Source organism: Pteropus medius, unplaced genomic scaffold (genome assembly GCF_902729225.1).
Source record: "Pteropus medius unplaced genomic scaffold, Ma_sr-lr_union100, whole genome shotgun sequence".
NCBI lineage: Eukaryota > Metazoa > Chordata > Mammalia > Chiroptera > Pteropodidae > Pteropus > Pteropus medius.
In genome coordinates this window covers 6,721,979-6,844,394 of record NW_024354502.1, presented here as the reverse complement: position 1 = coordinate 6,844,394, position 122,416 = coordinate 6,721,979, and the positions used below count along the sequence as shown (strand labels likewise).

General features: G+C 39.4%; 1 protein-coding gene and 1 long non-coding RNA gene across 8 annotated transcripts; one reads left to right on the top strand and one right to left on the bottom strand.

Annotated features, from left to right (window-relative positions):
- Positions 1-11,880: 11,880 nt before the first annotated feature.
- ENPP2 (ectonucleotide pyrophosphatase/phosphodiesterase 2) lies at positions 11,881-108,346 on the bottom strand. 6 transcript variants are annotated; one of them, XM_039853568.1, is made up of 26 exons: positions 108,185-108,346; positions 83,103-83,205; positions 73,733-73,888; positions 69,998-70,123; positions 67,805-67,865; positions 65,890-65,987; positions 65,592-65,671; positions 64,684-64,803; positions 57,843-57,898; positions 52,830-52,895; positions 52,091-52,163; positions 45,181-45,289; positions 42,302-42,427; positions 38,906-38,937; positions 38,105-38,232; positions 36,023-36,110; positions 35,771-35,858; positions 34,482-34,666; positions 31,759-31,810; positions 25,610-25,684; positions 24,148-24,284; positions 23,017-23,152; positions 22,267-22,344; positions 18,857-18,989; positions 17,334-17,490; positions 11,881-12,478 (listed from the first exon to the last, which is right to left on the bottom strand). In XM_039853568.1, exons 1-26 carry the CDS (start codon positions 108,203-108,205, stop codon positions 12,308-12,310), a joined length of 2,655 nt encoding a protein of 884 aa, XP_039709502.1. In that variant the 5' UTR covers positions 108,206-108,346; the 3' UTR covers positions 11,881-12,307. The 6 variants fall into 6 exon arrangements, with proteins under 6 accessions (XP_039709502.1, XP_039709506.1, XP_039709503.1 ...); XM_039853572.1 differs by lacking the exons at positions 25,610-25,684; positions 108,185-108,346 and adding exons at positions 47,285-47,440; positions 83,429-83,666; XM_039853569.1 differs by lacking the exon at positions 108,185-108,346 and adding an exon at positions 83,429-83,661 and having other exon boundaries at positions 34,494-34,666.
- Positions 108,347-108,435: 89 nt separating this feature from the next.
- LOC120595454 (uncharacterized) lies at positions 108,436-110,070 on the top strand. Of its 2 annotated transcripts, XR_005650831.1 has the most exons (4): positions 108,436-108,573; positions 109,202-109,233; positions 109,517-109,612; positions 109,768-110,070. It is a non-coding gene; the product is annotated as an uncharacterized LOC120595454 (long non-coding RNA). The 2 variants fall into 2 exon arrangements; XR_005650830.1 differs by having other exon boundaries at positions 109,517-110,070.
- Positions 110,071-122,416: the final 12,346 nt, after the last annotated feature.

The window sequence follows — 122,416 nt, the reverse complement described above, 5'->3', positions numbered from 1 at the left end:
TTTTTTTTTTTCTTTTGCAAAGAGCAATGGAGTGTTAAAGACTTTTAAGTAGGTAGTAGACAAGGGAAGAGGAGAGAGAAGATTGGTTCCCATAATTAGATTTACATTTGGTAAGATCACTCTTGTGAAAAACAAGAGTGGATTAGAAGAGAGCCAGAACACGTTCAGGAAGACCAGACAGGAGGCTCCTATAGTAGCTCTTGTGAGCAGCGAGGGTGGTTTATACAAGGATGAAGGCAGACAAGGTGTGAGAAAGAAAAAGAAGTAAGGTTGACAGATATAGTGATGGTGTGATAAATCCAAGATCATGGCAAACATGATTTCTAAATTTCTGATTGGATGGTGATGCCATTCACCAAAATAGAGAATACGAGGGGGAAAGGTAGGTTAGGGAAAGTTTACACATCGTTTGTATATAATAGGGTGGCCTTGAAACATACAGGTGCTGATATTGAATAGAAATTTAGATATTCAAACGTGAGGCTCTGAGGTAAGATCTAAACTAGAGAGTGAACTGGAGGTCAATCTTGATGAGGTAGTAACGCAGCCACGCCCATCAATGAGATTCCTGAGATAAAATATAGAGAAGAAAAAAGAAGAAAAAGAGACCTAAGACCAAACCTTGAGAAACTTAATATTTAAGAGTAGGGGAAAAAAGATGCTGCAAAGAGTAAGAAGCCTCACCCGAAGACAGAGGAGGCAGTCCAAGAGAGCGTGGCATCCTGGAGTGTTCGTGAGGGAGGCAGGCATCGGTGGTGTCAAGCACTACTGAGTGGTCAGGAGAATGTGAACCGAAAGGTCACCACTGGATTAGGTGGCATGAGGTCATCAGTGGTCTTAGCAAGCTTCACTGGAGGAGAGGGACAAGCCAGACGGTGGTAAAAAAAAAACCAACAACGGAGGCCCCAAGAGTAGATAGCTTTTTTTGAGAAGTTTGGCTCTGTAAGTTGGAAAGGGTTAGAAGACTATTGGAAGCAGAATGGTTAGAAGAAGCTATGAGAGGAGAGAGCTATAATATCAAGGGAGGATTTTTTTTTGCACATTAAAGAAGGTTAACTGCGTTTAACTCTTTAATGGAAAGATCCAATTGAGAGGACTCACTGATAGTGGAAAGTCCCTGTAAAGACAGAAAAATGTAGAATCTAAAGCATGAAAAAGAGGGGTTGACCTTAGAAAGAGGAACTCCCCAATAATGTAACAGCAGGTAAAGTTGGGTTTTGCTATAAGGATAGGTATAGACTTCCAAGTTTGAGAAAGTTCTGGTCTGATGGATTCAATTTCCTCCGCAAGTAAGAGGTGACATCAGAAGCTCAGAGCAGAAGGGCATAAAACTTGGTCAGATGGGGACAGAGTGGTGGTGGTCATTGTGGAGAGTGGATGAGAGAACTGATGGGCCATTTGGAGAGCCCATATGAGGGTGTAATTATAAATTTTTTGTGGTACCACTATGTCCCATTGTGTGGCTTTTTCCAGCAATAGATCGGGAAAAGTGGAAAATAAGGTTAGAATTTTTGCCCTATCACTATAAGAAAAAGGTGAACAAGAATGCAGCAAGGAGAAAAGAGTGAGTCTGCAGACTGCCACTAACGCTCTCTTTACACGTGGGTGTTGCTGGCTACCCCGTGTTTCTTTTCCTGGCATCCCAGAATTACAACCAAGGCCAAAAGCCAAGGACCAAGTGGCCATGTACAAGCCACATTCCTAAGAAGGCATCCAATGCTGCCAACTATTGAGGTCCCTGCTACCCACCTCTTTTCACTACTTCGACCACCAGAACTTACTAAGAAGAGGGGCGACAGGCCCCATGACCGCAGGACTTCACTCCGAAACCCCCATCTCCCACCAAATACGCACAAGCATCAATATACACCTCATCATCATTTTTAAAAAGAAATGACAAAAGACCGAACGGGAGAGAAACAAACTGCGGGTGCAGAAATGGTCAGAAAGTTATGGTCTTTGCTCAAGACTGAAATAAAGGGAAGAGAAAGGGGAAAGAGTCATAATATGTATTTCGATCTCAGTGACTTATCTCCACCTCAACACATCAATTTTATTAGCCACATATATGAGCTGTAACATGTAGGTAACATGAGTTTACGTAAGGCAAGGGTTCGAGAAGGAACTGCGGATTTTGCTGAATAGCCCTGTCCGTTGTTGTTTGTCCCTCTCTTGTGCTCGCGTCCCCCTCTTATGCTTCTGAATCAACAATTGTGCTTTCTCACATCCCAAACTCAGCAAGTAGAGCAGAGATAAGGACCTAGGGTAGAAAATCCTGGCAAGACTCTCTCCTGTAGCTGCTGTTCGTATGCGGCTCACACTTGCCCAGACTAACCAAGCAACACACCTCACCTTTGCCAACACTGTGGGACAGAAGGCGAGTGTTGTCTCTTCTCTGTCCTAAGAAAATTGAGGCTTCACTTCACAGTCACAGCTCCTCGGTCCTTGGAGACACAGGAAGTGTTACCTTTGGAAGGCTCAGGCTAAATGTTTTCTGACTGTAAGTGCGTCACCCTGCTCCTGGGATCTGGGGAACATGGCACATCTCCCAGCCTCAGAAAAAAGCAAGGGATTACTGCCAACATTTTAGTCCCACTGGTGCGATGAGATCTTACCTTCGTGCAAATCCATCACTGAGCTCCAAAGCAGTGACTTCCTCTCCCTTTTCCAAAACCAACACTCGACTATTTGATGAGTCATTGGTTCCCTGACATTTGTAAAATACACTTGAAACACTCCCAGAGGAGGAAAATTATACTGTAATCAAACCACACACTCTCTCTCATTTGCCTTCCCCTTCTTCTCCAGCCTCTACAAGTAAGGAACCTACAAGCTTCACAGTGGGGGCCTCCGGAGCTATGCCCCTTTCTCATCTAATTCAGCTGAATGAGCTAGTTCATGGGTTTTCAAAAAAGAAATGAACAACATCTCCCCCCAGGCTCACATAGGATCTGAATATTTGAGTTTATCCTTGTAACTGAGAAGGCTCAGAGGAATTAGATAGGACCACTTGCTAGGTTGGTATTGGTCATGTATTTGTTCATTATGGTACTTTAGGGGTGCTCAAGGACCAATAGGTATTACCAAGGGAGCCAGGCAGCAAGAAGGAGCAGGTGAGGAGGGCACAGAGAACAGAGGGGCAGGTAGATTTGTGGTCAGAGAAGATGAATTAGCGGAAGTGGTTGTATGGCAAAAAGTTAGAAGCTGGAGCAAGAGCTTAGAAACAAGTGTCGGGGTTGCCTTCACCCTTGCAAATCGGTCCTTTATTTAGCGCTCATCATCCCGCTTGAGTGTACCTTCTGGTTCTTACCAGTTCAGACCAATAACAGAAATGAGTAAGCTTCACCTCCTCCCAAGGGAGAACTCCCAAAAAGAAGACTTCAAGAAGACTAGAAGAAGAAGAAGAAAAAAAAATGCTGACTTATATCTTGTAGATAGAAATCTTTCCATTTCAAGGTCAGAAATTATTCATTTTAACATGTGAACATAGCTATTATTAGAGCTAAGGTATTACAGAATGAAAACTGCCCAAGTCCTCTTCACAGCTTCTTGACTGCCCAGCTCTTACTCACCCAAACCCGTCAGCTTCTAGTCACCCTTAGTAGAAATCCAACTTGAATGAGAGGGTAAGATATGTTACTGTCCCACAACTTGTGGAAGCCAAGACCTTTAATAAACTAAACTAACCCAAGTCCAGAAGCTCAGTTTGTGGAAAGGAGAGGTAGTTAGAACAGAAAACAAGTGTTTTTCTGTCAGCACATACTCAAACATCATTAGTTGTTAATAATATTTCAAATATATTGATGTGATCATGGAGCAATGTGAAAGCAAGACTTGGAGACACAGGAAATGTGATGGAAGGGAACATTTTTAATGCGAGAGTTCACTCGACACCGAAGCATGTGCCACAGTCCCCCAGCTGGCCACACCCCCAGGCTCTAGTCCCTGGATAGCTTTGCTTTTTGGAGCCTGAAAGGAAATGCCATAAAGACATCTGCTGTTTCCTGATCCTCAGGGGACTGCAAGTCTTTGGAGCTCTCCCTCGAGTCACTCTCCTTTGTCTTATCTCAGGTACTACACAGGAAAGAAAGGCACATTTTCAGTAAGTAATCCCAAGCATTACTCATCCACTGCACATCCCTATTCCTGGCCATATGAAAGCTACCTTTCCATTATTATTATTAATAATAAAAATTGTTCAGGAACCAAAGATTGTTGAATTCAGTACAGCTCATTTTGCCCTCAAATACTTGGACTTTTGTCAGTATGAGGGTGGTCGAAGACAAATTGGCACTTTTATATTCAGATCTCATAAAACGATGTAGATCTTTTTGGATAAAACTGACCAATAAATACAAAGTCATGTTTTACCCAGATTCAGAGCAATAGGACTATTTCTTGTGTCAACAGATATACAGTGAGTCCTCACTTAACATCATCTATAAGTTCTGTTACTTTAAGCCAAACGTACAATGAAACCAATTTTATCATAGGCTAATTGATATAAACAAGAGTTAAGTTCCTTCAGAATCTCATTAATGTTATAAGGAAACAAAGTTGAACTAAATAACCTTATCTGAGGGCCTGCCCTGCGTGATGTGACTTTGTAAACAGCCACAGAGAGCTGTTTACTAAGTATGGTCTTGACTGGACTGAGCTTTACTTGTGCTTTTACTGAGCAAAAAAAAGAAAAGAGATCAGACTCCACCTCCACTCTCATTTACAAACCCCAGTTTGGAAAAAAGCAGAGTTAAAATGCTTTTTCACTACGGAAAAAAATCTTTTCTTTCTGATGTTAAGGGACAGAATGTAAATCATCCTCCCTTCACATTCCCCTCCAAAAAACCCCAAGCTGGTGTGAAAATCACCAACCAACTTCTTACTAGGAGATGACAGCTCATCTCTTCCACACTCAGTATAGCTGGAGGAGAAGGAGCCTTAGGTCAAGATTGAGAACTGGATCTGACCTTGAATAGATGTTTCTTGGGACCCTAGCTCTGCCACAGACCCGTGATCTCAGGCAAGACTTAACTTGCTAAACTTTAGCTTCCTCATCTATAACATGGGTCCACTAACCTACATAAGTTATGGGCTTTTGGGTGACCCAATTTGTCCCAATGAGCCTGAGAACTGTCCCAGGGTTACAACTGAAAGTCCTCTGTCCTAGGAACCCCCTCATTCCCAGGACAGTGCGCCACGCTGTATTTTGTGAGTATTTAATGTGAAAATACCTATGAAGTGCTGCATACAGTGTGTGGAACTTAAGTTCTCGAAATATCAATATGATTAGTCTGTACTTCCATTGCCAGAGCCGTGGGTGTTCTTTTCCATGGAGATAGCAAATATTCATTGAGCCAGTCATAATACTAGGTGCTGTATGTTCATTACCCCTCATTTTCACAAATATCCAAAGAGGTAGATATGACCGTGCTTATTTTACAAATGAGCTGGCCACAACGTGAGAAACATGTCCAAGAACTCTCCCATGGTGGAGCCCAGACCGGAACCCACATCTGATTTCAAAGCCCCAGAGTTTTCCTCATGTTGCAAAATCAAGTTTAAGTGAAAGAGGACAGCAGAGAAAAAGAACTTATTTGACCAAGTGAGAGACTAAGTCTTAGCAAACCGAGGGAACAGGACAAAAATAAATAAATAAATAAATAACTTCAGGGGTGTTTTCATGGCATGGAATGGATGCCATGATACAATTTTCATTCCATGAAGCCAGAAATCGTAAGATGGGGGCTTCTGGATTGCCATTTTATCTTCACCTTAGCCTAGAGTTTCTTACCCATAATAACATTAAATGTCTCAGAGGGTGAAGAGAGAATACAGTTCATCAGCCACTCACCTATCACATCATGATAACCAAATCTGTGCAAGGCACTATGCGAAGTTCTCCGAAAACAATGAACAAAACAAGGCCCTCCGTTTTCGAGGTGGGGGAGATAAATACATTAAAGTACAACACTGGCTGGAGTTATTACTCAGCTGGCATACATAGCCCTAAGACAGGAAAGAGATGAAAGATTATTAAAGATTATTAAATTCGTTATTTAAAATGGCAGTGCTCTTTTGATGGCAAAGCACTAACAGAAGTGTAAAATAATGTAAACATAAGGTTATTGCAACCGGCTGATCATGGTTTGCCCAAGACTTTCCTGGTTTTATCACCACAAGTCTTTCAATTCAGGGCATCTGATCATCCTACAAGTGGGCAAGTCAAATGCTCACAGGCCAGCGAAGCAGATTAATGTAGTAGGGTAAGTGTGAGAAAAACAAAAGCACAAACACAGTAAAAAATGGCAACTTGTACATCACCTAGAGTGAGAAGGACAATGGGACAGGTAGCGATTTAGGACAGCAGTCACAGACTATAGCCTAAGGGTCAAACCTAGCTAGCCAAATGTTTCGGTCTACCCAACAGCTAAGAAGAGTTAAATTTTTTAGTGGTTGGGGGAAAATAATCTATAGAACAACAATATTTCTAGAAGCATAAAAATGATATGAAATTCAATTGTCAGTGTACACAAATACAGTTAATTGGAACAAAGCAAAGCCCATTCACTTACAGTAGTGATATGGTAGCTTCTGCACTATGAGGGCAGAACTGAGCACTTACAGGCTGTATGACAAAACCTTCTACAGAAAACATTTGCCCTGTTCTAGAGAAGGCAGCCAAACAGGCTTCTGCTGATTGCTGATGGGAACAATAGCCTACAAACAATGACAAAGTAAAAAATTATTTTAAGGTTTGTAAGAGAGGCCAAAAATCTGGATTTTTATGTGAAACTTGTTGATTTTTAAGTTTTGGCATCTAATTTATTTTTTTAAATATCATGTGGGCAGAAACAAAGCCATCTGTGGTCTATATCCAAGCCTGCAGGCCACCATTTTGCAAAGTGTGATGTACATCATATGTTTTCCACTAAAGCTTATCCCAAGAGGTAATTATATTAATTAGATCCTTAATTTGAAGGCAAATCTATAACAGCTGACCCTTCATTCATCGATTGTTTTCAATTTAAAATTTGTTTACAGTTCAATTGCTTTACCCATTAGTGCCTTCCCGGGATCATAAATTCTTCTCAACATAAAATCTATAATAGATTTTACATCCTAAAAAGAACAAAATCCTCCCTCCATCACCCGCCTCCTCCAGATATGGCCTATTTCTCCTATTTCCTGTTCCTTCAAAGGGCAGTCTCTCCTTATTGCCTCCAGTGTGGTCTCCCATTCTCTCCTCAGTCTACTGCAGCTTGGCTGCTGTTCAAACCACTTCATAAAATGTCCTTCCAGGAAGGTCCTAGATCACCACCTTATTGCAAAAGTCAATGGAGCCTTTCAAATTCCCGGCTAACTTCCCCCTGGCATTTGGCAGCACTGACCACTTCCTCCATTTTGAAAGTGTCTTCATCCTTGAGTTTCACAATACTCTCTTTCCAGGTTCTCTCTTTATCTCTCAGGCTGCTCCTTCCATCATTTCTTTTTCTTGCCTCGATGTCATTTAACTAGTATTTATTGAACACCTGACATGTACCAAGCATGGTGCTGAGCATTTTCCAAATGTAGCTAGTATATATCTCACTCCAGAAATGAAACTTCATTTCCCTAAAACAAATTTCATTTCTAATCTATGCTTCCAGCTCATATGGCTCACATGATGCTTTAATTTGGACTTTGCTGAGGCTCCCATCTTTCCCCTAGGGTCACACCAGAATCTGGTCAGTAGAAAAGGATGGGAGAAGTACGGCAGACATGTGTGTCTTCACTATGAATGGCTCCACGCCCCTTGAGGTTTGCCGACCTCCTGTTTCCAAGCCACGGCCAGGACCCCCGGGGGCCCTACACTGGTCATACAGCATATTCCAGGGTGTAACCACCTGCTCAGATCTCCAGGCTTCTCTCCACCTCTGAATCCCTGGAAAGTCCTTTTCTCTCTTGTCACTACAAAGGCTATTTCTCTTCTCCTTTTCTGTGGGTTCAGGTTTTCACAAAAGATAGGAAATTCATTAACTTCAGACCTTCTCTCAACCCCTACTCTGCAAAAACCCCAAAGCCAAGAAAACACTTAAACAGGGTACCTTCCTTGGTGGAAAGTGGAAATAAAAATGGAGGGAAAATTTTCCCAGCTTACGTTTCAGTGAGATTTCCTGCCATAATCCTTATGCCAACTCTGAGAAGCGGGTATTATCATCACTGCTTTACAGATGAGGAAATTTAGACTTAAAGTTGCTCGAGGCCGTGTAACTGCCAATCTCCAGCTTTGAACCATTGCCTAATATGGCCTGTGTCCATGCCTCCGCCATGAAATGCTCGTGGTCTTCCTTCCCAGCATGTGGTGGCTGCGGGGTCTCAGGTGTTCAGCTGAACGCTAATCAGCACCTGAGGCTCTGCATGAGGAAACTACCTAAAGGCAAGGAAAGAACCACCTGAAGAACTGTGCCCAGAGCTCACACAGGGATTGACGTTCCACCTGTTCCCAATAGCCAGAGTGCAAAACTTCCTAAGGCAGGGGCGTCATATCCACTGACATTCCAATCGAAACTAGACATCGCTGCCAAAAGGGATCAAGGTCACACGCCGATAAAATTATGGCAGAGACTTTCAACTAGGCATAAGCATTCAGGAGGGTCTGTGGGAGGAGCTAGGGTTTATGGGAGGTGTTCTCACAATGTCATCTGGAAAATCCTACAGGAAGAACACTGTGTTTCTGACAGCGCTCTCTGTCATAGTAACAGCCTCTCCCCTTAACTTCCTCGTCCCCTCCATAAAGTATCTCCTCCATCTTTGAGTGAAAGGGGATAGCAGAGAGACTGAACTCATTTGACTAAGTGGGCAACTGAGTTTTAGCACACCGAGGGAACAGGACGAAACAACTTCAGGTCTCTGGCTGGGGTGTTTTCATGGCCCACAGTGGGCCTACAGTTTTTTACCCATAATGATATTAACTGTCTCGGAGGGTGAAGAGAGAGTACGGTTCATCAGCCACTCGCCTATCACATCATGATAATCAAATCTGCGCAAAGCACCATGCAAAGTTCCCTGAAAATAATGAAGAAAAAAACAAGATCCTCCGTCACCGTGTGCACTTGTGGTTCGCAATCCTTTTTCCAAAATAAATCCTTTGGTGATGGATTACTTAGTCAATTATGTTTTTATGGTCGACAAGGCTTCCTAGAAATGCACCCCCACCACCACCAAAAATAAATAAATAAATGCCGCCCAAGCGGGAGCTAGTACTTTTTGTTGGGCCACCAGCAGTGCTCAATTTGCCCCAGCAAATAAAAGTCAAATGTCTTATTCCTCACTGTCCTACACAGCCTCTCTGCTCAAAGCCATGGGATTCCCACTGCTTTACCACTTCCCATCCACAAGGCAGCCCGGTCCTGACTCAGCAGAGAGACAGTGAGAGACAGATGAAGTATGAGGAACACAAACAGGAGGAATCATCCAGACTTAGTTCACAGCCACCCTCTTCCCAACCACCACTAGGAATAATGAGAACTGGAAATTGGAGGCTCCCGAGGAGTTATGCAAACCCCATGGGCATCAAACATTACTTTTCTTCAGAGATTAAAAAAAAAAAAAAAAAAAAGTCAGTTTTAAAACCATTCAGAATGTGATGCTATTTTGGTTTACACTGTTGACAATGAGCTCATTTTTAGAGAGGCAGTTTCTGAATCCATCCACCAGAACAAGACCACCATGCTAGCAAGCAGTTGGCAACAACAATACATATATATTAAAAAAAAAAAAAGACACACAGAAGACAAATACCCCCAAAGTCTTCCAGACTTCATTTTAACAGAGTCCCTGTCCATTCAGAGACTTTCATAAATAACCCCACAATTAATGACATGTGTTTATCTGCAAAGCCACTCACCTGAAATATACAGTGGCTGATGTTCTCTCTGGGTATGAAGTTTATTTATGAGAAAATTAAGGGAAGACTTGACCTAAGGATAAAAATAGAGTAGCAGCACTCAACTAAATTTGCCACTGCTCTCCCCAAAAGCCTTGGGCGTAACCTATTTTGAAAAGAGTTCAATCTGAGGTGATATAGCTAAGCAAGGAGCTTGCAACTCTTAAGAAAAATAGAACTATCCCTTTCCCCTTGTAATTCTATTGTCAGGAGACAGAACTATAGCACCTCATAGGTGGACCCTCTCTTACCAGGTGTATTCTACATAGAATTATATCTAGAGCATACTATGTAATTATTGCATATCAAAGTTGGTACAAACTTTGATTCTGAAATCGTAGATTCTGTCACACCGCTGCTTGAGAATTCTCGATTATTTTCCATTGCACTTAGCATGGAATTCAAATACGTCTGTGGCCCCTACAAGGATCTAGTGACCTGTCCTCTACCTACCCGGCCGCTGCATTCAGACATACCTGTTTTCTTTCAGACCATCACACATTCCAAGATCTTTCCAACCCCAGTCCTTGGCCATGCTCTCCCTTCTTGTCCCTATTCTTCTTGAGGCCAGCTCTTCTTATCCTCCAAGTCTTGGTGGTAATGTCATCTACAAGGCTCTTCTCTTTCCACCTTCTTGTCACTCTGTGACTGTTTAATTATCTCAAAGCACATATAGCCAACTAAACTATAGAGATATTTGACGCGGTCTCTTTCTCCCATTAAAGTGCAAGCTCTATGACATCAAGAACCATGTTCTATCCCAATGGCAAGTATAGGTACTGGCATATAGCAGACGCTCAATGAAACATTACTATTAAATAAAGAACGGTCATATTCTGATTCAGCTCTACCATACTTTCACCCTACCCCAAACTACAAAGCCTAATTCAAGCATTCTTCTCCATTCCCGTCATTCTTCCCCTTTCCATAAAATCTTCCTTGAGCTTCTCACTTCTGTTTAGAGATAAGGCATATGAAGTGCCAGAGGCATGCCTAGAACAGTGACTGCTTGATAAATATAGTTACCATTAATATTACCAAATTCGCTTCTCCCAACACATTCCTGTAGCTGTTCCCCAAACATCGGTTTTTCCCTTACTACCTTCATGATTTCATGGATAATACTATCCAACCTATGTTTGTTGTTTTTTATTTGACACAATATATTCCTTCTTACACAAATTTATTTTTAAAAGAAAATTAATGGAAACTTAAAGCCCATTTCACTGACCGTAAAAGGGACAACCATAAAAATTAACATAATGAAAACAAAATAATATTAGCAACTGCTATAGATATGAAAACAGTAAGGTTAGTCTTTCCCAATGACACAATTGAGAAGACTGAAATTGTTTGAATGACTTCCTTACTCCATGATTCATTATTATTTAAAGCCATAACTGTGTCCATATGAAATCATCCTACCTACCAGTTGGACCCTTCTGTCATTTTGCATTACGACTAGCACTTTTTACTTGGCATTTCTTATCTACCTTGATTGGTTAATTATACTTTTTATGTCTACATCTCATCCCATTTAGTTCTCTTTTATCCTTCATGGTTCTTAAGTTGGTACCTTATACAAAATATGTATCTTTAAAGCTATCTTAGTTGAGTCTAATACTTAGAGCTTTGAACCAACTTGATCAAAAGAAAGTATTCTTCCAAACTTCAAAATATTTTTCAAAAGATAGGTCAGAGAGGGTATTCAAGAGTTCTGGTTTCCATTTCCCTCTGGCCTTCTGATTTCCCAAAGATATGGACCTAAACTATCCCAACCAGGCCACAGTAGTTAAATACGATGGACGCCCCTTTGGCTGTGTGAACTACATTCAACTAGGAAGAGGGCCCCACACAGAATGTATGCCTTTCATGCATGAATACACAAAAAGCAACTTGCCAAGAACTCTAATTCATAAGTGAAATAAAGGCAGAAAAAAAAAAAAAAACAGAAAAAAACTGAATGTGTGATTTATTATGTTTAAGATTGGTCTATAAGGCTTAAATATGTCTGTCATAATTAACAGTAAATGAATGCAACTTTACAAAATCAGTATTTCAATACAGTACAGGACTAAATGTGGTGACTGTGCATTGAAAAATTAATATTTCCTCAATGCAAATATCAAATTTGCAGCACCATTTAGAAGCTCCCACTACAAATGCAAGCTGCAGTATTTATCACAAGCTCTACGCAGAACACAAGACTACCTAAATCAAGCATTAGAGAAAAACAGTGGAGTCATTCAGGCGTAATATGTCAGATTTGGTACAGGATTAAAATACTAACTTTTTTTAATGTCCTGGTTTCAAATTAATAAATACAAAACAATATAAAAATATACACCAGTTGACAAGACTGTACTGCAGATGATCAGAAAGTTAAATCTCGCTCTCATATGTATGCAGGTATGTCTTTAGGGCCAGAATTTCTGGATAGCTGCGGCTGGTCTTTCGAAAGAAATCCAGACTGGTGAGATGTTCGATGTCCCGCACCCGAGCTGTGTGCATCTTAATGAGTTCTTCTACCCATTTTGACTCATCCTCTGAGCTCTGCAATGGAAACAGAAAACAATAAGAGGCAGGATTTTCCAGAGCAGTTCTCCGAATGGTCAATTTTCTCCATCAATGACCTCTGCACCCTCCAGCACCCAGAGCCAATGAGGGCTATTTCTCCCTGGCCCTCCTACCACTCAGCCACAACCCTGTCGTAATGTGCCACATTGACCTGCCCTTGGCTGTAAACATTTTCAACAGCAATTCACTATACCAAACAAACAAGACATGTGGTGTGAAAGGGCATTTGACTCAAGAGGTTCTCGGAACATAAATCAAAATTAGGAAAACCAAAGGTCCTAGAAAATTCAGTACTTCGTTTCTTTTCTCCACTGTAACATTGCAATCTTGAGCACAGAGCACAAGCAATTAGGAACGCTCTTCTGCCTCCCTGGGAAAGTGAAGAGCGTGTGCGCAATGCACAAAATTATGCGTGTGCATTCCTAGTCTTTCGGATGAACCCGTTACACCAACATCATCATCTATCAGATTGCAATGAATTGATATTTGGATAATGAGTTTGACTTGAAACAGCTCAGTGATACTCCTGGCATTTTGGAGGCCCAGGAGGCCTGGATTAGGATTGTGGCTCTACCACTTTTGGGCTATGAGACTTCGGTCAAGCTCCTTGACCCTCTAGGTTTCAGTTTCTCCTTCGGTTCACAAAGATAATCATCCTTATTGCTGCAGCTCCTTAGGAGGTAGAAAGAAGAAGAGGAAGGAAGAAGGGGGATACAAGGTAAAATAAGGAAACACCAACACAGGAAAAAAGAAAGAAACTCTCCTTCTTCTGTCTTAGCTACTTGCCAAGAACTGCTTCAATGGCACACATCCCAGATGAAGGACATTCGGATGTCCCACACCAAACAATCTATTTCATATCTCAGTTGAAACTAAAAAGCAACTTAGGTGAATCAGTCCTTTCCATTTTAAAAATATCTTCTTTCACTTTTGAAGTCGAAAGAAAGAATGAGACCTGTGGGCCCTGAGAATTATGGGGAATTGCCTACCTTCGTTAGTAGACATGAAGCAGGCAGGTCTTTGAAAATAATTTTATTCCCGAATGCCCCCTAAATTATAATGGCTCCCAAAAATCTTTCTACAAGCTGAAGGGTGGCTGCATGTCCCAGGGCTGAGAACATGCAGACAAGCCTCCATCCAGCTCTTTTCCCGCTAGTGGTCTCAATGAACTACCCACCAAAGCCCAAGAACCTGCAATGGATTTTCTCGGAAAGCTCCAACCCACACAGTCCTGGACAGGGAGCTACAGCAGCTTGTGCCAGTGCTAAATATGTACCATGAGGGTGTTGGTTCAGGAAACTGATGCCTGGTCATCCTAGGCAAAATGAAGAAATGGGAAGAAATTGCTTTGGAGGCTGGAGAAGTAAGGATTTTAACCCTCCATGCCCCACCCTTCTAACCCAAGCTAACCGAGATCTCTGCGATTCACAGGAAAGGAACGACCTAAATATAACTCTACCCACAACGGTACTGACCAATCCTCAGTGTGACCATATAATTAACGAAGTAGGAGGTCTCCAAACCTCTCAGGACCCCCTCAGAGTAAGCAGAGTAAGCATGAAGCTATATTTTAGGAGAATTTTCATATTCAACTCACTTATTTGATTTTCAATGGCAAGTCTAATTTTTCCTTTGTAAACGCAACATTTGAATGTGTGGACAAGAGGTGAAAAAGGTTTTTCATAATTTAAATAACGGTCAGCTGGGATTATAAGAATTCAGGGGGAAATCTGTCTTTTTCTATTTCTTTATTTGGGAAATGATTTGCCAAACTCATTTGAGGGACAGTCTCTCCTGGTTTTCACATGCTAAAATCTAGTGACCAATTAGTCACCAGGAAATACTGGCCGTGCTACATGTGAAAAAAAAAATATGTCTTCTGCCTGATGTTGACTGGCAATCTATGGAAGTATTTGCTGAGGGAGACTCTAGTGTCAAATGCAAAACGAATAAAATTCAAATAAAAGTCCATGTGCACCAAGGGAGGTAGGAAAGGAAAAGCTTTCAGAATAAACAACTTAGAACATTAATACAAACAAAAGCACAATCCATGAACTTCTTTCTTGCTATGGGAATTTACTCTTCACCTGCTTTTTCTCCCTGACTTTTTCCCAATTGAGTTTGTGAATTCAAGTCCCTTCAGTTTTAAAGGGAACTTCAAAGCAAGGACAGGTTTCTACGTAGATAGTGGGGTTCTTCAGTAAGAAGCATGCTGCCCATGATCTCTATACAAAATACCTCTAAGCTCTCTGTAGACTCAGGAACCAGAAAGGAGAGGAAGATACATTAGTGAATTTCATTTGTCAGGTGAAAACTCTATGGTGACTACAGAACTGCTTTGACCTGAATTTGGAACATTTTCAAACTGTCCCATCACCAAGTCCCCTAACAACAGAGAAACCGTGAACGTGTATTGAACGTGTACTCCCTAGGAATCTCAGTATACCTTAAATGGACTATTAGGAATCAAACGCTCTTTGTAGTCTCTGCTTTACCTTAAGAATGCATGGCAATTTTGAATTTCACTCCATAACATATGTGTTTATTTTTCTGCAAAAATTTTATTTCCTCACAAGTTTTTAGGAAAACTGAAGTTCAAATAAAGTATATTACGTACCAACACAGAGGCATCACATCCCCCAGTACAGCATTTGTTACTCTTGTGGTTACGAATAGTCAAGATTGAAATAAATCAGACAAAAAACGTTGTGAGCCATATGATTTCACTCATATGCGGGATATAAAACTGAAAGCAACAAACGAACAAGACGAAAACTTATAGACAGACAACAGTTTAGTGGTTACCAGAGGGAAAGGGGAGGAGGGGAGGAGGTAGAAAAGGATAAAGGGGGTCAAGTATAAGGAGAGGGAAGGAAATTTAACTTTGGGTGGTGAACACACAATGCAATATATACTGGTGATGAATTATTGAATTGTACACTTGAACCTATATAATTTTATTAACCAATGTCAGTCCAATAAATTTAACTTTTAAAAATGTAAAAAAAAAATTGAGGTTAAGCCCATAAATTGTCTTACTTATGTCTTCTCCACTTCCCATTCAATTCTTTATAAGATCTTATTGATCTTTTTGGTATAGTATTGCTGCCTTCTACCCTTCTCTTTATGCTTCTAAGATTGCAAACCCAGTCTTAGTTGTTACCTCAATTCTGTGAATCTTGCCAAAGCCCTTTAAGTATCATGTTTGATCTCCTCCAATGCACATTTATCTCCCCAAAGAGAAGCCTAAAATGTTGGTCTTATGCTTAAACATTTTCCATGGCTTTCTAATGCCTGAGTGATAAGAAAAAACTGCTGAGGCCCCACTATGGAAACCTGATCAGTTTAAAGAGGATAGGCTTTTGGAGTCAGAAGTTTTGAATCTAAAGTTCTGCTCTCGTACTAACTAACCAGGCAACCATGTAACACTTTCTCTTTATTCACTATAGGTTTCTCAATAGGTTTAAAAAAAAAGGCACGGGTATAGGAAGAATATATATACCTGCTTCATAGAGTAATTACATGATTAGAAATAATATATGTAGAGGACCTGTACAGTACTTGGGGGGTGGGGGTCACACATACTCAATAAATGGTCACAACCACTACAACTACTGCTACTGTGAATATTATTACTAGTTCTTTTATTTTAAATTTGATTTCAAGCAGCTTCTAAAATCTTATCTCCCTCTATTGCCCTCATTTCCAATATTCTGGCCAAACATAATTAGCTTTCTTGGCCATATTTCAATTTTCTTTTTTTTCCCCCCACAATCCCTATTTTGCCTTGGATATTCACAGCCTCCATCTTCACCTATAACTGAAGCCATAGCCCCAGAGCTACCTTGCCCAGGAAGCCGATGACTTTCATTGAAGCTATTCTCACAGCGCTTCACCTTTTAGCAATTTCCGTACCTGTTTCATTCACTCCCTGCCACTGAAAGCTGCCTAAATAGTGACTAATTCGCACACTATTGCTTCTCCCAGAGTACCTTACACAATCTGGGAATTTGAGTAGTGCTTGTTGACTAAGAATCCTCTTTGTAGATTTTATCCCTGCTCCTTCTGTTAAATGAAGCAAAAGCATAAAGACTATTACTTCTAACATTGCCTTGGAGCTCAGACTTTCCACCACATTAAAGAGACCTGGAGTAATTGTGTGATCTGTACCTGAGTGCAGAATTAGTTCAGGGTCGGGAGCCCATAGCAAGGCTCCTGTCTACCTGCCTGGGGCATCTCATCCTGCCATCCTGCCTCCACGTAGGAAAAAGTGAATCAGGAGTCATCTGTGCTATTTGAGAATGGGGCTACCTGTTATATATGCCCTCATAATTAGTAGCAAATGAAAATCTGATTTGTAAAGCACATATTTCTTTGTGTCTTCTTAAATGTTATTCTTACAGAAATTTTCAAACATCCACAAAAGTAGAGAGAATAATAGAATGAGCTCTCATGAATTCTTACCTAGTTTCAACGATTATCAAAATGTTGCTACTTTCCTCTTTCTTTTTATAAAATCTATATGTCTTTTGCAAAACTGAAAACATTTGGGCACTTTTATCATTTACCAAAATTGAACACATGAATAGAACTATGTTAAATGCTCACACACACACACACACACACACACTCTTACACTGGACAATAAAAAGCCATTAAAACACACATTTCCCAAGTATTAAGTAAGGTTTTGTTTGGGTCTTTTGTTCTTTCCACTTGTCTTATTCAAATGTCTTATAATAAGTGTGCTCTGCTTTAACAGTAGGAATATAAGTTGAGAAATAAAGATGAGTTATGGAAGCAAATCCTAAAGGACTCTTTTTGAACTCACATTGCAGCTCTCTTCGTTGTCAGGTCTGTGAGGAAGAATGAATGAGGAGACAGAGAGGGGGCCGTCACACTTGTCCGCAGGCTGAGTGAAATCCAGGCAGCTGGTGATGATGCTGTAGTAGTGAGTTGGAACAGGAATAGAACTGCCTTCCACGTACCTGAAACAGGAAGGTTGAATAAAATTATAACTGATGCGGTAGGTTTCTTTTTTAAGTGATGACCAATGAATATTGCCTAGGTCATTAAAATTCGTTCCCACTCAGTCATTTTTCTCTTCTAAGCACTAGTTCAATTCTGAATCTTTGAACATGTTTTTGCTGCCTGAAATCGTCCTCTCTCAATCTGGTAGAGTGAAAAAGATATTTCAAGGAAAGAAAACAGCCCAAAATAAGACTTGGATGCCGATTATGATTACTAGGTCAATGTAGTAGAAACGTAAGGCTGGAAGAGTCAACAAAAGCCAAATTATGGAGGGTTCGGAGTGCCGAGTTGTGGAGTTTGGGCATGACTGTTTAGACAGCAACACTCCCCTGAAGGTTTGCATGCTAGGGAATGTCAGTATGAGATTCCTGTTTTAGGGAGACAACTTCATCATAGAGTTGTGTAAAACAGACCAGAGACAGGAGACACTGAAGCTAGAGCGAGTACAGCCCTTTCAAGCCCCAGTGAGAGCCTGAACTGGGTACGGAGATTTCACATACTGGAGAAAATACTAAAGACTGAGTGCTAGCGATAAGCTGGAGGTATAAAAAAGTATTTCCCAGTAGAAAAAAGTACAAAAATCACAATTCCTCACCTGGTTTTCTATTCTCTTAATTTTAATCATTTTCAAAATATTGAAATTGTGATTGAGCTAACATAATTTTGGCTAAAAACTACAATGGCCTGCAATAAAATAAATGTACAATTAAGATGAAATTTCTCTTATGAATGACTGAAAAGGAAATAAGATAACTTCTGTTGTATTAGTTATCTGTATAGAAAAAATTAAACCTTCATATTTTATGCTGCTCTGATCATTTCATGCATGTATAAAATTAAATGATGACATTAAGAATTTGTTGTATTTTTATCCTCTCGCCTTTTCCATCAGAGTGTAAGGTCCTTGTGAACACAGTGTTTTTACTCCAACAGCCAAAGTCTATATGCAATTTCCTATTGAGATGTACCAACTCAAAAAATCTAAGGGATTCTAAAAGGCCCCCAAATAATGAAGATTAGGTGAAAATTACCATCTTCCCACAGAAGTGTTGTTAAACAATAAATGACAATCTTTTTAAAAAATCATTTGATACATTATCTTTCCTGGAATAGAAGAGTGCATTTATTTGCCACAAAATCTAATTCCATTTCAACCACCAATGTCACACTTCATCAAAAGTCTAAAAGAATCACAAGGAGATTCAAAGAGCAAAAGATTAAAGTGGTATCAGCTCTTCTTCAGCACATGAATGTTTGAGAAAATAGTCTTGAGTGAGATCTTGGAATTTAAAAACGCACATTGATTGGAAATGAAAAGCTTACTGTTTGATTTTGTCTTGTGTGTCATGTAAGCCATCGTAGTCATAGTCAAAAATTGGTCCACTTATCACATTAACTCCATTCCTTTCTGAAGCATATTTCTTCACCAACACCCTTTGGAAATAATTCCAGACTCCTGTGCAAAGACAAAATTAGTTCCTCATGAACAAAACTCCTTGCTTGGGCCAAATTCTCTCTCGGATGCATTCTACAAGCCAAATGTCACAAGCCAAGAAACAATAGCACTGTAGTGATTCTTGAGCAGGATCCATCCTAAAGCAGCAGCTGTGTGTGTGTGTGTCATATGTGAGCCAGAAAAGAGAAAGAGATGGAGACATTAGTTGGGGAGTTTACCCTAGCCCAGTAAGTCAGGGAAGGATTTACAGATGAAGTAACTGAGCTGAGAACTGAAGGATATGTGGGTATTTCCTAAGTGAAGAGGTAGAGATAGGGCATTCCACGCAGGGGGAACAGAATGTACGAAAGAGGAAGTATGGCATTTGTGAGAAATTAAAAAAGGCTTTAATCTTTTTTCCCCTTCATTATCTCATAGATATGCTGATTCCCCAGATTACGTTTCTAGACCTGACAGAGCTCTAGACATGCTTATCCAACCACCCATCTCATGTTCCACTTGAATACCTAGGAATCATGGAGAGCAAAAATTATCCATACAGAATTCTTGATTTTCCTTCTTAACCTTGCTCCAACTTTTGGCTTCTCCATCATAGTTAATGGCACTCGCACTCACCTAGATATTCAGGTCAAAATCCTCTGAGTCATCCCTGACTTCTCTTCTTACTTCATACACATGTGAACCGCGCCACCTCCAAAATACATTTCAGTCATGCAATCTAACCACTTCTCACCATTTTTACTGTGTTCACTCTGTTCTAAGTTACTATCCTCTCTGAAATGAACTGCTACAAAAGACTACTTCCTGGGCTCCCTGTAAGAAACTCTTACTTCCTGTAGCCCATGCCCTGTACAGTAGCCAAATAGATTCTTTACATCATAAATTTCTGTAATATACTCCCCCAACACCCATTTCTAACACTCCAGATGATTTCTCATTGTAAGTAATTAGAATATAATCCCAACTTTTCACTGTGCCCCCCCATCCCCCACCTCCCTGGCTTTACTTCCTACCCTTTTTCCCTCAGATAGATGGCTTTCTTCCTGTCCCCACCGTAGCCAAACTTGTTTCCAACTAAGCTTTTGCATTTGATCTTCCTTTTGCCTGGAAAACTCACATCCTGATCTGTGTATGTCAGGTTTCTCCTCTGTTACTCACTTCTCAGTTCTCAAGGTCACCCGCTGGAGAAGACTTAATTGTCTACTCCAGCTCCAATTTATATTATGGCCAATCAGAGGAGCAGGATGGAAAAAAGGAGAAAGGCAAAAGAAGGGAATAAAAGAAGAGGACAGAAAAGGCAAACAATGAGTTGATTTTGATATGTTAGATTCAACTTCCTGTGCTCTATCCTACATGGGTGTTATGAGGTTCAAGTGTTATCGCCTCTTACCTCCCCTTAGTAAAAAGTACTTGGCCATTTTTCTTGTAGTATTTGAACTGCTCTTTATATCCTCTGATACTCTACCCTGAATGAGAAAGGACAGACCACCAAAGCCAAAATGCTATACATAATTATTTGCAATAAAGAAAGGACAGTGAGAGAGAAGTTCAAATGTTAACTTAAGCATAAAAACTGGAGAGGAAAGGAGGGAAAGAAACACCAATGAGAACAGTCAAAAGGCCCAACCCACAGAGAGGCAGCATGTGAAAAGCCATCTCCTAGTGAAGAAGAGTGAGCCCTCTGTGTAAGGCCTTCTGCCACGCCAGCCTCAGGGCGGCACTGACTGTTTCCTGTATTACTGCTTGGTCATAAGGCATCCGTGAAGAATAAAAAATCCAGGAAATCCTGATTTGTGGAAATTAAATGAAGCTGCATTTCATGCAATATTATGGCAAATGTATCTATGTGGCTTTCTGAAACATTTTGCAATTGGGCCTGAGAAGAAACCAGGAAACCTCCTTCTAGGAGCATACTTTAATTTTTCACTCATAGGTAATGAATCCTACCTTTGAATAAACCTCTATTTACTACCCTAGGACATCAAATAAATTTTTTTTTTCTCTAAACCATGCTGGCCATTTCACCAATGTTAAATTGGGAAGGACTGCCACTCCAGATGACACTCCACAATCATTTGCTCCTATGAATCCTATTTTGAGACTTTATTTCAGCCCTGAGAGGCCTGTAACACAGCCCAAGTCTCCTTTACCAAGTAGGTAGAGGTACCTCTTTTCCTATCTTCCCTATAAGCATATAGGTTTGCTCACTCTAAATGAACTAAAGGGAAGCAAAAGCCACTACTCCTTAATGCTTTCTCTATGTTTGACTACATGGATGGATGGATGGATGGATGGATGGATGGATGGATGGATGGATGAGTGAATGAATGGATATGATGAATTAGATAGATGAATGAAGTGAAGATAGATGGATAAAAGATAGATAGATGAGTGAATGAATGAATGGATAAGATAGATGAATGGATAGATGGATATGGATGGATGGATGGATGGATGGGTGGATGAATGGATTCTTTGTTATCAGAAATAGAAAACAAATTGTTTTGGCCATTGGAAAATTAAATCATAAACCTATATATAAACCACAGATATCATGCAATCAACTCTTAATTTTACAAATGAGAGTTTAAATGGCATTTCTATAATCATGTAGCTAGAGGTCACACTCCTGGGACTAGAATTCAGCTTTTGGCCCGGGGCTCATTGTGCCTATACCATTCATAGCATCACTATCAACCACAAATATTTATGTCATGTACAAAGAAATTATGAGTGTTCAAAGAAGCCAAGATAATTTGCACAGCTCTAAAACTAATTTAATACTCAGATGATTCAGAATGCCATCGAGCTCTTACGGGAGTTTCAGGGTCAACATTCAAAATTCATCATCACCATCATCACCCGAAAGGGGGGAAATGCTAGTAGCTTTTATTATACCATCCAATAAGTAAATATGGATGCTGTTGAATGTCAAGTCGGCCTACGAAATATAGAAAAGACTCTTTTTAACCAGTCATACAATGAACATTGAAATAAAGGGAACACCTGATTGTATAGAAAACACAAACTTGGTTTAGTTCATGATCTGGGTCATTTCTTGTGATTAATTTCATAATTATAAACAATGGATGAAGAATCTGACAACTGTCCTCACAGATTCATAATTTGAACTAACAGTAGATGATTTACATGAAAGGTCTTCAAAAATTAAAAAGGTTAAATACAAAAAGTTGTACCAAGGAAGAAAAGGTAAGTAGCAAACTTAGAAATGTTTTTTTTTTTCATCAACAGTTTACTACGTAAATATTGGACTTACGTTTGAAAGCAGGATACATTGGGACCATATTGGTTACAAGGAATGTATCATATTTAGCTTCTGGTGAAGAGCTCAGATCTAAACATTAAGAAAACAGTGTCGTTACTTACCCAAACCTCTAACAATTAAAAAAAAATCAGTCTTCTAAAATGATCCAAATGTCAAGAAGTGACTGGATCTACTTTTTTATTCCTACTCAAGCCTTCCTTTAAATAGAATTTCCTACTTCCCCTCCCACTCAATTTCTTTCTTTCACTCAATAGTTCTCTCTCAAAAAATTTTTACGATGCTTTTTCTTCCTACCTAGTCTTGGGTCTAATAAATATTATGGAAATAAGTATTTGATTTCACTAGTGTAATTTTGGACTTTAAAAAATGTCATCAAAGTAATGAGAGATAATTAAAGGGTTTCATGTATTCTTAAGAGATCACCTGTATGGTATTATTTAAACGATTCATGTCTTAATAATTTACCATTTCACTTTCAGATTCTCAATTAATGATGTGAAGGGTGCAAAGAATATTCCCTTGCACTTTAGAAATCCCCTGGAGAAGAGAATTTATAAAAGCTGGTCTCTTTTCTGGCCAGTTTTGGAAGGATCCCATAGACGTTTATCTCTTCGATCTCTGGAGCACTCATTTTGAAGAAAACCTGCAAACCACTTGGTCCTAAATACCAAGTTGCACACTCTAGACGCTACGAAATTACATCCCTCTAAGATGATCAGATCCTGATACTCTATAACTTACAAGGAGGGAAGAGGAATCCATAGGACATCTGTTTATCATTTTTGTAGGCTAAACAGCTCTGACTGAAACTCGGAGAGACACGGACATCAGGCCGGACGCAATTGGTCAAGTGCTCGGGGATGCCAGAGACCTCAGCCTGCATAGTGAGTCAGAGGTATTCAGCAGCGTCATTGCAAAGACAATGTCAAACCAACAGGGAAATACTGAAACCAGAATCAAAACCCCTCTAGCTTTTACTATAGCTCATATTCTCACATTCTGACTCCTTAAAAAAATTTTTCAAAAAGGCCTCAGTTTTAAATACGGTAAGCCAGTAATTTTCAAACTCTTATTTTTCTTTAGCAGCAGAACTCTCTTGATAAAGTCTTAAATAAAGCAATATAGAAAGCAGAATATAAAGCAGAAATCCCATTGTTGAAATAATGAATAGAATTCTAGAGAAGACAAAAAAATAACACTCTGAGAAATTATATAGACATTTATATGTATATAAAAAGAAAGACTGCATGCATATTGCATGTGCCAGTGCATACACACATGCATACAGCACACATTAACAAGAAGCTGTGTTTGGGGTAAGGGAAGTACTCATTTGCATTCAGAAATTAAAAACACATTCCCAACTGCCAAACGATTTTTTCTAACTCTTGATAGAAACTTACCTATCTCATTTTCATCAAAACTGAAACTCCAACATGAAGCTTTTATTAAAAAACAGATAGGATGCTGATAGTGGGGGCAGGGAGGTTATGTTGTGTGTCGGGGGTGGGGGTATATGGGGACTCTGTGTCCTTTTCACTTTATTTTGCTATGAACCTAAAACTGCTCTGAAAATTAAAGTCTATTAAAACTAACAAACGAATCTTGGTGGGCTCTATAACTATTGGCCAATACCAAGCAGAGTAAAAGAAACTAGAAAAATTAGTAGGAGCCTTTCAATATTTCACATATTACCATGAAGTTATTACACCATGGAATAAAATTTAGTTTAAAATATCATGCAATAGATCCAACACTGAATATTTTTAATCAGGAAAAATTAAAATCTTTTCTAAGACAAAATTCTGTTAAGCAAGCAATTATTATATTAACACATCAAGAATTTTTATAAAACTCAGTTTTCTCAACGACCTGTTTGGAAACAGTGTATGATGTCCACAGTGGCATCAGGAATATTTCACTATAACCGCTTTCAAAGTCAGTATGATATAAAATATCATATCTAGTCCGATAGAGCACTGCAGGCCGTCCATAGAGGAGGTGTCTCTCTAGGAAAGAAAAAATAAACTGTGTTAAAACACGAATTAACCTTTATATCAAACGTTAAATATTGGAAGAGAGTCCAGTTGTCCAAAATTTGCTTGTTTACTTATTAATAATGTAGAGCTCCTTCTCCTTAATTTAATCAAGTTAGTTTTCCTAATACTTTTGTGGTTTATCTGATCGCTTAAGCATGGGTCAAAGCTTACAGTTACCAAAACTATAATGTAAATGTCATACTTATTTTAATGCCTTTTTTCAGTTATAAAGAATTTTAATCTGCATAGGGGGGAGAAAATATGATTAGTAAATTTTGAAAGGGTTCAGCTGAATGAGAAGTCAATAGGATTGATTTTTGTAGAATTCACTTGACTCCTGAAAAGGTTCATCAAATTAACCGATGATTTAATTAAGAGGAAGGCACCCTTTGATCATTAGTTGCAAACAGCAACTCAAATATGCATTACTTCAGCATAAACAGTGAGTAGTAATGAGCATTTAAAGTAAGCAGCTTTGTCACACAGAGGAAAACTCTTTAAGTACGAACTTAAAGGAACATGTATAGATAAAATATATTGGAATTCAAGAGTGTCATTTGAATACAGAAGAGGGGAGGTCTCCAGTTACCAAAGAACTCAGTTAAGACCCCAGAATGTAGATCCAGACCTCCAAGAGAAAGCTCTCCTTTTAGGAAAAATAAAAGATCTGAAACCTTACTCTTTTAAGAAGAGATGGGAGTTTAGTGTGTAAACTTTCATTCCACACCCACAATAAATGGCTGGAGCTTGACCTGCCCGTTTTGGATAGGCTAAAGTCAGAACTTCCATAGATTCTTGGAAATTGGGGTCCTACAGACCAAAATATTTAAAGATTGAGGTATTGATAATGCACAATTAGGCAATGCACAATTCCCTAAGTGATAATCAAAAAAATTTTTTATGATTATTTTTATTAGAGAAAATCAGTTCTGGCAATCACTTATTAAATTATTTATACATGTTGCTTTAATTAAAGTATTACTATTCTATGCAAGTAACAGAGGAAACTCTTCGTAGAATAATTTGCAAGACCCTCCCCAAGTAGAACTGCAGATTTGAGGCAAGGCGGCCCACACTGGTACAGCACAAGCCTGTCTGGGTAGTTTGGCTTCAGCACTGCAGTAAATGCCTTGGTTAAGCTGCCAAATTTGGGGACCCATCCCTAAGAATCAGAACATAATATGATAACATTATATAAAAGAAATATAATGAACAAATAAAAAGCCAGCAAATCATAACAGTAGTACTTGGGGCAGTAAACCAAGTGAGACTTTCCTTTGAAACTCAAACCAAACCTTTTCTAGGTTCAAAATTTCCATTAACGTTTTCCTGGTTTTCATTTTTGTTGCCTCTGAACTTCCTGGTTTCAGCTGGAAGCAGAAGTATCAAAATTCTTTGAGAAGCTATTCTCTTTTTATCGTTCAAGTTTTAATGCTTACCAAACACATTCTTCCGAATTCAAATGCAAACCTAGCATCTAATCTATTCCATGAAGGGACAATAGAACAGCAGCCATATTTCTCCATGCAATACCCCTCTTTAGAGCAGCCACTAAACAATAATCTTGGGCAATCTATAGACTCCACCAACTCTGGCTTCCCTTCTAGTCCTCCTCATTTATTGGCATCAGTACAGTCCCCACAGAACATGTGAAGCTAAGCCAGGTGGACCCCACATCCCAGTGTATGCCTGTCACCCTAGCATAATTGTTAAGAGTGCCTCTTTCCATACTCAAAACTAGATGGCAAATAAAATGATCACATAGTTCAGCCCTCGTGGAAGAGACACGAGGAGAGGAAGTGAGGGGACAAAAGTGGAAGAGACGTCTTAAGATTTACTTTCTCCTGAAAGATTTCCCCAATTTAGCTACCTATCTCTATTCACTCTTCTGCTCTGCATGTATAGACTCAATTCTCTTCAGGAAATGTGCACTTCATAGCTTCCAACTGCAGTTTTTGGCACATAGCTGCAGGACAAATATATCACTGTATGACTAACTTCTTCTCAATCGTTAACTGTGCATTTATGGCATGAAGGAAAAACAATGCAATGGTTTCGACGGTTTCCTAAAACCCAACCAATTTTCCCAACCGACCCAAAGAATCTCCTTGGGTCTCCCTGGAGCATCATAATTTCATCTAACAAAGGGGTGACATCATCTTCACAGTAAGAAACACAAACTTTAAAATCCAGAATCAAAATTTAGATTTTCCTTTTTCAGTTTATCAAAGTATCAAAGAACCACAGATTCTTGGTCACAGCTTAACTCTGCTACTCTTCATGACATCGTGGGCAAGCCACCCATTTGCATTTCTGTTTAGCAAAAGTCTCTACTGGAGCCATGAGGGTACCTGCATCTCAGTCTTTGGACACATAAGCTCTTCATCTCAAGACCAGCCCCCCTGGAGACAAGCCTGCATGCCTCTGCTTTAGAAGTATGTCCGTCTTGATTCCTTAATGGGTCTAGAACAGTCCATGTCTTCTCAGGTTAGGTTGCTACTCCATGGAATTCCAGACAAGGCCTTCATCCCACATCCCCGGTCCCTATTTACAATAGTCTCTGGCGTTTTGGGTACACGCCAATGTTCTCCTCCAGATACCACATTTGGCAAAATGCTGTGAGGCGAAACCTTTTTAAGTGGCGTGGACTTGCTCAGCTCTCACTCTTTTCATCTTCCAAAATTTGGTCGTCCAGACTTGAGTTTGTGTTTCTTTTCCCTCCTCAGCTTCCTGATTCATATTCCCACAGCTTAATTGGCTTACTTAAGTGCCTACATGAAAATCTCCCCTTTTTGTTTTTATAAAATGTTCACTTCCATAATAATATGCTCTTACATTTTACCACAAAATCTCTGCCCAGGGTCTTTCTTTCTCCTGCATCCTATCTCCTACCTTGCCTTGCAAGTACCTACTACAGTGACTGCCGTGTCAACCTCCTCTGGGAGTAGATCTGACGCCTCTTTTAGTATCCTGTCCTTTCTTACCTCAACCCTTAAAACACCATGTTGTAATTCATCAACTGGTTAAATCTCACAATAAAATAACAATAAGAACAGAGATTTTTATGTTTTGTTCACGATTGTATCCCTATCTCCAAGCACATAATATCTACTTGGTAAATACTTGTCGAATGCTTGTTCTATTTTTTAAAATGCCATCTTTACGACTCTAAAGAACAAGCTTCCTAATGTGAGCTGCCTACTATAACTCTAAGAGGTAGACTAAGTAGATCAATATCATCCTCACTTTACTGAGAAGGAACTGGAGGTTCACGATTTGTAAAAGATAATTCAGCTACATGGCAACATCCAAAATCTAGGCTTCCATCCTCCTTGTCCATTATTCTTCTCAGCATTTTCAAAATAGTCCACAGGTGCATGCTGACTGCCAGGTTATTCTAATGGAGGGCACATCTCAATGAAGAACCAGCTAGTCCTGGGTATGAGCTTTGCCTGAGTCGTGACTACTGAGGAAAGCAATCTGTATCAAAGCATCTAGTACCTCAGAATCAACTTCCAAACCCTATTTTGCACCAAGATTCTCTCCTGACATAGTCTCTTTATTCCAACTCCTAGAATAAGAAGCTTTTTCATAGGAAAGCACAGGGACTTTAGTATCATATAGAACCAGAGTCAAATCTCATCTCAGCTCTTTACAGCTCTGTGATTCTGTAACAGAGATTCTGTGATTTTGTACCTTAACCTCCCCAAAGCCTCATATCTCACTGGGATGTTGCACTGTTTAGAGGCAAACTATGTAAAGCTAGTCTTGACCCAAAGTAGTTGTAGTTGTAGTGGTTTTAGTAAAGGATATATATGTTCTACTTCAGTATCAACAAGGAATATTGGTAGATAAAGGTTTTTAAAATTCAGTGTCTGGTCCATTCAATTCATCTTGAATCCCACTATAAATTATGAATAATTACACTATGTATTGATTTCATCCTGTCTTCTCCAAAACATACACGGAAACGCTTTAACAAAACTAACATCTTTAGCACAATTAACATCCTCAGAAATAACAAAAACGAGAAACATTTCAGAATTCAAAAAAGCTACAGAGGAGATTCCGACTGTAGTCATATTTAAGACTCTGCTTTAAAGTTAACAAGGATTATCAGTGTTTAAGTCACTTTTCTTATTCAAATGTGACAGAGCCAAACATATACAGGTGTTAAAATGATTTTTAATTCCTTTTTTTCACAAAGTTAATATTGTATGTGAACCTGACTACAAAAATATAAAACATTTTTATAGCAACATAAATAAAGACTAAGGTAAAAATAAATAGTGCAATTATTCTTACAGTGAATACCTGGCTATAGTGCCAGAATTGTTTGCTATGAGAGATTAAAATTTTCCATTTTGTTCATTCATTAATCCATTGATTCAATGTCTCAAAGAAATGACTTTTCGTTGCACAGTAAGTTTGCCAAGATGTTAAGTATACGTGATTCAGAAACAAGAACAGTCATGCAATTAAGATCCAGAATTCACTACATATCTAGAAATATTAAGGCTTTAACAAACAATTTAGATCACTATTTTTGAAGATTATGTATTTTTCTCTTCATTTAAGGAAAAAACTTGATTCTATACGGTTTAAATATTTATAGCAAAATATTGCCTAAGATTAATTTAATATACCTCTCTGTTGTTACTTCAAACATCCCTTGGGTTGTTTCAATACGGTTATGTACAGCGTTCACAAGTGTGTTTTGCACAGTTGCATGAGTGTTTTTATGGCCTATGACATTAGCTACATATGAATGTTACAAACGGAATGTTCATAGCATACGGTTTATGGGGGGAAAAAAAGCACCTATGTAAGCTACCTACAGCTATGCTTAAAAAAAACTAGAAATACAAATAATACAACTTTACATTTGTATAGCACTTTAGGTCTAGGAAATGGTTTAAAAGCCTCAATATATATTCAAAGATATCCAGAAACGGGAAGCAATTACTCTAATCATAGCATGCACGTGCACTCAACACACACAGTGACTCGAATTCATGAAGTTCTAGTCTAATGGAGCAGACACTGAATATTTCAGGTGGGAGTCTAGATTTATGACCCAGGAAACACCATAAAGATTTGAAAGAATTCTGACCAACAAAATGTCACTTTGCAGCTAAAGAAATGACTGAGATAGGATCCTTAAGAAGACAAAGACCAAGAGACACGAGAGAGAAAACTGAGGTTTATACATCTTCCAGAATCTAAACTAGGAAATGCTTTACGCATAATACGACAATGATATATAATTATTTTTATTTCATGTAATAGTTGCTAAGTCTCTCTTGCATCATTAAAGGCTATCCCAATAGGCCACGAGCAGACCAAGGCAATGAATGTGCTACCATGATCCTCCCCTAATATTTTATGTCATCAGTGTGAAGTCATATCCAGGGAACTGTCGGTGACACAGCTGACAGAACCAGATGTCTCAGAGAAATCAGCTCCCAGTCCAGGGTAGGCACTCAACAAATGCCCATGAGGGTCCATTGCCATGAACGTGTATAAGCCTTAAGTTTCATTGATGTAAAATCGTCTTGAAATAAGACACTTATGTCTACCTCTGAGCAATGGATGTCTGTGGTCACACACTATAGGACCTTCCAGCTCTGAAAGGCAGTGATTTACCTAGAAGACGCCTCTTCTTTTCATACTCAGAAGTTTGAGGGTGCTGTTTATGCCAAATTGTGGAACTGGCTTTGTCACATGAGCACACTGCCACCAGCAAACTAAATGCAGAATTTTTTCCCCCAGATGGGAATGTTTTAGTACCAGGAAGAGCCAGAGCTTGAATCAGCAAAAACACGGAAGTCGATGTAAAGTTATCATAATTAACTATTTCATTAGCGACTTTTAGAAGAGAAACATCTCAGTTTTATTTCTCTGCCTTGGTGACCGTATATTCGAAAAACTCCAATCGTGAGACTTTGCATCTCTTGATCCTGGCGACATTCCAATTTTTCTGATTATAATGACATTGTAATACACTAGGGGTTAGATGTCAAACATTTCAAATCACTTCTAGAGTTTATGAAGGATCTGTGTACCTTCCACCAACTAAATCCTATCTTCAAAGCTGTGGTCATCCAATTACATGCCGAAGAGTCTGTGTGTTCTGTGATCAAAGAGAGAAGGGGGGGTGGTGGCGATGCAGAAAGGGAAGAAGAAAGAAGATGAAGATCTTTATAAAAAGGGAAAAGAAATAAATAAAATCTTCTACTGGTTTCCTCAATCTTTACTTAATCAGATTGGAAACAGCACATATGATAAACAGAACCATATGTAAGCTAATAACTCAAAGATTGCTCTCGGGAGAATTCGACTATTGCATCTCTACTGCATGACTTCAGGCTGCTGTACTTGAGTTCTATTTACTTTTTAATAAACTTTTAGCTGTTCCCTTGCTGTTACAAGATGCTATCCCATCTACTGTGATGACATGCATAAAAGCTTTTCCCTCCTCTTCTAATTTCTTTTAATTCTCTGGAATTTCAAAACCAGAAAAAAGGGCGTGTGGGGGTAGTTACATTATTGTTCTTAATTATTCACTACCCTTTTATAAAGGATTATATCCTTCTACCCATTGCCATGTGACTTGCAGGACAGTGTCCTTGTTGAAAAAATATTTCTCTACTCCATTGTTTTTATGGACCTTGCTCTCACCAGTGAACTGTGAATGGAAGTGACAAATACTTCATGAAAGCAGAAGTGTTGAGACCCATGGCACAGTTCTGCCACGAAAAGGGCATTGTGCAGCTCGGGGTTGCTCCTTCTGCCTGGATTCCAGAATAAGTGCATATGGGACAGAGCCATACTTAGCCTACAGTCGGCATACTGAAATGTGAGCAAGACAGGCAGCTTTCTCGGTACAAATCACTGCGATTTCTTTATCATCCCAAGATTGGAGAAGTTGACTAATACATGCATGTTATCATTGTACCTAGATTACAAGGAGGAGGTAGGGCTCAAGACGATCCTTATGTGGAAAAGGCGTTCTGATTTGGTTCCTTCTCTCTCTCCTCACAACATATACACTGACTTTCCACGCAGGTGAACTACAGTATATGTACGAGTTGCTATTATTTATAATAGCAGGTCCTGTCCTGTCACAGAAGTTCCCATCAGCACCTTAACATATGACCCATCAGATACACAATGGTATGTTTGATTTCCAAAAGGCTTAGAAGCTATTAATAAAAAAAAAAAAAAAAAATGGGTATAAAATTTTTCTGACTATGACACAGCTGGCATCTGTGTACATAGAATAAAGAATATCCTTTGTCAGATGGATATTAAAGTAACTTTGCAATCCAAATTTGAGTTTTAAAAAATATTGTGCTTACACTTTGAAGTAAATAAGTCTCTTCGATTTTCAAAAACTAGAAAAATAAAACTAATTTGATTGCTTTTTCCATCAACCCCTTACCTTCTGTAGATCCTTTTATGTGGAGGCGTTTATTGAGTTCATCCAATTTGTTCTTCGTGTGTGAAAACCAGAAAAAGAAAAAAGAAATCAGAAATTTTATTTCTTTCCTGTACCCTTATCTCTACTTAGGAGCCTGCTAAGTTCAAAACAAGATCCTAAATTCCATTAATAGTGTAAGCTGTGTAGAGGAATTTTATCTCAAATTAACATTCGAGGCTCCACTTCCTAGTAGTTCTATGGTCATGGGCACCCTCTTTTTTACTTAAAATTTATTGGGGTGACATTGGTTAATAAAACTAGGTTTCAGGTGTATAATTCAATAAGACTTCATATGTATACTGCACTGTGTGTTCACGAAGTCAGATCTCCTGCCATCAGCATATATTTGACCCCCTTCTTTAATCTCTGTCTCCTTTTCTTAAAACTGTGAATAATATGGTACCAACCTCTGGTGCTGGTAATGATGACTTTTGGGGCACATATATGTAAATTAATCAGAATAGCACCTCAATATTTCAGATTAATCTTTTATGTATTTTAAAGTGATTCCCAAATTAACTTATGAAGTTGCTTTTTCCAAAGCTGAAAAGTAATGGCTCAGCAACTCTGTACCTTACTATACAACTGAGAGACATATCCAGCATATGCGTACGAAAAGACATTTGCAATAATGTCTATCGCAGCATTGTTTGGAGGTGCTAACAATTGGAAATTACCAAATGTTCTCAAATAGGGAAATAAATAAAATCACTATGGTGTATTTTTTTCAATTAAATATTAACTAGTAACAGTAAAAATGAACAAGTTAAAACTTCACGTAGTAAATATGCATAAATCTCAAAAACATGATGATGAGCCAATTAATTGTAGGACACATACAGTTCAATAGCACTTACAGAAAATTACAATATGCAAAACTATACGATAGGTTATTTTAGGGAACTATACTACAGATTAATTACTGTATCATTTAAGAGGTACACGTGTATGGAGTAAAAGTATAGAGAACTATGTGACAATTATACACACTATATTCAGCATACGAGTTACCTTTGGGGTAGGGAGGAAGTGGGATCGGGGGAGGGAGGGTACACGTGGAGCTGCCACTGAATTCGTAATGTTTTCTTTCTCATGATGTGTATATGTGATTAATCTCTATACCTTTTCAATATATCTGTATATATATATTTTTTTTTTAAAGAAAAGTAAGGTAGTCTTTTGGAGAAACTCAAGACAAAATAAAGACAATCCATAATTCCTCCTATATGGCTTATGATAACATATCCAAAATATTTTTTATTCTCTAAAAGAAAGGTAATTTAGAAAACAAGATACAACTAAGAGAGTGCTCAAAAGTTATATTTGGAATCTATCTGAAGACCACTTCCTGTTGACTTTAGCAGTGCAATTTGAGCTGAGGTCTGAGAATTACCTGCCTTCGAGTAATTATTCTCATTGGTTCTTGTCAGTTGCAAAAGTAGGAAGGAGAAGAAGAGCAAACTGATTCCTCCAGTGGTGAGCTTCCCAAACTGGCTTCTAAGCCCCTGGGAATTCTGGAAGGTAGCAAATGGTAGGGGATGGAGGTGGGGCACTGGGAGAACTGTTTTCCATTTCTCTGAGATCTAATAGAAAGATCACAGATTTACCCATAATAAAACTACAAGTGCAAAAATAACTGATTTCTTTCTTTTATGTTGGCATAAACTCAGTGTGGTAACACTGGGTATTTCTTGCTATCGGAAGCACTGACTGGCAACTATAAAGGTCTCTGACCAATAGAAAATTCAACAAACAAATTATTGCTTAACACTTGTAGCTTGTTTGGTATTCGAAAACTGTCCAAACACGATGTGCTGCGTAGTCTTTATTTGCACCACCACCACCATCACCATCACCTCCATCCATGTTGCACCCTTCCCTACTCAGCCCTGTGCCCTGAGGGGCAGACCTCTCAGGACAGCATCAAAAGAGCAAGCTTGCCCTCCGGCTTCCTGTTTGGCTCTAGCAACGGGAGGCACCAGTAGGGAATTAGAGGAGAAAAAAGAAAACAGGGTTTATTTATTCCCCTGGTTTCCTCACTACAAGGTTGCAGTGTATTAGCTGCATCCATCTACTGAATTCCATAGGTCTTTCCTACATAGCTTTCCCCAGTGCTCTGGTAACTGCTCCCCCTGCCCCTTTATTATTCGAGGCTAGTACAGGCACCCTGCTAGCCCCAGGGCACTTCATCTTCCCTCAGTGATGTTCTACTCTGCTCAGCCTTTGTTAATAGTCCTCTCATTAAACACTTTTGAAACAATCCTTTGAAACTCTCTTTAAAAACCTCTTCTGCATGAGCCGTTTTTTTTTTTTTTTTTTTTTCCCCTATTGGGACCATGACTAATAGACACGTGACCCAGATTGAAAAAAAGAAAAAGATCTTTGGCTGGGAACTCTGACTCCACAATATAGCGTTATGAATTCTGCTTTTTGTCCTTCATTTTCTATACCTGTGTTGTCCAATATGGTAGCCACAAGCCACATATGGCTCTTTCGACATAAAGTAATTAAGTTAAACAAAATTAAAAATTTAGTTCCGAGTGCTCAAAAACCACATATGGCCAGTGACTACCATTTTGGACAGAATAGATATGGACCATTTACACAGCACAGAAAGTTCGATTGAACAGCCCTACTCTACACCCAACCACCTCCTCCGTGATAAACATAAAGGTTATTTCTACCTTTGGCTCTACCTTATCATCACAGGTGCAGCCCAGGTCAAAATCAGACTGAAGGTACATAATCCCTGGATAATTGGGTCTGGTGACTTCCTCTGGTATGGTTGGCCTGAAGGTGTTAGTCCGCAAGAGATGATTCAAACTTCCATGGGTCCCATTATTAGGAGCTGGCTTCAATCCCAGGAGATCTAATGAGAAGAAAAGAAGCCAGGTGCTTTGTAAACATTTTTTGATGAGATATGGCAAGAGTCAAAAACAATCACCTTCCAAGGGTCTGAAAACTCTGAATGCTGATCAGAACTGGATAAAATCAAATTAGATAAAAACCTTCTTACTGCCTCAATCATTCTAGCCTAACGATGTCTTGCCACAGCTTTCTGAAATAGCATGTTCATTGCTTGATCAGAGACAGACAGAGAGAGAGAGAGAGAGAGAGAGAGACAGATTCCCCAAAAGAAAGTAAAGGAATAGGGCTTTACCTAGCAATTGCCCATGTCTGTGAGTTACAACCTAAAGACTATCAGACTCTTGCCTTTCAGCATCTCTAAGAACTTTCTATACCAAATTTTGAAATGAGATTTATAATCAATAAATAACCTCCAATGCACTCCACAGAAGTACGGGGACAAGAGGAGGCTTTGGCCCTGTGCCTTGAAGTGCCACTGTGAAATGAACAGGCTGATTTCATAGCGAGTGAATGGTTGCCAAGCAGGCACACAGTGACTTGCCTAAGCTGGGAGGCGGGACAGGGGAGAGTTAGCAGCCAAGATGGGAAGAGAACCCAGGAGACCCGACTTTCAGACTCCCCCTTTAACCACCAGACTGGCACTCCCTTATTAAATAGGAAAAGTTGTCCTCATTGAGCAACTAGAAGTGCAAGAAAGAAAAATAATTAGGAGCACATAAACAGCCGGCCAGGATGCAAGCTGGCAAAATTTCAACTGGGCTGCAGTGTGAGAGATGGAGATGGGAGAAAGCTCTGTGCGGGACTCTCGCTTCACCAGGTCCCTGACCAGCGGTGTCAAACTGTAATGCTATGTTGGAGCAGCCAAAGGCTGCCAACAGCAACACCATGAAAACTCCTCATTAGTCAACTGTTGGACGAAGACAAAGAAGCCATAGAAGGGAATGATATGCTGTCCTCCAAACCGATGGGCGAGTTAGAGCATTAGTTTTGCAGGGAGATGAGGTGGTCCTGGAAAAGAGACACCTCATTTCTTTCTCCGACACTGAGGAAGTTCACATGTTAACTCAAGATTGTTTCGTTGGTTTTTATTAAATCAGTGACTTACCACACATAACATTGTAAAGTTCGATGTTTTCAAATGGAGGTACTTTAGTCTTGTACTTAAATGTTGGGCCATAACCTACAAAAACAGTCTTCCAAAAGGTAAGGAAACAAAAACAATTAGACACATCGCTACTCTCCAGTAGTGACCCTTCCCCTCCTTACGACTCCCGTGCAGCGTCACTCACGCCGCCATCCCTCATCCCTTCTGAGAATCACTAAAACACACTTCCAATTCCCAGTTCTGTGATCATACCTGCATGCTGTTGACCTTGTTATCAAATCCATGGTCCCCCTGGAAAAAACACTTTCCTGATGGTTTCTTATAGACATCCAAAGGTTTCCTACATCACAACAATTGCATAATCAGTCAGGATTTCTCATGAAATCACTCTGATAAATAGCCAATTTCGGTGCACAAAGAATCTCTAAGAAGTGGGTTTTGCGAGCATATTTATCTCTATTTTAATTGCATCATTCCTGTGGTGATGAAAAGAGGATGCTGTTCATTTCCAAGTGCCTTTGCTTTGACAATGAGCCCAGGACTAATGAGGACTTCTGAACAGAAGTCATGGTGCACTCCTTCTATGTAGTACTCGCACTGAGCAAAGCGCTCATCACAGGTAATGTTCTGTCTGTCTATATGCTTCAGCTTCACAGTCATAAAATTCTCCACTCTAAGACCGTTTGTCAGTTTACTTCTATATACCCCGCACTAGGCTCAATGCCAAACACATAGTAGGCACTTTTTAAATACGTCAAGTTTCATCAATGAGTGGAGATCTGTATTCTATAAAAATGTTTGCATACAAACCCTCCTTTGATATAATGCAACTAGAGACTATAACCTAGTGGAAAACCTAACATTAATAGCGACGAATCTAACAAAAGCCCAGGCTCACCTAGGTACTATCTCAAAACAGAAACAAAAAATGAAAACATTTCTCTCTATACATCAAAACCCTCTGATCTCCCTTGTGACAAGAAGACACCTTTTGCTTAAGTGTCATGGAGCACTTTTGCAAAAAAAACTTTCATGTTTATTAATACAAATATTCCCCTCATACCTATAGGGTACATTGCACTGAAGTAAAGTGCTTGGGGAGAAATAAAGAAATTAAACATTTGGGTCCCCATCCTTAGGAAAAGTACTTTCGGCTTGGGATAATAGGATATGCACATGTAATAACCCAACGATGCAAGAGTTTAAAAGATTTACTGCTAATTAAAGTGTCTGGTTCTGTCTATGATAATTTGCTCAACTGTCATCATCTTTCATTTAACTTCTACTCGCCAACCAGGTTTACTTCATATAAACCCACCAACTGCGCCAAATCTGTTCAAAGTCACCCTGTGTATAAATGTTCCCGCAGAGGACATACTCAGCCAAGCCATTTGGTCATATATTTGTAACTTTTCCGTGAAGACTCCCCGCGTCAGCTTTAAACGATTTCAATAATTTCTGGTCTTCATACATCTCTCTTCATAATCCTACATATTTAACTCTATGTACCCCACCCCCGACGATTACAGTAGGATATTTAGGTATTTGTCATGTGTCTCTCAGGGTGTTCCATGTTGATATAAGTTCCTAGAGAATGAGCAGTTTTTCATTATCTTCTCTCCCTGGTAAACTCATTAAAGTACCTAGCTAGAGTTCACATTGTAGTTGTTCAGTTATTACTATAGACTGATTCATAACACTTTTCTTAAGGAGAAAGTCGAAACTAGCAAGTGGGAAAGGGCTGCTGCCAGATTTGTGTGAAAATGGATAAACTTCTAATGATTAACCCTTTGGAGGTGGTGAGAGCTTCCAGGAGACATTCTACAAAGGACTCTAGGGCAAGGAATAGTCTCTTCAATATTGGATTCCTTTGTAGTTCAAAAAAAGGTAAACATCTGACATATTTAAGGCCAAATAAAACATGCCCACAGGAACAGAGGTTTTAAGATTACCAACATTTTCTGAACTCCTCTATCAACATCCCTACAAGCTAAGGCTTGTCAGCTGAAACCAAATCAGTTCGGTGTCTTAGTCATACTTCGGACTTACTCAAGTAATAAAAATAGAGGCTAGAATGTGAATTAAAGAACTGAAAAAGAGAGAGACACACACACACGGAGATGCACTGAGAGACTACAGGGAGACACTGAGACCCGGAAAATTAAAGATGCATTGTCTCAGCGCTAATTGTTTTCTTAGCATACAAAATCTTTGGAAACAGTGAGATGTCCAACTGAGATTTCTCTTTATGATGGCTGAGCACCTTAGAGCACTCAAATGGCCAAAGGGATGGTTTCGAAGATGAGAACCAGGGACAGCCAATTCCCAAGTTACCTTGCAACATGCCATCTGCGGTCCACCAATAAATGGATGTCCTCGATTCTTCTGTTGTTGGCATAGTGCAAACGTTTGGGAAGGTGTTGTTTCATGTAGGGTTTAAAGTGCTGATCTGGTTTTTTACACTGAAATATAAATGGAAATTGGACTTTAGATGGAATGTCTTCTATAAGAAAGCTTAGATAGCCTCTCTCTAGAAAGTTGAAGGAGATTTTAAGCCAAACAAAAGTTTGGTTCGTGAATAAATGAAATTTGTTACACCCTAACAAATAATATAAACTGAAAACAAGTAGGTTAAAGAGGATTAGATAACTTTGGAGATGGAAGGTGATCGGAGGGGAGGAGGAATTTTTTAAGATACATTCCGGACTCACAAGACCATCACTAAGAGCAATTCAAGCTCCAAGACCTCTCCCCAACAGCTTCGAGTCACAGGATTGGGAGGTAGCATGGGAGAGGCGGAGAACGCATGCCCAGGCCTCTGTGATTACACCCTCTTGAGGCTCTGAGGCCTCTATCCTGGGTGGTGGGCCGATCTGGTTCAGAAAGAGTAAGGATTTGTTTACTCTCAGTACTAATGGAAAGATCAAATATTGTCAGCTTGTATCATTTCCAAGACCATTAGGGAGCCTGCAGCTGTCCACAGGCCAGAAGTTTTGAAAGCTCCCAGGGGAACAAATATACAGGACAGCAGGGCAACGAGGAGAATGTTTCCCCCGCCCCACAGGAGAGGTGAACACAGAGATGAGTGTGTGGGAGCTGCTCCCAAGCAGAAGCCTGGTGACTGGCAGGACTTACCGTGAGATTAGCAATAATGGCTTTAGGGTCATCTGTTCAGAGAGAGAAGGAGAAAATTTTCAGAAGAGATGACAGTAATCACGAAGATAAATCCTTTTTGCTGTAAGACTCAATCCTTTATTTCTTTCCCCTCCCAGAAGGGCTATCAATTCAGTGTTTTGTTTTAAATAAATGTAAATCGTGTGTGGGCATTTAATATTTCAGTACGTGAAAAGCAGTTAAACGAGTGGAACAATCCCTACAGTAAATTTCCCTGCTGGATCCGGGGCTTCTCTACCAAACGGAAATCCTTTCAGAGCACCAGGATATGGTGAAGTCAATTACTTCTTTAAATTCCCCCAAATGGTTCAAAATGGTCTCTCTGGAGCCTGGATTCACTTTTTTTTTTTTTTTCTCTTTTTTCTTTACAATTTAACATCAGGAACTAAACTGGGCATTTGTGTCTGTTAATGTAACTTCCTATTTATCTGCAGATCTTTTAAACAAGTTATCATCCACTTTAAGATGAATCTCTGATCCACTGAGTTATGTTTTCTAAAAGGAGTTTTGTTTCCTCGGTAATATCATGGGTCTAATTACATAGGTAGCTGCCCCAGACACACATGTGTGTGCACCTCCTTTATTTTCACTACCAGCAAACAAAGGATATTTTAGTTAATACCCTGGACTATCTAAAAGCAAAACTATGTAAATGATGGTTGTGTATAAACTGTGGACAGGATTGTATTATCTGAAGGTCCCCTTTTGGGGAGCGTGGGGAGAAAGAGGAGATTGTAGGTTGGTTGAATTTTGTTTTGTTTTCAAAAAATTTGCTTCAGTATGTTATTATAGAATCAGCAGAGAAGGAAAGCAGAGTTCAGAAGAGATACCAACTGTCATGATGCAGTCACTTCTGTGTCCTTTCTCACTGTATGCCCTGGGCCTGTGCACAAGAGGCACACGATACACATTTGTTAATAAATATAAAAATGCACGAATAAGGTTGCCTTGCAGTGTAAGTACACATGATTCATAGACAATTTTCAGAAGTTTCGTTCTAAAGCTATAAAATCCAATGCTAAACAGTGGAATCCATTCTACTTAAATTAGGGTTAAATTTTAGTGGCATATTTTCATGGAAAGCAAATAAGTACCGTCACGTGCTACATAACGTGTTCCAGTCAACGACAAACCGCATATACGATAGTGGTGTGCCCCATAGCCTAGGTGTGTACTAGACTGCACCACCTAGGTGTGTGTAAGTACACTCTGTGATGGTTGCACAACGGCGAAATCACCTAATGACACACTTCTCAGAACCTAGCCCTACACAGCACGTGACTGTAATAATGGTAGCAATAATGGTTAACTCGAATTGTGCCCATACCATGTGTAGTCTGTCTATAAGTAAGACATCTTTCTCTCTGGTCATTCACAACAACTCTGGGGGCAGGGGCTAGAGTTCTCACTAAGTCAATGGGCATTTGGAAGGTGAGGGTGCTGACACTGGGACCCCAGCATTCTGACTGAGCAAGCCACGCTTTGTTCCTCTACACTCTGTGGCCTCATAAACCACAGTCCTCAAAAGAACCGGAGTAACTTCATGTTCGTTAATAATGAAAAATAAAATAAAAAGCATAGGGCGATCTCATGCTCTGATAAATCCCAGAGAACTACTGGGAAGTAACAAACGCCCAAGTCTACGTTTGGGACATCGATCTGTCAGTCTGAAGCACTTGGTCCTCTCAGGCTGAGGGCGCCCACGTCGTGTGAGGGCAAGAGGCCCCCAGCACAGGATGGTGGTTAAGAATCAGAGAATCTGGGTTTAAATCTCAGCTCTGCCACCTGCCAGCTGTGATACTCTGAGCCAGTTCCTTCACCTCTCTCTCAGCCTTGATTTCCACTATCTGTAAAAAGGATAATGATATTTATCATACAGGGCTCTCGGGAGGATTAAATAAGATGGTGTATATGTCATAGCTAACATTTAAACAGCTTTGACTATGTGCTAAACACCGATCTAAGCGATATGTAATCTCTCATTTACTCCTCCCAATGACCCTTATTTTATAGATGAGGACACTAAGGCTTGGAGTGTTTGAGTAGCTCCCCGAAGTCCCAGTGAGCACCTGGCAGAGCTGGGGTCTGAGCCCAGACGTCTTGTCACTGTTGCCCGGGCCCTTAATCACCTGCCCTAATGTCTCTCACAAAACGAAATCACATAAATAAAGTGTTTTGCAAAATACAAAACGTTTCATTCTTTGGTAGTTATTATTCCCTTGGCTCCAAGAAAGTTTTTTTTTCCCCTAAAACAAACTCCCCATTACAGTTACTGATATCTGAAAATACCTTTCAAAATAGACAAAAGCTTTCTTGCATAAGCCCTAAAATGCAAACACTAAATCAAGAGGGACCGTAAGTGACTCACATTCTGTCTCTGGCGAGGGCCTGCCTATCTCAAGTGAGCAGAGAAGGGAGGGCATACAGGACAGAAAGGACTGAAAAGGAGAAGGCAGAAACACTGGTGTTTTGTTTATTTTATAACTGTTGCCTGGAGCTGACCTTGGAACAGTTCCCATTTGTGTTGACTCAGAAACGTAGTTTGGGAAAAAAACTTAACTTTCCAAAGCTTTACACTTAGTGCCAATGGTTTCTTATTCCCAAGGCTAAAAACCCGAAAGCGTTTTTTCCTCTAAAATGCAGCATGCCTCCAATAAAACCATGGACTTCTCAAAAGTTAGGTGGGCAGCAGCACCTAAAACATTTTAGTCCTTAAATTAATGTTCTTGTCAGTGGCATCTCATAACTTGAATGTGTCAAACTTAGGTGATAAGATTATTTCTGTTGATTTTATTTCTAATCTTTCAAAATAGCTGCTACTTCCCAAGGGCTTAAGAGTCTCTCCTCCTGGGTTCTGTCCATCACTTTTGCAAAAGTGAACGGTCCCCTTCAACCGGAGTCCTAGCAACTTTCAGGGTCCAAATGTGGTTTTGTTGGCCCTGTCATGGACTCCAGAGCTTCAACTAAAGAGCAAGTCTTGAATCTCTTGTTGAAAAGCTCTTCTCTTGTAAACAGAAGTTTATGGTTATACACATGCCTCAAAATCAAGTGTATTTTCTACATGATAAAAACAAAAGCAAATATTTATATAATGTTATCATGTGCCAGGAACCACTCTAAGTGATACGCAGAGTTTCATTTTCACGACAGTCCTGTGCAGGAGTTGTTATTATCATTCCCATTTTTCAGATGCAAAACTGGAGCTTAGAGTTTAAATGACTTACTCAAGGTCGCTTAGCTAAGAGGTTGCAGAGCTAGGATTTTTACCCAAGTATTCAGAGAAGCTTCAGAGAAAAAGCCATATCTATTCCATTATATTAGCACTCTACCAACTTAGTATTTTAAGAATTGACTTACATTTAGCATTATTGCTAAATTTGGATCGAATTCTTCCTAGCGTTCCAGGCACTAACGTAATGTCATCCACATTAGTCAGGTAATTGCTCAAGAACTCAGTTCTATCACATGTGACATCTTCCATTCCTGTGGGAAGGGGGAAAAAAAGGATTTTCAGGCAATCTTAAAATTAAAATCTTAACACGGACACTGAAGATAATATCCAGGCATCTCTTTAATTACTTTTTAACAGCTTCATGCAAAGATCTCTCTCTTTTGAGGGTTCTTAAATTGACTTTAAATTTTTAAATGCTTTTTTTATATAATCTTTTCACTAGACTTTGATTTAGTCATATTATCTTGCGGCACTAGAAGGTTGAAAATACATCATCTCAATTATCATTTTATGCCATTTAGCAAGAACAGCAAGACAAAGGAAGTAACCGTAATTTTTAAAATAATCTATTTACACAGTCATTATGAAAAAGATCTATTCTTTAAAAAAAAAAAAAATCCTAGATTGCTTCAAACTCTTCCCAGCTGGGGGTGGTGTAAATAACTGGAATAGACAGTTCCGTGTCTCTTTTACAAAATGTGATTTTCCAGTTTTCTCTCTAATATATCTCCTGACTTGAGTATATAATCACTAGTCCTCACTCTGTCTCCACTGGTGGCCTTGGATGTTACTGACAAAACAATACTGGCAACAAGAGATGAGGAAGAAAAATGTTAGCCCCGATGACCACCCAAACTGGAAAACAAAATAACACTGAATATAGTTGTAAACAATGTAATCAGTCAAAACTGAAAGCTAGCAGCTAGAACACGAAAAGGGTCTAGGTAGGGAACTTTTTAAACCAACAAATACCCCTCTCCCACCCAAGATTTGTTTCCTGTCTGCCAAGGAAATGTTCTTGATCAATGTTTAAAATAAATAAATAAAAACAAACTCAAGTCTTAGAATCATAGACTATGGAGGCTGGTAGAGACCTTGATTGTTCTTTCAGAATTTATGAGATGACACGGAACTATGAAGTTTTAATATATTGATTTGCACAATCTGACGTGAATATTCTCCAAGAGGGGGAAAATAAATGATTCTGTAAAGGACATCCTAAGGTTCAGTAAAACTCAAATTATCACCTTCTGGAATCCCAGATTCATATACCTCAAACGCCACCCCCCAACCCTCGCCTTTTGTTTTTTTAAATACAAGCTGAAATGAAGAGAGAAAAAAACATATCCAAACATAGCACAAACATTATATATCTTGCCTTTTAACATTTAAACTCTCAGGGAAAAAAAAAATAAAAACAATAAACAGCTACCGTGTTCTAGCAAAATGTTTACCCAGGAATAGGAAGCCTCCAAATACATATTAATGGAAGACCAGAAGGATCTTCCATTTCTTACATTTCTAGAAAGTCACTTATGCCAATGATGAACCATCTCTCTTGCTCTTAAAGACCTTACGTGAAGTGCTTCTGAAGCATCCTCCCTCTTCATCCTCTGAACTAACACTGTATAGGTGTTGTGAGTGTTCTCATTCTACAGATGGCTCTTCAGGGGTGCAACGCAATTTGAATTCTATTGTAACTCATTCTACTTCAAAGCCCAGGCTGTGAACTAGACTAGACTACCTTTTACGTAAGAGACACTGTGGCTTCCCAAAACCAAAGCAGCCTACTCATCCCAGAAGCCTACACACTGGCAAGACAACATATTCGTCTATGCAAGACTTTTATAGTGCTCCAACATGTGATTCATTGGGACCCATCTACTTAGACTTCTGGCTCCAACCTGTGATCAGATGCTCTTGATACCTCTGGGCAACTTCAGTTGAATCACCTGCTCCGAATTTCTGTCCTATCTGCAGCTCTCCACCAAGTCAGACTCATGGAGCATGACTTTGCAGAGGGTCACATTTAGTCCCTGTGAAAGAGCAAGGTAGTCCCACAGCAATTTTTTAAAAACTTTTTCAGAGATGTTCTGGAACATTCTGGAAAGAAAACTTCAAGCCCAGAGCAGAGCTTTCACTAGGGAGATCTGCCTATTGTTCTTAACAAAACTACTAAAGAAAGAGTCAACCAATTTTCCTCTTCCAAACCCTGTCCTAGAGGGGAGCAAGCCCATATTCCAGAGTTGCTATTTCAATTTGATATTTCTGAAATGCAGGAGGCACTCTCTAGAACTCAGTCTGAGCACCAGTGAAATAAGAATGCTCTCTGAAGTCCCCCCATCCAGCACTGTAATCATATAATGTTTATGATGCTCTTGATCACCTCAAAAAAGGGTCATGAATTTTTTTCTACTTAACACAGTGATTTAGTAAAACGTTTTCCTAAACTGCTTCTTCTTCCAATAGTCTTTTCCACTGAAGCAGGGTCCTCTGGTTTTCATCTTGAATCCTCTCAGTGAATGCAAGGAAATAATTTTACTTGTATGCCAGAGACAAGAATCCTATGTCTCTGTCTCTTTATCACATATAATATTTATTTTTAGCCACATAAACTCTGTGGGCTCCTTTTGGGAATGCAGCTATCAGGGATTGGGTAATATTATCTGATATGTCACATTCACAGAGGAAGCTATTAATATCACAAATGAATAGTCTGCAAAACTTTAATAAGGGACAGATCTTTGTAGAAAGGCTTTTTCTGTAAAAAAAAGGAAGATACAGGAAGTCCTTGGTTTTGATCAAAATGAACTCAGGGTCACCTCAGATCCTCTCATAGTTTTGAGTTATGGCTCGATTTCTTTCTCTATCCCAAAGAAAGGGAAAAGGAGGTAAAGAAAGAACGCAACCTGGGATTCTGAGGGGCAGGGTTCCTTTTCTCAACACCCTCAGAAACATTATCCGTGAATCTCTCCTATTAGCAAAAGAAGAAACAAAGCTTTACCATGGTCTCCGACAAAGATGACATTTACACAGCGATGCAGCTTCAGTTGCTTCAGTCCATCCATTAATTGCCCCACTGTTTTGTCAATTTCCCTCAGAGGATTTGTCATCTGGAAAAAGGAGCAAATCAGTCCCTGCAGATTTTTTTTTTTCCCTTTTGGTTTCTCATAGATCTTCTACTCCTAGAACATTCTGGAAAGAAAACTTCAGGCCCAGAGGCAGAGCTTTGTCTAGGGAGATGTCCCTGCCCTTCTCAATGGGAATATGGTCTAAGCACTTTTATCTGTATTCTTTTAGGAGCATAAAACCTCTCCTCGTCCAATCCCTTCTGTGATACTTTGATTATTAAAATATCAGAAATATTAAGGGCAATTCTTTTTTTTTTTTTAGAGATGGAACGGTTTTTCTAAAATGTAACAATGTTCTTCAAATCTAAGAATTCTGAGAGTGAGCAGAAAGTCAGATGGATCATTTAAGTCTCTCGTTCCCTAGGTGAAGTCAAATTAGACTTTGAACCATGGCAAGAAGATGGAGGCCGAGTGAATCCAAAGCAGTTCTGAGGTTAAACAGTAACCTTCACCAGATGCTAAGTCAGCACATCAACAACACAGTGCAGTTCACCTAATGTTCACAATAACTGTCAATTTCTGAGAACAGTCTTAACAGAAGAACCTCTTCTGAAAAACAAGTTGCTGCTTCTCAGTTTAGTCCCTTTCAAGCAGATATTGAGTAAATAAAAATCTACAAGAGTCCTAATAAACAGATGTGAACCACTGAGCTTGTTCTAGAAGATTCCTTATTTAGCCTAATAAAAAGCGAAAACTCGGTTCTCTGAAGAACATTTCCAGAACCTCAAAACATAATTCACCTCTCATTTTCTTGCTTTAAATAGAAATTTCTAACAGCTCCCACATACTCTCTTCCTCTCTCACCCTCATCTCTGTGCACTGAAAAGATTGTCAGGAAACATCTCATCACACAAAGACTCGACGGTACTTTAGATGAATTTTGCAGTTTAGCTACAATACACTCATAACACCCAACATGACTGAGATAAGAATAAAAGAGATCTTCCTATCAATTTTCATTCAGACACATAATATGATCTTCTATTATCTTCTCAGATGACTCAAGACCTTTCCTCACATCATGTCTTCAGTAAAGTGGGTTGTAAACTTGTTTTTCTTCGGGACAGGAATCAGTATTTCAAATTCTATCCCAAGGAGAAAGCCACAAGTGAAAGTTTCAGAATGATACACGCAGCATAACCTGAAGGGACTAACAGATGGGGGACCTAGTGGTACTTGCTTCTGAGAAAACCGTGCTCTCCTCTAAGACCTTCACCTACACACAGAAAAACCAAATACACAACATATATTAAATCATTGACAATGACTTATTCTCCTTTACTAAACAAGACAACGTGGGTAAAATCCTGAACCTGCCTTTTCATGATTACTTCAGACAATCCTAAATAAGATCATGCTTGAAGGTCTCAGAAGGTTTTGAGAAAATTAACAACGTATAGTCTGTTCTGAATATAATGAAAAGACTAGGCAGTACTCATTATCTCTACATGCAAACACACACAACTCTATCTATCCGTTGTTTCCTCTTGTTCTCTGTCTCAGCTATTCCCCGTCTATAACCTAAGAACCTTTCCTGAGTTCTGAAGGTAGAGACCATGAATCTAAGAGAATTTTCTATTGAGCACTAACCTTCATTATCTTTGAGGATTGCCCCCAGCTCCCTAGCTGGGTTGTTCTCAAGAACCAAGGCAACAAACCAGTGTAACAAATTCTGCAAACAGTGTAAGCAAAGCTGATAGCCTTCTCAACATTCACTCAAGTCTAAATAAATACTAGTTTTAGGGCAACTAAATCTAAAGAAAGTAAAAGGCTCTTTTTTCCTGTCTTGCTGAAAGTTCAGGAGGTCTTCACATCAGTGTTAACCTCTGAAGTATCAGATTCTTCTGGACTTAAAGCCAAAGACAATGCACCAGAGTTTTTCTGAAACTTAATTCAGCTGATTTTCAAACCAAGGCACCGAAGGAAACCAACTCAGATCTGCCCGCCACAAAGCTTTGGAACAATAGATAAACTTACTTTGTCCTGACGAGTTTCCACGGCATAATGATCCATCCTATGTAATTTTCTTCTTCTTTTCTTTGGAGGAGCAACTGGTCTTTCCTGTCTCCTCTTAGGGATAACCTTCCTCTTAGGTCTCTTAGCCGGAGTAAGAGGTGAGCCATAACTACTCTCCTGTACTGGCGGATAGAGATGTCTGGACTCAGAGGTCGTCTGTCCCTCTGGGTCAGATAATAAAGCTCACACTTTGCCAACTGGGTTCAGCAGAGTCTTAGTTAGAAAAACTAAGGCTCCTTGAGAAAAAAAGTTGGTATGAGGGATCATTCGGGGATCTCTAGAGAGAGAAGCCCCCTAAATTGATCTCGGTGCCGCTGTCAGCTTCTTCACTGAGAACAAGAATATAATTTAAGAGAATCTAGTCTTGTAGGTTTCTTTGGGCTGAGGACCTACTGATACACATGGATGCACCTGAAGGTGACATAGAGTTCTCCGCTTCATAAGTTTTACGTTACAGAGACTGGTCCTTGGTTATGAAAAGCTCTTCATTTATAAAGTAGTAGTTGAAAACTAAATAAAATATTAGCCGCTTGGTCATTTCAAGGTGACAGTGGGATTTATGGAGGTGGTTTCAATTCAGAATCTGAGTTATCTGTTCACCCCAACAACTATATCAAAGCAACTGTCACCTTTATTGGCAAGGATCAGGAAAAGTTTTTAAGCCAAGGATGGAATAAAATAATATGCAATCCTCCTTGGTCAAGAATATATTTCTATGAAGCAGGACTTTCAGCAGGAGAGGGAACTTATCACAGATAATTTAGGTTTCCAGTACAGAGAAACTGTAAGCCATGAGATTACCATAAATAGAACTGTCTTTCTTAAAATTCTTTTGTAAAATTAGGTAAAATGTAAAAAGTCATCAAAATCTGTTCATTTTAGTGTATATATCAAGAATGAGTCTACTTTTTCTATCAGAACCCCATTTCGAGAGGAGAGTGGCAGTGCTATGCATCTTGCTTTGAAAATCTAGAGAGCAATAAAGTCTGACACATAAACTGAGTAAGGAAGATAACCTTTTGGGATTTCCTAAATGCTGGAGAAAACCAGGCCCCTGATTTGCTAATGTGCAAAGGTGAATTAAAGCAGCAAGCACTGTGGTCTACCTAGCTGATTTCTCTCGATGGGACTGTCCAGAGAATCATTCAGATGCAGGAAGGGGCAGGAGGAGGGACAATGTTAGTGTATCCACAAAGGAGGCCATGCGGTTTCACTGTTTCCAGAGCAAGCAGCTGCAAAGGCACTTCGATTTCGATCTCATCCTCTCTCTCCGACAGAGCGATTGAAAGACACAGCCCCACAGACTCTGGTTGGGTTGGATTTTTTCAGATGCTTCTAGTTTTAGGCAATTCTCCATGAGAAGAGCAGCAAAAAGGAAAAAGAGGGTTTCCCATCTCATGGTCACCAAATATATTCAGCTAGTGCTCAGGTCTGCCCGTCAGACACCCAGCCATTTGCAAGAGACCTCGACATTCCCAAGACTGAAGGCGGGCCCTTCCGATTGCAGAGGGTTAGAGGAGCAGCGGGAGACATAGGATTTAGTCAAAATGAGTTTTCATCCAGTGATTATATTGCATGTATTCCCTTCTTTGAATGTTAGAGGTAGACGGAAGCTATTTTTACTGACCAGCCATACTTTAGCCTGACTTTAGAAGATTTAGCCTGAGGTTAAGAGGATGGGAGGTAGAGGGGCAAATTTCCCTGCTTTTCAGAAGGATATTTTGCCATCTGAAGGTAGTAACTAGCCAGCCAAAGCTCTGCCTCTAGGCCCGGAAGAGCAGCCGAACGAGGGGTCACAGGGAAAGCATAGAAGGTCAAAGAGAAAAAGATTGCGCCAACAATCAAAAGCAAGCATATTTCTGAACATTCACCATTACACTATGAAACCAGGAGCAATACACCACTTCTTGAAACTATTAGCCCAATGTTTAATCATCTAATTAAACAGCCTTTGAGAGTCATCCTGAAAAAAAAAGAGTATACTCAAATATTAAGGTCAGAAAGTACAAACTTCAACTGTGTTCCAACACACATTTTGCTAGATGGAATCATTGCAATTAAACATCAAACACAAGATATTTTCTCATTGGATGGGAAAGATCGCATGATACTGATTTTAAAAATAATATTTCAGCTAGTATAATCTTTACATGCATGATAAATGTGTATATGATGGATATGTAGGTATATAAACCATTTAGTCTACAACAGAAGAGAGGTTTTGCTGGCTTGCTTTGCGTTCATTTTTTAAAAGTATAAACTATTTTGATTCTACTTCAGTACAAATAAGTTTCCTAGAACCAATGTGAAATAGTCAAAATCTGAAAATATCACTCTTATTAAGAGAAGAAAGTGACCAGGTTACCAGGTTATCATAACTGAAGACAAATTCCAAGATATCTAATGAAGAGTGTTTTACCTAGTAGATATGTGACGATACACCAGTTACAAGAAGTATTAATACTAAAAAGAATATAGCATGAATACTCCCAATACTTAATTCATTGATACTATAAAACAAAATCTCTGTTTGTCTTATACATTTATGAGCAAACCTGAGCATAGAACCATCATTACAGCAAATTAAAGCATATTATACTTTGTCATAGTCAGTACTTAAAAAACTTTTTAGTTTATTTCTTTTTTATGTGTTAACATAGTTTTTTTATTTTTTAAATTTTTTGATTACAGCGATATTCAACATTATATAAATGTCTAACAACTATGCTGTACACCCGAAACTAATATAATATTGAATGTCAACTGCAATAGTTTATTTCTTGATTAAAACACACATACACTTTCAAGTAAGTAAATATGACTGAACTACACATATTAGAAATCCAGAAGTGCTTATTGATAGAGAACATTTACTGCTGAGCCATACAATTTTTAAGGAAATGAGGATTATGAGCGCCGAATCTCACATGTATGGTAAAAAGCCAACTTTTGACATAAGAAAAATGCTCTGCACGCTATGAACATAGTTATTAACTGACTACTTTGCTTATCTCCTGGACTGAATGTGTTAAACGGTTCCATGGGAAGAACTCTGGTCTGAGAGTCAAAAGTTCTGAAGCCCTATCTCTAAGTTCACTTACCAGCCAAGCAACTTGAGCTGCCTCAAACCTCTTTTAAGTGTCAGCCTCCTGCTTTTAAGAGAATGGTTACACCAATTGCCTGCCAACTCTATTTCGCCTATGCCACAGGGTCTTTTAGGGGATATTATTACCCATACAAAGTTGGACCTTTAAATAGAGCACATGGAACTGCTTAGAGGTTTTTTTTATTTTGGTTTGTTTTTTGTTTTTGTTTTGTTTTGTTTTGTTTTTTAATTTTAATAAAATGTGGTTCTTTTTGTTCGCTTTAATCTCAAAGAAAGTCATCCTGAAGATAAAACGGCCACGCTTGCTCTGGCAAGAATAAGATTTGTGTTTCATGCATGCAGATGTTTATCTCATTTTATCATTCGTGTTTCATAATCATGCAACACTGGTTAAACATCAAAGGAATAGGAAAAAGAGCATCAGACTTATATGGCTTCAGTGATTTAAGGCAAACTAAGAATGGTTTTAAACAGCCATTAGTTTCCAGTGCTTAAAAAAAATCACCACTGGATTAATGTTAAAGCCTTCAGAAATACTTACAGCTCCTTGGTATTTACTGCCTTTGTTTAAACATGCTGCATTTTGCTCAAAAATACTTAAATCAAAAAGTATTATCTATATAATATCTGTTTTTCCTACTCATCCTTATGCTGAACACAATGAACTTAATTATAGCTAACAGTGTTGTCATGGCCTACTTGGGAATTGAAAGCAATTTCCATTAATAAAGAGTTTTTGAAATTATTCCTCGTCAAGAATCAAGTTTTATTATGTTGATGTAGACTTCACTACCCTTACAAGGAAGAATAGTGGAAAATATTTAAAATATTAAAAGGTTTAAATTTGCAAATTCCCGTAGTATTTTTAAATTATGCTGAAATGCTGGGGAGATTTTCATCTCTAGATAAAAGAGGAACATAATAAAACATTATCATCCCTCTCCCCTTCTGAATCTGAAGTCGTCCTGAACACTACCTTACAAACGGATTGTCTTCTAGTAAGACTCCTTAGTGTTTGATAAAGAGTTTCATGCTGCTCTGCTGAACAGATTCATTCCACAGTGTACTTCTCTTAGTTAAGAAAGAATTCGTTTCACTTTTGGAGTGATGGATATGTTCACACTCTTGACTGTGGTCATGGTTTCACAAGTATATACCTATTCAAAATTTATCAAATAAAAAAACACCCATTGCCATTATCATGTGCCCAATTGTACCTGCTAAGGCTATTAGAGCTACTTAGCTGACCTACCCTGTCTGAAAGGCATACTCATTTTAAGGGAGCTGAGACTCGGTTGCATTGTTTTCCATTGCAGGTTTTATCTCCAGATTCCTTTAGATTCCTATCCCAGTGATGGCAAATGCCAACCTTTCCCGATACTTTGCCTTTTGACTGATGCCTGCAGGGCTGGACTATACCTCTCCCACGAATACCAAGTTTAGGATATGTTTAAATATCAAATCAATCTGAAATAAAATTCCTATAAGAGAAATAAGTGTGTTAAAGATTTTTTAAAACTTTTTTAGTCTTATAATTCTTTGACTATAAACCTTGCAGATACGTACACTCCAAGAGACTTTGTACAAATCGTGAAATAAGGTCAGTAGATCAGGTGGCCCAGGGACACAGGTTCTCCTCAGGCAGATGATAAGCTACTAACCTCAGGGCCAAAAGGGCCATATTTGTGTCCAGAGAAATCAGGTTGCTCAGAATAGAAGGCATAGACCGAAGGCCTGCAGGAAAATTGAAAGTTCAGAATCTCCCTCAAACCACATGCAACAAAGAATATCAACTATCCCCACACATTAAAAAAAAAAAAAAAAAATCTCTCAAATCAAGTTAATTAATCTCCCAACCACTATTAGTCTTACCATGGAAAACATCTCATTCTGGTTTTGGTTTTGTTTTCTCTATTGCTTCCGCATCCACCACCCCCACTGTGGTAACTCCCTGGTACCACATTCAGGAATCAAAAGTCACAAAACAATCTGAACACACACTCAGGTCTTTGATCCCCAAGATAATAGAGCCCAATAATAATTCGCACGGGCCATGCAATCTGCAGCCTGAAAGAACAACTCTGTTAAAGTGAAAAATCAGTCTTAATGCTTCCCTGATCCTTGGGATGCTATTGGTTCATTTATCAAAGCCAGGAACTCCCTTAAACTCACTGTATTGGCCAGGATTAACAGCCATAGTAATCCATGTAATTAAATGGTCCCCTACGTCCATTTTATCTGCCTTAGGAAACTAATGCTTAAGGCTAAGAACCTCGAAACTTAACAATACCAAACTTTGGCTGTGCTTCTATTTTAGTCTATCTAGTTTTTCACCAAATTCTAACCCAAGTTGAAAATATATTGAAGAAAGAAGAGTAAAAGGAAGATGGAAACAAATACCTTTCGTTGTCTGGCAGGGTAAGCCACTGCAGTATGGTTAATATTCTCCGCTCGTGAGGGATGACCCTGGAGGGTAATAAGAAGCAAAGCATGATGGGAGTTTTATAGGGTCAAAGCAAGCAAAGCATGATGGGAGTTTTGTAGGGTCATAACAAGCAAAGAATGATGGGAGGTTGCCTTTCCACAAACGCCAGCCAGATGAGCATTTGCTCTTGCACCCAGGCCAAGTGCTCCCTATTTACCACCATCTGTTTTCACTTCATGTTGTACAAGGGCCTCTTTTGAATCAGTGTTTAAACTTCCATTTCCATTTGCAACACAGTACATTGCTCAACCTCTGCCACAGAGGACAAGACTGGAAACTCTGATTCACAGTCAAATGAGGAACCCGCTTTGCTGATCAGGCAGAAAGGACCCCAGGCTCAGAATAGTTGTAATTTAATGGGTAAAGCTATTAGTTACGGCCCAAGATTTACATCCCAATCCGCCTCTTGCAGGTGGTGTGACCTCTCTTGAACTTTAGATCTCTTTGACCTCTCTCAGCCTCAGTATATTCATCAATAAAATAAAGATAATAGCCAAGCACACTGTACTACTTGGTTGTAAGAATAAAATAAGAACAAACAAGCAAAGGGCATGTACAGAGCCTAGCACATAGTAAGCGCTAAAAGAAAAAAAAAACACCTTATTTTTATTAGTGATCAGAATTAGTTATCATTCTGTCTCTAAATAGCTATATGCCTTTAGAAACATAATTTAATCTGAAACTTTAAGTTCCTACTCTATAAATAACAGGTTTAGAAAGGTATTCTTGAAATCTTTTCTAGCTCTATAAAAATCTATCAGGAATGGGTCTATATAATTATGAGACTGACAGAAAGGGTATAATCTTCATCCACAGTGACTTTTGTGTTTAAGTCTCATTCTTCTGTTGAAAATATAATTACATTAAATCTGGCACTCGCTTTAAGAGTTCTCGACTAACGTGATAGCACCATATCCTGGGCTGAGTTACATTAAGATGCTCACAAGCTGAGTGATATCTTTATCTATAGGGAGATTTGCTTATTCTTTCTTAACAAGGAGAACAATAGGCTTTTCTGCTGCTCCCTCATCCAAGACTAGCCATTACAGCATATTTATGATGAATTCAAACTAAAGCCCAAGTTTACTTATGGTTAGTAAAGATGATTGTGGCCAAGAGTGAATCCTAGTAAAAACTGTGGTCTCTGGGCAATAATGATGCATCAATATAGGTTCATCGATTGTAACCAATGTCTCACTCTGGTAGAGTATGTTCATAATGGGGCGGGACGGGGCGCGCTGTGCATGTGTTGAGGGAAAGGGTATATAGGAAATCTCTTTACTTACTGCTCAATTTTTCTGTGAGCCTGAAACTGCTCTGAAAAATAAACTCTATTGAAAATTTACCATGGGATGTTGGTGGAGCCATTTACGCTTTTACTCTTGGTGGATGTGAGCAAGGGAGAGCAAGGAGAAAGATAAAATTTCAGGGCCACGTTAGAAGGCCAGAGTTGGCAAGAGTTCTAATCAAGCGGCCTCCCCTCATCCCCACCCCCACCAACTCCAGCCTTCTGATAGATAGATTTCTATCAGAAATCTATCTGATAGAAATCTATCTATCAGATAGATTTCTATCAGATAGATTGTTCCTCTGGCTCCCTTTCTGTCTAAAACTATCCTACCAGCCCAGAAAAAATCATGTTTACCATAAAACGAGTCCTAATTTAAACAAATCCCAATGCTATTGAATAAATGTGACTCTGTGTATTATATCCTATAATTGAATTAGAAATTGGGATATCGAAGCCAGGTTAATCACTTAAGGTATTTAATTCTTCAGCCTTAGAAATCCCCTGTATCTGAACAAAATAATTACATATTTTGAATTCTTTCCTAACTTAAAAAAGAAAGCAAATGCTGTTGCCTTTTCATTTTATCTTACTGCACCTGCAAGTTGCTTTATTTTATGTAATTGGTGTTAAGTCACACAAATGGACTCTGATGAACTCACTTGATGCTAATGGAAAAATACAAGCTATTAGTTTGTGTCAAGCTCAGAAAGTTCACCCTTGAATGCCTTCATTGGACAGTGTGCTTGATCAGCAGGGGGCAAGAAATAAAATCACAGCTCAGAGGCCAGAATACCTGGGTTTGAATCCTGACTCCACATGTGTTGGTGAGACTTTGCCAAGTTGTCTAACCTTTCTGTGCCTCTATAAAATGATGATAATAATAATTCCTATCTCACAAGGTTGTTGTAAGAATTAAAAGAAGTAGTATATGCAAAGCACTTAGAATAGTATCTGGCAGAGAGAAAGAGTTTAGAAAAATGTTAGCTTTCATCATAAGGTACTGAATTCACAGGTCCAAAGAGATGATACGATCATTCATGAAATATTTTAAAAGCTTATTATGTTCAAGGCATTTGTGTGAATATGAATAAAGATACAAGATACTCCTACAAAAAGACTATTACAGAGGAGTCACCATTCTCTGCTTGGAATGATAAGCCTATGATTATCATTTTCTGGGCAGGGGCTGAGTGTGTATGTGGTAAGATGATAAGATGAGAACTTTAGAAATATGAGTATCCATCATAAATGTGGTCCTGGGCACACTTTACCCCTCTAAGCCTTGGTGTTCCAATCTCGAAAATGAGGTACTGAACAAAGTGATCTCTAAATTTCCTAGTAGTTCTAGATAATCTTTATGGAATAACCGCAGACCAAAAAGACATGGCCATGACCCGTCAGTGTTTAAAATACAATTCAGAGTCGGCACAAACAAATCTGACAAAGAATGTATGTCCAAACAGAAAGGGAAGCAGGGTTCATATTTTTGCCTTTACCATCACAGATTGATTGATAAAGAATTTGTCATGAGAGCTAGTATATTAGACATGGTCAGAAAAAGAAGGAAAAGAAAGGAGGAATAGAAAATAAAGGACTAGGTGAGGTATTTAACGATAAGGGAGAACAAATTACCTTAAGACATATATAGCCATGGTCTAGTCAATGTCGAAAGAAATAATGTGAATGAAAAATGGAAACCATTTATTCGTTGTTCTCTACGTAGAATACTAAGTATTCTACAAAGCACTTTAAATGAATTAACTCATTCTATCTTCCCAACACCCTATGATGAAGATACTACCATTCCTATTCAAAGATGAGGCCATCAATTTATTGAGAGAGTAAATCAGTTGTCCAAGGTCAGCAATCTATTAAGTGGCAGAACTGTGGTTAGAATCAATCTAAACACTCATATATAAAGGAAATTACTGCCCTTGGATATGAATTGACACAAAAGAATATAATGGAGCATCAGCTGAGGATGATTTTGAAATGAAACACTATCATTTAAAAAAAAAACAAGAATAATTCTCCATTGTAGTACAGCACCAGGGTAAAAAGATGGCCTTCTAAGTCTATGATTTGAATCTGGTTTTAAATTTTAAAAATTTCAGAATGTACCATGTATAAATTTCCTTGACATATATTCCATTAAATAACTGGAAATATGACCATGTTTTTTTTTTAAGTTATAAAAAGATTTTTTATAAAGAAAAAAATGAACCCAAATCACTTCCAAGATATAGAGATACGAGAAGAATAGTCTGAACAGCAAAGCAAAACTATAGACATCTTTGGAGCACACAAAAGCCACCTTCTTATAAGTGATTTGAAATGGGTGGAAAAAATTGCCATTCAGAACCAGAACACTGGGCCTTTTCAATGAAACTTTGCAGCAGTTTGAGGGGAGTGGGGAGGGTGGGGATTAAGTATTAATTGTGTTGTTGGCTCTGCTCCATTTTGCCAGGCAAATAACGTTGTGGAGCAAAAGAAATCACCCTATAAGCATCTGTGACGGTCAAGGGTTAAAAAAACATAATGCATAAGATTAAATTGGTAAATCATCATGCCATTTACGAGAAGCAGCGTCATGTCTAGCATATCCACACTTATTTCTCCACTCAGAAAATCTTTTTTTAAAAAAGGAAAAAAGATTTTTAAAGAGATACTCTAGCTTAGCTTTAAATCACCAAACCCAATTTCAACTTAGCTCTCCAAATCTGAAAAAGCTACTTTCATTCCTGAATTTGGAGAATATAGACAGTACCATTCTGGATTAATTTAAACCTGTGATTGCTGTCAGCACACTACTATTACAGAATAGTCAGATTTTTGTCAAGGAATACGAGGCAAACATGGAAATAGCTTTAGGTGGTTTAAAAAAAAAAAAAAAAGATGGAAAGAACATCTCAGTGGGAACAAAATCCCCGTGAAAGTAGAAACAGATTCCTTTCCTTACTAAGGAGCCTTCAAAATAATCAACATGTTGACACTTTTATTTGGTACATTTCTACTATTTTATGAACATTAATTACTAATCTCCCCATCACCTCTGTGGGGAAGAGTAGTGGTCCCATTATTTTAATTAGGGAAATCTTGAAGTTCAGTAGGGTGAAACAGAGGCTTCCTCTTGTCTCCCATCTGCAATAGCCAGTCTCTAGGCGACTATACTAAATGAGACTACACTAAATTTTTAAAGTGAACTGAAACAAATATAGCACGTTATCAAATATTTATAGAAAAATGATCATGGAAACCACTAATAAATCGTCTAAGAGAAACTAACATTCCCTGGGTGGCAAGTTATGAAAAACAAACAAACAAACAAATCTATAAACAGAGACAGAGAAACTTAAAGAATGACTAGACAAAGAAAAGAAAAAATCTTCATTACATTCTATTAAGGAAAGATGGAAAAAAAGAGATGAAAGAGGAAGAGAGGGTAGGGGAAGGTGGTAGAAGGAGGGACAGAAAGAGGACCTCTAAAAAAAAACCGGAAGGTTATTCTGAATAAGAAAATATTCAGAAGTTCAAAGACTTTTACATTTAACTAAAATGAAATAAAATTGAATTAATGTTTCATAAATCGAATCATAACTATAATTCTACAAACATTGACAAAATGAAGGTTACTTACACAGACCAGAAGAATGTCCCAGCTTTCACCCCTTGCTTGGTGGCTGTAATCCATAGCTAATGAGGAAAATATAAGAGGCTTATAATATGTTCTGAGTTTTGGTCAAAGAAGAAAAAGGTTTTAAAATAGATCAGATATCTTATACTTTACCAACAACACGCCATAAATTTCACATTATTTGCAACCATTTTTTTTTCACATCTGGAAATCAGAATCATTATTTCCATAAATGTTATTCGATATGTTCTCTGCAAAAGCTTTCAAAAGCACTGCTATAATTCTAGTGGCATTTTTTAAACTTTTATTTCATTTCAAAAGTCTCGTCCGTACCTGTCTCGTAAGATCATTGTTTTGAACATCACGCTTAAATGGCAGAATTCTGCTTATCAAAGGACCCAGGAGTGGACCATATGTTTCCTTAATTACTGAAAATCTGCAGAGGAGAACCCCAATTTGGCACACAGATGCCAGGACATTGGAACCTAGTTTTGTCTTGTTTTGTTTTAAGCTAGGTGAATGAAAAGAAAAAGGGGCTGTTTTTTATTCTCGATTTTCCCTTGTATCTTTTACTTAACCTTTTAGTAAATGGGATTTTAGAAATAAGTTCCTGGAATAAGTTAGGTGAACCAAGCATTTCCTTAAGGCTTTTTAAATATGCTTTTTAGTTCATGCTGTTGAGAGACAGAAAATATGGCAGTTAAGAACCTGAGCTCTGCAACTAGATAGCTGGATTTTTAAGCCTTGCCTCTGTCATTTACCAGCCATGTGGTCTTCCAGCAAATAACTTAAGCTCTTTGTGCTTCAGTTTCCTTTAAATATAGATAATATTACCTAGCACATAGGATTATTCTAAGCTTTAAGGAGTAAATACACTTAAAGTTCTTAAAACAGTGTCTTAGCATTTGATAAACCCTTGATCAAGTATAATCTTAATTATTATGCAATAATGGAAATCAGTATAATCCAGTTATCTCAGGAACATTAAAAACAGCTCAGGATGGCCAGTGTCCCACTGAACAGGAGTCTGTGAGAAGAAACCCACCCACTTTAGGAGGCAAACAGGAAAGAGAATTGTGGCTTGTTTGTTATAAGACCAAAGTAAAAATGGTCTAGGAATTGCAGCCACTCCCTTTTCCGGTTTCATTGCATCCAGATTTTAAGAGTATTTTACTGACTCCAGTGAAAATCTTTTTTTTTTGATCCAAGGGGTAATTGGGAGGTGTGGAGCATAGAGCTTGGCCATGATTTCGGAAAGGTCTGAGATGCCTGGCGTGGGAGAGTTTTACTAATATCCCCAGCTCCTTGGTGAGATTGAAAATCCCTAGCCCCCCAAATAACAGCTGCCTCAGCTGGCAAGTAAGGGATGGAGCAGGAGAGCATATGTGCCCTCCCATGCCCTCTCAGATCTGTGGAGGTCTGAGACGCTAGTGAATGTCATCAGCACAGGAGAGGTGGGGGCCTGGTCCTATTGGGATGGAGCAGAGAGATAAGGATCTCCGGTTGCTCCAAGTGCCTTTCCAGGGTTTGGTCTAGGGTATCTTTCCACTTTATGTACAAATGCCGGCATGCCCAGGCGACCCCAGCCCTAGCAGGATTCAAAATGTACCCTGCAGTTCCATTCATTCTTATTCCAGTGCCCCCACTAGCAAGAAGATGCATTCAAACTAAGTGCTGGACACCCCACAGGGGCTTAAAAGCCATGCCAGATCCTTAAGAGATCAGTTTCTTATGTTAAATAATCTATTTTCATGCTGATTTTAATTTCAGGGAAAACACGCTGAGCGTATTCACATCCAAACAACTTCCTAGAAGATCGAGTGCCTTGTTATTTCCAGCCAAGTTGTCCTGGGCAATATTTGGCAGATACGAAAATGTAAGATCAATCTGGGGTTTTCTACTGGAATTATTTTGAAATGCACTTTTGTCGAATGATGACCCTGCACTTTCAAAAGTTGTATTGTGGAATACATGCTGATGTTGGCATTATCTGGGCAACAGGAAGCCCTATAAATAACTTTTAGCTCAGTAACGATCGCTCGAGGGAAAAGCTCACCAAAAGCTGTCTTTGTGATGGTGCGAGGAGAGAGCTTTGGGAGAGAAGAGGACAGAAGTGGGTACCCTAAAATCATCCCGATGGCAAAATCAGGACCATTTGTTCTTATACTTTTCTGTACTTCTCAAAATTTTGACAATGACAGTTCACATCTTTGTAATCAGAAAAAAAAAAAATCAACCAATTATATAAAGTAATGTGAACTATGAAGACAATGTGAAGGTTCAAAATTTTTTACTTCTCAAAAAAAAAAGAGCAAAAAAATTCTCTCCATATCTTGGTAAAAGTCATGTCAACCATATTTTCTAAAAGGAAATTGGGAGCATGGTCAGAAAAGGGCAAAAAAGTGAACAAATATGAGAGAATGTTTGAAATTTAAAAAATCACATTTACAAATCTCAAATAGAAAGATCCTAGCAGTAATGAAGCCGATCTGTCACGTTTAGCAAATGATAGGAAGTTAAATCATAAAGTTCGTTAAGTTAAACCAGATCATGAGTAGCTATAAAAGTTCCTTTGCAGATCATATGTACATATTATCTTTCAGAACTTAGTAGTTAAATCTAGTAATTACAGAGATTAAAAAAAAGGGGGGGGGCACTAAATCGTTGGTCCAAAAGAAGTGAAAAGGAGCCTCAGGAGTTATGGGGGAGAGCGGGGCGGAGAGACATCCTAGTTCCTCCTTAATTCAGAAAAATAGAATTTTGATTTCTCTGAATTTGAATGTAATATGAATTTCCTTAGAGCTTGGCAAAATGACACTGCTAAAAAAGAATTTTTTACAAAATGATCTGAGAAGACACTGGGTTTAGCCTTCTTGCCTTTAATCCCAATATTTCTTCCATTTCCTTGCTGCATCTAGAGGCAGTTTTCAACATTTGTGTCCTAGATGTTACATTTTGAAAAGAGGACAAGTGGGAATAATATTGTACCTTCTCGATATGTTATCAGAAATAAAAATAATAATAAGCTTTCCCACTGGGACCAGAAAGATTTAAATGTGAAATCCAACACCTTCTCAAATGATGTATGCAGCTGTGGGAGAAGGGGGAAAGTTTTGAAAAAGAAAATAAGTAAAAAACATTTTTCAAAAACATGAATAATTTTTGTAGTCCTTCTAGCAGTTCTTTGCAGGGAAATTATTCATTTGCATTCAAAGGCACAGAGCTAGGATAAACTGAATTCTATGAGACCAGAGGGATGGATGGGGCCCTAGTATCAGCAGGAGTAAATCAATCACTGTGATTCAAGAGTCAAAACAAACTGAGGATGTGGGGGCTGGAGGAGGCAGCAGGAGACTGTGGACCAGTGTGGCTCTTTCTGGATGGTTAAGGCCAAAGAAGGTAAGTGATAAACTGTAGGAAGTACAGGCAAACAGGCCTCAAGCAGGGGTGCAGAACAGATCAATTGAAAACATAGGAGTGGGACACCTAATGTATCAGGCTATGGGTTAGGTCATCAGAATAAAGAGGTAAATAAATTAAGTCCCTTCTCCCATGGAGCCCACAGTCTAAAGCAGACATGTGAATAATGTCAAAAGGATATGGTCAAATTTATGCTAGAAATAATATGAAAACCCAAAGGAGGATCCCTGAGCTTAACTAGGGCTAGGTGGGTGGCGGGAGGTGGGGGGCGTAGCTACCTGGGGACAGATATTTCAACTGAAATTTGAAAGATAAATAAGAGTCTAGTAGTAAAGGGGCCAGTTGAGCAGAGTCCATCCAAAGTAAGTTAAAATATAGTAAAAAGAAGGGGGAAAAAAATACAGATTTATAGCAGTACATGGAAAAGAAACCACAGAATTAAAAAAAAAAAAGTAAAAGTTTCCTGGGGCTGGGGGAAGTTCTTTCTCTAGCTAGATAATGAAATAGACAAAAAGAGGTAAGCAAACGACTTGTACATCCCATCAGGCCAGTCCCTTTGGCCTAGAAGTTCACTCTAATGTCATTCTTCTTCTCTCTACTGTCTCTCTCTTGCATTTTTATACTACAGTAACTCACAAGGATGACCTCGGGACACATTGCATCACAATACTGGCAGAAAACAACAGTAGGCCTAGCAATTTGAGAAGTGATAAGAATGCATCTGCTCCTCTTAGAAATGCCTTACTCTGAAAATTATGGCTTTGGAAGGCTTGCATCATGGGGCGGTAGGGGGAGGGTTAGACTTCTTTCTCAGATCTCCACATATAGCAAGTCCCTTGAAGTCTCATTTATTCTCCACCTTGCTGAGTCCAGATTTAAACTGAACAGGGAATTTTTTCTCTGAGCTATCTTAGTATTAAAAATTGCAGGATGATAACAGAGAGATTATTCAAAGAAACAAACACAATTAAAAACTCCACTAAGATTAAGAGTATGGAACACTTTTGTAATGAGAAAAGAGAAATCCAACTTTAAAACAACAACAAAAGGAATCTCATTAAAATGTGTATGAGAAATATAGGGTTATATGGAAAATGACAACTTTTAATTGCACACTCTTGAGATTAACAAATTAAAAGCAGACATGACTTTGCTGAGGTGGCTATAACAGGGTTAAAAAAGATGAAATTAAATTGTAGAAATTATTTTTGGAAGCCTAATGGTGAGATTCAAATTTTCATATGGACACACTGTACAAATATGCCTCGTCTCATCTATTGGATTTTAAACTAGGATAAGAGTAGCACTTATTCCCCACGTAATCTGACCCTATATTAGTTAGCCAAATGTCTCTCATGGTTGAATCACTCAGTGAAAATAAATTGAGTTTAATGTGATTATGTAAGATTTTTATTTTATATACATATTTTAATAAATATTTTTATAAATGTTTTCTCTACTCCGATCATTTTTCACTAATGCTTTCGTGAAATGTACAAGCCTCTGAGAGGATATATCAGTGTTTGAGGACTATTTATTAAAGCTCAACTTTTTTATACTTACAATTTCTTATACTGTAGTTTCTTATAGTTTCTGTCCATATGTTCTTTCTCTATGCCAAATTTCAATAAAATAGGTTTTTAAATGATAGCTACTATGCTCCTTGGAATTCTCACGATGGCCTCTTGTCCAAGAAGATAGAAACACAAATCGGTTTCACCACAAATCTTGGTCAACTGTAGGAAAGTACTAAACTTGGTCAAATGTGTCAGCTTTGAGAGTTTAGTGAGGAAAGAGGCGAATGGCCAAAACAGAGACTTCACTTCACTGGGCAGGTTAACAGCGTTCCTTCTGCTCTGTTTCTGCAGCAGTTAATGACTATGTGGACTCATCTCCTGAGTCATGCCAACCCAGAGGAACCCTAATGTCAACACGTGGGGCAAGGTGATCCAATTCGATAAAATTACTGTTTATCTCTATATCCTTTGCGGTTTCAGGCAAGTTTGCTTCCATGACAAAATTAATATAAAAGGCCAACTAACAACAGCTTCACAGAGGTCTAATTTCAATCACTTTATTTACACATAAACTGGTCCTGTATCATAAACTTTGTTTGTGAAATCCACCCTGTAAACAAATTTCACTGTGCTCACAACAGAGGTCATTGTAGACTTCCGGGAGTCCGGCCTGAGTCAGGTCAGTAGAATCAGAACCTCTACTATGAGGAAGCACATCTGCAGACATACGAGAGGTCTTCCGACATTTATTTAAAAAAAAAAAAAAAATGAAAAGTCCATATTTAAACTTGCATATTGATTTATTATGCAATATGAATATTTTTATCACAAATGACCTTTTCTCATAGAGCAACATCATTTTTTTTTCTTACTTTATATTCTCTATTTTGCTCATAGATTGTAGCAAACATTTCCAGGTATAAGGTCATTTAGGCAGGGTAGCTACATGGACGTGTGTAGATGCTGCCCACTGTTCTTGCCATGGAAGATTGCACAGCGGCCTCCCAGCCCTCCTTCCTAACCAAGGCTCCAGGGAGCCTCAGCCTCCAGAGCTGACGTGAGATGGAACCATTTGCCATCCTTCCACATGTTCCTGATTGACTGCATGTGCTGGGATGTGTTTCCGTGGGGATGCTGCTCCTTCTGCCCAAGGTCACGTGCACTTAGCTCAGTTCTGCTCATTCAACAGCCACAGCTCACGTCTGACTCAAGCAAGCTACCTAACCATACACACAGTCACAGGAAATATAGGAAGCCACTTACACCTCTTCTTACATTTTGCTCAGCCATTTGATCTGAGTAAAGTATTAATTTGCCGGTCTGGAGTCAATGTAGAATTCCACATATTATATGGAATTTCCAGGACTTTAAAAAAATGGATTAAACAAAACAATTCATGACTTTACCATAGGTTTAACAGAGTTCCCTTTGTATCATGTTTCCCTGTTTCTGTTCATGTGGCACCTGTGCCAAAATTTTAGCATAATCGTAGTCATTGACTTCTATTTTTCACTGTACCCCCAAATCTAGTAAATCAATAAGATCTGACTATCTATTCCTTCCTCAAAATATTTTTGAAATTCACCCCTGCATCACCATTGCCACCACTATCACCTCACGCTTTTATAATCATAGCCTCACATACACACATATGTACACATAGACGTATGTCTACATAAACCTTATATATGCATATGTGTATATCCATACAAATGTTATATACACATACATACATATTATATGCACACATATGTTATGTACATACACATATACATATACAATATAGAAAGACAGAAATATTGCCAAGTCTGAGAAAATTAAATGCACCTTTTTCACAGGTAATAAGTGGGAGATGAAATGTTTCAATGCACAGACACACACATGCAAAAAAAAATTGCAAGACTTACCGGTTGACCTCCCCACCACCTGTGATTAAATTTCTCTCTCCCTCGGAGATGAAAAGTGGCATCAAATACAGGATCGTACATCGAATTGCCAACAATTCCATGTGATTCTGGATATAGCCCCTTTGAACAAAAGGAAATTTATTGTTAAAATAACAATATAATAATCCACACATATTAGTTCTATTATAAATGTTCTTACCATAGAAGGTTTTATAGCAATATTTAGCTTTCGAATTTACGTTAAGTTATATATAACCTTTATATGTGTCTATCTGAGCAAACAAGAATATTATCTGTGGACTAATTATAAGTCATTTGAGTAACTTGACATGATGATAAGAAATTTAGTATTTGGACTTTTTTAACTATGGCAAAATAATAAGATAACAATTTTTATTAACATAAATTAACCTTTAGGTTGAAATTGACTTATTTGTATGCCTCCAAAGAAGCTTCTATTTCTGAGTACACTTTTCCTTTTTCCCAAGTTCCATTTCTACCCTAAACCAAATAAAAATGAATAACAAAATAAATAAATTATGTTTTTAAAGAAGAAAGCAAGGTAGAATGGAAAGTACCTGAAAATTAAAGCATAGCAGCCCTGAATTCAACGTTTTTATTTGAAAATTCAGAAAATACACAATAGATCCCACGGTACTTAAGAGAGATTTAATGTTTTTGTTCAGACAGAACTGTACTTGAAAAAAGTTTTCAGTTTTAAAGTTGCAGTCAAGTTCGGTCACCCAGAAAGTTGTAAAGGGCATTTACTGTGAACAACCAAGGCAGATGAGATGAGAAACAGAAAGATTTTCTGTGTGCACTAAGGAACATGTTGCAACAACCTCCCTTGAAGTCATTTCAGAATGAAATCAGACATTCGAATCTACATCGTTTGAAAAAATACTTACGGTGGCCAAAGTGTATAAGTTGGGGAACGTTTTTGTGGGGTACACAGGCCTCATGTAGGGAGAGTGTGTGCCACAAGACCCTGGAACAGAGTTCAGGTATTAGAACACGAGAACCAATGGAAATCACTCCAGGTATGGAAATCCATTTTATAAACTACCAAATGCATGCATGACCTTCACTTTTGTATTTCAAATAAGAAAATACACGTATGTGTCTGTAGATCTCAAAGTCCATCACTCAGCCATTCCCGTGCAGATCATGGGTTACAGGTGAGAACACAGTATGAAAATGACTTACTTAGTTTCTCAATGTTCGGCATGACCTTACTGCCCTTCTTCACGTACGATGCCCGGAAACCATCCACAGAGAAGATGATTAACGGAGGGCGAACGAACCTGAAATAGAAACACATGAAGCTTTAGAAAAATTACTGCCACACAGTTTCCATCATCTGAGTCATTCTCAATAATGGGGACCAATGATTTCCAAGACGAAACCAAGTGAGGACATGTGTCCAAGCCTGGGCCTCCAGCCACGGAACATTTGTGGCAACTTAAGTCTAAGAGGTAAATGACCAAAGTCATCAAATGGCCAGGGAGGGGACTGGACTCCAGATCTCTTCTAATGAGCTTCCCCACTGCTGCCTCTCACAAGGCAAACGAGGTTTTCCCAATGTAAAAAGCTGTAGCATTTGCCTGGAATAGGTGTTCTCCTACTTGCTACCTGGAAAACGCCTATTTTATTCTTTAAAACCCAGCTCCAGTTTTCCTCTTCTGTAATGTTAGTTGTTCATACTTCTGAGTTTCTTTAAGATATTGATTCATACCTCTTTTATCATTTATATATATATATTATATTATGGTATAATGACCTGTTAACATGTTTATCTTCACTAGTTCCAAAGCACAGTTTGTATGTTATTCATCTTTCTATTTTGTGGACCATTAATAAGGCTTCAATAAATATTTATCACATACATGAATGAATGAATGAATGAATGAATATCAAATGAATGGTACTGTTACTATAACTAAGCACTAATAAAAAAATCCTTTTAGGTTTAATTATAAAGTCGTTTCAAAAATAATTGAAATTATTGAAGATCTCTAAAAAGCTAATAAAGGACTAGACTACCCATATAACTAGGGCAGGATCTGATGAAATAGGCCCTTTGTTATATTCTAAATATACAGTTGTATAGTCAGACTTGAGAATACTAAACTATGTACAAGACTATTTCTAATAGTTTGATGATAATTCAGCAAGTATAGGCTTGAGTTTATTTGAAGTTACATAATAAATAAGGCATATTTTAAATGAATCACATGTTAAACTCTTAGAATAATACCATATAAGAGTTCATTATTATCACTACTAGTATCATTTAAAAGGGCTTACACCACTTAGACTGTTTTTTTCCTCAAAAATAACTGAACACTTTTAAAGTCAGGAACTATTGCCATCCCATTCTAAAAGACCAAGGAAGGTCAAGTGGCCCATTAAAGTTAAAAAGGAGACAAAAATCAAGACAATATCTAAATATTTGGATTTTTGTGTCCCAGGCTATACCGTCTAAAACAAATTACACTGAAACAAATACATTAATAAAAACGCATTCGTTGAAAATTTATTTGCTGCCAGGCATTTTAAGGGTCCATGAATTTTCAACAGTTTCCTGGAAGGCGTAATAAATGCCTTATGCTGGTCACACTTGAGCTGTGGGGTGTCACTCAAGTTTGGCTGTACCCCAGCAAAGCAGTGCTTCAGTGGTTTGTCAAGTTTCTGCAGCATCTGGTCGGAGTTACCATCTTGGATGATATTTTTGAGACGTTCTATAATCCTCCCCACCCCCTAAAAAAGCAAAAAGCAGCACTTCAGGAAAAAGCTCTGAGGAAGCGAATCACTGCCAGGAATGTGTTTTCCCCTCTCCAGTGATATTGTGACCCACTTTGTAAAATCTTCAGCTAAGGTGGAATATAGGGGATATTCAGTCTCTGATGTGTGCACAGGTGACAGGAGGAAAAAAAATTTTTAATTACACTACTTCAAGATGTCTATTCTAGCTTTTACTGGTAAATTACTTATAACTTCTCATTAGTTTACCCGAATAAGAGGATTTCAGTTTTACATTTTAACCACTTACTCCTCCATATCCTGTAATATTTTATCAACTAATACATGAACATTCATACTATCCATAAAATACACTTACCCTGCAGGGCATTCCGGTGTCTTTATTTCCTCACAGTCATCATCTACCCAGTGCGACTCTCCTATAAGGAAAATGGGTAGATTTATTGGTGAATCTTATTTAGAATGCTATCCAGAGCTTTGAAGAGTACAGTTCCAGGATCTGTGTCCTGGTTGATATTGTTGTTTATGGGACACCATCTAGAAAGAAATTCTGAAATAAAATCTAGTGTCTGGTTTGGCTTCCTAAAGTATACCCATACATGATGCGAAAGCTAAGATTTAATAACCGCAAGTGGTGTTTATGTGAACCTTCTGAGTCTAAATGGTTTCTAGATAAAAACGCCAGTGGTGTCAGTGAACAGATTTTCATGTTTGTTTCCCTCCAGAAATAAACCGTTTGGTCATTAGATGGAATATTCTTTTCTCCACCACTGAACATCTCACAGCCATAAAAAGCACGGCGCCACTTTCCCGTAGCTGTGAGGAAGGGCTCAGAATGCTCAGGGGTGACAGATAGAATATTGCAATAGATTATTTGCCAGTGGATCTGTGTACAGCCCTTGAGTTTAGGAATAAAAACTAATGCTATCTTTCACTTTTATCTTCCACCAAGATCTGGGGGCATAAACTGGCATCTTTCCTGAATACCTATCAAGAATAGAGAACAGAAAAGAAGTCAGATTAAAAAAAAATGAGGCTTCCTTTAAAGAAAATAAAAATTATCAAAAAGCATTTGCCTTCAATTGTTCTAAAACAAACAATAATCATGAGTCTTTAACATAAGTAAAATTTATGACCAAGACTTTAGAGCTATTGCTCCCACGTAAAGAGCATTGGAAATCTCCTTGATTCACAAGACTCTAACTATTGACAACCAGGTAAGTAAGTCCATGTTCCTTACAGTGGGGACGCTTTACCCCACATGTAATAACCCAGGACACACACATGGGCCTCACAAAAGTACTGAAAACTAGAATTATAAACCAGCAAAAGCCAATGTTTAATGATTCAATGACACGCAGGACTTTTTCTTTATTTTTCTTCTAATAGTCTTTGTGCTCATTGGCACATTTGCTACAAGAGAACTAAAAGGGAAAAGGAAACAAATTCTCAGTCAAATTTATGCTTTGCATAGGGGAAATTTTCCGAACTCAGGATTAATGTAATACACTCTTGCCACAACTGAACACTATATATGTTTCCAAATTGATTTGCTTTTTCCTCAAAATCTTTTTTTAACTTTTTTTCAATTACAGTTGACAAATAATATTATATTAGTTTCAGGTGTACAACATAGTGATTAGACATTTATATACTTTATGAAGCGACCACCCAAATAAGTTTAGTACTCATCTGACACTGTACATATTTAATACAATATTACTGACCATATTCCTCATGGTTAACAGAAATGCTTCTTAAATGCTCCATGTTACAGCTAGGAAGAAGGACTTAATTTAAACATTAACAAGTGACTTGAAAACTTTACATAAAGATTCTTAGACCTTTCCATTAACTTCTCTAAGTGGGTGCCAAGGCAACTTAAATTCCTTAAAGCCAAAAACTGCATCTTTTATATTTCTGGTAGTCCATTTACCATCATATTCTACAATCAACCATACAAAGTCAGCAGCATCTGTGTGTGGCTGGCTCCCTGACCCTCTTTATCAGATGGTACCCCCTCCTCGGGCTGCTGCTAGTGCCTCGCTTACAGCTGACATCCGGCAGGTACAAAAGCCAGGTCCCCTGGCCTCGAGGGTAAGAACTCTGGGATTTTCTTTCTAGAGCCTGCAGTGGAGCAGGCCAAGGTGAGACTTCCCCCAGTCCCTGTCCTTGCTTGCCTCCCTCACCCCGACTTCTTTTGCTCCCTGATACGACTTTCCTGCAGGGCATTCCCTCAACAAATTCCTCGTATAGAATTCCTGTCTCAGGCTCCGCTTCTAGGAAACCAGACCTAAAACCAAGATGGGAGCTTTACAAATCTCTTCATTACTGAGGTTTCATGTAAGTATGGGATTTGGAGTTGTTGCAGATCATTGAAATGCAGGGAAGCAAAAGTAAGAAAGAAGTATGAGAAATGAAAAAGCGCAGCCCTTTCCCTCCTCCCTAGCCCCTATCCAAGGTGTCATATCGCCAACGTCCAGGGTCTCTTGGAGCAGCATCTCCAGGTTTTCTTCTTTTAAAGCTCGAGCCAATCCAAGGAAACACATACCTTTGCAAACCACTTGGTAATTAGTACAGCAGTCTCCCCTGGCCAAGCAGTCCTCTGAGCAGTGACAAGCATTGTCTTCATTTCTTACTTCTCCGCATCTGTCCTTAGTACACTCCCAGCCGCCAGCTGAAATCGGCACAAGAAAACACTTTCGCTGCTTCACGCAAACCAGATGAAAGAGGCCACAATTGCTTGCAAGGCTTGCCAACAAAAAGAGCTAAAATCCCACATCATTTAATCTGCTTGTGAAATTAGAGTTGGCCTGAGGCCCGGATGATATTTGGAGGACTTACAAATAAAATGAATGCTTAATTTTTCAAATCAGAGTACAAAGCCAAACGCAATCGGGCTCCTTTGGAAAAAAATGGAACTCTTACTGTTTGTGAAATGTTCTAAAAGACCCCAAAATATAAGGTATCTGAGGTTTGTAATGCGGATATAGGCCATCATAGGCATAGCCTCTATAGCTCAGCTCTTTTCTGAAGTAGCTTTATTTAACTTTACCTGGCTTGATTTAAATACAAATGATAGTGCAACTAAATGGCCCTCAGCTGCGATAAGATGCACCTGGAAGTAAAGTCCTAAAAAGATATAAAGGGTATAGAAGGATATTAAAAACAGTCACAGTTCCAATCTTTGACCAAAATGGGGCCATACCTACAATGAGAAGTCAGAGTCGACGGGTTACAGATTTCTGTCTGAGCATAATTGATTGAGAGCTTATGGCTCAACTCTACCATGAGGTTATATTCAGAAAAGTAATATTTTTATTTTAAAGAGAGTGCCGTATTTTTTGTTTGACTTTTTCATCCACTAGACTGTAAGCTCCAAGCAGGTAGACCAGTAAACAAGAGAACTTCAGCTTGCGCTAAGTGCCATGAAGAAAATAACAGGGCGGCGTTGATAGAGAGTAGAACGGTGGAATGGGGGCGGGAGCTGCTGCTGGAGGCGGAATGATCTAGAAAGCTGGCTTCTCTGAGCTAAAGGACACTGCAAGCCTTCATCTCTGAAAAGATGTTATACGTGGAGGTAACAATTTTAGAAAGCAGTCTTGCTCCATAGTAATAGTCTGCTAAGTGAGACTATTGTTGAGTGTCTGAACAGATAAAGTGTATTAGTTGCCATGCTAGAAAACCACGCAACTACTGTTCAATTTCCATTCTCTTAGAATTACCTTTGCATCCTGATTCCATTCTGTTTTTTGGATCTCCCCTGTTTCCACTGCCTTCTCTTCCCAAGCAGATTAAATGCTTGGAATTCCTTTACCCAGGACCTGCTCTTCCCAATGGTAAGCAATTTTCCAAGGTTACTTTAACTATTGCAGATCATGAGTTTTTTCCCTCCGCAATTCAAAGATAATTCTACCTACCAACTTACTCTCATTCCCCCTTAAGTCCATATGAAAATCCTGTTGCTTACAAAAGAGCATCACTATTAACTAGCTAGATTTATTTAGGAACTACTGACTTCATATAAGAATGAAATTTTAAAAATTAAGAGTTTGGTGTGAACTACAAGCAAAGTATAAGTCAGTCAGCTGTATAATTCTCAAAGCAAACATAGGAATAAACACAAAAAGTATTTAGCCTTATTGATAATAAGAAAGTGACCTATCAGGTAAGAAAAAAAGACTTTAACATATGAGAACATCAACTTTAAAAATGAGAATTACTGAAAAGGAAGTGGTGAAAGTCTCTTGTGCCCTTTGAGAGAAATATAAACTTTGAGAAGTATAATTCTGTACTATATATTTACAATTTAAAAATGCATATATACTTTGATCCAAAAATTCGAGGAATTTGTCCTAAGGAAAATAGACAAAAATATGAATATGCATGAATAATGTTCATTGTACATTGTTAGTAATAGCAAAAATGAAAGAAAATATAAATGCTGATCACTTACTTAATGAAGTCGGTTGTGTCTGTTCAATGGACTACCATGTAGGCATTCAAAAGGATGACGTGCACAAGGATATATATACATACAATATACCCTCAAGTGTATATATACATATACACATTTGTATAACTATACACACACATTCTAAACACACACATACACAGAGTAGTCAAAGTTTACACTGAAACACTGCTTATTGCTTGTGTCAGCATAGTAGGATCTCAAAGACTTGTTTTCTCCTTCACCGTTTTTATTATTTGATATTTGATTCTTCCACATTTGGCATATGTTATCTTTATACATAGGGAAATAAACGACTTTAAAAATGTTATTTATTAAACCTGGGAAGAAAGGCAAGAGCTGCATTTGGAGAGAGCTAAGCTAGAGTCAGGAGACGCATTAAACCTCACAAGGAGCTCTGAGATCAGGAGTCTAGAGGGCTGAGATGGCACGTCAGGGACAAGATACTCAAGGAAGAGACGGAACATAAAATGTTAGTCCCTCCGTGCCAAGCAAACACAGGCTGCTCGTTTGGAATAATGTTTTAGAGACGAAGGACTCTACTAGAACATCTGTTCCATCCACATAGGCAGTTTTCAAGGTTCTCAGCATTTAAGTTTGGAGACCTACAATTAAGAAAACTGAGAGAAGTTCCAAAGGAAAGTAACCTGTCCCCCTCCCACCCCCCAAAAAAGGCCAAATGTTTGGGAAATGTATTATAGAAAAACCAACCTAACAAAACTTCTCTTATTGGCGGGGGTGGGGAGGCTGGCACACAAACAAATCAGAACTAGTAAGAGATTTGATGTCAGTTTTCATAGAAACTAAGGGCTAGTTCTATAGTAAAGAAGAATAATATCTCTATTCTAATGATATCATTTGAAGGATCTGAGTAATATCCGTGATACTAGGAGTTAGATTTTTGAAAGAATCATCTAACCATAAAATTCCAAAACCAAGTAATAACTTGTCAAGGGAGCTGCGGAGTCTCTGGATCTAGTGACCTGCAGCCCAGGTTGACTGCCATCTTTTTCAGAGTTTGCATGTCATGTCGCCCAGAGGCCTACTGGACAGCCAGCGAGTTGTCTCCACTGTCCCACCTAAAGTGCAGGGCTTCGAAACAGAGGAGGTAGAATGGCAAAAGTTTCCAAATGTGCTCCTTCTCGACTCATGTGCATTAACTCGGAAGCCTATACATTCTACTGATTGTTCCGGTATAAAAGAAAGGTAAAGGTAAAAGCAGAAAGCCTTTAGAGTTACCCTAAGCCTATGATCCCAAGTAGAATTCCATAACGATTTTCCACTTGCACGGAGAACGGGGAATAACGTCAGAGTAGACCAATAGTCACAATAGGATAAGATGAAATAAAACAAACGCTAGAAACTGTGCAGACAAGCACAGATAGTTTAGATAGACAGACAGACAGGCAGACAGACAGGCAGGCAGGCAGGCAGATAGACAGATGGACAGATAGATACCAAAAAAAAAACAAAAAACAAAAAACCCTAACACTTTAAGGATGAACAATTTCAGGCCATGTGCCCTAGCAGTGAATGTGGAATTGACAGCAAGACGCGGAAAAGATGAAAAAAAAAAAAGTCTCACCACGAATACTTCCAAAACCACCAAATAATGACTGTAGCTGCAAAGAACCACCTTTGGGTGGGCCTTCTGTGGAAACAACAGTCACACTGGGTGTGCTTGTCATATAAGTGACAATTATTCAAGAAACAAAACTAAAACCCACAGAGGCAGGGTGGCAGTGCCAGGGTGTATCACAGCAGGAGATTTTTAACATCTAATCGAAGCTGGAGGACCCAAAAGTTGCCTACCTGTCTTCAAACAGAGCTCATCAAAGTCATGACAGCAACTGCTGTAGCTCTTACACAGGTTGTCACACCGACAATCAGGGGGTCCGACCTCTTGAAGTTCAAAGCATCTGCCCTTACAAGATCCGGAGGTGTTTGTCCATGGAGAGTCTGATAACACTGCAAGATACAAGACACAAAGGCAATGGGACTGAAGAGCGGGGTCATGTCACACTGGAGGGGTAGCTCTGGGAAGCAGTACAGTGTGGTGACACAGTCAGATTCTGGCCGTGTAGCCTGGCTCCATCAGCCGCTAGCTATGGTCCCCGGGCAGGTTGTTGAACTTCCTTGAACTTCATGTGTAAAGTTCAGGGATTAATAAAAGTAACTGGAGGGTATAATGAGAATTGAACATAACAATCCATGCAAGACACTTAGCAGGTGGTCAGACATATAAAAAGTGTAGCAAGTTTTGGCTAATGGTTTTTATTACTCTTTACAATTATTATGACTACAAATTTGTGAGGGTTAGTGTCTCTGTGGATGTTACTGATGCCAAGACAGAACAGAACTTCCATCTATACATTTAGTAACAACAGCTCATTTCCCTATTTTAAAAGCCATAGCTTTTTGTAAGGAAAATTGAGCCTAAATGTTCTAAGAACAGGCTGAACATATGGGATTGGAATAGAGACTTTTAAGATCTCTTTCAGCCATAAAATCTACACCTCTAACTAAAGTTACACAAACACAAACTGCACAATCTCAGCTTGTAAAAAGTAAATCCTCTTTCATTATTTTCATATGATATAATCGTATGTACAGAAATCTCAAGAATCAACAAAAATTTGAAAACAAAAGGAATTCAGTGAGATGATAATTCCACATATGACACACAGGCAATATCAATTTAAAAATTAAATGGAAGTTCCATTCATCATAGTAATAAAAGATAAAATATCTAGTTATAAATTTAATATGACAAGTGTAGAACCCACATGAAGAACACATTAAAACACTATACAAAGGTAAACTTTTAAAAGTTTAATTAAATGGAAAGACAAATCATCTTGGAGGTAAAAATATCAACACTATAAAACTATCAGTTCTTCCTAAATAAACCTAAATGTTCAACGTATTAGCAATAAAAATATGACCAGGATTTCTTGAAACTCGAGAGAATATTAAAAATTTATCAAAAAATAAATATATGAAAACAGAAAGATACTAAAAAGGAAGAATAATTTGAAGACTAGATAGTAAAATATATTTTGAAGTTAAGTAATTAAAACAGTGTGGTAATAGAAAATAAGGAGATCACTGTTGGGGCTGAGGATGAGAAATAGGGCCAGATATATGAGAACTTATTTATAATAAAAGTGAGATCTTAAATCGGAGGAAGAAGAAAATCTTAATCAATAAGTAGCGCTGGTCGACAAGACAAAAATGACCCTGGGTCCTTATCCTAGCTTTCCAAATAATTAATTTCCGATGAATGGAAAATATAAGCAGTGTTATCCCTGTTGCTAGAAATAAAAATATGTGTAAAATAGAACACAACTTGGAAATATCTATCGACTTTTAAAACGCATATGAATCTTTCACCCAGAAACTCTATCACTAGGAATTGATCTCTCATATATTTGCAAAAATTTTCCAAGATATATATACAAGAAATAATCATTATATCCACGACTGGAGTATTGCCCAGCCCTTAAAAAGGGCAAGCGGATCTGTGTGGGCTAATGTGGAAAGATCCACAAAATACATAAACAAGTGTTTTTTAAAGATCAAAGTACAGAACAGTGTTATAATATTAAAGTCTATATAACAGAGATTTTTTTAAAAGAGCAATAAAGATAAAAATAAAAACAGAGCCAGAGCTGGAGATGAGAGAGAGAGGCTAGAGGGGAGGCATTGAGAAGAAGCGTAGGTGTGCACAAATTTTTAAAAGTGCAGGTGTGAGTTTTCTGTGAGACACTCTATGGGAATTACATGTGGGGAAAATGACCAAGAAAGAGAGAGGCAAAGAGACTTTTTACCTTTCTGTAGTTTGAGATTTCTAAGACATTTTACAAATGTCTTTTTATTTACCTACTTCTCTCTCACATGTACATGTACATATGCATGTGTATATATATGTATAAAATATGATGACATGTTTTATATATAATCTAAATATCATTTATGACATGCTATTTGTAATTTTATTTCCTTATTTACAGGTTTATGAATTTTTTACTCTTTTATAATTAGTATGCATTACTTTTAAAATCAAGAAAACATAGAAGCAGGGGAAAAGCAGATGCTAAATGACATTTCAAGGTTCACTGAACCCATTTATCTGAACATTCTGTTCATCCCTTACTCTTTAGTCCTCTTTGAACTCAGCATCACCTGATTTTAGCCTTTATGGCATCAGATCAGTTCAACTAAAGCAAACAGATTCACTAGACCATGAGATGTGAAACCCTTTTGCATGGTTGAATCTGGGATGCTGAAATACATACAAACCATACAAGTTCAGCATAGAAAGTGTCAGGTTTCCAAAGCAATGCCCTACCTCTGGTTCAAAAACCTCATTTTTCTATTGATTTCGGCCAACCCATCGACAGTACATGCTGGACCATAAGAAACTGTGGGGGGAGGCGGGATCGAAGAGTGAAAAAAAAAAAAAAAGGAAAAATAAAGGAAGTCCTATAGTAAAAATTAAGATAAGGAAAACGCTTATAACTGAATTATTCCTTTTATAAGGGTACCGTTTAGACAGAATCATTCCAACAGCCATCTAATAAATTATCAGTAGCAATCATTCCCATAAGCTGTATACGTAAATATGCTTAGCTCTGCTTAGAGCTGAGATAATGAGATCTCAAGATATGTTGTTTATCGTTGTTTACTTGTCCTGTGTCCTCTTCTTTATGGCGTCCAGTAATGCATCTGAAATTTTCCTCCATTCACGTCCTTTGCTTTCCCCTCATCATAATCTCTTCTCTCTTTCTGTACCTTCAAAATATCTATGAATTTTTAGCCATTTTTGACCTCTCTTCATCTATTCTATCAACGTGATTCTTACTATTCTCTTAATCACTCTCTAAGTTTGTCCCACACTTTGTTTTGGAAAAACAAATCAATTACCACACTCTGTACCAATCCGTAAACTGAAGACAGCTTTGTTAAGAAAGAGTCGCCCTTACATTCATAATGCAAAGATGAATCTCATAAAAACTATTGCACTCAAGATTGAGTTGCCAGCAGTTGTCAAATAAGAATGAACTCCCGGGCCTGTGTGGGTTTAGGGGTACACGTACTAAAGTTCATTCTTGACTGACTTGCATTCAACTGACAATGGCAGGACGAGAAGTAAGAAGGTGAATCGAGCCATGTACCACTTCGGATCCAATAATCTCACCTTTTTAAATAAAGTGGTAGAGTAGAACAATGCTCACTTTGCCTTTCCAGGGCCCATTCCATCCCTGCTATGTTTTTGCATAACAAGCTCCAGCCCCTACTCTTTTTGTAGTTATGTAATTCATCTTCCATGTTCGGCTTTTTCATTCCATGCCCAGGTCTCATGTCCTTCTCCCCAGACCAGGCTAAGGGCAGATTTTAGGACTTCTTTTTTTATTGTATCTGATTATTGTGCTTATTATAAGTCTGAATTCTAAAATCTGTAAAGCCTTCCTGTCTCTGACCTAAATCAAGAGAATATTGATGTTAGCACTTTGGTTCTATAATTTATTGAAAGGTGCTTGAAAACTGAAGGATCAATGAACTTGTGGTATCCCATAATTTTCTGCTTAGATCATTACTGAAGCTTCCATAAAGATCAGAACTAACAAGGATATAAACACACACACACACACACACACACAACAACAACAACAACAACAACAACAACAACACAAAACCATAAAAAAATAAAAACCTTGAAAGGATCAAGTCATAAATGTGTGATAATTATGACGGAGGTTTGGAATTTTGTATGAGGCATTTGCCAATACTTTTATGAGATTCCAACAAAATTGCTGCCTTTTTCATTACATATTTAAATGACGTTATTTTACTTCAAACATACAAGTCAGTTTCAGAGCCTTGAAACGTAAAGATTATGGGTCTACACCGACACATTTTTTTCTAAAACAGGGACTTTGAATTTTAAAATCTGTATATGTACATATATGATATGCATGAAAACAATGCTATGTATTCCTTATTTTTTAAAGGAGCATAATTTCATGATTTAAAAAAACACCAATGTAAAACATGATTTATTTCCTTCAAATTCATAATGCTGATAGAAACAAGTAAAAAGTGAAATTATTTTTACTTAAGTAAGACCTTATTTCTAAAACATTCCAGCTCACCATACATATACAGATGCAGTGTTACAGAATTCTTGGTGGCATTTATATAGGGGGGAAAAAAAAAACTATTGATAATCTAATTAGGCTATTGGAAGGAAATTAATTCATGACATGAGTTGTGACCTAAAAATTGCTTCATCCTGGTCTCCCAATCATATGTCCCTCCAAATCCCTCTGCAAAACAAAAATTTTCAGATCTGGATGATGGCCAATGAGGGAGGCAGTATTTAAGTTTTGAAAACAGTTAGCTCAGCCAAAAGCTGGAAGATTGTTTCTTCTAAGTTTTGTCCGGTCCTGATTCAGAGTTTGAGATACAGTGCCCTATCTGTTCCTCCCATTCTCTGTGCTTCTCAGCTGGAGTGTTTCTTGAAAGTGAGAGTAAAGCCTTGAAATGGGTTACAGACTGGTTATGCTGCCTCCTTTTCAAGAATATTGAAACAGAATTAATTCTCCTATCTGTCTACCCTGTCTGAAGTATCGGCTGCAGAGAAAGGAGGCAGACAATGTGGATGACACTCAAGATGCCACCCAACTCTAAAATTTAATACTGCCGTAAGCCTCTTCCGGATTATATGATTCATTCCTCCTGGTCATACTTTTTTGTATTGAAGGTGCAATTTTTTCTTGATACTTTTGACCTCATACCTTGGAAAGCGGCACTCATCTACAGGCCTGCGTGTCAGTATCTCTGTTTCCCAAATATACCATTTTCTATAAGTATCCGTTACTGCCAACATCACTGTTCTCTCCTCTTCACGGCTGCTGGGCAAGATTTCATAGATGATTTTTTAAATTAATAGGTCCACCTGGGAAGTTTTCAAACACCTGTACTTTCAACGTGTTTATAAATACGACATATTCATGTAGAAAGGCTTCAGAAACGAAAACAAAACCGATTTCTAAAACTTCGACTTTAAAAATTAAACACTTTAATTCAACTCCTAAACTACTCAAATAGCGCTAGGATGCTAATCAGCAGTGCAAGACCAAATGATTGGCAAATCTGCTGTGAAACAAAGAGACATCGTCATTTTAAATTGCAGGTATGGACAACTCCATAAGGTAAAAATTTAAACACTGGCTTTCAAACATAATTGAAGATAAACATGTCATCATATAGTTATCTCATATTCGCATTAGCATTAATTTGGCATTTCATTCATAAAAACCTTTTCAGATAGAGAGACAACATTATCTCCATTTTTCTGGTTGAAAAATCAGATTTCTAGGCCTAATTTGAGCTAGCAAAGGGCACACTAAAATTTTAGATCATCTGAATACAACTATAATACTATTTTTACTAACAAAGGATTTTTCAAATTTTGTACATAGGGTCTGAGTTATTTTAGATGTTCTTTTTAAGACATGATTTTGGAAGATTTCTTGATTTTTTTTGTTGTTGATTCAAGAATCTATATTGAACTGTCTTGAAGATTGAGATTTCTGTTTATGCAAACAAGATTCTGTATTGTTCTAAGACAAATGAAAAATCACTCATCAGAGCTCTACTTCACAAAGAACTGAAAAATCCGTGCCCTCCTTAGATCTGAATTCAGATCATTTCAGTCTAATGACATTGAATTAACTCTTCCCTCACCCCTGCTGATTTCTACATTAAATTTAACATGAAGTCCCATAATGTGCTGTTCCTTTTGAGACAGCTGCCAGCTTTGCAGTTTCTTAAATGCTACTAGCCCATCCTTTAAATAGCTTCTCATTTTCATTGTAAAATGAGATTCCTAAAATTATCAAATGAATTTGAACCTCCTCGTTCCTATTGTTATTGTGTGGTTTCTCTATGATTCACAAAGAAAAGCTTTGCTCATAAAGTTGTGAGAGACACTCTTTGTTTCACATTTACTCATGAATTTCATTCATAATCACAGACTTTTAAACTTTCAAGCCACTAAAAATGATGATGAATCGAACTGAGCTTTCAAGTCTGTTAGTCAGATATTGGCAAGCTCATAAATTTCCCTTGGTCTTTGAAGTATTAAGTTGCTTATATTTCAGAGGACAGCCCATTTTCACCTGGACACTGAAAGAGTATCACAAACTTCAGTGAAATAGACCGCCATAACACCACAAACACACACACAGGCACAGGGACATGAGTGCACACACACCTGTATACAGATAAAGTCTCTCGCAGTCTTAAAGGTGAATCAAGCTGGCTACATCAGATGTATTAAAGAAAAATGCCAAACTAAACTGCACTTATTATTTACATTTTCTTTGAAAATTTGTTTCAGCCATCCTATTTACCTTATTGCCCATTATATTTACCCAGTAGAATTATAATTAGCTCTGCTCGTTTCCTATCTTCCAGTAAATCTATAGATCTGGTAAAAAGAAGCTTATTCCACCATCACTTCCAACAGATCGCTCGGTCCTAATAATAAATCCAGCTAACAAGTGTGCTAGTTAATTAATTATAACAGTTTGTTTGCATGGTCAGAGCCTTGAAACTAACACCCCAGTCCACAGTACAGCAGCAAGGGGCTGCATGTGCCTAGCACGTTCTCGGCTATGGTTGAGAACTCTGAGGAACTGCACTTATTAAACAAGAAACTGCACGTCTTTGAATGGGAGGTCTCGCTCGGTTTAGTCTGAAGCTGGCTACGTATTGATACCCTTTGTATTCCTTCTATTTGGTGAAACAATCTAGAAGCACTGAGCTTCCCAGAATTTCTCTGAACAGAAAAGTGTTGAACACAGGCATGGCTGCCTTTCTTCCTAGGATTTTGTTCTAAAGTATATATGAAAGTTCACCCAGTGTTTTCTGATGTGAAGCCTTTGCTGACAGACTAACTGATCACGTGTGCTATTTGAAGGAGGCCTTTTTCTAGGCACATATTACATTTAATGAGATAAAAGTGCTTAACCTGTGCACTGTGCTCTCACCCAGTGTCCAAAGCACATCTCTGGTCTTTACTTCGGAGAAATCAACCACAGTCCCGAAACCGCAGGCAAAGCCACATCAACAGAAAAACTAAGAACAAAAGGCATACCGGCATACCAAAATCCTAAACCTCAGACCTAAATAGCATTGTATCCCATGATTAAGCTTCACATAGATAACACTTCGCCAATAAAGTACTTTAGAAGACACTATAAAGGCCTAAAGTAATTGATGACTTAAATAAGTAATTCAAGAAGCAAGTATTTTGTAGTACACTGAAGGTCACTTAGATTCATAGATTATATTATTTTCCCAGAAGTAACATTAATTCATTAGCTCCTATAGCTGTTTCTTACAATGTATAGACATAATTTATTATACACAAAATACATTCAAGGATTAATAAATCCGCTCTATGTTTTCAAGTTCTCCAGCTGAGATCACATAAATTCAGAGGCAATGAAACAGAACAGAGAGAATCATGGGCTTTTTTTTTAATCCAGAAGAAAAATTAGAAATCATCCACGTCTGCCCCTCACTGTACAGCTAAGCAAACAGACTCCACAAGTGACTTGTCCAAGACCACACAGCAAGTTATATGAATCCCAAGGTACTGGTCCAAGACCTTCGTGACTGTTTTCCAAAAAAGTTGACTTTGAACATGAGTGACTTGATTTTATACATTCATTAAAGAAATAGCTTTTAACATCAGTTTTAGCCAGAGTGATATATTAATACGATACCAAAATAAAAAAAGTTCCTTTTAGGGTACACTGGAAAGAACCAGCAGCGGGCTCTCTAACCGCCAGATTGCCCACGTGACCATGCCAAGGGGCGGATGCCCCCTCCGGTCTGTGCAGGTACCGTCAGATTTCCCACGGAAGTCACACTCGTCTGGAACAAGAAGAAGGGGTCTTCGAAGAGGGCATTTGTTACAAATAAAAACAGGATTCTCCAGCCCAGCGAGACCTTTTCCTCTCTCTTCAACAGAAGACAACTCATTTTGTCCATTTGGCTCCCTGGGGGTGCAATTTTTATGATTTATTTTTTCACTTTTCACCCCAACCACACCCCACTTCGACTCACTAAACTACCTCTAATATGTTTCTTTCAACCTTCCGGCACGACACAAAAGTAACTTACTTGACGTAAGAAAAACTTAGCATTCCAACAGCACATGCATCATAGTTTGGTTAATAAAAACCCACGCTGGGGAAACGGAGACAGGTGATAGTCTCCTATAGTAGTCAGGTCAAGAAATACAGAGCCATACAAAATTCACAGGAAGGTAGACAAACACGCTGAGATGTCAGGGAAAGTCAAGAAAATATTGCCCCCTAGAGTACCCATGACTTAATATGTAATTTTTATTTATAAAACCATCAGCAGCTCCAATTTCCAGGAAATTAACCAACTCATTACTTAAGACCTGGTCAGTCAAGCCCCCCGTCTGCACAAGGAGCTCCTTCATAAGAATTCCCACACTGCTTGTGACACAGTGTATTGTAAAAAGAAACTGTTTCACTTCGCTTCTATTAGTTAAGTCAGGGCACACTCTTAGAAGTCACCTTTCTTTGCATCGAATGAGAAAATAATGCTGCAAGTCATCTTATCAGCTCTTAAGTAACTTTTCTCTTTTATGTTTTTCCTATTTTCGGTAAATCTTGATGTGATAGTTCTAAGTTTCTGAAGTTTCATAGAGACAGTTCACTGCCTTTTTTACTTCCACGCCTCTTTTTCCCGAGGTCAGAACTTTCTGGAGAGAAATACTATATCCTGTATCACGTGACAACAAATCTCCAGTATTAAATCAGCACCTGTTCCCACCACTTCTATTTTAGCCTTGTCTACTAACACGAGTTTTCATTTTATTTTAACATATATGAATTTCAGAGTCCAAAGAATTAAATAGCCAGTTATGAAGCAATTATAAATGTTCTCTAATGAAGACCATGTTCTCTTACCTGAATGATACATAAAGCTGATTTTATTCCAGAGAAATCTAGGACTAAACTAGTTTTACTGCAAGATTACCTTAAAGATGACTTTCTCGATGAGCTTAGATTGATTACCGAGTGTGTCATATTTTAAAAGCATTGAAAGTGCAAATAGTTTTTACACCTACCTGTAGGAGGGCCTTCATCCCATCCTTCTGCCCTCTTAATTCGATTTGCTGTGAATCCTAAGCAGATATTGGCTCCAATAGCAAAAGTGAAGAGGGATATTACCTAAGGGGATAAAGAGGTCAAGCTGTCACATACAGCTAGACAAGAGTAAATCGGATTATCTGAAGGCAATCAAATGACTTCGACATCACCGCCCAATCCTGTAACTCCCAAAGTGCACCATAAAAAACTGTCTTAATTCTTAAAGCAAAAAAAAAGAAAAATTCAAAATCAGGAACTGGTTCTGAAGGTCAAGTCTTTCCCCTGCCATCCATCCCTCTCCTACCTGACTCGGCTGGAACGGGCTGCTCCCCGCCATGGCAGAGGGTTTCTTGGAAAGCCTTTTGCAGTGTGTTCTCTTTGCCTACACTGAATGCACTGCTTTTTGGGGCTCTGAGCTCAGTCTATTAACTACAAGTAATCCCACCTGGGAGGTTGACAGGCTCCTCTGATTTGTCCAAAGCTTGATTTCATCACAGCTTGTTCACAAATCACAGCTCTGAGCATAAGAGGCTTGTAACATCATCCTTCTTTTCTCCACCCCCTTATCGGTCCCTCCCCTAACACACAGACACTTTCACGTGGTTTCCTCTGCTAACATGAGGGTTTCTCATGTTGCTGTGGCCAATAACAGCTCATGTTCATTTTCCTTCCCTCACAAAAACATGGTTTATAAAAAAGAAACCAAATGTATTTTATCCGGTAAAAATGAAACAGAACCATAAAAGAGTTTCTCCCAGCTTTAAGATTTTAAGGTTTTACAATGTAATTATTCAATGTCGTCAACCTCACGACTTTACTTTTTTTAGAAAAACAAGAAAGGTTTTATAATTTATAAACCTAATAACTTTCCCTGCCTTTCTCATTTATTTATTTCTTCTGGCATTTTAAACGACCCTGTCGCTATCGCCACATTCTGAAATACTCCTGACTCCTCACGTATTTCTCACGATGAACTCTCCCAAGACTGTAACTAACCGAAGAGATAGCATTATTTTTCCCCATGTTGTCAGAGTTTAGAGAAGTAACTTTTATCAAAGCACTGGGAATGCCAGCTAAGCAGCATAAAGTCCTCTGCCCTATGAGGAGGGGGAAAATCATTTCAGTTTCTGCCTCTTCTTCCTGAAAAAACTGTCAGCTTGTTTTGTTTTGTTTTGTCGGGGGAGGAGGGATGGGAGAGTGGATAAGGAAGCTTTATTAGAAACTTTATTGAATTTAGGAAGACAATGTCAATGGCAGGAAGAATTGAGCCTTAAAAAAAAATTGTTTCCCTGGTTACTTATTTCCCAGTTAAATTATCCACCCACTGAAAACTGTGTCCTCTGAGACCATTGTGAGTGTTACAGTTTCTTTATTAAGTTATTTGGCAAGCAGAAGACTTCTAAAAGGAATCAAGATCTCTAAATCCGAAAGTTATTTAAATACTGTATGCTTTTAGGATTCAAATGAGGGAAGAAGGTTTGTCTTTGGTTTTTCTTGCCAGGCTCCAGGACCATCATTTTTGCCCAGATCATATGTGTGTACGTAAACAAAAATGCACTTACCATGTAACAAATTACTAACGGAGCAGTGGCTGTGCTCACATAAAACATGATAGCCCAAAAGCAAGAACTTGTTTATAGTGGGTTGCACAGTAGGCCTGGGTTTCATTATATATTCTAGAATTTAGTAACAGCTCATTGAGAAAAAGAAAACAAACTGTCAAACTTTAAGTTGCCTTTCTAAGATGCTTTTAGTTTTTGCATTTCTGCAGAGATGGCAGGCTCATGAATTTTTCTGTAGAAGTGTCTTGCTTAAAAGTCTGTGTGTCATCCTGAAGTGATCTGGAGTCGGCTGCTTAGCAAGGTTTAGGGAAGATTTTTCTACTATCTATGTTAAAGTTCAACAGGCTTGCTTCTACAGAGATACACTATAAGCCAAAAAGGGAAATATCAGGGCAATCCTGTGCTTGTGTTGGATGCCACAGTGTTCCAAGTGCTCCAAAAAAACCTGCCTCTTCTTCTCTCCAGCTTCCTCAGCCCTCAACCGGAGTCTAATGACTTTAGATTTTGTCTGCCATTTGATTTCAGAACTTAGCTTGAGGACAATAAAGGCTTCCCTTAGAAAAAAAAAAATTAGACTCAGAAGCTGAACATCATTTATTAATTTTTTGACATGCAGAGTAGCTGTGCAGGGGGAAAATGCCTTAAGTGCAATAGCCAAGTCAATCCGTAATTGGCTTCTGTACAGCACTTGTTACCAATTATCCCCGAGGACCAAGCTCAGTCACTATTGCTGTTAGCTATTCTGCCAAAGAATCTTATCTTCTACCAGATCATCATGCATGTGGAACTCATTAACAAACGCATACACACAAGCGTACATGTGCACACACACACATACACGCGCACGCACGCACGCACATATCACATACACACACATCATCTAACCATAGCTAGCCAGAATTTTACTACAAGACGTCATTATAAATTAATTGTCAGGAGGATGACCAAAGTACCTGTGTTGGTCATCAAAACGACTACAAAATGCAGTTACCTCTCATTGTCTAAAACTGAGAAAACCAAAAGGCTGATGATGCATACCGTAGATCTAGAAACTCAATGAACATGACTGAAATATAGCCCGAAACCTTCTACAACAAAATTGAGTTCAGAAAGTTCACCTGTGCTGGTGTTTAAGATTGTGGTACAAAGCACCGTGGTTGGATCAATAAACCAAAAAGTGTATGAGAAAGACTAAAATTCACCTCCAGCATGATGTACTAATCCAGCTGTATTTCAGAAAACACTGCCCCCTGGCAGAAGAAAACCCACAACTATAAACAAATCTTTGACAGTCTCAGGCCCTCAAAATCGCTCTGTGGTTCTCAGACTTTATTAGGCATAAGAATTACTCTGAGAGCTTGTTTAAAATGTTGGTGCTTATGGTCTGTTCCCCAAGATTAGGATTCATTAGGTTGACGGGGTGGGGAGAAGGAAGGGGGACTTTGGGAGCCAGACAAGAACCGGTATAATAGGCTATTCTGATGCAAGTAATGTAAGAACCATATTTAGAGAAATGGATTATTAGAATAAATTACTCTGAGTTAATCTGTTTATGCCTTGAATGTTGAATTGCTTAGTCTGATTCATAATGTAATTTTAATATATTATTAACATCATTTACTATGAATTGGACGGATATTAAGGTTTAGATCTCTGCGTGACAAACCATGGCTGCTCCTCCATGGAAATCATCTCCAAACTGTAAGCAGCAGAACAGTCTTTTATTTACTTTGCTGGTGGTACAAAGCAGCAGTGTGTGTATTGCTTAATTGCAATATAGTAGTTGCATTTATACAAATGCACAGTCTACCTTTTCATGAAATGGTTCTGTGCATCCTTGTTCCTAAGTTCTGATTAAGGAAAGAGGACTTGGGGTTAACAGTGAGATCTGAAAGATAGGTGACTGAGGGTTGCCTTTCTTGCCTCCTGAAGAAATTACAAAATTTTCATGAACTGATTCAAACTTTATCTATATCTAGTTTCTCCTTATGCAGAATTGACATACCTTGGCTTGATTTTAATGCTGTTCCCAGAACACTTCTAAGACTACGACGTTAAACCATACTGACCACCTGATTTTCAGCAGCATCATTTAGCAATAACTGCAGCATACACACTATGAAAGTAAGAAAACAACACCCACATGTATTCTTCCTGTTTTATTTTAAAACTTTTTGAGTTAGGTCTTGTTTTTCTATTCTGCTTTGGTCAAGAGCTATTAGAAATTTCAGAATAAAAACTGAACAACAGTCTCTTGCCAATTTAAATTGAGCAAAAAAATTATGACAGCTAATAGAGAAACAAGCTGGCTCAATCGCTCCCGCAATCCAGGACTGCAAATGTGTATAAAGTAGACACCACTTAAGATTCTAAACCACAGATGCAAAGTTCTATGAGTAATCTATGTCCCCAGGGGTTCTCCAGTGGAGAAATAGCATATGCCTATTCAAACGCAAACAGGACTTGTGCTGTTAGTAATTACACAATTGAGAGCTGAAATCAATACTGTCACTTCATTCAATGCCTTCCATTTATATCCTAAACTTCTATGCATTACATTCACTCCCAGTGGAATTCAAGCATAAGCCCCTACAACCAGAACAATCTCTGCTCTCTAAGAATATTCGTTCGTTCCACAAATACTCATTAGCTCCTACTGTGTACGAAGCCCTGCACTGAGCACTGGTACTATGGAAGGAGCTGGATCGACCATAATCCCCTGCCCTCCATAACATCAAACGGACACAGAAATAAATGGAAAAGGCACACGACTTAAAACTTAGGAATAGTTTATTGCTGGAATTTTCCATTTAATATTTTCAGACGGAGACCGACTGAGTATATAACTGAAATTGTGAAAAGCAAAATCGCAGGTCAGGGATAACCACTGGAATTCTGACCGATCTAGTCAGGAGAGTCATAGAAGACTTTGTGGAGTGTCGGCTGAGCTGTGAGCGATGTGAATTGAAGCGAAGTGAGAATAAGTAGAGACGAGAGGAGGAGAAGATTCTCAACAGAGGGAGCTGGATATGTAAAGATTCTGTGTAGGGTGGAGGCGCAGCATGTGCATGAGACGAAGAAACAGCCAGTCTGACCAGTGAAGGGAGAGCAAACGTGAGCATGGAGTGAAATGAGGCTGGAGGAGTTAGGAGAGGCCAGGTCACGTGGGACCTCAAGGGTCACGTCAGGTGATATTCTTTATCCTAAAAGCGATGGAAAGGCCTAAAAGGGCTTGAGCAGGTGGACGTTTAATCACATTTTGAAGCATTAATCTCCATACAGTATGGGTATGGATTGGAGGGAATCGAGAATGGATGTAATAGATGAGTGTGGAAACGACGTCAGCAATTCAGACGAAAAACAGTGACATGTCACACCAAAGAAGTTATGGTGCGGTGGAAAGGGAGAAAATCGGGAGAGTTGGGACAAGGACTTGTTAATGGACTGGGTGTGAGAGTTGAGGGGCAGGAAGGTGTTAATGTGATGCCTGAGTTAATGAATACTTAACCGTTATGATGACCAAATACAATCTCTATAACGTCACTTCTTAAGTTTTCATTGGCTTATAAGAAAGACACAGATGTACATATTCGTTTGCTAATACTCTAGAATTAAACAGTTAAAATAAGAGCTATGACTAGTAGCTTGAAAACATTTGTCAGCAGTTTTAAAAATCAACTAAGGGAGTTGATTTAAAGTAAAGTTATATTGAACTTTAAATACTGAAAATACTTTTATTCATAATTGAAGCTTAAAAGGAATTATCACCAGGAAATAACTCAGCTTTGTTCCTAACTCTAGCGTATAATAAAACATTTTAAAACTCAAAATGCAATCTAAGTCCACTTCTTTTCAGCTGCTCTGAAACCTGCATGCAAGAAGGTGGCAACCGTTTGGCTAGGTGGCTCACCAGCATGTGTGAGCCTCGTGAAAGTTTACGTCTTTGCGTCCACTTAGTAACGTGCACTGTGGAATATGTGAACACAAATGAGTGGGTATCTGATGAGAGGTTGTTTTACCAAAAGCTTTACCACAAGGGTAAAGACTCTCATCCAGTCTTAACATAGACAGGCTGTGACACTGTTGTCAACTCCATCTGCAGATGAAGAGATGGAGTTTCAAAAGATGTGTGACATCGCCAAAGTGGGAGGTAAGTGATTGAGCCAGGTCTGGAAACCAGGCTCCCTAAGCCAGCTCAGCTCTTTCCACGACAGCATGATCTCTCTCTGTTACACCACACGAGGGCCTCAATTCGACACGACCAAGATGCAGCTTTCACTCTCATTTCTTTTCATGGAAACTTAAAACTACTTTTTCTTCTACTATAATCCTTTTTTCTCATTTATAATCAGACGCTGTGTCTATAGTTTCTAGTTATTAATTACAATTACCATCACTTATCAGAGCTTTCTGAGTACTTTAGTACCTAAAGTATCTTCCTATGTGATGACTTTTAGACGCATCCCTTTATCTTCATGCTTCTGGACACACATTGGAAGTTCACATCATAACGGCTCTTCCTCTTGCCCTCTCTGCCCTCTTCCAGCACCATTTCATTGAGTCCTCTCTCATCCAGCCTGTAACTCATTCCCTTCCCATTCATTGCCCAGAGAGGCCTGCATAAAATACAAATCTGGTGATTTTCTTCCCAAATTTGAAAACTTCCAGTGGCTGCCCATCACAGCGGTTCTCAAAGTGTGATCCTTGAACTAGCAGGGTTAGAGTCACCTGGAAGCTTGTCAGAAATGTGACTCCTTTTCAGACCTACAGCATCAGAAACCCTGGAGATAAAGTCCAGAATCCATTTTTTTAACAAGCCCACCAGGTGATTCTGATGCAAGTCTGAGAACCACTGACCTAGAGGATGAAATCCAAACTGTTTTTAGAGAGGCACATAAGACTCTAAATCTGAAATTAAGCTCCCTGGATTCAGTTCTCAGCTCTACCACTGTTTAACTGTGAAACCTTACACGACCCTTCTCCATCTTAAGACTCAGTTTTCTCATCGGTACCCAGCTCATAGGATTCTTAAGAGTATTACATGAAATAATCCATGTAAGTTGCCTAGCACAATTCTTGGCACAGAAGAATGATTAATAAATGGTAAGTTTTCTTAATTAGAGAAATATTTACTAGTCCTTGATTAAGCTGTGCTCTCTCACACCTTCACTCCGTATTATATGTTGTTGCTTTGGCCTCGGATGCCCTTCTCCCTGGCAAACTCCAACATACTCATGAAGATTCAGGTGAGGTATCGCCACTCCTCCGTGAAGTTCCCTTCCCGCGATTTCGATCTTCCCATGCAATGCAATGGGTCCCTCTGCTCTGCTCCCATGTTATCTGTTGAGGCAACTCTATCCCTTTGGATGTCTTCGAATACAGGGGCCTTGCACTCCACAGAGCTTCGCATCTTTCCTGGGAGATAATAGCCAGCTGATAAATGTTTGTTGAATGAAGCTACTTGGCATCAAAAAACTTGCATTGGAACTTGAATTCTTGCTCTTTTACTAACTAGCTGTGTCACTTCAAGCCCATGTTTCTTCATCTGCAAAGCAGGGTCATTGGGCTGAGTAGTTTAACCATTTTTTAAGCATTAAAAACTTTTTTTAAATAAAATCTCAGAATGAATACTGACATCTAAATTCAGAGTGGCTCCCCTTATATTGGGAGCCTGGATCCCAACTAACCAGCTACTTCCTTTCTTCCTACAGTATCTTCTTAGAAACCTGGAAATTCAAGGAGTGTGGTTTATGAAAATGAACAAAGAAAAACAAACAATAACTGAGTTAATTCCACTATTAAATACTCTTCTAAATCCAACCCTTTGTTGTAGTATTCAGTTACCTACACACGCCCCAAAATCTGACGCAAATCCCCGCCAGGCCAGATCTTTCATTGATGAGTGACAGAAACTCTCGCTCCAGTCAAGCTCTTCCTCCAAGGAGTCCAAGCTCATTTCTGCATCCACACTTCTCCTCAGGCTGCTTCTCTGCCCTGAAGTCCTCTTTTCACTGTGTTCATCCAAACCACAGTCAATCCATCGCCTTCCCCGGGGTCAGCATCTTCACAGCAATGCCGCTCTCAGCTGTGGCAGCCACTACACCATCCTCGATTCAAGAACCTATGGATTCTACCCAAGACATTCGTCTCTTGTCTTTCTAGGCTTCCCTGTTTTATTTGAGTATGTTTGCCTCCGCAGCAAGAGCATAAATTCCAAGAGAACGGGAGAAAGAAACATGATATAAAAAGACTAAGAGTCCCCTCAACCTGGGTCTGCCTCTTTCAGGCATCAGACCTTGCTTCAGTTCTCTAAAACTCATATTTCTTTCAATAAAAATTATACTAGTTCTTATCACCCAGGGTTGATATGAAGACCAAATGATATAATGCACGTTAAGCAAGTAGCTCAGTGCCTGAAATACAGAAAATACACAAATAGTGGTCATTATTATATATAGGAAGATGAAGACTGCATCATCTGCTATCATGTTCTCAGCATTTAGCAGTGCTAGGCACATGATAGGTGCTTAGTAGTGACATAGGTTCTAGGAAAATTCCCTTTACTTATGGTGAGATTATAGATTAAATTAATGATAGAAACTTTATGAACCACTCTTTCCTCATGCTCCCTAACCTCAAGAAAAAAATGAGCGGCACTTTGAAGGCGGCATTGAAGGCAAAGGTTTCGACTACAATAAAACCCAAAAAGATGCTCTATTTAAATTGGAAAGCCCCAAGAATTTGAGCTTCAACTCCAGAAATTAATTTGAACTCAAACATAAGGAAGTTTATGCTTTCTACTGGAATGGCATCATCACATGCTTAGCAGCACAATGGTACCCTCTTCGAGAGGAAGCAAAACTGCCATTTCTGTGATTCCCCTTGCAATCAAACAATAGCTAGAGACATTCAACAAACTAGGAATAAAAGAGAACTTCCCCCACCTGATGAAAGACTCTTACAAAAAACTCACAGCTAACATTATACTTAATAGTGAAAGACTGAACGCTTTCCCCTGAGACTGGCACAGACAAGGATGCCTTCTTTCGCCACCTCTGATCAACGCTGCACATCTAGCCAGGGCAGCGAGGCAAGAAAAACAAATAAAAGACATACACATCGGAAAGGAATACAACTGTCCCTATTCACAGATGACATGAAAATCCTAATGAATCTGTTAAAATATATTAGAACTAATAAATGAATTCGAGAAGGTTGCATGATGCAAGACAAACATAAAAAGCAGGTTCTTTTACATGGCCAGCAATGGACAATCTAAAATAAAACTACAAAAACAGTTGCATTTACAACAGTATCTTTAAAAAATTCTAAAATACTTCGGGATAAACTTAACAAAAGAAGTGTTAGACTTGTACACTGAAAACAAGAGAGCATCACTGGAATAAATACATTGTAGAAGAACTAAATCAATGAGAAGACATCCATGTTCGTGAATTGGAAGAAAATATTACTAAAAAAAAAAAAAAAAGGAAAAGGATGACCCACAGAATGGGAGAAAATATCTACAAACCATATATCTGATAAGGGTCTAGTGTCCAGCACATATAAAGAATTCTTACAACTCAACAATAAAAAGACACATAACCCAATTTTTGAAATGATCAAAGGATTGGAATAGACAGTTCTTAAAAGAAGATATACAAGCACATGACAAAAAATACATGAAAAGATGCTCAACATCATTACTAGGGAAATGCAAATCAAAACTATGATGAGATACCACTTCACACCCACTAAGATGGCTAAAATTAAAAAGAAAATAATGAGTGTTAGAAAAGATGTGGAAAAATTGTGACCCTCACACATCATTGGTAGGATTGCAAGATGGTGCAGCCACTTGAGAAAATATTTTGACAATTCAGAATGTTAAAATAGAGTTGCCATATGACCCAGGAATTTCGTTCCTAGATCTATACCCAGGAGAACTAAAAGCACACAAAACCTGTAGATAAATATTCATAGCAGAATTCTCAAATGATAAACACGTAAACAAAATGAGATCTACTCATACAATAAAATATTATTCAGCAATAAAAAGGAATGAAATCCTGATACATGTATGAACCTTAAAAATAACATGCTAAGTGAAAAAAGCCAAACATAAAGACCACATGTCGTATGATTTCATTTACATGAAACATCTAGAATACGCAGATCTGAGAGAAAGAAAGTGTATTAGTGGTCGTCAAGGGATGTGAGAATGATCACTTTTGGGTACGAAGTTTTGTTTGGGGTTACGAAAATGTTCTAACATGACATAGCGGTGACGTTGGCCCATCTGTGGGTGTATTAAAAACTACTGAAATGTACAATTTAAAAGTGTGGACTTTATTGTTTATGAATTATATCTCAAAAAGAGCTGCTTAAAAGAGGGAGAGAGCTAGTGAGATTATCGCTGCAGGGAAGCAAATTCCAAAATATCTGAACTCACAGAAAAGGAACATTAACCTTGATCTTCAGCTTTCAGGTCAGTGCCTTCAAAGCTGTCTCCAGAGTCACCTCAGTTGCCCTCCAAACCTGACAATTAACAGGACGACTAAAGTATTTGAGTTGTAGGGTAGGTAGACCTATTATAAACAACCCCTGTGTTTGATGAAACCCTCGACATTCCTAAAAATAGGATCTCTTGGGACTTTCTCAGAGCATTTCAGGCTCTCTGCCATACCACCTTCATCAGGCTTCCTGTTTCATCTTATTTGCAAATAAAATAGCCCAAGAAGAGGACCGAGTTCTCGCCTACAGATCTCAGTGGGTTCGACTCTTCATGGCAACAGACTGTAATCAGAGTTTGTGGGACAGTTGTAGGAATTGAAGAACAATGCCTTGGAACAGCATGGATGGACCTTGAGGGCATTATGTTAAGTGAAATAAATCAGACCAAGAAAGACAAATACTGTATGATCTCACTTACATGTAGAATCTAAAAATAGCAACAAAACCGAGCTCATAGATATAAAGTACAGACTATATTAATTAATTGCCAGAGGCAGGGGGTGGGTGTGGGTGAAATGAATAAAATGGGTCAAAAGATATAAACTTCCTGTTATAAAATTAATTTCATGGGGATGTAATATGCAGCACAGTGATTATAGTCAATAATACTGAATAATGCTAAAGAGTACATCTAAAAAGTTCTCATTGCCAGAAAAAAAAAACAATTTTGTAACAATGTGTAGTGATGAATGTTAACTAGAGACACTGTGGTGATCATATCACAATATATACAAATATCTAATCATTATGCTATATACCTGAAACTAACATAATGTTGTATGTCAATTATACTTCAATTTAAAAAAAAAAATAATGCCTTGCATTTGAAGAACAATTCTTAAAAAAAACTAACTAACTAACTAACTAAAAAACGAAACACACCAACCACCCTATGAGTCAGAAGAATCAAGGCTCGCTCACTCTTCCCATTTTGCAATCAATGGGCAAGATCGCAGAGCTAAAGGACCTCTGACTGGAAGAACAGGACAGCCCATATGACAAACAGGATGAAGGGAGAGGAAAAAGCAAGTATCATGAATTAGAGCGTAACTGGCATGGAGCAGACACTCCACAGGTGATAGGTAGTATTTAGTAACTGCCTGCTCTTTGCCAGGCAGCACACTTTAGAGTATCATCATTGCCAATATAGGAAAAAACAAGCTCCAATAAATCAGGCAGTTTGCCCAAGTTCAACTACCTATTAATTGGGGGAGACGTCTTTTCTCCATGATTTCCCGATGAGGATTATAAAACTGGCAAGATCTTTAAAAAAAAAAAAAAAATGAGAATTTTCACTATTTGCTAGAAGAAACCTGAGTCTATTAAAAGCAGAGAATCTGATAAATGTTTGATAAGTCTTTGATACTAGATAATGTTTTCTAGTACAGAACATATCAGAAGCGACAGATAAATTTCTATTTTAGGCTGACCTTATTCTGACCCAAAGAAAGAAGAATAGGTTGGCCATGAGGAAGTGACCAGAACCGTGGGCGTCATAGCCATGTTATTTCCAAGCTCATAAGAGATCAAAGAGAATGCTGGTCATTCTGAGACAATTGCCCTAAACTTTGGAAAACCAGAGTTTTATAAATTCAAATGATATTAGTTCAATGCAGATTTAGTAAGCACTAACGATATTAGCTGATGCTTATAGAAAGCTTACTCTGGGCCAAGTACTACTTGCTATCAGGGATATTGAGATAAAAAGGATGTTTTAATTGGAGACTGGAAAGTCAACAGTTTGTTAAAACACACTATAATGAGTTCTGTCATAGGCACGCAGTAGTTATGAGTGGAGGACTGGGAACTGGCTCAGTCTCTACTCTACCCTGCTTCCAGGGGCCCTCCTGTCTTACAGACTTTTTGTAGAATGAGTGATGCATACAGTTTATATAATCTGCCAGTTATGATGCAGAGATTGTCATTACGTACTAGAGATTTGGACAGCAGAATTCAGACAGCATCCATCTTCCTACCCATTTTAATGGTTTCTCTGGGCAAACAAGACGATGGAAACGGGAGGTTTTCTGCAATATTATTTCAATGTCCATTTTTCAGCTTCCTAAGCATCAGAAGACATCTCTGGGGGTGACAGAGATGGAGCTGCCTGATTCGTGACTCAAGTGTATGGGTTATGTTCTTGAACTCAATATTCTAGCGACAGCTAGCCACCGTGTACTATGTACCATGGACTGAATCAAAATTCAAAAGTATCTTGACAGGTTGAAATCAAGAGTTGGAAAAAAAATGGAGAGAGAGCCAGATCGATCTACCCGAAATAACATTCTCGAAAGAGAATATAAGATGCGGTTACGTAACCACACTAAGAGAGCCCAGAATTGATGACACGTCTTATAAAAGAAACCTGGGAGTTTTTGTTACTCTATAGGAGCCTGTGTTTGACCACAGCTCTAAATGACCTCACTTTATCTTAGGTTCCTTTAATAAACAATTACTACCCAGAGCCAGGACAGAAAAGCTCAGCTGAATCTGGTATCACCTGGACTCTATCCGGATTGTGTTCACTTCTGGATGTTTCATTTTAGGATATTACTACGAGACAGCATTGAGAGAAGCATAATCAGAATAATGTGGAGTCCGCATTACCCAATCCATTCATTAATTCATTAATTTGTTTATTTATTCAACAAACTTTCATTGAGCACCTAGTATGTTTCATGCAAAGAGAACACAATACAGGCTATGCCCCATGGGTCTTACATTCTAGTCTGAGAAGACATATAATATAATGTCAGGTAATTGATAAATGATAAGAAAAACAAAGCAGAGCAAGAGAACAGCTATTTTCAATTGAGTGGCACCGAAGGTGTCTCTGAAGAGGTGACATCTGAACACGAACCTGGGTGGAGTCAGGGAAGAACCAGGTGTCATCAGAAGCAATAGCAAGTGGAAGGCCCTGCGTGTGTTCGAGAAGACCGTGTGGCTGGAGCAGAGTGACAGCTGGGGGAGCGAGAGCAGATGATGTCAAAGAGGCCATCAGAGGCTGATTCATGCAGGACCTCGCAGGTCATAGTGGAGCCTTTGTGTTTCATTTGGGTGTGATGCGAAGCTACTAGATTTGAGCCAGGCAGTGACATAATCTGATTGGTTTCCAAAGGCTCACTCTGACTGGTATCTAGAGGATGAATATTGAATAAGCTCTCCTTACGGCTGAGGATATTGAATAAGCTCCCCACTGGCTGAGGAACCTGTGGCTGTGCAGCCTGGGCGTCCTGCAAGAACGATGACAGCCCGTGGGTGGTGGCTGTCTTTCTCAAATATTTGAAGGGAAAAGCAAAACATATGAGTTTTATTTTGTGTACTTCCTTGGACAAAACTGGAAGTTACAGAGAAGTATGTTTCATTTCACAATAAGAAGAACTTTCTAGCAATCGGTGCTGCCAGAATTCTCTTACAAAAAGAAAAAAAAAAAGAGTTCACAGTCACTATTTGAGGAAAGGCTGGGGGATGTCGGTCAGGGATTCTTGTAAAGCATCTAAACTCAGAGGAAGTTTGACTACACAGCATGTAAAGTTCTTTCCAACTCTAGGCATCTGTTATTTTCCTCTCTTCTTCAAGTTCTCTTAGGGGGTTGAGTTCTCCCTCTGTAATGACCAATAAAAAGCTACTCGAATTAAATTAAATAATCAGAATTCAGTTTTATTTTATTCTGGTAAATCAAAAGGAAAGATAAGGATCCTTATACAAACCTTGTTCTTACTATTTCACCTCCTGAAGGAAATACACGTATAGATATAGATAAGTAGGAATAGATATACAAATGGCGTGTGCAATTTAATTTATGCCGATTAAAGGGAATACTGGTCGAGGTGAGGCCAAAAAAAGGAGGAAAAAACACTTCTCACAAAATCATTTGATGGACTTAAGTAGGACTTCTGGGTATATCTAGAAGACAGGCAGGAAGACGAGCTGACCTTAGATTGCCTCTCCCAGCCTTATAGGCCTCTCATAATCTTCTGCAAACAGAGAGCCACGGCAGAGTTGAAATCCAATAACCTCAGCTTGCCACTAGAGTATTATGCAAGAGAATGCAGAAGTTCTGGCCCTTACATCCTCCTGCTAAGCTTCTGTTGCTCTAATAAGAGATGTTATTCAACTCGTTAATTACTAAAATCCTGGGCTGTCAGGCTTGGTTAGAGTCACGGCTCAGATGCTCACTAGCTCTGTGTTCTCGACTGAGTTAGGAAACCTCTCTAGATCTCCATTTACTCACACGTAAAATGGAAATAATCCCAGTACCTTCCTCATAGGGTTGTCATGGGGATTATATCAAATAATCCATGTAGTGTCAACTGTTAATAACACCAGCTACAACCTCGTACAGAAATTATCTCAACTGTCGAATTCTCTCAACGACCTTGCAAAGTACATATTGCTTTCTCTTTTTGACAGAGACTCACAGAAGTTGAAGCAATTTGCCTAAGTTCATTCAAACTCAGGTCTGCCTAGCCAGAGTCCAGCTTCTAGGTATTTCTTGCTATGGTCCACATCGTTATGGTACGTTTAGTTTTATTATTTTTAAAAGAAAGTCTCCCAACCTCACATTTGGAGGGCAGTTAGGTTTTTCTCTAGTGTCTTTAACGGTTCAGAAACCGAACAGATTCTGTAAAGTTTCTCACTTTGGCACCAACTAGAGGTTGGGGCCATTATACCGATGTCCTCTCTTTGTGTCACCTGACCAGTGCAGCTGGCTTCGCCTGCCTTCAGGTTCGGGGCTGGGTAAATATTTCTCAGTCACAGGCGTGTAGCCTATGGCCTCATGTGACAAAACATTTTGCAAAAGATGCTGTTTTCTCTCTTTCCCAGTCTTCCCTTCCTTTCTGCAGCTGTTTCCACTTCTACCTGGGAACTGATAAAAATTCTGAAGCTCCTATTTTTGTGGTTAGTCTCATATGACCTTACTATCGACAATAACTGGTTGTTTCACCGCAACTACAACACGATTGATGAGATGCCAGTGCTGAGAACAAAGACCGCCGCCTGACAGAGCTGGGAGCAATCTCCATGTACTGGTTCCTCTTGCAACACGCACCGTATTCTGACGATAATAATGATAGGAAGCATAATAACAGCTACTGTGCGCCGAGACGGAGCCCCGCTCGCTCAACACTTAACGTAGGATTCAGCATTCATTCGCTTGCTCATTCAACCACGCGGCCGATATTTTATTGAGAACCTATTAAGTTCCAGGAACCATTTTAGGCCCCAAAGACACCAGCAAAAGAATCCAAATACCTGCTTGTGGAGCTTGCATTTTATTGGTTGGAAAAAGACATTAAAATATAAAAATGTATCAATTAGTGATAAGAGCTATGAATAAAGAATAAACGGGGAGGTGAGAGAGATGAGGGAATGAAGTTTGCTCTTGAGCTTCACAAATAAAGCCATTAGGATAATCCTACTTTACAGATGAAGAGTTCGAATAATTTGTCCAGTCACCCGGTCAGTGTTAGAACAGGGATTTGTCATAGTCTGCTAATAACAACAATAAACATAGCAACGATGATTGTAATAGTTGCCATCTAGTAAGATAGTTATATAATCGTATGAAGTATTCATAGAATCCTGTTTTATGAGTAAAGAAACCAAGACTCAGAAAGATGAAATTTGCCAAAGACTACACGGCAAGTGATGGAGAAAGGATTTAAACCCAGTCTGGGTGGGTCGAAGTCCCTGAGCTTCCCACCACATCTTGCCTTCTTTGAAGAGTCGGAAATTCTTCTTACGAAACTAAAAGTTTCTTGAAGACAGGGATTGCATCTCCATCGTTTCCTGAAAGTTCGACATCTGGCATAGAAAGCATTGAACTTTCTACATCTGGACCAGCTACATGCCCCAGACAGACAGAAATCTAAATACCCAAGAAAGATGGCTGCCAATTCTAAGTGTCAGAACCTCTCAACCTCTTTTGGCGGTGGGGAGCAGTGTGTAATTAGCCTTGCGGGCGATACTACCCTTGAACCTCAGAGTGCCAAATGGCATTCAGAGTTCAAGATGCAATGATAACCTGCTCACAGCAGCCTAACCACCCCGAAATACCCACCTTCCCACACAGACTTGTGACCTTGACAGACTTGTTTGCCTCCTTATTAGACTTCTGTTTGTCCAGGAATGAAAGGAATAAACCAGTGGGATGCACATGCTCTGCATTTTAATCAAGGCCACAGCCCTATGGAGTGAAGCGGGCATTGTGATGAGTTTGAAGAGCGTGCCGACCCTTCATCGCCCAACTCCAGTCCAACAATGCTCTTCTCAACACGCCCAGCACTGGTGCTCACCGCTGAGCTTTGCATTAAATGCACGCACATCACGGCTTTACCCAGAGTCAATCGCTTCGTGGGAGTACAGCACAGCTAAATGGAAACATTTTGAGAGCAAGCATAATTTTCTTTTTTCTGGGGAGGGGGAAGGGAGAGGTGATACATTTAAATTCACAGAGAAGTAGACAGTGCTTACGGTCAGGCAAACCTAGGTTCAAACTTCAGTATCGCCACTTACTAGCTGGTAGAGTGTAGGAACTGTGACTTGTTGAGCTTCTCTGCTCTCCTTGAGTCTTTAGTTCTTAGCTCAGAGAGAGACCTTCCCTGACCACATTGCCTCCCACCCCATTATTCTCTTTTTCATACCACCCTTGTGCCTTGACTTACTCTGACTCCCAGATGATGTGACTCTCCCACTGGTAGACTCCATAAGGTTAAAGACCAATTCTGTGTCCCTTCCCATTTATCCCCAGAGCCTAGCACAGGGCCTGGCACACAGGGACATTCAATTAACATCGGTAGACTAAATTAGCAAAGGAAAAGAATGGAGAAGAAAGAAAAAGGAAAATGCAACCAGAATGCGGAAGGCCAAGGCTGAGGAGAAAAGGGATCATTCATCTCCCCTGCAGCTTTACTCTGTGAAGGGGTCGCAGGGTTGCTGGGCCCTTCTCCCTCCATCTCTAGCCAGCCTGGCCCGAGCTCTCAGATTCTCTAGATCCGAGAGGAGGGCTGAGCCCCAGCTCTAGGAAAATAATGCCACTTTCTGGCTCCTGTTTCCATGCACCCACAGACATGCTGTAAAAATTGCAAAACCCTGCTGAGAATGTCCATGCCCATTCATCCCGCTTCACTTTAGCAAGGCCTCCGGCGTCTCGGCCACCATATTGACTAGCCACTGAATTGTTTGTATACAATGTTGAACATTTTTCCAATTTTTTCAAGCCTTCCACTCCCATCTCGATCGGGGAGCAACCTTATCTCCTAGTCTCCTCAGAAGATCAAGGCTATTCTGACATGCTTTATATGCACCACATACAGATTTTATTCCTAGTGATTCCATACACAAAATATGCTTCGGAGGGTGAGGACTAATGGTAAAAACTGATTCTCTTTTTTTGGCCTACGGATCAGATTCTGAATTGAGGTGTTTCTGAGGACAACTGCTTCTCTTTTGTCATTTTAGGAAGGTCATTCTCTGGCAGCCTGACTTCATTTTTAGTTGATTTAGAACCACTAGGAATGGATATTTGTACTATAAATAATAGGGGTAACTGTAATAAGAATTTAGGGTCCAGCAAACTCTGGATGGACATCCTGTAACATCTGACAACACACCTTCCCAAAGCAAACATGGCCAGCCAAAGACTAAAAAAACATGCTCAGGCCAAAGATATCTCTTATAAAGAAGCTGGAAGAGCATCTTTCCTAGCTGTTATCTGACAAGCAGGGGCCACTGTGCCCCGTGAGCTTCTTGGCTGAAGTGTTCTGTCACCCAACCAAAGAAGATGCTCTCAACCCTTGCAAGCTCTTTATTTTAACCCCTGCTTTGAAGTAATACTTATTTGAAATAAAAATAACAAATGATTTGTGGACTACGTGTCAAGTACTCTTCTAATTTCCTTGTAGACATCGCCTCATTAAACTCCAGGAACAAGGACACAGATAGGTACTATTAGCGTCTGTTCTTTACGGGGGTAGAAACTGAAGTACAGAGAAATCGAGTGGTTTAGGTAGGGTTTAAACAGTTGGTCTCTGGAGCCTCTGCGTTTAACCGCTACACCAGCCTGTCTGCCTTGTCTTTAAGAGGGATGTTTTTAATAAGAAATCACAAATTGGTTTCCCCATTGTTAAACCCACTTAAGGCAAACGTGATTGACAATCAGCCTTTAGATCGGCTGTCGTAAGAGCAGAACTTTTGGAATTCAACAGATATTGGATTGAATTGTAAGAATTGTGAGACCTTGCCCAGTTAAACCTCTTCAAACCTTCATTTTTTTTTTTCATTCTAAAAATGGGAATAACTCCTTCAGAGGGTGGTTTTGTTAGGTGTAGGCAAACCTTTTCTGTAAAGGGTCAGATAATAAATATTTTAGGTCTTAAGGACTGTATAATAATCCTTATCACAAGTACTCAGATTGCTATTATAGCCTGAAAGCAGCCACAAACTATATGGAAACAAATGGAGGCGGCTGTGTTCCAGTAAAATTTAATTTAAAAAAACAGGTGGTGACCAGATTTGTCCTGCAGGCTTAATTTGCCAATCCCTGGTTTTGAGCATTACATAAGATAATGTATGTGCCTTGCGTAATCCCTAGAATTCAACAAGTCATCAAAAATGGTAGTATACTTACAGCATGAGAAGGTCAGTACTTCTTAGTTGGGTTAAAAAAAGAATCCCAACTAAACTTAAGGAAATTTAACATTATTGGAAACTCTGAAACTTTTTTGGGTAAATGTATAATTTGGATAGACTTCTGAAAATTTATCAACACTTACTTTATCAATACTACCTTATAGGTAGGATTGCCAGAGACAGTACTTTGCTTTAAGTATTTTCAATGTTTGGGACACATTTATACTAAAAAAGTATTGATCGTTTATTTGAAATTGAAATTTAACTGGAGAATCCCGGGGTTTTTCTGTTGTTGTTGTTGTTATCATTGTCTGTTATGTTGTCTATGTTCTTCAGAATCTGACGACCCTACCTATAGACCTCTATGGTTCCACAATTTGGGAACCACTGGTTTCATTTATAACAAGAATAACCCAACACAAGCAACATCTTGTTCTTTCAGGGAGGAAAAGAATTGCATTCTTATGGAATTATCCCTAAGGTTCAAAACTAATAAGTCCCCTGGGTAGAAGCCACTGCAACACTATGAGACAACCAGCACTCTGCACTCACGGGTGCCAAGAACAAGCTTAGGTCACCCAAGGAAAAACTGCAATAATCTTGCATTTGTTCCTGCTGATTAAAGTCAGACAGCTTCCTGGAAAATGCGAGGCGCCCCTCACGTCGTTATGTTGAATTAGTATCTGAGCAGTATTAATGATGGAAAAACTCAATTATATCCAACATGTCCAAAGTTTTGCAGTTGGATTTGTCAGTAATTAAATTGTGTACTGAGAAAGCCCATTTTGTCAGTAAACAAAGCTTCTGAGTGGAGAAGAAATATTCTGTGTACATAAGCATAGGCGCCTGAATTCTCGATAAATCTTTGATAATGAAGATGTGGGTGGGGTAGGTGCTTTAGGGCAAGTGGGTGGGGTAGGTGCTTTAGGGCAACAGATATCTTCCAACAAGATTACAAAATCATTCTCAGGAAATTTAGGGAAAGAGAGAGAGACAGAGAGAGAGAGAGAGAGAGAGAGAGAGAGAGAGAAGTTTGGCTTAGCATGCCACAACTCAGGTTTTATCAAACTTTAAAGAAGGAAGATGATATCTGACATAGCAATGAAGGTGAAAGGTATCAAGTTTTAATTAACTAAAATAGTACAGTATTTAGTATCAAGAGGCCATGTTTCAGTTTCAGCTCTACCACTTCCAAGCTGTGCAATCTTGGATAATTCCCTAAGCCTCTCTGAATCTCCAATTCCTAGCCCTAAAACAGAGATATAAAAAGTCCCACCTCTCATGTTTTGGTTAGGGCCAAAGGAGATAATGGATACAAAAATAATTTGCTATCTGCAAAAGAGCAATATACTGTCGTCTATCATTCCTATGAACAACAGCAGAATCCCTGGTGACGGAGGAGCAAAGTCATGTTGTATGGCGTGTTCCCAGCAGAAACCATGCTAAAGGAATTATGCTCTCATGAAATCTGTGTTAATTTGCTGGGGCTGCCATAGTAAAATATCACAAACTGGGTGGCTTAAAAAACATAAATTTATGGTCTCACAGTGCCGGAGGCTAGAAGTCCAAAATCAAGATGTTGGCAGAGTTGGTTCCCTCTAAGGACTGTGAAGGAGGGACATGTTCCAGGCCTCTCTTCTCGGCTTGTAGGTGGCCATCTTCTCCCTGTGTCTCTTCATATCATCTTCTCTCCATGTGTGTCTCTGTGTCAGATTTTCCCTTTCTATAAGGATGCTAGTCATATTGGATGAGGGCCCACCCTGATGACCTCACTTTGCTTTGATTACCTCTGTAAAGACGCTGTGGTGGTTAATTTTATACGTTACTTCGGGCTGAAGAATGCCCTGAGAGCTGGCAAAACATTTCTGGGTGTGTCTGTGAGGGTGTTTCTGGAAGAGATTAGCATTTGAATCGTTGCGTAAAGAAGACGGCCCTATGTCAACTATAATTGAAAAATAAAAAATTATTTTGGAATAAAAAGATGGCCCTCACCAGTGCAGGTGGGCGTCATTCCATTCACTGTGGCCCTGAATAGAATAAGAAGGCAGAAGAAGGGTGACTTCGCCCTTCTCACTTGAACTGGGAAATCATCTTCTGCCCTGTATACTGGTACTCCTAGTTAGGTCTTCAGACTCAGACTGGGACTCACACTATCAGCCCCCCAATCCTTTGGACTCAAACTGAAATATGCCACACATTTTCCTGGCTCTCCAGCTTGGATACGACAGACCATGGGACTTCTCAGCCTCTGTAAGCCAGTCTCTCTCTCTCTCTCCTCCTTTCTATCTCTCAATGCCTCCTCCCCTTTCTCTTTCTTTCTCTCTCAGACATACCCAATAATTTGCAATTGACTTTTAGGACCCATGCACAATACATTTTATATCTATCTCTGCACACTCCTCCTAAAAATAAAAAGTCAAAAAGCTACAATTTATTGACAGCTTTTGGACTCCTAATCCTTGTGCCTGTTCTCTGAGAAAATATAATCAGTATTATGCCTTCATGGATGTCAATGATATTTAATAAAATAAAAATGAAGATAGAGTCCAGTAGCACACCACCAAAGACAGCCATTAATCTATGTGTTAACCATCTCTCCTTTAATAAATATATTCAACCTGTCATTAATTCAGCCCACAGGCATCCTTCTAATCCAGAAAAGTGTCACAAGATCTGGACCCTTTCTGAAATTAAGGTTTTAAATTAATTAATGCAAGTTGAATATAACCATGTGCCAGATGCTTTCATATATTTTATTTTAGTTAAAATTCCCAGCACCTGTTATCCCTTTTTAATAGATAAAACTGTCGCTCTGAGAAAAAGTAAATTTAAAACTAGTAAATGCCAAAGCGGTAACATGAGCCCAGGTCCTGTGACTTCAAATTCATGGCCAATACCACACATTGCACTGGGATCTTCTCAAAAGATAAAAATGCATAATTGGATTTATGCTGGCTCTTATCAATCGTCACCTACTCTCCCAAATGTCTAGTGAATGAATTAGTCCTTTGATTAGAGATTTTTAACCTGAGGTTTATGACAACTCGAGGGAGTCCAAGGATAGACTTGTATGAACCCCCTCAAAGTTTGTGAAAAGTGCCATGTGTTGTATGTTGCACATTTTTTTCCTGAGATTAATATACGTCCAAATCTCAAAAGAACCATAGCTTTAAACAAGAACAACTTAAGACTTAAAAAACTCTCCATGGAACATAATCATCATTCACCTTTCCGTCTAGAGTTTTGGGATGCACATATTTCTCTCTTTAGAGAATCAAAACTGAATTCTCTCATCTCTAGCTTCCCAAAGCCTATCCCAAAGCCTCCATCATTCTCTAGAAGCCCTTAGAAACCTCACCTGCTGGTCCCTTCTGAGGCCACTGGGCACCTTCTCTGATATCAAAAGACACCAGCTTCTATCTTTGACATCAGTTTATCAACAAGCTCTTAGAAGCCGACCTCTCTTGGCCTTTAGTATTCTCTTCCCATACCAGGTTTAGCCTAAAAAGGATTCCTTTGCCTTCGTAAAGCCAAAGCACAATTGTAAAAGGCCTTTCATAGAGTTTTTCCTAGCATTAGACAAGGTTAGGATAGATTCAAGTAGCAATAAGAGAAACCCATCAGTGGCGATGTGGATTGGAGAAAGAGCTGGTAGACCCAGAAACGTGGGCATTATCTCAAATACCTAGAAAGTCTAAATTCTTCCTTTGTTAAATAAGTGGAAGACTATGCCTTTTCCTGATAATGAGTTGATCTTCATCCTTCTTTCTTAACCAATACAGAGAATGAGCAACAGTTCAAAATGACATATGCTTTTGTATCATTGTCATCCTAGTCAATGCTTGAACACAATAGACACTGACAAGAACTGCACAAGAATTCACAAGACTTCACTGAGCATCCCGGTTGGGTGCAGGCTCTAAGGATGCTAAGACAAAAAGAGCTGATTCCTGCTCTCGAGGAGTTTACAGAACAGTGGAGGACAGATAAGTAAATAGATAGTGGCAATAAATAATGGTAAATGGTCTTATAGAGTGAATCAAGGGAGCTCTGGGAGAATATAGGAAGGCTACCTAATCCATTCAGGAGGATAGGGAGCACCTGGGTCATCGCCAAGAGAAAATGGCTCTAGGCTGAGTCTTTAAGGAAAAATAAAGTTAGACACAAACCTAAGAAAAGGTTGAGGAGAAAGTCATGTCTGGTAAACAGTTGAATATACCTAAACTTACACACAATGTGCATAAAGTATACATTAAAATGTGCATAAAAGGTGGAGAGAGAGTGAATGGTAAGACATGAGATTGAAGAGAAAAGTAAAAGGCAGGTCGCAGAGAACGTGTATACACCGTCGCTATTCTTACAAGGAAAAAAATATGAATCCACTGAAGACTTTTCCAAAAAGATCTACATGATCGTACTGCATTTTAGAAAGAGCTTTTGGACACAGTACAGCAACAAAAGTGGGGGCCTGGGGATGGGCAGCACTGCCTCCAAATGAGACTAATGTGAAGGGACGGCCAGAAGAGAATGTAGGGCGGCACTGACTTAAACTGAGTAGCAGCAGAGATGAAAACACAGGTGTGTGTATCAATCGTATTAAGCAGGTAGAGTAGATAGGACTTGGTGACTGATTAGGTGTCCTGAGTGAAAGAGAGAAAGTGACCCAGGATTACTCTGCTGTCTGGCTTGTACAACTGGTGATCCGTTCGAGCGGAGGAGAATGAGAGGAGGAGCGGGCCTGCAGAAGGAGGGAGAAGACAAATTCGGTTTCAAGGACGCTGACTTTAAGGTGCTCCATGATCCATCAAAGTGGAGATGCTCTCTATACAAGGTTGGTATCTAGGAGAAAACTAAGGATAGGCTGTAGATAAGTATGTGGTGGCGGAACATGGCAATGGATGAGATTATCCAGGGGGACTGCAGGACGAAAAGGGAGGAGAGTCCAGGAACAGGAGACACAAGACTGATGAAGGGAAGACCCTTAAAAGCATTCAGTAGTAATTCAAAAAGTCAGGGTAGAACCAGAGACATGGGATATCACTGAATCTGGGACAGAGGGGAAAAAAAAATACAGAGAATGAGCAACAGCTCAAAATGACACAGGAGACTAGAAGATTAGGGGGGGAAGGCTGAAGGAGCTCTGTGATTTAGCTATCAAGAGGTCTTGGGTGGCCCTGACCTAGGTTTGTCTTCAGCAGTGAAGACAGTTAACTGGATGTGAAGGGGGAATAACTGGACACTGAGGACATGAGTGAATGTCAACGTTTCAAGAAAGTTGGTGGGAAAGAGGAGAAAATTTAGATGGCAGCTGGAGGGAAAGAGCGGAAGCTCAAAAACATATCTAATAAACGGAAGTGTGGATGACCTCCCATCCTCTGCGGAATTGGGTGTGTGATAAACACATAAACAAACCAGAGTCGGCTTTTCCCTTGTCCTGCTGAGCTCTAGAAAGGCTTTTGTTTTCATTGCCTTTATCAGTAAGAAATGGCTCTGGGGTTAACCTGTTAAAATGAAACCAGAGTGTGGCAAGGCAGCCATCCGGAAACCCTTTGACCCACCGCTCGCACCTGAACACAGGAGGTGCCCACTGTCCCTTCTGACCCGCCCCACCTGCTCTGTTTGCCCTGGGAGATTTCCAGGTCCAGATCAAAAGCACTCCTACTCAGTCGAGACCCCAGGCTCCTTCGACTTATCCAAAATTAGCCAGGTCCGTTTGAAAGGCTTGTTCAAATAGCTAAGTACAAAGGGCCAAGAGACTGGCCGCGCCGGCTCTGTGCACGTCAATCACCGGCTTCCCTTTGTGGAGCCCGCAGGGGGACCCTGGCGTGCAGAAGGGGCTCCCTCCATCTGCGAGATGATTCTATTTCCTTTGGATCCCAGAAAACATTAATGAAACAGATGGCTTTAAAAATCCACATCCTTCTTGCAAAGCCCTTGTCCAACAGGTAATAAACAAAACGCCAAGCTGCCTCGCAGCCCCACGAGGACACAGCTCGCAGCACCCTGTGACTGGCTGTGCCCGAGCGAGCTCCCACTTGGCATGGGTTTGAGACTCGCCCCCCGCCCCTCTCTGCGAGTTCTACCGGCTCGTTTTCCAGAAAAAAAAAAAAAAAGAGATACAGATTTGCAAACCCAAACATTCCCTGGCAATGAAAACTCGGAATGAGTTAAGCTCTGCATCCTGCGCGCCTGGAAACTGCTCCAACTGAGTGCACGGGAACGCAGCCCACCGGGGACCGCTTTCCGGTGTATCCGGAGGCCCTCTGCAAGACTTCTCGACTGACAGAACAGCAGCTTGGACCGGGGAGCCCCAGCCATGGAGGACCGGAAGAGAGAGGCGCCTACCGTACCCGATCGGCGTGGCGCGTCATGCTGCGGGCGTCTGGCTGCCTGGTCCCGCCCGGGCGCTGCGGACGCGGCCTCTGCGGCGGGTCCGCGGACCTGTGAGCTCTGTCCCTGGACGGCTGCCCCGGGCTGCTCTTGTTTGCACTGGGCCGTTTGCTTTGGGGATTTTTCCAATGCAGATGTAATCAGGGGGCCGCTGTCCCGGGGGACAATGATTCCATTGGAAGCTGGCCTTTGACAAGACTCACACATGACCTTTGACTAAAATGGCTTTGGCGAAGGAAAGTGTCCGGAGGCTGAGACGCGGCATCCAGGGCAGCGGTCCGCGTTCCCACCCCCAACAGTGCCAAGTTAATTTTTCATCTCGTAATCTTTCAAGGAGAGTCCCTGGGAGGTTTGATTTGCCATTTCTCCTTAATTCTGCGGGACTTTTCCCGTTTCCAAAAGGATTTTGCTGCAGAAATGTCCTGCTGTGTTGTTGATGAGTTCCCGGAATTAGCATTTCCAGGTTAAACTAGGCAGGACTATACGGTATAAATTCCTCTAATGCTCTCTCAGGAATAATATCACCTTTTTTTTTTTCTTCCTAGAGCAAGCTACAGTTTACAAAGGGCTTTTCACAATCATGCTCTCATTGGGCGGGGGGAGGGGGAGCTCTGCTATCACTGCCATTTTAAGCATAAATAATAAACAGAAGCTCCAGAAAAATAAGATATTTACCCAATCACCCAACCAGAAAGTGAACTCTGGATCCTCTGGATCAGCATCCTGTCCACATGCACAAACCACCCACCCACACTAAACGATAACACATAAACACATAGCATGACAAAACGATAATACATAATATAAAGTAACAGCAGCTATAATTATTTTAATTTTTTGAATTATGAACGTGACTGTTAGAAATTGTTTTAATATAAGAGCTGTTTTGGTTATTGATACTCACACGTATCTTGAATTTACTAACTACTTTTTTTGTTGTTGTTGTCTAAATTTTTCCCTTTACTGGATGCTAAAAGGATGCTATGGGACTGAGGATGGCCACTCTGAGGTATGAGTACAAGCCAGGGCTCCCTGAGGCTGCTACCAGAGTCCATCCCTAGCAATCATCAGAGCCTTTTCCTCTATTTGGGGGCATGGGGAGGGGGAGGGAGTTCCTTCCAGATGGTGATATGCTATACAAAAGGGAACTGGGCTGTGAGATCGTCAAGTGAACCCTGAAAGCGGAGTCAGCATCCCAAACTTTCAGTGTAATGAGGAAAGGTATGATGGAGGTCTACAGACACACCCTAGGGCTGCCTGGTGTGTTAGGTGGTATTCTCATTTTTTTTCAGCTTAGGGAAGGGGAAAAGGGTGATACTCACAGTCAGTCTGGAAGAACTGGAAGGACTCTGCCAAGAGAAGGACATCACCAACCCAGACGACACCAGGTACAAAAGCTGCCCTGGTGCCTTGGGCAAACTGAAAATAGTTCCTGCAACCAGGAGCACAGCGTGTGGGAGGCTGTGTCTAGAGAGGAGGGTGTGGGTTTGGACTCTGACCAGGTTCCTGTGTCACTCTAGTTAATGTGAATTTCACCCTGCAGTGCCCGATGGGTTAATTAATATAACTGGCCCTGGGTTATCGACTCAGAAGAAAAGGATGCCGGAGTCAGATGCTGTTCTACAACAAGAAGAAATACACATGTCGACCCATATGGTGGATTGTGCACATTAGCTTCATCAGACAAGTGCAGTTTATTCTTCCTAGCTACAAAAATGTGAATGATACATTTAACCTCACTAAGCCTCAGTTTACTCTTCAGTTAAATGGCAATTATGGGATATGCTATGAGGATTCAATAAAATTATATAGGCAAAACCCTTTGCCTTTCTTCTAACATACAGAACTGTTCAATCAAAGGTAGCTGTTATACCTTAAGGTAATTTAATATGTGCAGTGTTCCCATGGAGTAACGAGAATGCCTTTTTTTCTTCCAGTTCTGCCATTCCCTACTTCCTACCATACTTTTGGCTTTTGATTATTAGAGTTTGTCCTTTGTTCCTTCCAATGGCTGTGTGTCAGCTCCTTCTCAACATTACTTCTTCCATGTCACAGACTAGACTTTAATATCCGTTTCAATCTTTCTCTCCTTCTGCCTCAGTTTGTTCACGTCCTTATTTGTTCTACCATTGCCATACCCATCTGCAGAACCCCCACCCGAGAGGTAGTTGTCTGCTAGAGCGACACATCATCACACACTGGCACCACCATTTCTGTGTGATCTGCAGCCTCAGCTGGGTGCCCAGCACCACTGTATTCCATACAAGTGTCCCTGGTCAGCCCACCTCTGCAATTACACGAAGTTACTATTCCCAGCTCTTCAGAACGCTGAGCCCACTCCCCGCTGGCTTTCTTTCAGCAAACCACCTCCGCTTTCCAAAAAGCACAGCAGCTATTAGAAGGGAACTGTGCTTCCTGCCCCTGCACCAGAAAACACATTTCCGGTTTCAACCGCTTCCCTCCCATCTCACAGGTGCCCCTCTTTGCGTGTGCTGTGGATTCCCTCTCCTCAGTTTCCTCTAGAGCATTCTTTTATGAACCATCCTCCTATCTTTTCATTTCTTCTCTACTGATTTCATTAGTTCATTTATTCAGTCTACATTTATAAAACAACCAGTGTATGCACTCAGCATCATTGATTCTGGGCATATAAGGATAAATAAAACACCACAACCTATAAACACATTCAAGACCCTCCCCCTCCCACATAATGAACTACATTTTGCTAATGTTGTCTGAATATGAGCCTGTCCCTGGTAACAACAGCGCGCGCACATGCGCACACGTACCAAATGTGCCCACCGCCTGAAACATACTTTCCATGGATCTTCCAAGGTCAGCTCCTTCGTTTGAACCCTTCCTGACCAGCCAAAATAGAGAACTGTTCTCTCCCTTGGTATTAACTGTTCACTTTCTCTATTTCTGTCACGTTTATCCTCTGCTGTAATGAGAGACCCCTCTGTCGGCTTACTTCCTATTTTCTGTTGTTTCCACCAGTCTGAACCTTCATAAGCGCTGGGACTCTCATCCCAGAGCGTACCTAGTAGGCTCTCAGAAAAAAAATTTGTTGATTGTAAATTCCTAAGTGTCACGAACATCTTTGCTTTAATCTCTTTTTCTCCATCTCCATCGTACAGCCTGCTCATTTTCTACATTGACTACAAATAGAATTTCCTGAGGAGTTTTGAAAACTCCTGATGTCCAAAGCACCCTCAGACCAGTTATTCAAGGGGTGAGACTGAAGTATCAGTTTTTATAAGCTTTCCGGGCAATTCTAAAAGCCAGGCTTGAGACCACTAACCTAACCTCTGCCTGACACACAGGTGATGCTCGATAAAGAAATGAATGGATGAATGAATGATGTGAGGAATGGAGTCATTTAGCTCCTGCTTGTCATTCAGTCCTCTTCTCCTTGGTCTTTCCACACATAATCTGTTTTCCAGGCAAACAAACCCCCAAACAAGCTCTGTGCTGTTGTTTCCCCAAGTTTTCATTTGCTGCCAGCTCTACCAAGAACACCTGCACCCCATCTTGGCTACCTTAGCAGTTTCCCTGCTGGACCACCTGGTGAAATCTGGGTTCGGGCTCAATAGCATCTCCTCTGGCAGGTCTTTCTCAAAGGGCTATGGGGCTCCTCTCTCCTTGCACACATCCTGATTAGTCAAAACGCTGCTTGCTGCTGTGTCATGATGGTCCTTGTCACCTCGTATCCCCCTGTGCTGCAGATCCTCCAGCCAGAGATGGCATTCTGCAGATACTGTGAAATGAATTCATAAATTAATGGATTAACACATTGAATGAATTTTTCAAGAGAGGCTGTAATGTTTTTTGTCTGCTTGCTTGCTTGTTTAGGTGTTTTATTTTACAGCTTTATTGAGCTAAAAATCACATAAAACACAATTCTCAATTTAAATTGTACAGCTCACTGGTTTATAGGATATTCACAGAGTTAATCTTCACCACAGTCAATCCTAGAACATTTTCATCACTCCAGAATGAAACCTGCTCATAGTCACTCCCCATGTTTCCCCACCACCCCAGTCCTAGGTAACCACTACTCTACTTTCTGTCTCTCTACATTAGCCTATTCTAGACATTTCATAGAAATGGAAGCATATAACAACTGGTTTTTGTCTGTTTGTTTGTTTTTATATGCATGATTGGCATCTAGTTCCACTTTTGAAGACTTATTTAGCCACAAGCATCCCTTTCACACTGAACCAATGTGGCAGAATATGGGCTCTGGTAGAGATCTTGGAGGACAAACTAAGGCAGATTTCTCAGACTATATTATACAGCAACTTGGTAAATTATCCAAACTCTTGACCTGGGGGAAGGAGGATAGAGAAGCGTAGATACACCTGTTACCATAGAAGAAAAGGAAATGGGGTGGATTCCAGGATGGCTCCTCTTGGCCTCAGCAGCCCTGTCCCACTGGGACCATTGAGGCAGGACCTCCTGTGGCATAAAGACCCCACAATGAAGGCAAACTGCCCAGGTCAGACTCTAGCTTTGCCATGTATTAGCTATAACTCTTTAATCCGTGCTTCCTCATCTCTAAAAAGAGGATAAAATTTAATTCCAACCTTAGAAGTGCCACATCATCTTACGGTTATAAAGATTAAATTAGGGGGCGCATATCAAGTGCATAGCACAGCACCTGGGACATTATAAATGCCTGATAAATATTTATGCTATCGTAGTTGTTAAAGTTTGACCATAGCTGTTTATATATTGTTGTTCTAAGTAAAATTCAATATGGAAAGAGGGTTCTGGTGCTTTTAAAAAATAATGCAAACTGTTATTCTAGGAAACTTCATATACCATGCAGATATCCACTGCCAGATTGTCATCTGTGTTCTGCTTGATGAGAGTATGGACAGTGGCAAGACTTAGCTGAAGCTGAAAAGTAATTGTTAATTGTTAAGTGTGTGTGTGTGGAGGGGAGGGGTGGGTTAGGTCCATTCCTGGCATAAAAGCTGATGGAAAGAACCTAGTTTCTCCCAGCAGACAATCATCAGCACCACTAGCAGGAAGAAAATGCTGGCTCCATGGACCTTGGGTCTTGTCTGTTCACCTGCACTTCTCTCCAGTTCTCCTTCTACAGTTCTCAGGTGGCCTGAAATCAAAACTTGGTTGGCTGACCCTTGGTAGGCAGTCCAGTGGTCAAACACCGCCATCTGTAGCATGTGGCCATGGGATATAATGCTTTTGCTACCAACCGATCAGACAGTTATAGTGCCAGTTCCAGGAGAGCCATTCTTGCATGAAAGCATCGAGTGTCTAGTTTGAGTTATGGAAAGCAATTAGTGGGCCTTCATCTGACTTCCACTGCTTTGCATGGTCTTTGCTGCACAACTGGCAAACTTCTGTTCAAATTCAACTCAACTGTCTATCTTTCTTGCCTTCCCCACTGCTGTGATCCCATAGCTCCCTGTATATTCCTGTGGGATAGTGCCTAGATGGTGTCCAGTTATCACCTGGGTCTATGACCATCTTCTCTGTCGGACTGTGAACAAATAAGACAATGCCTCTTTCATTTATCTCTGTCTCGCATTAATAGCCCTGGGCCAACACATAGTGCTCATTCCTCCAATTTTACAGATATATACTGAGATCGTACTGTGTACTTAAACTTCGAAATGCAAATATTTCATAGAAGCGTGGGATTTTTAAGTCTGAAAGGAATTTTGAGACAGCCCAGAGAAGGCTATCTTCTCGAGTTTCCCAATACCTGAGAAGGGAAAATACTGGGCATAGAATTCACCTCTCCTGACACCTCATTCTTTTATGGCGTGGATTTTTCCTTTGGTTAGAAAGGAAAGAAACGTTTTAACGTGGTTAGAAAACTAGAGAAAATGTGAATGATTATTTTGTTCATTCGTGGTTTCTCCAGCTCAAGCTCTAGCCCTCCAAGCACCCCTGAGTTGGTGATTGAAGATAATAACACAGACCAACCAAAGCCTGCATTGTGGCTAATGCCTCTACTGTCTGACTCTCTGTACTAATCACACCCCCGCCCAGCTGCTCACATCGCACCCACGCCAGGCCAGGCCGGGCCTGTAAAACTTTAACTTGGTGCGATTGTACAACCATAAAAGCTCCAGTCGCTTTTGGGGCTAATGAATGAGATTCTTCAATTGCCTTGTGAGAGTGTTTCCAGTGGGAGGGAAAACAGAACAAGTTGTCACAAACAAATGTCCCCATTAGGCTCAGAGGAGGTTATTGTACAACTAAAGGACATAGGAGACACTTATTTGGACCAGGTTAGGGTGCAAACAGAATCTTGTTCTCATTCTCTTATTATTTTGTTGAATATTTACTGTTACGAACCCTTCTGGAGGTAATGGATATGTTTGTTACTTTGATGGTTTATGTATATGTCCAAATTCATTGAATTATATACATTAGATATCTGTATTTTTTAAAATATCAATTATACCTCAATAGAACCTATTTCCTCATTGAGTCAAAATCATGGTCCAGCAAGTCCAGTGATTGGTGTCTCTCACAAAGGCAGACTTTTGGTAAGGAAAAGAAAGACTATAATTCCTACCCAGCTCCTTGAAGGCTGATGCTGAATTTCCCTTAATTACTTATGATGGCATTGACTCCAATAAATGACACTACTTTAGGTAAGGTCACCATCATCTCTCACCTGGACCACTGAGAAAGTAGCCTAACCACCCTCCTTAACTCCAATTTGAAGTCTAACATATCTTCTGTGCTTCAGCCAAAGAGATTCTCCTAAAATTCTATCCTGACTACCTACTTCATCTGCTTAATATCCTGCATGGTTTCCCTTTGTCCCGAAAATAAAGCATGAACTCCTTGATATAGTTTTGCAATAACCTGATCAAGGTTGCTGCCTATAGAAAAAGGTTTCTAGCTAAGGAGTTGAGTGAGCTGGAACGCAGTCCATGTTCTCCCTGCTAAGCCATGAGCCCTGGCACTGGCCAACTTCTGCCTATGACCCAAAAAGATCTGGAGGTGTCTCCTAGAGCAGGGGTCCCCAACCCCTGGGTCATGAACTAGTACTGATCCATGGCCTGTTAGGAACTGGGCCTCACAGAAGGCAGTGAGCAGCTGGCAGGCGAGCTAAGCTTCATCTATATTTACAGCTGCTTCCCAGTGCTAGTATCACTGCCTCAGCTCCACCTCAGATCATCAGGCTTTAGATTCTCACAGGAGCACTGGTCCCTGGTGCTAAAAAGGTTGGGCATGGCTGCCTAGAAGGCCTATTACTTGCTGCTGTGGGCCGATCTCCCCTACACCTGCTTCCACCCTAACCTCAGCACTATAATCTCACCATGTCAGCATCGCACAATTCTCCCTCTGTCTTGCTTCTGATCCTTTGCCCATATTCTCCTCCACTTGATCTTCTTTTCATTCTTCCCTTCACCTCAGTAAGTCACATTCTTCCTTTTGCTCTCCACTTAAGCATCACCTTTTCTGACCCTCTTGGGCTGGATTAGGTGCTCCTAATATGTGTTCTCAAAGTACCATGTGTTTTTCGTAACGGAGTGCTCATTCTATGGTTTTATTATTGCCTATTATTCCCCTGAAAGCAGTGACTATATCGTGGTACTCTGTAACCACCTTATCTAGGTGTTCAGTAGATATCTGTTGATTAAAGAAAGGAATGAATGAATAAATGGATGCACACATAAATATGTTAAAAAACTTGTTTTTTGAACTTGTGTTTCCAATGAACAACACATTTTGACTGAAAAAGCTCCCAAAGCTTATAATCTACTGTCCTATAAACAGTCCCTGCTTATCTGCAGTTTCACTTTCTATAGTTTGAGTTATTTGCAGTCCAAAAATATTAAGTGAAAATTTCAAGAAATAACGCATAAGTTTTAAATTGCGTGCCATTCTGAGTAGTGTGATGAAGTTTTGTGCAGTTCCACTCTGTCCTGCTTGGGGTGTGAATCATCCCCTTTGTTCAGTCTATCCGGGCTGTATACGCTTCCCACCCACTAGTCACTTAGTAGCTTTCTTGGTTATCAGATTGACTGCTGTATCACAGTGCTTGTATTCAAGCAATCCTTGTTTTACTTAATAATGGCTCCAAAATGCAAGACTAGTGACAATGGCAATTAGGATATGCCGAAGAGAAGCTATAAAGTACTTCCTTTAAGTGAAAAGGTGAAATTTTGGTACTATCTGTGGTTCCAGGAATTTTGGAATCTCCTACGGATAAAGAAGAAACTACTGTATTTGTCTTAACTGTATTTTTTTACTGTCGTCACAGAATGCACTTGAAAAGACGGAGATCTAAGAATTGGGAACTCATCTCAGATCATCCGAAACCACGGTTTTCCCTTTTTTACAGACAAAAAATACCAGAATAATTTCTTTTTAGTCTTGATGGATGTTTCCAAATGAAAAAAATGCTGCTGTTGCTAAGATGCCTTCATTCATGGTCTGCCTACCCTCCCCAACATGGCACCCAAGGCAACAGGGTAGAAGGCCTTGAACGACTTACTGAGGGTTTGGCATTCATCCTGCAGGTGATGAGGAGTTCATGAAGGGTTTTAAGCAGAGGAGTGACACAGTCATATTTGTGTTTTGGGTAATTGCTCTAGCAGGGCTAAGAAAGACAAGAGTCCTGGGGCCAGGGATGTGAGAAGGGAAGCCACTAGCAAGAGGTGATGAAGGTCTGGACCAGGGGAGGGATCATGGCAGTGGCGATGAGGATATAAAAATCAAGAAACATTTAGGAGGGAAAGTCTCTTGGACTTGATTAAATCTGGTTGTAAAGGAGGGAGAAGAATCAGGGATGATTCCAGGGTTTCTGGCTTTAGCGACTAGGTTGCTCAAGACTGTGAAGATAGTGAGTTCACTTTAAGATGTGTTCAGTTTGTTATGGACTTTCAAAAGAAATAAAGGTAGGAACTAGCTCTGTATACCCAGATCCCAACATCCCTTACACACAGTAGGTGCTCAAAACGTTTCTTGAATTGAACTGAAGGTGCAGCACATCCTACTTAACAGAATTTTCAGTATCTAATTTCAACTTTGTCTTTTGTCAAATTTCATGCAAAGACCCGTACAGCCACACTGCTCTAATAGTCACATTATACATTTATCCATGTGACAAGCTAAGACATTTCAACCCCCTGGAAAGTATGACTAAGAAAAATTTTACTGCAATAATAATTTGCACTAAGCGGTGGAAGGAGTCAGGAAAGGGGATAGTTATTATAGCAACCACAAATTGGTCCAGGCTACACTTGGCTTTCAATTTCACTACAAATTTCAGAGAAGCCATAAAAGATTCAAGTGAAATCTGGTCGGTTGATTAGAAACATTTGAAGGAACCCCAAGCAGGCACGTGTTTTGCATTTCCTGCTCCGAAGTTTGCCAAGCATTAATCATCACCCTCACTATATTATTCCAGAAAACAGTCACTCCAGCTGGCCTTTTGGAAGGACAGGACTTGGGTCAGGAGAATGTCCACAAATCCAGGACTTTCAGAGACAGAGAATTAGCAGATAAATGCCATGCAGTGGGGAGGTCGCCACACCCAAGTTTCCCCACGCCTGCTCCTTCTGTTACCCTCTGTGCCCCGACCCTCAGCCCGGCCCATGCTCATTTCCACATCATGGGAGAAGAGGGCATTTGGGGATGTAGCCTCTCAAGTGAGAACACTGTTGCTTCATCCTGAACCGCCCCCTCTCCCCTAACACAGATTCCAGAATGAAAGAGGCACAGGCTTTGGAGCCAGAAAGTCCCAAATTTAAAACCAAATTCCACCATTTACTCCGCATAATTTACTTAACCAATCTGAGCCTTCGATTTCTTCATTTACAAAACAAGGAAAATAAGACCTATTTTGAAGGCTGAAGACCAAATGAGGTAATTTATGGAAAACACATACATGAATGTGTGATGTTAGTAAATGTGTGTGGACCCTTCTTGTCCTCTTCTCTCTGTATGATACGACCTGTCCACACAAGTGTGGAGCCCAAACTGTCACTGAACACAGTTCCCACTCATGGAAGTCCCAAAGGACCCTGAACTGGGTCCAATTCACCCAGCAATGGAAGCCTGATTCATCTAGTCTTCCTGTCGCTCACAGAGCAGGTAAGATGACAACAGATGTGGCCTTCCTCAGATGAATGCACTATGAGAGCAAGGATGGAAAAGCTAATTTCACCTGGAACAGCCAGGTCAGAGCTCATAGATGAAGCATCATTTGAACTGGGCCTTAATGGATGAATAAAATTTTCTGGAAGAGAATCAAGGGCATTTCACGCAAAAGGGATAAATAAATAAAGACATGAGGCCATGATGGGTTCAAGAAACAATAACTGGTTAGATGTGAGTAGAGAAGAGACAAATGAGAGAAATGCTGGGAGACAGGGCGGCCAAGGTCAACTGGAGTAGTTTACCAAGACACTCATGCTAGGTGAAGCTTCTGGACTTAGTCCTATAAATAATGCAAGATCATTAAAAAGATTTGAAATTTTCTTTTTTGCATTTTATTGTACAGATGCTTCTAGACTTACGATGGGGTGATGTCCCAGTTAAACGCCTTGTAAGTTGAAAATATCATAAGTTGAAAATGCATTTAATACATTTACCCTACTTAAACTTGCTCAGAACACAATATCCAAAAACACGCTGGCAACACAGTACACTGTAGGTCATTGGTTACCCTCACGATCGCGTGCCTGACGGAGCTGTGGCTCACTGCCACTGCCCAGCATCATAAGAGAGGATCACTCCACATACTGCTAGCCCAGAAAAAGATCAACATTCAAAATTCAAAGTACAGCTTCTACTGAATGCCTATCGCTTTTGCACCATCGTAAAGTGGAAAAAAAATTTAAGTTGGGAACCGTCTGTATTTTGTTTTTAGCTTTTTCTATTCTCAATATGAAAACCACACACATAGTGAAAAAATATACAAACAGTATAAAAAGATATGATAAAAAAATGAATCCATCTCTTCATCCCAGACTACTGGTCTACTCCACAGTATTAAGTCTTTATTCTCTCTCCTTCCAGAAATTTTACGTATAAACTCATAAGTCTTTCTGTCAATGAATATTTATACACTGTATGGTACATGCGTCTCTCTCACTCTACAATGTATCAACAGAGATCTTTCCATTTCAGCATATTTAATTTCACCTTAGTATTTTAATAGCTGTGTGGTATGCCACACATCAGATTGTTGCATCATCTTTTCTTTAATTCTTCATTGATCATATTTAACTTGTCCCCAATTGTTTATTATTACAAATGAGGCTGAATCCCTTCTTGTACTTATATCTGTGCAAATATGTGAGTATTTCTGCAAGAAAAAGAACTGCTAAAAGCAGAATTGCTGGATCACAGGGTATTTAATATTAAAATCTGAGAACTGTTTTCAACTTGCCCATTAAAAAAAGTACCAATTTGTACTCCCACCATTAGAGTGTGACTGTATGTATTTCCACATACCCTTGACATAATTTTGTTATCGAACTTTTAAATCTTAGCCAATATGAGAAGTTAACCTTTTAGAATTTTTTTTTTTTTGACGTACATTTCTATAACGGGGTGAAGATGAGCAACCGCTAATGTTTATAAACCACTTGCACTTCTTTCTCTAAAAACAGCTTTTTTATTTTCCTTGCCAATTTTTCTATTAGTTTGTGGTCTTTCCTTGCTGATTTATAAGAGCTCTTTATATAGTAAGAAAATAGGCAAATTAACCACGATTTCATTTATGGCTTCTGGGCCCCAGCCAGTTCTTAGAAATATCTCTTCCACTTTAATATTATTTTAAAATCTACCCATGTTTTCTTTTATATTTTTATAATTTCCTATTTTATGTTTACATTTTTTATCAATCATGAGTCTGTTTTGCTATAGGGTATTAGATGTGGATTTTATTTTATTATTCATTGTGTCTTTTAACAGATAATTTTACCCCCATTTAAATCTATTAATATGATAGACGCGTTTACATTTCTCTTAGTTTTCTATTCTAATGCTTCCTCTGTCTTCTAATTTTTGTTACATAGTCTATTTTGATCTTCTTTGATATATTTTCTTTTTCCTTTTCTTTATGGAGAACTATTTGATGGAAGAGCAAGGAGCTCTGCCTGGCAGACAATGAAGCCTTGTGTATCAGAAGTGTTTGGTTTGCATGCGTCTGCCTGTATGTCTCAGTTGACTCAGATATGACTGTCACCTACCATCTGTACTGTGCTCTCGCTCTGAGAATTCTTGTGAACATGGCACATCTTCGGGATTCTGTTTCAGCTCCACTTCCCATGACACTGCACAGCGTGGATCAGGGACATGGGCACATTCCCAGTCCACCCACAACCTGGCATGTTGCTATTTCAGGTACAATTGGCTCTTCAGTGATGTGTTGTCTCTGTTTGGAGACCACTGTGGAAATGTGAATTTACTATAAGGTTCTTCCCTATTAGATCCAAATTTTACTGTGTTCAGTGCTTGGGATGGTGGGCATTTTCTAAGTTCTTTGAAGGTTAAACAACCTTTTTCTTTTTCTTTTTTTTTGTGTCAGTTAGTTGTTAGAGGTAGAGTTGGGGTAAAATAAGCTCCATTGTCCTGTTTTAGCCAGAATTTCTTCGTTTAAGATAGTTAAGCAAGAGAGACTATGTTGATCTAAAACTAATTATGAGTTTGACAGATGGACTGGAGGAGGAAAGAAAATGGAGGCAGAAAAATCCATTAGGAGGTGAGTGTGGTCATCGAAAAGCGAAGTGAGGAGAAGTGGACCGGAAATAGGGTGATGGTCGCAGTAACGGGGAGGAGGGACAGTCTGGGAGAAATTCTGCAGGCTGAATGAATAGGCCTTGGTGACTGATTGAAAGGAAAGGTTAGGGTAAGTGGAAAAGAAGGAGGACACTCAGCGGGTGGCCGTGCAGAAGCTGAGAGAGGGAACGGAGCAGAGGGGAAAGTTCCATTTTGAAAATTTTGAACTTCCTGGGACTTTCAGAGGAAGGTATGAAACAGGCTGTTGGAAACACAGAACTGAGACTCAGGAACGAGTCTTGGCAGTAGGTGTGGCTTTAGAAATCTCCCGCAGATTGGACGCCGTGGTGGTTACAGCCACGAAACAGATTAATTGGCCAAGAAAGACAATATAAAGTAAGAGAAGGGTGGAGATGGATGCCAGAGAACACTAGTCTTCTAGGAGCTGGTGGGGAAACCTGAGTCCATGAAGAACAGAAATGTAAAGGTAGGAAGGAAACAAGAGACAGAAGCATTACGGAAAACAACAGGAGAGAGTAGCAAGAAAGGATGTACAGTTAGAAGTGTCGCACGTTGAAAAGGGTTATAAAACAAGCACTAAACGTTGTCCATTGTTTAGCAACTGGGGAGAGCATTTTGGGGAGGAAGGAAGGAGCCTGGAGGGGAAGATGACAAACTAATATTGTCTCCAATACACTGGTGTTTTGCACAGGCGTTTCCAGTTAATCTTCCCAAAACCCCCCAGAAGAGGAAACAGAAGCTAAGGAGGCAGCTAGATTAACACATTCACAGCACCATCCTGTTTTCTCTATGTTAACTTTCAAGTCAGATGATAGTCAATTAACAAATGTCTGTAGCCCCAAAAAATGTAGTAAGTTTCAGATCGTAGTTTGTTAGTGACTTTGATTACAAAATTGTTGCTGGATTCCTGTTACAAATTCTGGTGTCATGCAAAACATAATCACTGCACCCAGGACTGAGTTGGTATAGTGTTAGCTTACCGGCCCCCTCCTGTAAAAAAAAAAAAAAAAAAATTTCATTCATTGGCTTCATTCTTGCCGTTGTAAGTGCCCAGTAAATGGTAACTAAACTAACAGAGGTCACAAAATTAGTGGCTAAAGAAAAGTAAGGCAACACTGTAAATATCTTTATATTTTCCCTGTTCATTCTTTAATAGAAATTTCTTCATCCTGAGTTCCATATATTCATTTCCTACTACTCTGTGGAGAGATAAAAGTACAAACTTTCTTGACCTGAAAGTTTGTGTCGTAATCATTCTTTCTCAGGATACCATCTTCTCTCTTGAGTTCTGTCTCTCCCACAAGACGTCATTGATCTTCAGTGTCAATACAGTGCTGGCCATATAGCGAGTGCTCGATGAATGTTTATTTTGCTGAGTTTTTTCCCAGGCCAAAGTCACTGCCGGTGGTTCTATAACTCATTTGCCTCTCTTAAAAAGAGCCTAA

What these genes read in the sequence shown, in the direction of transcription:
- ENPP2 (XM_039853572.1), bottom strand. Translation starts at nt 83,461, where the DNA reads ATGGCGGGGAGCAGCCCGTTCCAGCCGAGTCAG. An exon ending in GGATGAAGGCCCTCCTACAG is followed by an intron (nt 73,889 to 83,102) that starts GTAGGTGTAAAA and finishes TGTATCTTGCAG; the next exon opens with TGTTATCAGACTCTCCATGG. An exon ending in TTACCAAGTGGTTTGCAAAG is followed by an intron (nt 67,866 to 69,997) that starts GTATGTGTTTCC and finishes TTTTCCTTATAG; the next exon opens with GAGAGTCGCACTGGGTAGAT.